Source organism: Marmota monax, unplaced genomic scaffold, assembly GCF_021218885.2.
Source record: "Marmota monax isolate L192 unplaced genomic scaffold, Marmota_monax_Labrador192_F-V1.1 WCK01_AAM20220418_F8-fsc00045, whole genome shotgun sequence".
In the NCBI taxonomy this organism is placed as follows: domain Eukaryota; kingdom Metazoa; phylum Chordata; class Mammalia; order Rodentia; family Sciuridae; genus Marmota; species Marmota monax.
Genome location: NW_026692132.1, coordinates 11,345,151 through 11,489,329, shown reverse-complemented (window position 1 = coordinate 11,489,329; position 144,179 = coordinate 11,345,151). Strand labels below are relative to the sequence as shown.

The 144,179-nt window shown below is 36.4% G+C and overlaps 2 protein-coding genes and 1 non-coding gene across 7 annotated transcripts; 2 read left to right on the top strand and 1 right to left on the bottom strand.

Moving 5' to 3' along the window:
- The first annotated feature begins 3,901 nt into the window (after window positions 1–3,901).
- Window positions 3,902–3,974, top strand: Trnat-ugu (transfer RNA threonine (anticodon UGU)). The gene has a single exon. It is a non-coding gene; the product is annotated as a tRNA-Thr (tRNA).
- Window positions 3,975–13,327: 9,353 nt separating this feature from the next.
- Angptl5 (angiopoietin like 5) lies at window positions 13,328–28,288 on the bottom strand. The gene is made up of 8 exons (XM_046467257.1): window positions 28,151–28,288; window positions 26,442–26,586; window positions 24,265–24,368; window positions 23,312–23,405; window positions 21,197–21,297; window positions 19,535–19,655; window positions 17,016–17,201; window positions 13,328–14,184 (listed from the first exon to the last, which is right to left on the bottom strand). The coding sequence occupies exons 1-8, from the start codon at window positions 28,241–28,243 to the stop codon at window positions 13,865–13,867; spliced, it is 1,164 nt and encodes a 387-aa protein (XP_046323213.1). The 5' UTR covers window positions 28,244–28,288; the 3' UTR covers window positions 13,328–13,864.
- Window positions 28,289–33,366: 5,078 nt separating this feature from the next.
- Window positions 33,367–136,062, top strand: Cep126 (centrosomal protein 126). 5 transcript variants are annotated; one of them, XM_046466811.2, is made up of 11 exons: window positions 33,367–33,764; window positions 39,950–40,069; window positions 70,730–70,875; window positions 82,635–82,746; window positions 90,312–90,510; window positions 96,475–98,620; window positions 107,560–107,669; window positions 116,729–116,804; window positions 122,310–122,519; window positions 128,710–128,774; window positions 135,637–136,062. In XM_046466811.2, the coding sequence occupies exons 1-11, from the start codon at window positions 33,637–33,639 to the stop codon at window positions 135,697–135,699; spliced, it is 3,375 nt and encodes a 1,124-aa protein (XP_046322767.1). In that variant the 5' UTR covers window positions 33,367–33,636; the 3' UTR covers window positions 135,700–136,062. The 5 variants fall into 5 exon arrangements, with proteins under 5 accessions (XP_046322767.1, XP_058426728.1, XP_058426730.1 ...); XM_058570745.1 differs by having other exon boundaries at window positions 122,301–122,519; XM_058570747.1 differs by lacking the exon at window positions 135,637–136,062 and adding an exon at window positions 130,173–130,425 and having other exon boundaries at window positions 122,301–122,519.
- The last annotated feature ends 8,117 nt before the right edge of the window (window positions 136,063–144,179 follow it).

Here is a 144,179-nt window from a genome sequence, read left to right as displayed (position 1 = left end):
TGCAGACTCTAGCCGTGGGGCGATTTGCTGAATAAGCAGTGTTACCCTCCGTGCGACAAACCTCTCGCGTTTGAGTCCCCGTAGCCGATCCTTGTACGATGGAAATCCTTCCTCCAGGTTCCGGAGCACCCCACTATTGCTGGAAATTCCTAACAAGATATCCTTTAGCCGTCCTGACTTGTCATACTCCCACACAGTGAAGCAGCACACGGGGGCAATGCACTCCCCCCGCCGCCATCTTCCTCTCTCTTTAATCCAGAGATGAAATTTAAAAAATTGCTTAGAGGTAAATGAAAATAATGACACAACTTATCAGAATCTCTAGGATACTATGAAGGCAGTTCTAAGAGGAAAGTTCATTTATAACCTAACATTACATCTCAAAGACCCAGGGAAAAAAAAAAGAAATCAACACCAAAAACAGTAGAAGATAAGAACTAATTAAAATCAGAGCCAAATTTAATGAAATTGAAACAAAAAAAATTCAAAAAAATCAATAAAACAAAAACTTTGAAAAACTGAATAAAATCTATAAACCCTTAACCAAGTTAATGAAGGCAAAGAGAGAGAAAACTCAAATTACTAAAATTGGTGATGAAAAAGGAAATATCATGATAGACACTACTGAAATACAGATGATAATCAGAAAATATTCTGAAAATTTAAACCCCAATAAAATAGTAAATCTTGAAGACATCAACAAATTTATCTCTAGACTTACTAGACCTACCACATTATTTACCCAAATTGAATCAGGAGAACATAGAAAATTTAAACTTATCAATTTCAAGCAATGAAATTGAAGACTCCATCAAAAACCTACCAATGATAAAAGCCCAGAAACAGACAAATTCTCAGCTGACTTCTACCAGATCTTCAAACACCAGTCCTCCTCAAATTATTCCATGAAATAGAAAATGAGGGAATGCTGTCAAATTCATTCTATGAAGCCAGTATCACCCTGATACCAAAACCAAAACACATCAAGGAAAGAAAACTTCTAATCAATATTTTTGATGAATGTAGATACAAAAATTCTGAATATAATATTGGCAAACTGCATGCAAAAAAAAACATTAAAAATATCATACACCATGATCAAGTATATTTCATCCCAGAATGCAAAGTTGGTTCAACATATGAAAATCAATATATGTAACTGAACACATAATTTAACTTAAAAACAAGAATTACATGATTGTCTCAATGGATGCAGAAAAAGCATTTGATAAAGTACAGTCCCCATTCATGTTTGAAACACTAGAAAAACTAGGGATAGAAGGAACTTACCTCAATATTATAAAGGCTATATGTGACAAACCCAATACCAACATTATTCTAAATGGAGAAAAACTGAAATCATTTCCTCTAAAAACAGGAATAAGACAAGGATGGATGCCCACTTTTACCATTCCTACTCAGCATAGCCTTTCAAACTCTAGCCAAAGTAATTAGGCAAGAGAAAGAAATTTAAGAGATATGGGTAGAAAAAGAAGAGCTCAAATTATCTCTTGTTTGCCAACAACATAATCCTATATTTATAAAAACCAAAAAAACTCCACCAGAAGACTTCTGTAACTCATAAATTAATTCAGCAAAGTAGCAGGATACAAAATCAAGACCCATAAATCAATCATGTTCTTATACTCCAGTGATGAACTTGCTAAAAAATAAGAGGTCCAGAATAGCCAAAACAATCCTTAGTAAGAAAAGTGAAGCAGGAAGCATTATAATACCAACCTCAAATTATACTGTGGAGGCATAGTAACAAAGACAGCATGGTACTGGCACCAACGTAGGCATGAAGACCAATTCAGTAGAACAGAAGACACAGAGACAAACCCACATAAATACAGTTATCTACACTAGACAAAGGTGCTAAAAACATATATTGGAGAAGATAGTCTTTTTAACAAATAGTGATGGGAAAACTGGAAATCCATAGAATAAAATTTAACCACTATCTCTTACCCTGCCCAAAACTCAACTCCAAGTAGATCAAAGATCTAGAAATTAGACCAAAAACCCTGCACCTGCTAGAAGAAAATGTAGGCCTAAACTTCAACATTTCAGCTCAGAAACTGAATTCCTTATTAAGAATTCTAAAGAACAAGAAGTAAAATCAATAAATAGGAGGGCACCAAATTAAAAAGCTTCTGCACAGCAAAGGAAATAATCAAGAGCATGAGGAAAGAGCCTACAGAATACAGGGAGCAAATATTTGCTATCTGCTCCTCATATAGGGCACTAATATCCAGGATATACAAAGAACTTAAAAAACTTAACACCAAACAAATAACCCAATCACTAAATGGGCAAAGGAACTAAACAGTCACTTCTCAAAAGAAGAAATACAACATATATACCAATGGTACAGAACAGAAGACACAGAGAAAACCCACATAAATACAGTTATCTTGTACTAGAAAAAGGCACTGAAAACATACATTGGAGAAAAGATAGCCTTTTCAACAACTGGTGCTGGGAAAACTGGAAATCCATATACAGCAAAATGAAATTAAACCACTATCTCTCACCATGCACCCTAGTGGATCAAGGACCTATGAATTAGACCAGAGACACTGTACCTAACAGAAGAAAAAGTAGGCCCTAATCTCCATCATGTCGAATTAGGTCCTCACTTTCTTAACCAGACGCTTAGAGCACAAGAAATAAAATCAAGAATCAATAAATGGATGGATTAAAACTAAAAAGCTTTTTCTCAGCAAAGGAAAGGATCGATAACATGAAGAAGGAGCCCACAGAGTGGGAGAACATCTTTGCTACACACACATCAGATAGAGCATTAATTTCCAGGATATATAAAGAACTCAAAAAACTTAACACCAACAAAACAAACAACCCAATCAATAAATGGGTTAAAGAACTGGACACTTCTCAGAAGAAGACATACAATTGATCAACAAATATATGAAAAAAATGTTCAACAAATATCTATTAATTAGAAAATTGCAAATCAAAATTACTCTAAGATTTTAACTCACTCCAGTCAGAATGGCAGTTATGGAGAACATAAGCAACAATAAGCAATGGCGAAGATTTGGGGGAAAAAATACACTCATACATTTTTGGTGGCACTGCAAATTGGTGCAATCACTCTGGAAAGCAGTGTGGAAATTGCTCAAAAAACTAGGAATGGAACCATCATTTGATCCAGCTATACCACTCCTCAGTCTATACCCAAAAAGACTTAAAATCAGCATACTATAGTGACACAGCCACATCAATGTTTATAGCAGCTCAATTCCCAATAGCTAAACTATGGAACCAACCTAGATGTCCTTTAATAGATGAAACTGTGGTAAATATACACAATGGAATATCACTCAGCATTAAATAAGAATAAAATGATGGCATTTGTAGGTAAATGGATAGAGTTGGAGAATATCAAGCTAAGCGAAATAAGCCAATCCCCAAAAACCAAAGGCTGAATGTTCTCTCTGATAAGTGGATGCTGATCCATGATGGGGGAAAGGGGAATGGGAGGAATGGACAAACTTTGGATGGGCAAAGGCGGGGAGGGGAGGGGATAGGAGGGGACATGGGGGTAGGAAAGATGGTGGAATGAGAGGGACATCATTACCCTAGGTACATGTACGATTGCACAAATGGTGCAACTCTTCATTGTGTACAACCAGAGAAATGAAAAGTTGTGCTCTGTTTATATAAAATGAATCAAAGTGCATTTTGCTGATATGTATAACTAATTAGAACAAATAAAAATAAATAAATAAAAGAAGAAATACAAATGGTCAACAAATATATGAAAAAATGTTCAACATCTTTATCAATTAGAAAAATGCAAATAAAAACTACACTGAGATTTCATCTCATTCCAGTTAGAATGGCAATTATCAAGAATACAAGTAATAGGGGGGCTGGGGTTGTAGCTCAGTTGGTAGAGTGCTTGCCTTGTATGCACAAGGCCCTGGGTTCAATCCCCAGCACCACCAAAAAAATAAAATTTTTTTAAAAAAAGAATACAAGTAATAATAAATGTCAGTAGGATATGAACAAAAGGGTACACTTATACATTATTTATGAGACTGCAAATTGGTACAACCACTCTGGAAAGCAGTATGGAAACTGCTCAAAAAACTAGGCATGAAACCACCATTTGACCCAGCTATCCCACTCCTCAGTAATTATATAAGTGATTTAAAATCAGTATACTATAGTGACATAGCCACATTAATGTTTAGAGTGGCACAATAGCTAAGCTATGGAGCAAATCTAGATGCCCTTCAACAGATGGTTTGATAAATAAAATGTGGTATAATACACAATGGAGTATTACTCAGCCATAAATAATGGTTTTATGGCAGTTGCCAGAAAACGGATGGAACTGGATACCATCATGCTAAGTAACATAAGCTAGTCCCCAAAATACTCAAAGTTCAGATGTTCTCTCTGATACGTAGAAGTTAATCTAAAATAAGGGGGGGGATAAAAAAAATAAAGGAAAGATCAGTGGATTAGACAAAAGGGAATGAAGGGAAGAGAGGAGGGATGAGATAAGGAAAGACAGTTCTGTGAACATGAAATTACATTCCCATGTACATGTGTGAATATGCCACAGTGAACCTTACCATAACGTACATACACAAGACACTAATTAAAAGAAAAAACTATAAGTAAAGAGCAGAAAGATCAGTAGAGGAAGAGAACAAGGGGAGGGTGATAATGGGGGGAAAAGGGGAAGTATTGGGGACTAAATTACAACAAATTATATTCCATACTTTTATAATTCTGTCAGAATAAATTCTTTTATTGAAAAGAAACAATAAAAAATAAAATAAAATCATAAAAATTTAAAAATTATGTCAAGTGAAAAAAGCCAGTCACAAAAAAGCCATATTATATCAATCTATTTATATAAAATATTCATAACAGGCAATTTCATAGAGAAAGGAAGTGTACTTATGGTTGCAGAGGTTGGTAGGAAGGACCAATGGAGAGTGACTGATAATGGATATGAGGCTCCTCTTTAGGGTAATAAAATTTTCCTGCAAAATTGGCAATGGTACAATCTTATGAAAATAGTAAAAAAAAAAAAAAAAAAAACTCGCTCAACAGTATAGTTTAATAGGGTAAACTTTGTGACATGTAGACAATATCTCAATTTTTTAAAACAGCAGTTCCCTTCTCATAAAAAGTTTTCAGTTGTGGCAAGAGGTAAAATGATTGTTAAGCTTGTACATGTTTATGAGCACATTGTGTTGGAGATTTGGTAAACTGAAATATTTCTTTGAAACAATACCTATACTTATTTGGAGATAATTATTATCTTGGAAAATGTTCTTTCTTTTTCTGCTTTGCTTTTCCTAAGAAAAAAGAAAAAAAGAACATTGTAAGAAAAAAGAATGAGGAATATATAATTTAAAAAACAGGGCCAAGTGTCAGAGGGTAGATTGTATAGGATAGTTATCTTCCATCTGGGCCAGGATAACTCTGCTTATCTCCAGGAATGCCTGGGATTTCTGGCACTGACTCTTAGCCAAGATAAGTACAGTAAACTAGTGATTTATGATAAGCTGTTTAAAGTTTGAATTCTCTTGCTAGCAGTTGGGACCAGTTTGTTTATTGATGGCTTATACCTGGTATAACGAGTTGAACAGCCTGGCTTTGCTAACATGACCAAGAGAGACATAAAAGATCATACTAGAAAAAGTACCTTTCCCAAGATAAAGATTTGTCATCACACAATTCTTGACAATTCAAATCAGAAAGACAGTGGCAAACTGCACCTGGAATTTCCTGGAACCTCTAATGCTCCTGCTATATTCTCTCTTGACTTTACTGAAAAAGCTCTGTGAGTCCTTGTGGGTCTTTCAATTATTCCAACCTAATGTACTGTTTCCATGAGTAATGCATTCCATACTGCAAGCCATCTTGTAAAAGATAAAGGGCAGCGGCCTCAAAAATCTTATTCCAGTGAGGCCCTCAAAACCCTTTGCATACGGCTGGGGTTGTGGCTCAGTGGTAGATTGCTTGCCTCACATGTGTGAGGCACTGGGTTCAATCCTCAGCACCACAAAAAAAAATAAATAAACAAAATAAAGTAAAAAAAAAAAAAAAAACTTTGAGTAAATATAAGCCAAGTGTTTCTCCATCCCTGGGACAGTGCCAACATACCCAAAAATCATTCTTGAAAAGAGATACTAAGGGGACTGGGGATGTGGCTCAAGCGGTAGCGCGCTCACCTGGCATGCGTGCGGCCTGGGTTCAATCCTCAGCACCACATCCAAAAACTAAAAATAAAATATTAAAAAATTCTCTCCCTCTCCCTCTCCCTCTCCCTCTCCCCCCCCCCCCCCCTCTCTCTCTCTCTCTCTCTCTCTCTCTCTCTCTCTCTCTCTCTCTCTCTCTCTCCCTCCCTCTAAAAAAAAAGAGATACTAAAGAGAACGTTTGCCTCTTCCCAAACCTGAACTATTTGATTATGCAGTTGAAACCATCAAAATCAGTCCCTTTCCACAGACAAGGCAAGAGTTATATTTGTGGAAGAGAAATTCATGATGCTCAAGAACTTTCACACAAAGTCCTTGAAGCAAGGCTCAGGAAACTGATCACAGAATCTAAAAATCTACTCCAGCATACTACCCCACATCATCTAATCAGAGACTCTCCTAACCTGCTTAGGCACTGCAGCAAATTCATCACAAACACCCTCTGAGAATATACGAGCAGAGAAAGATTTGAGGTGGAAATTTACCAGAACCACCCTAGAGCCTGAACAGCCAATTCAGAAGGACAAAATTCCTCCAAAATTTCTACCCACACAACCCTCAAGCAGCTCCTGTAGACCACCAGAGTCTTCTTGGCATATAATCCTTGTTCTGTGGGACAGATGTTCAAATTTCTTCAAATCCCACCACTGATAAAATACAAGAGACATATGGGTCCATATCCTCATGGCTTTGGAGAAGGACTTAGATGGTTTGATGATTTCCTCAGGAGTGTTTGTTTGTTTGTTTGTTTGTTTTTAGCTCATACTATCAAGAAAGTACCCAGGGAAATGCACCATTCCCTAAACCTAATTACCAGACCTGACTCTTCTGGTGGCTATTTAACCAGTCTGGTTATCCACTCTCATTCATTTTGCCATACTCTCTATTCCAAAGTTTGACCACTTGAATACCACCCCAGAGATTTTCAACAAGGCTCTCAGTTTTCTGAACTTCTCTCTAACAAAGACTACCTATGGGTTTATATTAATCACTCACCTCCCTCTCTCACCCACATCCCTGGACAAATTCTGGACTTCTCTACAAGGAGCTATTCAGCTCTTATACCCATGAATTCAACCAGCAGGGAGTCCTTCCTACTTGCTTAGAAAATAAGCAAGGTTTACAAAGGAGAGTCCTGTGGTAGCCTCATAAAGCTGCAAAATAATTTGAACCTCTGAGCATAAATTAATCCGAGGGCAGGGGGGTTGAAGTTGATGAGGCATCTAGGTGGGCAATACAGAGCTGAAGTAGATAGAAGGAGAACTGTGTAAACTGAGGTAAACTAAATCACATATGGAGAAATCTTCGAACCAGGGACTCTAAGCAACCTCTAAGGAGTTAATAAGATCTGATTGGATCTTATTAGAGGACAAATCTTTCCCAAGATCACACACAAGTCTTAGAAACTAGTATAACTGCTTTATGATCCCTGAAAACAGTCTTTGAATGTCAGTTTTTTGTCACGAGAGCTAAAGATACATATGAAGGGTATTCCTCAGGGAATGGAGGGGCCCCTTATTTCTTCTGATAAAGAGAGACATTGGGATAGAGGAACTTTGCTGTGGAATCAGGTTCTGGCCTGAGTTTCAGACGTCCCTTTACTATGCCTTAGTGTCCATTGGTTAGACCCCTCTCTCCCCATAAGCTTGGAATTGTTCTCCAGACAAATGGGCATGCAAGTCCTAATACATAGAAAAGGATGAAATTGTTAAATATAGGGGCATCTAATGGAATTTCAAACAGTACCTCTGAGGGTGTGTGTCATGAGGAAACTATGAAAGAACAGTGACTCCCTGAGTGCAGAAAAGAACCTTTCCCCAGATGCCCTGCTACTAAGTTCACAAGCCTCATAAAGAATTCCTTCACCTTCTCTTCAAGGGATGAAGGGCTGGAGCAGCAGATCATCTAAGGTTTTATTTTGGTGCCCTTTTAGCATATTGGATACCTCTTTCAAAGAAATTGGTAACTTATGACCAGAAGCTGAGCATTGAAGGTACCAGTCCTGGTAATCCATGTTGCCTAGGACAAGACACCTAAGCTGCCGCAGCAAGTGCCATTCTGATTTGTTCTCTTCCTTGTGAGTTTAACCTCTGATGGATCCTCTTCCAATTCCTCCTCTTAAATCTAATCCATAATTTGGTGAATATTTTATTTAAAAGGTAAGATAATAAGCATTTTCCCTTTTACAGATCATACAGCCTTGGTGTGAATTCCTAAACTCTGCAGGGTGGCATGAAAGAAGATATAGACAATACATAAATGAGTGAGCATGGCTGAGTTCCAATGAAACTTTACTGACCAAAACTTACAGAGGATGTTGGCCTGTGGACCCCACTTTGCCGACCTCCGATTTTAACCATTCTTACATCTGGACTTAGGCCTATCTGGAGCAAGGATGGGTCTAGTGTGGGCAGGCCTGGCATGTCCTTATTCACATGGGAAAGTCTAGGAGCCTTCCTAGTCCAAGCTCTCAGTAAGAAAAAGTATAAAGGGAAACTGGAAGAGATGTCAACTTTTCTTACCTTCTGCCTAAAATGTCTTCGAAATTTAGTTTTCTCTCAGTCTCAGAACTTTTACTGCCATGTATTGGAGCTCATTTCTGAGACTGCAGTGAAAGCATAGTCTAACTCAATCCAATAGATGACCTAGTTAACCTCACAAGTTAACAATCCTTAAAATCTAACTTGTGAAAGTCACAATGTGGTGAAATTGTCTTATTTATTCTCTCTCTTAGCTTGGGTTTACCTTAAAGCAATGAACTTGAATATAAGTAGTTTACTTAGGATTAAAAAAAGATAATCACTGTAAATAAATTCTGAGATCATGCCATTATATTTTTTCCTGCAGAGAGCCACAGTATTCTAACAAATAAAAAGGCAATTTCATTACATTGAGAAAGAACCAATCCTTACAATTTACTCCCAGACCTACATACCACTCTCCACTTAGTTGTTTAACCAGTTTATCATCTACCTTCATTCTTGCAAGACTTAACCACCTAACTTACTTTTCCTCTTTCCTAAGACCTTCTTTCACTTTGGAAAGTTTCAACACAAAATATCCTGGTGCCTCATTTCTCTGACATCCTCACCTTCCCAAGAGCAGAGACTTCTCATGGCCACCTCCTACACTTACCAACTCTAATCATATGGCACTAAGAGCCACAGGTTCAAGCAATACTCCAACCCCAGCCATAAGTTCTTTCCACTTGCTCAGATGATAGGGGCTGCCAAGAGCCTGAAAGAGCCCCAGGGCAGGAATTCCTTCCAGATAATTTTCAGAGCCTGCGGAACTCCTTCTGATGCATAGATTCACTTTTTCTCCTAAATACCTTTGGATATTTTAAAGAGGAAAGGCTGAAAACACAGAGAAGAAAACACTTTCTCTTAACTTTTATTTTTATTTGATAGTTTTGGGGTGGAAGGGAAATCCAGTTGACTTTCCTTCAGGATCACCTGTCTCCTTGGGCAGAGGGTAAAAGCTAAGAGAAAAGGCCTTGAAGGAAAAGACTCTCTCCCAGGAAAAGGCTCTGGTCTTAGTCCTAGTCCCCAAGGGGACACCTCCTCTACCTACCTAGGCAAATGCAAACATTTACTAAACAACCAGAGAGCACAGATAGCCAGCAGGGGTCTGACTAAAGTGGGCATATTTAAGCTGACACAAGATAGTAGTTTACATAGATATCAGCTGCATGGTAAAGAAATCTGTATCTGTTTATATGCATACTTATTTAGAATTAGAAGTTCAATTTAAGCACTGTTGTCCAGATGGTAAAATACTGGTAAAGTACTTAACTGTCAGATTATCTGCTGCATTAATATCTTTTATGGTAATAAGTCTTTTTACTTCTTCTAAATAGCCTTGAACAGGTTTTAAGAGTTCTACTTTAAGATGTCTGTGCAGTTTTTAAAATTCTTTTTTGTAATAAAATTTACATCCAAATGTGAAGTTAAAGATTAATGTATTCAAATGTGCATCTAAGAAATTTGTATAACTTAGAAGTAATCAAAATTTTCCTTGTGCCATTTGTTTCAGTTTCAGAAGACTAGCCTTGCTAAAAATTTGAAGTGTTTTAGCATTTGTGGAAAATGAAATACCTTAAGTCTTATTCCCATCTGTTTAATGCATTAAATTCTTGAGTGCCACATAAGAAGTATTTGACTTCTTAAACTCAGCTTTTATAAAAAACAAAAAGCACAAGTATGTTAAGTGTATAATACTAGTAATAATGAAATGAAAATAGCCTTTTACATGCTTCTACATACCAATTTTTCTCATTTTTGTTTCTCAAACCTTTTTTTGTTATGCTTGTTTATTTGAATTGAAAGCACAGATCCTGTGAATCTCTTACCTCATTCCCTGGATAATGAGCAACTACCCAAGCTGTTTGTAAGCCTGGTTTAGGCTTATTTTAATAAACAGTAAAATTTTCTTTTCACCTACCTGCCTTCATATCTCCTGTTATTAACATATGGCTTTCCAAACTCTTCCTTTATAACATCACTGAAGAACTATTTCAGAACTGACATAAGAATTTATTTGCCCTTACAGAGCATTCATAGCACAGTATGATAGCCCAGAGTGTTTGGAAGCAGACTAAGCAAGGCCACACATTTGTGAGCCTTCACATTTCCCACCACACCAGCTATGTGACATCAGGATTGAGAATACCTGTGTTCAAATTTCATTTCACTTACACATAAGTGGTGTTGTTGTGGTTCTATGTTTGATTTGACTATCTTCATCAAGAAAAGGAAAATAACATCTAACTCTCAGGATTTTTCTAAGGACTGAGATCCACAATGTTTATCACAGTGTCAGACACCTAGTAAACTCTAAATGTTAGCTATGGTTGAATATTCATAATTTTGTGTATATTAATGTGTTATATAAAAGTGAGATAAGCTGTTTCCTCCTGACTATTTTTAACAAGTTTATATCAATTTATATTAAAAGTATGAATAATCCCATTTCTCGGCTTCTGTACAAACACTGAGTAGTGTTACCTCATGTAAATGCTGACAATCTGAGGTCTTAATTTTCATGAGGATTCATGAGATAATTTTATGTTAATTGACCCTTTATCAGCAATTATCAATTGCTGTTCCCATTTGCCTATCTTCTAAGAATATTCTTTACTTATATTTTAAGATGCATCATATATAAGGAATAGAATTTGTCATTTGTTAAAATACTTTTTCTGGTTTTTCTTATGTCTCTAATTTTGCTTGTTGTGTTTGGGGTATATGGAATCTTCAAATATTCAAGTAATCAAATGAAAGATGTACTCATATGTTTGCCTAATATTAAGTAATTTTGTTTTTTAACATATTTAATGAATCTAGAATTTTTATATAATAAAATGTTCCTTTGTAATCTTCAAATTATTAGCCATTTTCCTGATTACCATTTATTTATCTCTTCTCCCACTGACATAATACTCTATTTTCTCCAAATACTGTAAGGTTTTACATATTTTACTAAGTTATAGAATCCATATTCTACTATTCTTTTTCTTCCTCATTATAACTGTTTTGATTTTTTTTTGTTTTTTTCTTTTTTTAGTTGTCAATGGACACTATATCTTTATTTTTTATTTTTATGTGGTGCTGAGTATCAAACCCAGTGCCTCACACAGGCGAGGCAAACACTTTGCCACTGAGCCACAATCCCAGCTCCTTAACTGTTTTTGATTTTATAGCTTGGTGTGAGGGGCAGAATTCTGAGGTATCCAAGAAAAAAAATCTAGCAGCTGATACACACACATCTTCTCCCAAGTACCTTCAGAAGTCTAGAAGCCCCCTTTATCTCTAGGAATACATTCCAAGACCCCAGGAGAAGCTTAAGACCATAGATAGTACAGAACCCTATATATACTATGGGGTTTTCTATACATACATACCTTTGATAAAGTATAATTTATAAATTAGGCCCAATAAGAGAGTAACAACAGTAACTAACAATAAAGTAGAACAATTTTAACAACATACTGTACTAAAAAGTAGGTAAATGTGGTCTCCCTCTCAAAATATCTTGTTATACTATACTGTATTTAGTGTAAGTAACTGAAAACTTTGAAAGAAGAAACACAGAAAGCTAAACCTGAGGTAAGGGGCGGGGGGCAGTAATCCTTCAATGTTTTCACCACCTCCTTAGTCTTTACAGTGGGATTTAAAATGTAAAAGCTCCTAGACTTTACAGTGCCATACGGAAGGTTGGATTCTGGCCCAGACTCTAGACAGCAAGTTTGACTTGCTAAATAGCAAATACTTTAATTTGTAGGTTAATTTGCCTTTTGGTGCTTATATCATCACTATAGGTATAAAAGGCAGTGAGCCCACAGCTCTGTGCTCCTCCAGCCTGGAATGCACTTTACTCCATCACTAAGACACAGAACCTCAACTGTGCCTCTGCAAGATACACATGGGGAGGAGGCCATGTGAAACCATGTGCACCCATCTGCAACTTTATCTCATGTATATCCTGTTCATGATTTAGTCACTCACTGCCTTGAGAGGATTTCAAAATGAAAGCAATCTGGAACACTGACCTCATTGTCATTTTTGATCATCTCTGAACCCAAATCATATTTTTCATTCTGAACAAGCTTAATCCTGTTCTGAGTTCAGCTAACTCACCCTGACATCAATCCCCTCCTAACTACTTTTAATTCAACCCTCTTCCTACCTCATTTTCAACCACTTGTCTCCTCCTTCGTGCATTGCATAATCTTAACTCTGGACATAGCACTTATTTGTTCAAAGTTACTTCTTGATTGCTTCTCTTGTCTTTCTTATTAATAACTAGCACTTGGCCCAGGATGATCCCTGATGTCTTCTCCCATGAAATCCTTACCATCCAACTCCTTCTAACTCAGGAAGAATAGAAAGGGTCAACTTGCTTCCAAGCACAACTAGACCATTGATTCATCACTCTTTCTCCACTGTCCTTCACTTAAAGTTCTTACCATTCTATGGGTTTAAAGAGCTAAGACATAGATGTGTTTCAGAACGTGACTGATCAGGATATAAATGTACAATAAATTTATTACAAGCAAGAACAAAAATAGTAACCGAGATAAAATTGAAAAACAAGGGGTTTATTTTTGGCAGCAAACTTGTAAAATATATTGTAACTTCACCAACAAATAACATTTTTAAACATGTGAAGTTTATATAGTAATCTGCATAAAAAGTATTGTTTGTAACTATCTTCAGTGGCAATTTTCAGTTGAGTATGTTATTAATTTATAAAATGAATGTAGAAATAAGTAAAATACTGTCCTCAATTTTCCTAACAATGTACTATGGTTTATAAACTTTAAAGAGGAGGCAAAAATCCTTTGAAAGCACTATAAATTTCAAATTGTTTCACTTAAAACAGATTTGTAATATATCATTAATATAATTAGTAGTAAAAACATACAATATTCCATAATTCTTTTATAAAGTGCTATGAAACTTTAAGTTTTCTAACTAAATTCATAACAAAAATGCCATCTTTAATTAAATTTTAGCTAATATGTTTGAAACCCTAAGTTTTAAAAAAAGGAACTATGTGAAATATTTAATACCAAAAAATAGCTGTGGAACTTGCACTACAATTTAACATACAATTACTTAAAATATGGATTGTAAGTTCTTCTAATTTTCATTGAAACCGATTTAATCTTGACAGGTAAGTTGTTTTTGGTCCATGTACCCCACTGAATTCCAGATGCAAGTAATTTTCCAGGGAAGTGATGAATGCCATTTAAATTTGCTAGACCACACTGGTTGAACCACCAGCCAGTGTTATTTTTGAGGTGGCTGCAGCTCTTCACAGACTGACCATTGACCAGGCATGCAGGACGGCACCCATCATTATCAACATCTGACGTGCTGAAAGGCATTGCATTTTGATTATCTTCTTTTCTGAGGCCCCGGAATGCATCACCTGAGTAAAACAGATTTTTTTAAGTGACTGAATTTAGAGACAATTTCTATTATTAACCAACCTACTATGCAAAAGCATGGCATCTAGAAATAGAGTTTAATTTATATTTCTACTGTTTAGCATGCTTAAAATCTCTCACAAATCTGGTAATAAATTCCTCAACATGACATGCATCTTTAAACGGATATTAGATATGAAAGTCAGAAATCAAAATAGAAGTTTGGCTGTGTAGACAAAATCAAATAATTTAGGCCAGAAATGATGGTGTATAGGCCATCATACTAATATGGCAATTGGTAAATAAAGAGAAGAAAATAGCTTACACACTGTAGGTTTTTATACCTACAACTTGCCTCACTTTAAATAGTTATGAATAGATTAAGGGGAAATTTTTACTTAGATTTATAATTACAAAAGTTGTTTGATGCTATTTAGGGATCATCAAGTTTATATAGAATTCCTAATACCCTCAAGAAAAATTTAGCTATACTCCTGAGGTTATATTTATCTTCATAGATGGTTGTTTGCATAGCCTGATATCCACAATATCCCTTCAAAGATTAAGAATCTTGACCAAGACAACCCAATTTAAGTCGCAGAAGCAGGAATTATAGTTTGCTTCCTAAAGTTTCATGAAATTAACATATTCTTAGTAAATCTATAATACCTACATTTCCCTAAACATAAATTTTGATTAAAAAGCTTTGAAACACTATAAAAAAAGCTATGTACATGTGTAGAGAAACCAAGGCCTACATTTGTTTCATTATATTTCTGAATGGTTGGCATCTTTCAAGATAATCTTTCAAGGTGCTTTAAGAACTTCATTAATGGTATGGCCTATCCTAAATTCCAGAGTCTGATGATTATTAAAGTCTCTGGCTCCTCACTTGATGGAAAACAAAATACACACATTGCAGGTATTTTTTTTCCAGAGAGAATATAATTTTCAACATGAACACCATGCAATACCTTTCAAAAGTTCATAAGAGAGAAATACCATCTATGGAGCATTGCCTAAATTTTGTGATCACTTCATGAATACTCTCCCTGAGCAAAGTGAAACCATCAGAAGAATCACACGTCATATGGGCACCGCAATGGATTATATTTAGCAACATATTTAAAAATATATATATGCATGTCTATTTCTTGAGAAATAGTTCATTAAATGTATTCACCCCATATCCTGAGAAAGTGTAATTAGAGAACATGATACTGTTATCTCTAAGAACCTAGAGAAATTTATCTCAAGTTTCATCATCAGGAATATTTGGATTTCTTATGGAACATTTGTGTTTCTCAAATGGTCAAGTTTATATTCTATTTTTGCTCTGAGCTCAAAGTCAAATTAGTGGCCCATTTCTACCACATACCTAATTACAATTAAGCCCCTAGTTTTACTCATGTTTCTATTTTTACATTCTACTGACACCTTTTTCTTTCACAGTTGTGATTATATTATGTTATCAATAGCTAAAAATTATTTAACAACCTTGTTGGGAAAATGTAGAATAAAGGATGGCAGGGTACTGTAATGAAAAAAAAATTGCCATTTTAAATTTTATCCTCTAACTAGATCATAATTATCTTGTAGAGAACCCCCACATAAACTTCCCAGCATAGCATATTCCATATTTAGATAGTTCTTTACACTTTTAGAGATGAAGCTTTGAAAACTGTATGTTGTAACTCTTTAAAATTTTCCTTATATATCCAGATTTGAATTTCAGACTTTCACCCAATATCCCAAGACTAAACCCCCTCAGATGTCATAGATTCCATCCATACCAGACAACTCTCTGGGCCCTGTAACTTTCCTCCCTTTATGCCTTGACTTGAGCTGTTCCATTTGCCAACATTCACTTGCCAAAAACCTATCCATTGCTCTAAGACCAGGTCCATGGTTTTCAACTGTAAGTATGCCAACATATCCATCTGCCCAAAAGTCACTGAATCAGACTGTGAAAGAGTAATGTACTTTCAAAAAACTTCCCAGCTTTTAACATGAACCCCTTGTTGAAAAATACTCTTCCATGAAAATTTTCTGGTGCAACCAACTGAAATCATTCTCACCCTCCCTGTAGCCCCCAGAGCTCTATTAGTAATCTGTGTTTTCATTGTTATCTTCTCCTCTATACTGTGATCAGTTAAAGAGCTGGAATCATATAATTTTCATTTTTTTATTTCTAACACTGAATATACATAATGAACAAGTGGGTGGGGCATTTACTTTAGTATTTCTTGACTAAAATGTCTTTAAAATTTCAATACCAAAACATGGATTTATCATCAAGTATTTTGAAGTTCTAGAAAATTTAATTTATTTGGAAATGAGTAGATGCATCCAGATAGGGTAAAAAGAACAATAAGTTCTTGTTTCTATCAGCTTGGATTATTGCCCTGGCTCAGGTGTGATGAGCTGGAACTCTTAGGCAAATTACTTAATGTTTTAGGTTTCTTTTCTGGTAAAGTGAAAAGAATACAGACCAGCTTTAACATTCTCTGACTTCTAAATGTCAGCCTCTGTGAATACAAAAACAGGAATAATGCCTTCCTAGACTACCCTCACAGGATCTCTATCCAAAAAGTCAACTGGGATTACATATGGTAAATGTTTTAAAGAATTTTATTTAGTATTTTAAAATCATGAGGTGATACAATGTTCATAACAGAGTTTCAAAACTCCAAACTTGGCCAGCTTTCTCATTTCTAATCTATTATGAGTAATGTAGCATGTACCAAGAGACATGCATTGTTTTTATCTTTACCTATATACTAAGTCTGTGATATTTCCATCTTCTGGAAAATTTTAGGAATAAGAAACTTACCTGCATTTCCTGAATACCGTCCTAAGTGTATTTTAAAAAATCTTGTTTCATCCTCTAGCCAAAAAGTATCATATGATGCATAAGCAAACATGTCATCTTCAGATTCCAAAGCCACATACAGCATAAAACTGGTATTTTTCTGATTTACTATATAAAAAATCTTTTTTAGTCCTAGCCAAAATTCTCCTGTAAAGAAAAAAATCACTTTGTTTTATTATATTTTAACACAAATTAGAACAATCCTTCCTTATTGAATGTTGGGTGTTATTTAGTGTGTCATTAACTCTGAGATGACTCACACAAATAATTACAGATACTATATGGCCTAGCTCAAATAATTAGTGTTTATCTAATTTACAAAAAAAAAATTAAAAAGAAAAAGTTTTCCTACTGATGTTTCACCAAACTGGGGAAAATAAAACTGGTTCATTTTATCTCTCCATATTAAAATCAAAATTTCACTTAAAAACTAAATACAAAGTACAGTTTTTCCATGATATGTCAACAGAAACCTTGTTGAAATATTATGGCAGGTTACAAAATGATGTATACCAATAAAAGTCAGAGGTTTAACTTCCAAATTGGCTGCTCCTAAAGAAATATTTCATGACAATGATCATTTGAAGTTATATTTTCTTTCTCAGAATGTACTTTCTAAACAAATAGTTGTTATAATACAGTGTCAATTACTTATGACTGGAAGTACAATCTAGCAACACTGAAGTATCCCAGGTATAGGGTCAATATTTCCAAGACAATTGTAGATCCAGATGACTCATCAAATTCCCTGATTCAGGCAATGTGCTTCTGCATGCATTTCTAGCTAATGATTTTCTACCTCCCTCTACCCACCATGATGTAGCCTACATGTGGACACCCCAACATATGTCCTTCTACTTGAATTATGAAATTCTCCAAAAACTTAAGAATGTAGTCAAAACAAACTTCAAAGAGTTAAAGCATAATGTGACAGCATAAAACTCTTGAAACTGTAACTAAGATACTAAGTACTCCTCTAAGGCTTACAGAGGTATTTTAGCTAACATCCAGTTAGAATTGAAAAGTATCCAGAATAAATATGGTAAGAAAGTGAGCACTATCAATTGGGTCCCTACAGGGTCTGTTTAGTCGCGTACAGTTATAACCCTTCAACTTAAGCATCTCTGTCATCTTTCCCCTTTGCTCCAACCTCATATTTAAGACTGAACTGTACATTTTCCTTAATCCCCAATTTATTTTTAAAAATGAATCAGGTACAAGGCAGTCTTAGTTTGCATGAAAATACCTGCATGAAGACCTTATTAGTCAAAACTCACATCACCTCCCTATAGAAATAAGCAAGAAGTAAAGAAAAAGATAATAGGAAGTCTATATGTCAATCTATGACTACTTAATTCAGGAGGAAGCACTCAATGGGAGATTAGAAATAACGCTGAAAAAATACAAGTATTTAACTGCATGCAATTATTTAACTGCATGGCAATTATCTATAAGCCAAATGCCTTCTAAAATTATTAGCATGCAGGACCAACACTACCACTTACTGAATCTTTAGATGATATTCTTATGGGAGGATAAACATTTTACATTATAATAACAACCATTAAAGTAACTTAAAAATTAACAAAACCGCCTATGGAAGTTCCAACTAATATAAATGGTTCAAAAATACTGGTGTTTCTGTTTACTAGCAAAACTGATGCTGCCATGTGGCAATAATGTAAACAGATTTTAAAATTCAACAGGGTTTTATAATTTTTAAATTTTGAGCAAAGGTAATGCTTATTAATATTTTATAAAACATTGTATTCAATTCAAATCATCTGAATTTGATCATACCTTAATTCTTTGTTTAATTTGCTTGTGTGGACACAGCATATCAAAACTTTTAAGATATATGGCAATCTTGCCCATTTACATTTTCTTAGTACAGAAGACAAGAACTCTACTGGAAACATAATAGATACTTAATAAATATCCAGCTTAGAGTTTTTAATAAACTCACATTTCAACAATAACTAAATATAAATATTTCTAGACCTCAACTGTTAGAGTCTGTAAACAAGTCAGGATGGCGCCTGGCATTTTGCCAGAGAAATGTTAGAGTCTGTAAACAAGTCTGGATGGTGCCTGGCAAAATGCCAGAGGGAGTGGTTTGTGAAGTAACACCAGCGAGCCATTAAGTGTGGAGATTTCTTATTGGTTGACTGATGTATCTAGTTTATGCTAATTAAGATAAGCTGAGTAAAATGTATAAATACCTCTGTTGTCCTACAATAAACGGCTTCCACTCCTGCTGTATCAATCTACACAAGTTCTTTGTCACCCCCCACCCCCCCCCCCCGGCTATTTTGCCCAGCCAGCCGGGCTGCGGCACTCAACTGAAGAACATTTTATCCATGAAGATAGGGTATTTGATTCATATTTTTATAATCATATATATTTGCTATTTTTACGAATACAGATATAGTCTTTCGAAATAATATCAAAAGATAGAATACAAATACATAAAAATTGACCTAAAAGATCACCAAATCCATCCAGATAATCACACCATAACCTCTGGAAATCAATTGTCCCATCAATCCTCTTCTGTATCACGGTCCATCCACCTCCTCTATAATCCATGTCACACATTACCTAAAACAGGCCAAGAAAATACCAAAATAATACATCATTATTTTCATTATGTGATAATATAAAACTCATGCTTCATCAGTAGGCCTAAACAAAAAGATGATACTTTCATTAAACATTGTGAATGCAATTGTATGCCATTAACATATTCAGATTTCTTACATGCCTAGAAATAATACTGTTTATTATAAAAACCAACTTATAATTAACCAAATTATAGTCCCCTTATCAGTCACCTTTTAAAATATATAATTGTGGCATTTTAAGATTATCCTATTATGCCTCAACTCTATAAATATCTTCCAGTTTAGTAATAACAATTCTGTTCTGATGTGATAGGAATATATTAATTTCAAACTAACTCTGTCTTTGAATTAAAACACTAACCTTCTTTTTTTACTGTGTTAAAAATGCCTTTATGCCTGCCCTTGATTGTTCTTTCCCACAAGCTGTTCAGCCTGGCATTTTCAGACACAAAGGCAGGATCTGTGCCTTCCCAGCAGGCGCTTAGGGACACATGTGTTGATGGTATGTAAAATGCCCCTAAGAGAGCACCTGCAGGGGACTTGTCGAAGCGTCAGGGGAAGAGAACAGAGCAACCCTCTCCAAAAGAAACTTCCCACCCAGAGACAGAGAAAGCAGTGTGGAGGAAGTTAGGGAACCAACACTTCCCCACATAAGAGGGAATTATGCATCCCACTCTTGACAAAATTAGAAGCCTTCCTTGCCACGGCTGTTCAGATCCATGTTTGAATCTGTAGGCAAAGTAATTTAAGTAATTTTAAAATTATTTCCCACCTAATTCCCAGTTTTTGACATCTTGTCAATAGATTACAAAAGAAATAATGGTAGTAACTCTAAGAAGAGAAACTGGTAGAATCTAAGTAGAAAAAAAAAAACGTATTTTACTGAGCAATAAACACCATCAATAAGGAAAAAGTATCATAAACTTTCTTATGCACAAAGAAAAAGTGCCCAGGATAAAACACATATATGTATAAACACGCACATGTACATTATTTCTAGTAGAAATTTCTACCAGAAATCCCAACATGACTATTAAGAGTAGACATAAGAGTAATTCATTTTATTCAAATTAAGAGTGAATAGATCAGTTCAAAAGGTTTTTTTAAAAAATTATTAACTTCTTATACAATCATTTGTCATCAAAAGAAAGTATAATAATTAATAGGAGGTAAATCAAAAGTATTTTTAGTAGGCTCCCAGGCAAAAGAGACCACCAGTATTTTCTAGAGACAATTTAAGGAATGGATTTATATTGCACAGTTCTGCCTACTATAAGGATAATATAAGATCTTGCACCAAATGGATTTACTTTTAGTGTGCAATCATGGAAATTCAAATAGACAAGTGAAAGGTAGTCTAGTTCTTTTAATAGTTTATGATGGGGCATTAGTATTATAGAAAACCAAAAAAATATTAATTTATAATTTCCAAGAAAAAATATTAAACAATGAAATTTTTAATGTTAATTAAATTGGTTGTATGTTTATCTTATCACAAATAATAAGATAAAACTTTACCTCAAATGGATAACTAGAGCCTTCTGGGTAGATTATATATAAACCACTTGGTGTTTTGGTCACAGAGCCAAAGGTATCTTTAATATCAGTGCAATCTAAACCTAGGAAAATAAAATTAGTTATTTAGGATATTTTAAACTGAATGTTTCTGAAAGTCATTTCACTGTAGAGAACTAATACAGCTATCTAAAATTATTACTAAAATTTTCATTAATCATCTGAATGGTTTTAATATCTTAGAAATAAAAAGTGATTTAGAAACGAGGAAGTGATTTGCACTCTATACTGTTTAAATGTTTTATTTGGGATAAACACTTATAAGTATTCCTTCTTTTATAAAATACATAATTACCTTTTCAGGAAACTAGGTTTTTCTTAGAGGGTATAGTGCTCAAAGGAAATTTATATGAAAGGAGAGGATAAAACTCAGAATAAGTGTATTGACTACTATTGATACATCCTTGACTACTTTATTTCAAATTTCAGAGACTCTAATGTGTTGCAGGTCACTATTAACAATAGCCAAAAAAAATGGAAAGGAGAGATCACTTTCTTCACCAAGGAGAACTTAAGCTTGAAGTTAGGACTCATTCTATAGATAGCAGTTAGTGCTGTCATAGCTCATAATCACCTTCTACAAAGCATTCAGTTCCCAGGGGACTGTAAGCATATGAATGTGGAAGTGATATTATACTGTACTACAAGTATTACATTTTACTTGAAGACAATCTATGGTATCTTCTGTAAATGCTCTTACAGCATCAGTTTCTTAGATGCTTGCCTTTGAGTCCTGGTTCTACTCCTTTCTAGCCAAGAACCATTAACTAACCTTTCAAAGTCTTGCTTTCTCTGCTTAATATTGGAATAAAAATAACACTATCTACTTAATAGTGTTATTCTAACAATTTACATAGCAAGGAATTATATAAAGCCCCAAGCACAGGGCCTATCACGTATTAATATATAGAAAATATCTTCAAAAGTTAGCTATAAAAGATGGCCCACTTTGCTCTTCATTTCCAAGAAACAGATTAGTTGCCTATGTTCTAAATTGTTGAGACATTCTTATATTGACTTCATGATAGACGTTCACACTGAAGGACTGATCTAGGCTGGAGTATCTGCTTTGTCTACCATACAAATAAATGTGAACAAATTATTTATATTTTCTGGGCTGTATACTCCTCATATGATGATGATTATACCAAGCTTTTATATCATACTTACTATGCATTGGGCAATATTTTAAGAGTTTTCATGTATATATCCATTTACTCCTCACAACAACTATGTGAAGTAGGTACTATCAGTCTACTGTTGAGGAAACCAATACCAAAAAATGGCAGATCAATGATTTGAGGCCAGACTGACACCAGTATCCATGCTCTTAACTACTGTGTTACACTACCTACAAAGAGGCAGTTATGGAAAATACATTTTGTTTAAAATAATAAAATAACATGAAAGCACCTGTCTTTGTACCTAGAACATAAAGATGCCCGGGCATTGTTTATTTTCTTCCCTTCCTAAGTAATAAATAAATATTGCATACTAAGCCCTTAATGATATTTATTTGCTTGGAACTCTTTGGTATAAATTTATATTTATAAGGTTTATAGAGTTTTTTTCTTAGAAGTCCAAGTCCAGAGAAATCAATGTGCTGTATTTAAGTATGAAAGCGCTTGCTTTCTGTTTATTTCTCTTAAATTTCTTTTTCTTTTCAAATTTCATATCCCAGTTTGAAACATTTCATACATGTCAAAAACATTTTTTACAGGTGGGAGGAATTCTAAAACTTTCTTTTCTTCTGTTTAAAAAGTAATTACTAATAAAATACCAAAGGGAGAAGCCCAGAATAAAGCTACTCTAAAATTATTCTCTTTTCAACAAATTCAGGTTATATTTTTATACTCGTGGATTAGAGAAGTTTTCCAGTTTAGGAAAATACACTTTGTCTATGGTGTAATTTACTTAATGGCAGGTATTAGTCCTCCTGTCTGTTAGAGAATAAGGAGCTGCATTTTTTAAACAAAATTTTTAAATGCACAAGCTGTCCAGGAAATTTTTAAGTAATAAAAGACAAATATGAAAAGGCTGAAATACCAAAGCTCTCACCATGTGACTGAACCGGTCTGTGAGGAAAAGGATCCAGCTGTTTTCTAAAAACTTCTGTAGTCAAAAGGAGAACTCGATTCATGAGTTCATTAACCTAAACACACATATACATACACACACACACAAATATTTAAATAAATTTATGTTTGAACAAAACTCCTTTAGCTAAATTATAGAAAAGTTATCTCTAAACTGCTTATAAACCCAGCTTTGAAATACATAATGAGGCCCCTTTTCCTAGACTGAATTCTTACTGCTTTGCCAAAACAGTAAAGTCATAGTTAAATAACAATCATTAAATTCAGTAGTGTCTGTGTCCCTAACCTTGATTTTCCTGACCCTGGTTTTCATTTGACTGCTTTACCAGATTGTGCCTGAATCTGAATTGTTGCTATTGCTTCCCTTTGCTCTTCAAGTCATCCTCCACACCACCATCAACTGCGTCACCGCATGTCCTTGCTCAAGCAATTCAGTGGCCTCATGGGGTGGCATAATTTAGCTTCTGATTATTCCTTTAGCCTGTTTTTCTTATGTACTCTCCAACCTACCTCATCAGCCACTTCATCCCTGAACTATCTCCAAGAAGCTCCCCCCACAATGGAACATACTCTCCTACTTACTGAACCTTCATGACTTTTAAAAGATGTACTTAACTCTCATGACTCAGCTCACAGGCTTGCTCCTCTGAGAAGTTTTCTTGTATCTCAAATTTCTTTTTTGTGTATTCTAACAGCGGCCACGTTTTTCCAATGAATTTATCTGCCCCACTACACTGTATGCTCCCAGCGTTTTTATTGCTTTCTGTTTACATAAGACTTACTATTTTGCCTCTCACATAGTAGGAACTAAATAGATATCTGAACATAAATGAAGAAAAATAATTATGCCCGCAGTTACCTATGAATCAGTGTGTATGCACACAGAATAACAACATAATACTGAAACATCCATACCTGATTAGATAAATAGTCCAGGGAGGCTTGTTGCTCATCCATTATATTTCTTAATAGTTTTTTCATACTTCGTGTGTAGGAAACAATAGAATTTTGCAGATTTCCTTAACCATAATAAAATGGATGCTAAATATTATGTTATTATAGAAAACTACAGTGAAAAATAATGAGGTTAACATGATTTTGGATAAATATGGAAACAATAATATCTCAATTTATCTGAGCATTCAGAACCATACATTTTTGTTACTTCATATTGTTCATTCATTATTAACCAAAAAAACAATTGTTTCAACATTTCTTAATAAAACTATACTTCCTAATAATGTAGATTACCTGAAATAATTAATCTAATCTTTTCTAATTAAAAGACAACATTCTGAATATTAGCTAATACTTTCTAAAAGAAAGGAAGCAAAAGGTTCAGGATTCTTCAATTCTTACTATGCAAGAAGGTAAAAAAGTAACAATTCACTGGCTTACCAAGCAAGTTGAGTTTAAAGATAAATCTTTGTTTTAATTTTTTATAATGCTATATTTTTTAACTTTTTTTTTTTTGGTTGTTGAGGAGCTTTACTTTTATTTATTTATATGCAGTGCTGAGAATTGAGCCCAGTGTCTCATACATGCTAGGCAAGCGATCTACTACTGAGCCACAACCCCAGCCCTAAAACTGTATTTTCATATAATTAAATTACTAGTATATATGCACATAGGATAGACCTTAGTCAAAGGTTTTGGTCAGTTAGTTTCTGAAGGAACTTTTGCATATATTTTCTTTTTTAAAAACATTTTTAACAGGTCACAGTGGTGCACACCTGTAATTCCAGCATCTTGGGAGGCTGAGACAGGAGAATTAAGAGTTCAAAGCCAACCTCAGCAACTTTGAGGAACTTCTAAGCAACTCAGTGAGACCCTGTATCTAAATAAAATACAAAATAGGGCTGGAGATGTGGCTCAATGGTTAACTACTCCTGAGTTCAATACCTATTAACAACAAAAAAAAACTTTTTTAATAGAAAATATTCTATATTCAATATTTCTTAAAGATAAATTGAAAAAAAATTGCAAGTAGTTTTTTGTCCTAATATATTTGGGATTATGTTTCCATAATGTTCTATCATCTTTAATATTTCCTACACCAAAGACATCCTTAGTAAATATAATCATCAGAATCAAGAAAAATATTTACTATATTTCTCAGACCTTAGTATTACCTATGATACTGATATTGACCTCTATAACAAAAGAACCCTGACATGATTGCATATATTATCCTTTTAAAAATATTTTATTTCTAAGTTTATTTCACCTGAATGATAGAATCACATTAGTAATTTCTGATTATTTTTAATTCTGACTCATCTAGATTTATCTTTTTAATTTTCATTATTATTTTAAAAATTAGAATTATTATTGTTAAAAACTTATTATAAAAAAGTCTATTAGCTTTTTTCTGGATTTAGATATCTATCTTGATGGGACTAAAACTGCATTCATTGGTTTGAGAAGCTTGTAACCCTTATGTTATACACAGAATTATTATACTAAAGTAGAAACTTCATACTTCCTGATGTAGCCATGATGGTCCTATAAGATCTGGATCAGATCATCAGCTCCACCCTTTCCAATCTCCCTTCTTTATCCTGTTTCTTATGAATACATAGTAAATAAAAAAAACCTGTACTGTGACTAACTTTTTAAATTAAGTTAAACTTTTTATTTATTATGCTTTGCTACATAAATCAACTATGATTTGTTTTATACCTTTTGCATTAGTTCTTATAATAGTATTCAATGCTAATGTATTGGGTTTTAGAATTTTCTTCCTCTCAAAAAAAAAAAAAAAGAAAGAAAAAGAAAGAAGAAACTCTAAATCTATGTGAAATTTCCTAGGGATCTAATGAAAGGAAGAAAATATCCCTGGAAAAATTAATATATTCCTATCAGAATCTTCTGGTTTGTCCCTCCCTCTGTGGTCAGTTGATGCCACAAAGCTATATGGTAGAAGAATCCATTCATTTACCAAATATTTATTTTATTAAGTACCTACTACATGTCAAATACATACATATTTACATACCTAGAGTGATGGGGATATATATAAAATGACCCAGATGTCCACCTATAAGTAACAAGTTGTATCCCTTTACAATTGTGGTTATTTTAATACTTACTACACATGAAATGTTTTTCTTCTCGTGTAATTTTAGTTTTAGCATCACATGATTCTTCACAGTCTTCCTTAAAAACAGTATCATTACTTTGAATTTCATCTTTTGCATTAGATACATCTTCTATAACATTAACTACTGGAGAATCCTTTACATTAAAAAATAGAAATAAGGACAAATATTAAATGTTGTATGATATAATAAATAAGAAGCCTTATAGAAAAAAGAAAGCTTGGAATACAGGACGAAGATGATCAGCAGAAAAAAATATAACAAACTGGTTAGTTCAAAGTCCCACAAATAAACCTTATAGGTAAATTTCAGATACAGACAATAAACATATGTTAATTTAATAGTTTCACTGTCCTCTTTTCTTTTTAAATTCTGAAATAATTTATTTAGGGTTTATTTTCATTTCTGACTCTATGGTCTTAACATTTAACTTTTATAAATTTATATGTGTAATACAGAGCTGACCCATCTCTCTTCCAAGAATCTTGCAATTTGAACTTCTTTGAAAAAGGACTAAGAAGTTTCCCTGAGATATCTACAGTATTTCTAGCCAAGTGGACTTTCTGCCACCACTGTTAGAAAATATTAAAAAAAAAATGCGTAGGAAGCTGGAATAAAGTTGTATAAGCTAAAATATCCAAAAATATGAAAGGTTAAGTGTTTATAGATTTGAAAGTTACTAGTGACAAAAGAAAACAGTCTAGACTTTTGATTTGCAAAATCAACATTAAAAGGCCAACTATAGTTGTCATTCCAAAGCTATCTATATTTGTTGGCACCCTATTGCTTTCCTCAATATAAAACATTCTTTGGTAAAAGTCACATAAATTTAATAACTCTGTTGTTAAATGAAAATAATAACAAGTTCTTCCCTGCTTTTGCTGGATATTGAGAGAAAATTACAGGGTTAACCATGTTATAAAAATCTTTGCCCCTCAAAAGATGCTTACATTTTTTTTTACATAGATCTATTTTAAACTTCTTGCTGTTTCTTTTTACCTCTATAATGACTAACATGCTTTCAAAAATCTAGATAATAGCTATCCTTTTTTCAGTATGTTTGTTAATTTGTAGCAAGTATTTTAAAGAATTAAATCAATATTTTTGTAGCATTCTTAGAATTAATTCTTGTTTTAACCATGGAACTTTGGAATTTTGTTTGAGACAATGATAAATACATTTCATGACATTGAAAAATCAAAAACCAACATTTAGCTATGTGGAGGAACTAAAATCCCCTAAGAACTCCTAATATTTTATAAACCATACCAGCTATCACTCTGATATTGTTGTGGGAGAAATTTTTAATGTCCTAAGTAACCATTCACAGCACTATATTTGAACTTCAAAATGATATAAAATTGCTTTTTTAAAAAGCAAAGTCATTTTCAGTTTCCTCTGAGATACTTCATTATCAAAGTTAGTTGGAAAGTTGAGAATTAGTTTTTAAGCTAAGCCCTAGATTTCTTTCAAAAAAAAAAAAAGACTTTATGAGAAAATTGTTAACAGTCAACTCTAAGTTTATAGTTTCTTCAGTTTAAAAACAGTAACCTTTAAGCAATCTCAACATTTCAAAATAACCATTTAAATTAATCTATAAATTACATTTGGTATTATGATTAGTCTTTTCAAACTTATAGTTTATATCTTGAAAGCTAATCATGCTTTCTTAGTTAAAATATTATTGCTAGAATTCTTACCTTAGAATGATGTACACAATTACCTTGTACAGCTTCCCCACAAATAAAAATAAATACATTTAAAAATAAGAATGAAGCTTGTGATGGATACATTATATTTTTCTTGGATAAATGAAAACACTTCTTCAAATATCAGTCAGCTCTCTGTGGAAAGAAATACAGTGCATAGAGTCTTCAGTTAAAAATTTCTGGAAGTTGTACAACAAAAACAGAAGCCAATACTTACTGGTTTCCATGCCCTCGTTTGAAACAACACCCTTCATATGAAAAACAAGGAATCCTGTAGAGATCCTGTCATTTTAAGTTATACAAAACCTTTTTTTATCTTGTCATGCCTGCTTCATAAATCCATGATTTTGCTATCTAGGCAAAAAATACATAGATAAGTAGATATATAAATAGGCACAATATGAATTTATAAATTCAATTAGTTTTAATGAGGCAGATTTTTTTGCCTTTGAAAAATGCCTTTGAAAAGTTATATCTCAAAAACTGTAAAATAGTTTGCACAAAAAAGGGAAGTATAAATGATTAAAAGAGTGGGAAGAATATTACATTAGAACTATTTCCAAGTTATAAGAAAAAACTATTATTAATGATCATAATAACTACATAATTGCCAAATTTCTAGGACTTCAGGTGATTTTTACATCTTTCAGCTTCATTGTTAAAAATTCAAAAATTTGAATGTAACAAATATTGTTATTTAAAATGACCACTCTGGGGGGGCTGGGGTTGTGGCTCAGCGGGTGGAGCGCTCACCTAGCACATTCGAGGTTTTTCCTCAGCACCACATAAAAGTAAACAAATAAAATAAAAATATTGTGTCTAACTACAACTAAAAAAATAATAAATAAAATGACCACTCTGAAAGTCGATAGAGAATGTGTATAATGAGTCTTCAAATTTTCCTTTATAGTGGTTCCTTTTCTTCATCTTAGAATCATATCTAAAACTTCATTATACTAAGTTATGAGGCAAAGTAAAACTTTTTTGAATCTTTTTTTCTGGTTCAAACTACTGTTTTTTCTTTCTCCTTTACTAGCGTAAGAACTGGAAGGCAAGAACCATGTCACAGTTTTTATAGTAGTAATGCAGTGGCTGACACACAATAGGCATGCAAGTTATCTACTCTGAAAAAGAAATCTTAAATTATCTCTTTGTGCCTCTACCTGCTATTTAAACCCAAACTCTTATTTACTGATACTTCTTTCCCAGAGTTTCTCAGGAGAGGCTGTGTGAGGTATGTGGGAGTGCTGTCTACCTGGTTTACATCTTGATTTCTCCTCCCCAATATTGTTAAAGTTCATTTACTCCTTTGTAGAATGGAGATTGTTGTCTGAATTGACTGATTTAATGTATGTAAGCCCTTAACACAATGTGTGGGATACAACAATGGAATGTTGGGTGGTGTCATTTTTCATTTTATCTATGAAACAGCTTCACCAGTTTCATAGATATTTTTCATTTTATCTATATGCAGGGCCAACACTGGTCACAATATTAAAGACCTTTGTCATCCTTTTTTGGAGTAGAAGAGTATATCTCATTAATTATAAATCTTTAGTTGAAGTCTTATGAAATTGAAATGAAGATGACAGGACTTTGACTATCTGAATCAACCAGACATTAAAAATCTTTGTTCTTTCAGTTTTTTATTTCACAGAGATATAAATTCAGGAAATTCTTGTTTGAGCAAGAAAATACTTTTTCAGAAGATGGGAGAAAAAATAGCCTCAGCCAAGATAAAAATGAAAGCACAAAAAAATTGTTCATCACAGGCTGCCACATGACTCGCCAAGTTGTAAGCATTGTTAAATTAAATAAGCAGAAAACCATTGGTGAAGCTGTCTCATATTCAAAGCTCCTTTGTAAAAAACCATAACCTAAGGTAAGAGTGTATATTTGTAACAAATAACCAGTTTTCAGTCCATCACAAACAGTTGAGCTTCAGCCAATCAGAAGAAGCCAACTTAGTAGGCCATGCCCAAATAAGACAAAAGCATAGCTATAGCCAATCAGATATTTCTCTATTTTGCTTCTGTGTTGAGTCTATAAAGGCTTGCAGCTCACACTGCTGAAGAGCTCTTTGAACTCCTTCTGGTTCTGAATCCTGCCTGATTTCATAAATTGCTCTTTGTTTAAACAAACTCTATTAAGTTTAATTCATCTCAAGTTTTTCTATTAACACAGTATTCAAATTAGATGTTATATGAACCTACCTTTTAACTATAAAATGGTTAATTGTTTTGTAAGTAAAATATCTTTTGCAAGCAGAACATTTATGAAACCATGTTAATGAAGTTGGATGTCTAATAGCAATATCTTATTTAACTCATTTGAATCCTCTTTTCCTTCTCCCTACTTATTCCTTCCCATCTTAGTAAATAACAATACTCCTTATACCGTGTTCCAGCCCTAAATCTGAGCATCACAGTTGACTCCTTTTCTTTCTTAGACTTGCTACAACCATCTATCAACACATTTTATTGACCCATGGCTCAAATTTTAAACACTAATTTTTAAACAATTCTATCACACTATAATAGTAGTAGTCTCTATCATCTTTCACCTAATCTGCTCTCTATATAAATATTCTACAGATCCTCAATATTTCTCTTATCTCCTATAGTTTCCCTATAGCAGCTAGCATGACCCTCATTAAAGGTTAAATTAATTCAAAACTCTTCAATGGCTTACCCTCCACTGGAAGTTCGATTTTATCTTAAGTCCTTGCATATAACATAAGTCCCCACTAAATCTGAGCCATATGTTTCTCCAATTTTATGTTTTAGCATTCTTCCCATATCTCATTCTGCCCCAGCCATAGTGGTCTTCTTGATGTTGAACAGACCAACATGATTCTGCCCTCAGAGCCTTTTGTTCTTATAACTCCTTATGACTCTAATATGCTTCATCCAGATAGTTGCATGAAACCTTTCTCCTTCATTCAAACCTCTGCCCTAATTTCCGTTCCTTAGGGGCCTTTCCTGAGAACTCTAGCTAAAATAGAACAGACATTAACCTGTAACACCCACACTACTCTATTTTTTCCTTATAGCACTTTTTACTACCTAATATGTTTATTCTTTTATGGAAGAAAAATAAATGTTTCATGAGAGTAATATTTTTAAGCTTTATTCACCACTATATTACTAGTACCTAGAAAGTGTTTGGCATGCTTGGCATAGAGTGCTCAACATATATTTCCTTAATAAAATAATTTATTCTTTAAAATTATTATTAATAATTATCTTAAAATTATTTTATGGTTTTGAAGTGTGAAAGAATTAACCATTAGATGGCTGGGGATGTAGGTCAGTGAGTGTGCACTTACCTACATGCTGAAGAACCTGGATTGATACCCAGCATTGCAAAAAAAAATGAATAAACATTATATTTAATTCAGATGTTTTCTTTGATAAAATATAGGGATTTTAGTCTATTATTATTGCTTACATCATATTTTCCTTTCCTGCTCAAAGATATCTTCTATAAAATCTAACTATAAAAACTTTTTTAAAGAATCTAGCACTATACAACTTAAATGCAATGTGGAAAACCTGAACAATATTTTGAAGAAAGAATTTTTAAAATAAAAATATCTATGATTTTTAAGAATTGATAACCTTAAGTTTCTTCTTGGTTTTTATTGTAAAGTAATGCTTAAATGAAGACTGATTACATAAGCATTTGTAGCCAAATGAGAAACAAAATCATGCTTCTTAATAAATATGCCATACAACAAAGCAATAACATGGCTAGGTGTTACTTGTTACCACACTGATAATTTATCAAAAGCTAAACTTTCAGGGAAACCCCAAAGAGCAACCACAATCATCTCACTTTTATTTGCCCTTTGCACTGCCCTACTTTGCTTAGCCTCAAATCATGCCTGGAGAGACAAGAGTTGTAATGACAGCAATGAGAATAGAATCAAGGACAATACCTGTGGCTAGGTCAATTAAAAACTTACCAAGGTAGCTAATTGACAAAGTATACACATTTAGTTTTTGCTGTTAGGATTATATATTTTATTTTCTTGGTAGTGTCCTGAACCAGACATAAGACATTTTGTATTTAAAATCAAAACTGGATTTGTGTTGAGTATGTCCCCAGCACATATTCCTATTTGAGTCATTACATTCAAGTTTGCAAAAGGTCTGTTTTAAATAGTTTCAGGGAAAAATTTATTATTTGAACTTTAAAACTGAACAAATTGATTCACAAAGGCAAAGAGATTTGAACGATAAGTGAGTCATATTTATTTGGTTTGTACATTATGCTTCCACGATGGGTGTTTTTACACACACACACACACACACACACACACAATGTACCCAGGCTAACATATAAATTTAATATGTTTTTATGTTGAGCTCCAACAAAAACTTTCATCCTTTTCCAAATTTTCGCTTGCAAGTGGCTCAAAACTCCATTTTCTATACCCCCTGAAACAATTTCAATGCAATGATCCCTTTTGGCATCGATTTCCAGGAGATTACTACTAGGTTAAAGCTGGACTTTTTTTTAGCTGCTTTTGCTGTGATGGTCCATTTCCAACATCGAGCAGCAAGGAGCTTTTGAAATGTAAACTTCATAAATAGGGAGGGAGAGAGGGAGAGAGGGAGAGAGGGAGAGAGGGAGAGAGGGAGAGAGGGAGAGAGGGAGAGGGAGAGAGGGAGAGAGGGAGAGAGGAAGTATCATAAAGTGGTGAGAGAATGTAGGGAAGGAAAATTCCCACTTCACAAAGCTTTTCAAAAGACATGGTGTTTGAGGATAGAGACTCCCCCAGTTGAACCTCACTTCTCAAACCCTCCACAATGTGATTCTCTAATTAAACAACAAACCAAACCCCAAATTGTCCCCGAAATAATCATTCCAGATCCGCCTGTGGCATCTGCCTGTATCTGGGGATTTTCCATCTCACTGTTCTTCGTCATTCTCAATTCCCGCCAGGGAAGCACCCTCAAGGGAGGGAGAACCGAATCTGGCTCTAACGTACAGGTCAACTGTCCTCTTCTGCAACCACGCGGAGCCTGAGGTTTCGGGACAGGAACTGGGTGGAGCTCAGGGTAGGGACCCTGGGTAGGGTGACTACCCCGGAGCCTGCTCTCAGCTCCGAGAGGAGGGGCCGCCCGGGCCTCTGATTGGCTGCCTCAGGCGCACCGCCCCTCCACGCCCTCCTCCCTGGTTTCCGTCGCGAAGGACGCGGCGTCCGTTGGTTGTCAAGATGGCAACGGCGGGGTCTCTGCCGCCACCTCTGCTATTGCCAAGCAAGGACGCCGCCGTCGCAGCTGCAGTTGCCACCACAGTCACCAACGCCGCTGCGCGGGAGCCAGGGCTGCCGCGACCAACCCTCCAGCGCCCGTGACGCGGGGCCTGAGAGACTGATTGTAGGGAGGGGCCGAAGAGAAGAGCAGGAAGCCGGAGCCGCCATGAGGGAGCCACTGGGGGTGAGCCGGGAGGCGGCGCTGAGGTGAAGGATGCTGACCCGGAGGCCTGGAGGCCAGAGCGCGGTCCCTGGTCTGGGCACTGAATCCTCGGACTCGCCGGGCAGAGCACCTGTCAGCCCTCGGGAGAGGGGCGGGCACCATCGACTTGGCGCTTACCTGTATCCTTCCCAGCCTGTGGCTGTCCGGGTAGCGGTGTTCGAAGTGGGGCCCGTCTTTTATCCATTAGATTCCCATTACTTCTGACGCAAGGTGATTCAAACTAGCAAGTCATCTTAGTGGAGATATTTGCTTAGCAACTGTCATTTTCCCCCTCTGAACCTAAGATTATGTCATTTATCCTATTCTATAGGCGCTTTCCTTGCCACTGTTTCCCCCACGACCACCCCCATTCTTCAACTTCTTTTCAAATTTTTGTGAATATTTTTTTTAAAAATACATCAACAGTGTAGTCTGTGGGAATAATTTTTTGCCCTCTAGAATTATGCCAGGATGTTCTTACTTATTAACCACTTCCTGATTAATAATACTACTTGGAGAGATTACACAAATAAGTAAAATGCCTTCCTATCCTGAGGAGGCCGTTTTAGCTGTCAATCTAGCACACCCCTAATCTATTTGCCAGAGCTACTAGACCCTATGACAGTTTGGTCATTTGTTTTCCCTCTTAGCCCAGTCGGTTGTCAGAGAGATGGCAAAGAGGAAATGAGAAGCAAAATTCCTGGACCTTCACAATCTGGACCATTTCAGATTTTCTCGTAAGAATTGGCCCACTTTCGATGTTGCAATTAGATACATTGTAGAAAATTGAAGAAGTGAGTTTGCTTTTCAAAATTATAAACCATGATTATTCCTTCAGAGAATATGATATTTGGAATTTAACCTTTATGTTCTCAAAGGACTTTGGTTGGCAGTGATGGTGCTATGTAATGATCATCTTCATTCTTAGGGAATGGAGTGGCTTCTCTTTCCAAGTTAACCCCTAAGGCTCCCCACTCCCATTTTCTTATACCTGTTTTCTTCCTCTCTTGTCTCCAATTTCTTCCAGGACATTTTTAATATTCCATTACAGCTTTATGTAATGGAATATAAAAAGCAAGTTACAAAACAATTTTTTGTAAGAGTCTGCTTTGTGGCCCACTTTGTTCTAGATTACAGAGATCCAAATCTATGCAGAAAGACTGGTATGTACAAAACTTCACTAATGGTAAAATATCTCCTCTCTGATCATGCTTTCATCAAACTTCCATCCATTCTCCCTTTTCTTTTCTTTTTTAGTTTATTTTTTAGTTGTAGTTGGACACATCATCTTTATTTTATTTATTTGTTTTTATGTGGTGCTAAGGATCGAACCCAGGGCCTCACACATGGTAGGTGAGCGCTCTACTGCTGAGCCACAATCCCAGCTTTTCCTTTTCTTTCTTTAGCCAAGTTCTCAAAACACTAGTCTGCAATAGCAGCTTCTAGCTCCTTTAATTTATTCATTATTAATCTCATTGAGTTTGTCTTTTGCCCTTGCTGCTCTAAATTTTCTCAAAAATATAATCTGAAATAAACAGCATTGTCATCTATATGAATACAATTCTTCCTTCTTCAAACTTATTTTCTTGAGCACTGAACACCTATTATACTGTGCCTAATATATTTTTAAATCAAAATATAGGGAAGCATTGTAAATGGCTGGTATACATAATATATGTTTCTATATATAAAACATATTGAGATGGAGGGAATTTGGACATAATAAAGATTGTAACACTAAATCAAGACTTTTTTCATAGAGATACACTAATGCATCTTTTTTATAGTTTATTATTTTGGATGTTTTCTGTGTCTATAATGTTTCCCATTCGATTCTAATATACAGTAGTAGGGGCTCAAATTTATTAAATTAATGACTAAATGAAAAGAAAAACAAAAAAGAATCATAATCTTAAAATAAGCAAGTGTAATGGTAAAACTTTTAGGAGTTATTTCAAATATAAAAGCAATACTCAGAGGCCTTCCGGCTTTCTGTTGAAGATGTTCTAACTGAGTCAGAATTTCCTCTAAAGATTATAAAAGAATAAACCTTATATGATCAAAATTAGCTAAGTTTCTATCATTTGAATCTCTTACAAGAATTCAAATAAAAATAGAACAAAATTTGTTAAGAAAAAGAAAAAAGACAACAATAATGAAAAAGTTCACCATTCATACTATGCCTCTTTTTTTTTTTACATTTGAATCAGAAGGGATATAATTTCTCATTTTCCTGAGTGTACAGGTTGCAGAATTACATTGGTCATGCAGTCACATATACACCCAAGCAATAATAATGTCTATTTTATTCTGCTGTCCTTTCATTCCCCCCTTCCCCTACATCCCCTCCCATCACTTCTCTCTACCCAATCTAATGTGACCCACTTCTTTTTTTTTCCCTCACATCATCATACCTGTATTACCTCCAGTCCTTAACCTTCTATTTTATCCTAACACCCACATCTGTCTTACTCAGTTTATACCGTATTCTTGATCATTTATGCATATTCTCTCACCAACATTCTTTGTTCTTTGCACCCCTGTCCTGCTTCAGTCACCCAGAAACTACTATAGTCCTGTTTTTCTACGCCTTCATGTGTATAATAAAAATATTGTCAAGAGAAAAGTCTTAAGACAACACAGATTGGCACCATGAAAGATTAATGGTTTCCAGATTTACCTGGATAGGAACAGTTCTTTTTCCTTTTAATGCCTGCGCCACATCTCTATCACCTCCCACTACTCTTATAGTGACTACCATAGAACATAGGTTCCATGAACTGCCTCAGATTTCCTCCCAACAAATAACACAAACCCACACACTCCTACCCACCTGTCTTTTATTTCCATTAAATTGTTTTATTTCTAACCTCCTTATTTTCCTCAATTAGCCCTGAATTACAAATTATCCTCTTTGTAATCTTATAATTAATTTTCAATTTCTCTTAATGATCTTCTTTCCCTGCAGCCTAAAAACGTGCAGGTTTTGACTATCCTTAAAATCAGGGAAATGAACAATCAGACCTTTCATCACAACATACCTTTTGGCTATGTTCTAGTAATGCTTGTTCTTATTAAACCTCTAAAAATGAATACTCCATGTCTAGTATCTCTACCCTGAGTCATATTTTATTCTTCATTCCAAAATAAACTCAAGCTGCTAAAAAGGATAAATGTAAAATTATAAAAGAAAATATTTTTATTGTTTGAAGTTATAGTAGTTTTATCTTTGTAAGGGAAAGAATAAATTTCAAAAGAAAAATATCTTAGAGCTAATGTTAATTTAAAACTTTAGGGAGAAATTGTATAATAAAACTTGAAATATCTGAGAAAATGCTAGCACTGCCTATGATAGAGGATTAATATCTATACTCTTCCAGTTGAACTTATCAAAACTGATTTTTAAAAATCAGTTTCTCAGATAAAGGACCAAAGACTCTGAACTAATGGTCTTCCAAAGATGAAAATTTAAATTTTAATCAAAATAGAAAGTATTCTATTTTGCTAGTGCAGACATAATAAAACTTAATTTGGCACCTTACCTTTCAAAAAAAAAAAAGTCCTACGCTATGCTTATGAAGTATATTTCTAGGAGCATATAAATCTGTATGACTCCATGAGAAGCCAATTTTTCATTAATGAGTTAAAAGCTATAAAAATAATTAGACCTTTTTTTCCTGTTATATTGACCTCAGAGAATTTTCTTCAAGGAAATACTCTAGTTATCTTTTATTAAGCCATTACTATATTTTAAGAACCATGCTAAGCATTTGGGTTATAGAAATGTACAGGAGACACGTGTGAAGTACTTACAAAGTTGTTATCAGGTTATCTGGTGGGAATAAGACAAGGCTTCACAAAAAGGAACTGCTTGAAGTGTCCCTTAAATGTTGAGTAGAGTTAGACAAGTCTGTACCAAGATAGTAGTATGACTCATCATGGCTGTTCTCTTAATTACCTTAGTGTGGCTGAGCATAAGGTTCATATAGAGAAATGTTGAGAAATTAAGTTGAAAAAAAAAAAAAACAGACCAGATTACAGAGTCCAAGAATTTGAGATTTATCATGAAGATGATAAGGAGATTTGGGAGAACAACAAAGAGTAAGAAAATAATATTTGCATTTAGCTGGCTTCATGAAGTCTCAAATGGAGGATGTTCAGTTTAAGAGTAAAATGATTTAAAAGAATATTGAGGAAGTCCAAGCAAGGGATTTAGAGAGACTGAGCAAGGCCAGTGGAAAGGAGAAATAGAATCAAGATAGCTTTAATAAATTTGACAAGAAAATACGTTGTATGATGAACAGTTATTTGTGATGCTAACATTTTAAACTAATTGGAGAAAAACTAAATTGGAACATGGATGGATACTCATAGTAGTCTTCATTTGGTTTTGTTTTATACTTCTAATGTTAAGTATATAAAAATTGTTGTCATTTAGGTAGATGTTTAGTAATGTTTTTATGGAAACTACCCTTATGATACAACTTATTAAAAAAATAAAAATTCAACTTTTTTTAACTCTTGAATACCATATTTTAAAAGATACAAAGGCAGCACATTCTTTATAATTCACCAGACAATAATTACATTATACTGTACTATGTACTATACACACACACACACACATACACAAACACTATATGTAGTAGAGTTACTTGATTACATTTAAGAATATATAGTTGCAGGTCCATTACAAACATTGCATTTTGTGATTGTTATGTGCTCTTATGAGATCTTAAACATTGAACAGAATTGTCTTTACCACCGGTAGCATAGACACCCCTGCTTCTCACCTGACCCAAAGCAACTTCTCCCTGCCACCCATACCATGATCCTCCTGTGTACCCTGAAAAAAGAAAATTGAATTTTCCTCTACTAATGAATTGTGATTTTTAGTAGCTAACCATCTTGTTGAGCTTTGCCTCCTAATAAAGTATTCTGTTAGAGAAGGACAAGATATATCTATAGCATATATTTGTGCTAGCAAAGAACCAGATAACCATATTTCCTTCAATTTTTGTCTCATTGTTATAAATCGTTCAAAAGAAATCTTTAAGTAAAAATATCGTGTATGAATGTATTTGGGGTATTTGTGTTGAAGTAGTGCAAAATTGTATAAAAATGAAGATTAAAAATTATTATGGCCTATGGTAGATGATTAAGTAACAACATAATTAAAAACAAACAAGCTTCCACTTAGCACAAGATCAAACAACCAAAAAACTCTAATAAATATGATTATTTTAAAATTTGTAATAGTTTCTTTATAATATTGATGTGAAGCAGTATAGGATACTGAAATTAACATATTTTAAATTAACAAGTCATGTACAGCATAATTTATTGTTGAGCATATTTCTTGTATTCTATATTACCATCAATAGACAGTTTATAGTACCTTGATTAAACGGATCTCTTAAAGAGAATTTTGAACTTCAATTTTTTGGGAAAAATATTCTAAACAGTTATTTATTCTAAAGGAAAGAAAGAAAGAAAAAAGACAAGTAGACATGCCCTGCAATCTAGAACTTCAATGTAATTTCACAAACATCTATATCTAATGATGCACTGAATGGTTGAGGATAATTCAATTACCTTTTTTTTTTATAAATATTGTGACATTTGATTAAGATACTTCATAATGACAGTCAAAATGCAATTAGGAAACCAATTAACCACATCAATACAACTTATGTAAAGAAAGTTTAATACATATATTTCAAATGAATGAATGATTAAGATAACCAACTTCCATTTCTTGTCTAGAAAATTTCCGGATAAACAGATGGTTATGCATGTCATCTTGGTGGTTTTTTTCATAATCTAAAAGTAAATCATTAAGGTAAATAACTATATTCCCTAACATTCCAAGAATATTAATATTTTATTCTCTAATGTTTGAATATTACTTTCATACTACAGATTAAAGAATCTATTAAAGCTTTTAATTCATCTACTTTCTATTAGTGAAATCAACCTTCTTTCATTTTTCTTATATACATGCCTAAGAAGACAACTTGTTAGTAAGTACTCAAGTATCTGTGTAATAAATGAAAATATACAGTCCCCTTAACTGAGCTCATGAATTCAAAAAGTGATTTATTTCCCCCTAAAGTAAGTGAAGTATATCTTAAATTCTAAACCAAGTCAGAATTTTTACATAAAATATATTGGGATCATATACTAACACTAATGTGTACACATACTAATTGTTCCCCCAAAACATCACTACATCATAAGCATGAAGCTATAAATATATTTATCATATTCCTGATACTGCTCCTCCAAAGACAAATTGTTGTTCTTAACTTAAGTCTGTCATTAGAGATATGAAAATCCACCTAGAGAAAAATTTAGAAGAAGAGCGCCAAATATTACTGCAGCAACAAAAAATATGTAGAAATCGAGCACGTAAATATTTTTTGGAGTCAAACCGGAGAAAAAAGTAAGTAACTTGAAGAAATTCAAGGTCAATATCAATTAATAGTAGGGACAAAGTCATGACAGTGCTTTATCTGTAAAATGCTGATCGAAATTTTTGTGACTTTGTAAATTTTATTATTGTTTTCCACCTAAATACAAATATAATAATATATTGCCTAGTGCACTGACTTGTGACTTTTTTTTACAATCTTTTTTTGTGATAGAACAGTTTATTACAGTGTCCTGTACACTTCTTAAAATAACTATAAAATGGTGCTGGGGATGTAGCCCAAGCGGAGCACACTCGCCTGGCATGCGTGCGGCCCGGGTTCGATCCTCAGCACCACATACAAACAAAGATGTTGTGTCCACCGAAAACTAAAAAATAAATATTAAAAAGATTTTTTCTCTCTCTCTCTAAAAAAAAATATATATATATATCTTTTTTATTTTTTGTATCATTTCATGATGAATTAAAAGATTAGTGATTATAGCTGGGCAAAGTAGCAAATACCTGTAGTCCTAGCTACTCCAGAGGATGAGGCAGGCGGATCACAAGTTCAAGACCAGCCTGGGCAATTTATGCAGACTTCATCTCAAAAATAAAATAAACAAAAGTCTGGGGATATAACTGTGGTAGAGTGCTTGCCTAGTATGAAGAGGCCCTGGTCTATCCCAAGAGAAAAGAAAAGAAAAGGAAAAGGAAAAGGAAAGGAAAGGAAAGGAGGAAGGAGGAAGGGAAGGGAAGGAAAGGAAAGGAGGGAGGAAGGGAAGGGAAGGGAAGGGAAGGGAAGGAAAGGAGGGAGGAAGGGAAGGGAAGGAAAGGAAAGGAGGGAGGAAGGGAAGGGAAGGGAAGGGAAGGGAAGGAAGGGAAGGGAAGGGAAGGGAAGGGAAAGGAAAGGAAGGGAAAGGAAGGGAAGGGAAGGGAAAGGAGGGAGGAAGGGAAGGAAAGGAAAGGAAAGGAAAGGAGGGAGGAAGGGAAGGAAGGAGGGAGAAAGGAAGGGAGGAAGAGAGAGAGAGAGAAAGAAAGGAAAGAAGGGAGAGAGGGAGGGAGGGAAAGAAGGAAGAAAGAAAAGCAGAAGATCTGCAATTATTACTTAGTTTCTAATAGAATCTAATTTGATTTTACTCATTATTCACTTCATATAGTTTTCCTGTATGTGCTCCCCTTATTCATTCTTTTGTAAAAATGGCAAATGTGAATATTGGTAAATAGATGTGATAGATTTTTGTAATGACTGCCAAAAAAAAAAAAAAAAAAAAAAAAAAGCTTTCTCATGGAACTAAATCTTTCTCATGAAAATTAAAATAAAGTGATAATGTGGACTACTCAAACATTGCTTAACATTTTAAGGATTTTTGTAATTATTAGATTTTTTTAAAAGATAGATGGGCCATTATTTATTGTTGTTTTTGCTGCTTTATTCATTTTCCTATAATACATGAAGAGCAGAAAATCCCTAGAGTTTATTAGCTACATCATTGGGCATACGCTGCAAATCCCAGTTGGGGAATACAAAATTGTTTACCTGTAATTTTTTTCTGACATTCTATTTCTCTTTAGATTAACTCTTCCTTGGTCCAACACTGTTGAAATGATTCAATGAAGCTTCTTGTTTTTGTTTTATATGCATGTGTTTCTTTTTATCTCCTGTCTTTTGGTTCTTAGAGCCTGTAAAAGGCACATGACAGGTGTTCAATAAAGATGGTTATACATAGTCATCTAAATTCATGCTGTCCACTCACACAGTATCGTTATATAACTTTTTTTTAAGTATTTTTTCCTTCAGGCAGGGGTACTCTCCATCTGCTACTTTGCCAGTGTTGTGTCCCCACCAGTAGTCCAAGTAAAACATCCTAGCATCAAATGCTCTTTATTTCCATTGGTTAATTAAAATCATGTTTATTTTCTTCTTATTTACTATTTTCTTGCCCTTCTGTTAGCCAATAGTTTTCTTTTTTTTATTTATTTTTTTATTGGTTGTTCAAAACATTACAAAGCTCATGATATATCATCTTTCATACATTTGACTCAATTGGGTTATGAACTCCCATTTTTACCCCAAATACGAATTGCAGAATCACATCGGTTACACACTCACATTTTTACATAATGGCATATTAGTGACTGTTGTTTTCTGCTACTTTTCCTATCCCCTACTATCCACCCTCCCCTCCCCTCCCATCTTCCTTCTCTACCTCATCTGCTGTTGTTCAATTCTCTCCCTTGTTCCCCCCCCTTTCCCCTCACATCCTCTTATATGTAATTTTGTGTAGCATTGAGGGTCTCCTACCATTTCCATATGCTTTCCCTTCTCTCTCCCTTTCTCTCCCCCCACTCGTCTTTGTTTAATGTTAATCTTTTCCTCATGCTCTTCCTCCCTGTTCTGTTCTTAGTTGCTCTCTTTATATCAAAGAAGACATTTGGCATTTGTCTTTTAAGGATTGGCTAGCTTCGCTTAGCATAATCTGCTCTAATGCCATCCATTTCCCTGCAAATTCTATGATTTTGTCATTTTTTAGTGCTGCGTAATACTCCATTGTGTATAGATGCCACATTTTTTTTATCCATTCATCTATTGAAGGGCATCTAGGTTGGTTCCACAGTCTAGCTATTGTGAATTGTGCCGCTATGATCATTGATGTGGCAGTATCCCTATAGTGAGCTCTTTAAGATCCTCAGGGAATAGCCCGAGAAGGGCAATAGCTGGGACAAATGGTGGATCCATTCCCAGCTTTCCCAGGAATCTCCATACTGCTTTCCAAATTGGCCTCACCAATTTGCAGTCCCACCAGCAGTGTACAAGTGTACCCTTTTCCCCACATCCTCGCCAACACTTATTGTTGTTTGACTTCATAACGGCTGCCAATCTTACTGGAGTGAGATGGTATCTTAGCGTGGTTTTGATTTGCATTTCTCTGACTGCTAGAGATGGTGAGCATTTTTTCATGTACTTGTTGATTGATTGTATGTCCTCCTCTGTGAAGTGTCTGTTCAGGTCCTTGGCCCATTTCTTGATTGGGTTATTTGTTATCTTATTGTTTAATTTTTTGAGTTCTTTGTATACTCTGGATATTAGGGCTCTATCTGAAGTGTGAGGGGTAAAAATTTGTTCCCAGGATGTAGGCTCTCTATTTACCTCTCTTATTGTTTCTCTTGCTGAGAAAAAAACTTTTTAGTTTAAGTAAGTCCCATTTGTTTATTCTTGTTATTACCTCTTGGGCTATGGGTGTCCTATTAAGGAATTTGGAGCCCGACCCCACAGTATGTACCCAACTTTTTCTTCTATCAGACGCAGTGTCTCTGATTTGATATCTAGCTCCTTGATCCATTTTGAGTTAACTTTTGTGCATGGTGAGAGAAAGTGATTCAGTTTCATTTTGTTGCATATGGATTTCCAGTTTTCCCAGCACCATTTGTTGAAGATGCTATCCTTCCTCCATTGCATGTTTTTGGCCCCTTTATCAAATATAAGAAAGTTGTAATTTTGTGGATTGGTTTCTGTGTCCTCTATTCTGTACCATTGGTCCAACTGCCTGTTTTGGTACCAGTACCATGCTGTTTTTGTTACTATTGCTTTGTAGTACAGTTTGAACTCTGGTATCACTATACCTCCAGATTCACACTTCCTGCTTAGAATTGCCTTTGCTATTCTGGGTCTTTTGTTTTTCCATATGAATTTCATGATTGCTTTATCTATTTCTACAAGAAATGCCGTTGGGAGTTTGATTGGCATCACATTAAACCTGTAGAGAACTTTGGGTAATATTGCCATTTTGATGATGTTAGTTCTGCCTATCCATGAACAGGGTACATTTTTCCATCTTCTAAGATCTTCTTCTATCTCTCTCTTTAGGGTTCTATAGTTTTCATTATATAAATCTTTCACCTCTTTTGTTAGGTTGATTCCCAAGTATCTTATTTTCTTTGAGGATATTGTGAATGGAGTGGTTTTCCTCATTTCCATTTCAGAAGTTTTGTTGCTGATATACAGGAATGCCTTTGATTTATGCGTGTTGATTTTATATCCTGCCACTTTGCTGAATTCATTTATTAACTCTAGCAGTTTCTTTGTAGACCCTTTTGGGTCTGTTAAATATATGATCATGTCACCCGCAAATAGCAATAATTTAAGTTCTTCTTTTCCTATTTTTGTGCCTTTAATTTCTTTTGTCTGTCTAATTGCTCTGGCTAGTATTTCAAGAACTAAATTGAATAGAAGTGGTGAGAGAGGGCATCCCTGTCTTATTCCAGATTTTAGAGGGAATGCCTTCAGTTTTTCTCCATTTAAGATGATGCTAGCCTGAGGTTTAGCATATATAGCTTTTACAATGTTGAGGTAAGTTCCTGTTATCCCTAATTTTTCTAGTGTTTTGAACATAAAGGGATGCTGTACTTTGTCAAATGCTTTTTCTGCATCTATCGAGATGATCATATGGTTCTTGTCTTTAAGTCTATTGATGTGGTGAATAGCATTTATTGATTTCCGTATATTGAACCAGACTTGCATCCCAGGGATGAAGCCTACTTGATCATGGTGCACAATTTTTTTGATATGCTTTTGTATTTGATTTTCCAGGATTTTATTGAGAATTTTTGCATCCAAGTTCATTAGAGATATTGGTCTGTAGTTTTCTTTCTTTGAAGTGTCTTTGTCTGGTTTCGGGATCAGGGCGATGTTGGCCTCGTAGAATGAATTTGGAAGAGCTCCTTCTTTTTCTATTTCTTGAAATAGCTTGAAAAGTATTGGTGTTAATTCTTCTTTGAAGGTTTTGTAGAACTCCGCTGTATACCCATCCGGTCCAGGGCTTTTTTTGGTTGGTAGTCTTTTGATGGCTTCTTCTATTTCTTCCTTTGTTATTGGTCTGTTTAAATTGTGTGTGTTTTCCTGACTCAGTCTGGGCAGATCGTATGACTTAAGAAATTTATCGATATCTTCACTATCTTCTCTTTTATTGGAATATAGGGTTTCAAAATACTTTCTAATTATCTTCTGTATTTCTGTAGTGTCTGATGTGATATTGCCTTTTTCATCCCGTATGTTAGTAATTTGGGTTCTCTCTCTTCTTCTCTTCGTTAGCATGGCTAAGGGCCTGTCGATCTTATTTATTTTTTCAAAGAAACAACTTTTAGTTTTATCAATTTTTTCAATGGTTTTTGTTGTTTCAAATTCGTTGATTTCTGCTCTAACTTTAATTATTTCCTGTCTTCTACTACATTTGCTGTTGTTTTGCTCTTCCTTTTCTAGGTTTTTGAGGTGTAGTGTGAGTTCATTTATTTGTTGGTTTTTTCTTTTTTAGAGGAAAGAACTCCAAGAAATGAATTTCCCTCTTAAAACTGCTTTCATTGTGTCCCATATATTCCGGTATGTTGTGTCTGTATTGTCATTCGTCTCTAAGAATTTTTTTATCTCCTCCTTTATGTCTTATGTAACCCATTGATCATTCAGTAGCATATTGTTCATTTTCCATGTGATGTAGGATTTTTCCTTCCTTTTTTTATCATTGATTTCCAGTTTCATTCCATTATGATCAGATATGGTGCATGGTATTATCTCCATGCCTTTATATTTACTAAGAGTTGCCCTATGGCATAATATATGGTCTATCTTTGAGTAGGATCCATGTGCTGCTGAGAAGAACGTGTATCCACTTGATGATGGTTGATATATTCTATATATGTCGGTTAAGTCTAGATTATTGATTGTGCTGTTGAGTTCTATAGTTTCTTTATTCAGTTTTTGTCTAGAGGATCTGTCTAATGGCGAGAGCGGTGTGTTGAATTAACCCATAATTATTGTGTTGTAGTCTATTTGACTCTTGAACTTGAGGAGAGTTTGTTTTATGAACGTTGCAGCTCCATTGTTTGGTGCATATAAATTGATAATTGTTATGTCTTGTTGGTGGATGGTTCCTTTTAACAGTATATAGTGTCCTTCTTTATCCCTTTTGATTAACTTTGGTTTGAAGTTGATTTCATTTTATTTTATTTTTTTTTATGTTTTTTTTCTTTTTTTTTTAATTTTTTATTGTGGGTTGTTCAAAACATTACAAATTTCTTGACATATCATATTCCACACTTTGATTCAAGTGGGTTATGAACTCCCACCTTCACCCCATACACAGATTGCAGAATCACATCAGTTACACATCCATTGATTTACATATTGCCATACTAGTGTCTGTTGTGCTCCACTGCCTTTCCCATCCTCCACCCACCCCCCTCCCCTCCTCTCTCTCTACCCCCTCCACTGTATAACCCTGAGTGTCGGTTGCAGGTTTGCCTACCCTGCAGGCGCGGGCGGCGGCTCTACTCTGCCCCTACTCCAAATGGGGTGACGTGTCTGTCGTACCGGCAGGCCACTGGGACTGTCCCGCTGGTCGATCGCAGATCTGCCCACCTTTCGGGCACGGGTGGAGGCTCTGCTCTGCCCCTACTCCAATTGGGGTGTCGTGACTACCCCGCCTGCAGGACGCTGGGCCTGTTCCTGGCACGGGCGGTGACTCTGCTCTGCCCCTACTCCAATTAGGGTGGTGTGTGTACCACGCCGGCAGGCTCCTGGGCCTGATCCGCCGGTCTGTTGCAGGTCTGCCTACCTTGGAGGCGCGGGCGGCGGATCTGCCCTGCCCCTCCTACCACGCCTGCGGACTCCTGGGCCTGATCTGCAGGTTGGTCACAGGTCTGCTCACCCTGCGGGCACAGGTGGCGGTTCCGCTCCACCCCCACTCCAATTGGGGTCACGTGGCCACCACACCGGCAGGGCCTGATCCGGGCGTGGGAGAAGGATCTGCTCTGCCCCAACTCCAGTTGGGGTGACGTGTGTACCACACTGGCAGGCCACGGGGCCTGACCCGCCAGGCTGTCACAGGTCTGTTTACCTTGCAAGCGCGAAGGGTGGCTCTGCCCTGCCCCTCCTACCACGCCCATGTACCACTGGGTCGCGGGTCTGCCCACCTTGCGGGTGCGGGTGGCAGCTCCGCTCCGCCCCCTCTCCAATTGGGGTCACGCGGTCACCACGCTGGCGAGCCGCTGGGCCTGCTCTGGGCGCTGGCGGCGGCCCGGCTCCTCCCCTCTGGCTCGACGACAAATTGAGGAGACTCGGGTGTCTGTGCCTCACCCCCCTACCAGGAGACCAACTGTTTATGTCGCTGCTGGTATTGATGAAGTTCTCTCCTCCGCCGCTTTCTGATGACATCAGATCTCTGCCATGTTGGTATCCTATGCGAATGGCAGCATTTCGTTCCCCTTGCCGGGCAACCAAAGCTCCAAGAAGCAGTCCCCGCGGGCTCAGTTCCGGGAGCCGGAATTCGGCTGCTTAGTGCTTGGTGTATGCTCTGATAGTAGCAGGGTCCAAGAAGCAGCCTCCGCAGGCTCCGCAGCCCTGAGCCAGGGCGGTTCCGGGACGGTTCCAGGAGCCGGAACTCGGCCGCCCCGCGCTCAGTGTTCGCTCCGATAAGATCAGATTCTAAGAAGCACCCAGGCACTGAACCCTAGCAATCTGTCGGCAAGCCGCAGGCGAATGGCAGCCTGAAATTACCTGTTCTATGGCTGAATGAGCTGCGGTCAGTCGAAAACAGGGATGGTGACGTCAGCTTTCCAACATGGTGGCTGCTGGCCTCCTCTGTGGTCTGACCGGTGTGGAGAACTGAGATGGACCGCTTCCTTCCCCCGTCTCGAACCCAGAATTCAGCCCTGAGTACGGTGCTTGCACAGCTGGCAGAAACTGCAGTGCTGTATCCCTGCGTCGCTATCTCCTCATTTCCCAGCGCGCGCTGCAGACTCTAGCCGCGGGGCGATTTGCTGAATAAGCAGTGTTACCCTCCGTGCGACAAACCTCTCGCGTTTGAGTCCCCGTAGCTGATCCTCGTGCGATGGAAATCCTTCCTCCAGGTTCCGGAGCACCCCACTATTGCTGGAAATTCCTAACAAGATAGCCTTTAGCCGTCCTGACTTGTCATACTCCCACACAGTGAAGCAGCACACGCGGGCAATGCACTCCCCTCTCCGCCATCTTCCCTCTCTCTGAAGTTGATTTTATTTGATATGAGTATGGCCACTCCTGCTTGCTTCCGAGGGCCATGCGAGTGGTATGATTTTTCCCAATCTTTTACCTTCAGCCTGTGTATGTCTTTTCCTATCATATGAGTCTCCTGAAGGCAGCATATTGTTGGATTTGTTTTTTTGATCCAGGTTACTAGCCTATGTCTCTTGATTGGTGAGTTTAGGCCATTAACATTTAAGGTTACAATTGAAATATGATTTGTACTTCCAGTCATGTTTATTTATTTATTTATTTTAGTTTGGCTAGTTTTTACTTTTTGGTTATTTTCCTCCCCCTTTACTGATATACCTCCCGCTGTTAGTTTTGGGCACTATTTTTCAATTCCTCTTCTTGTAGTATTTTGCTCAAAATGCTTTGCAGTGCTGGTTTTCTGGCTTCGAATTCTTTTAGCTTTTGTTTATTGTGAAAGATTTTAATTTCATTGTCAAATCTGAAGCTTAATTTTGCTGGATACAGTATTCTTGGTTAGAATCCATTATTTTTCAGCGTTTGAAATACATTGTTCCAGGATCTTCTCGCTTTCAATGTCTGTGATGAAAATTCAGTCGTTAACCTAATTGGTTTACCCCTGAATGTAATCTGCCTCCTTTCTCTCGTAGCTTTTAATATTCTCTCCTTGTTCTGTATGTTGGCTATCTTCATAATTATATGTCTTGGAGTTGGTCTATTACGGTTTTGAATGTTTGGGGTCCTGTAGGCTTCCAGGATTTGGCAATCCATTCCATCTTTCATCTCTGGGAAGTTTTCTAGAATTATTTCATTTAATATGTTGTCCATTCCTTTGGTTTGAATCTCTATGCCTTCTTCTATCCCAATGACTCTCAAATTTGGTTTTTTTATGACATCCCATATCTCTTGAATAGATTGCTCATGGGATTTAAGCATCTTTTCTGTGTTGACTATATTCTTTTCAAGTTGATAAACTTTGTCTTCATTATCTGATGTTCTGACTTCTACTTGATCTAGTCTTTTTGTAATATTCTCATTTGAGTTTTTAATTTGGTTTATAGTTTCCTGCATTTCTAGGATTACTGTTTGATTTCTTTTTAAGATCTCTATCTCCTGGTAAAGCTCGTTCTTTGCCATTTGAATTTGTTTGTTTAATTCATTTTCAAAATATACTTTTATTGCTTGGACTTGCTGCCTCATGTCTTCTCTAATATTCCTTTCCATCTGAGTTAGGTATGCCTTGAGTTCTTTCCCTATCCCTGTTTCTGATGCTTCTAGGTCCTCCTGTAGAATTAAGTTGTCCTGCATTGTTTGTACTCCTTTTTTCCCTTGTTTTTTCATGATGTTCACGTTACTTTCCAGCTCTATTTGATTGCTGTGTTTCTGCTCTCTTCTATAGATTTGTTTTGGTTTTGTATATCTCTGTTGTCTCTCCTTTGTGTTGGTAGACTATGCCTGCTAAAGTGGAATCCGCTGGGAAGGAATTCCGACGGCCGAGCTCCAGTGACGTCACCTCTCTGCTATGGCTGGCCCCAGACTCCTTGCTGGGGTGTCCGAATTGGGGGGTGGGACTGGACTGTCTCTGGTTGGTTTCAACTCCCGGTCGCTGGCGGGCGGGCGGTCTCCAGCCGCCCAGTCGCAGGGGCAGCGTGTGGGCTGTCGCCGGCGGGCGGGCGGTCTCCAGGAGCCCAGTCGCGCGAGTGGGTGGGCTGTCGCTGGCGGGCGGGCGATCTCTAGCCGCCCAGTCGCGAGGGCCTGGCCTCTAGTCCCCTGGTTTCTCCTGCTAGTCCTGGTTTCTCCTGCTAGACCAGATTTCCCCTGAGTGATGCCTCTCGGCAGTTCAAACTGTACTCTGGGCCTGCTGTTTGTTGGGTGTGGAGGGTGTCTATTGGGAACCCCAGCACTCTATTGTTTTGATTTTTTCCGCTTGCCCCTCCCCCAGCGCTGGCTAGACAGGTTTCATTTTTGCTGCTAATGGGAGGGGGAGTTGAAGGTCAGGTGTCTCTAGTTTTCCTCGCCTCTTTATGCAGGCTTGCTCTGATAATCCCACCCCCGGAAAGCCTAGGAAAGATTTTATGCAAATTCCCCGCTGCATGGGAGCTGAGCTGAGTAACACGCACCTGTTTTATTGTTGCAATCTGTCGGAGAGTGGCGGTGGTTACTTCAGCTCTCCAAGATGGTGGCCACTGGTTTCCTTGGTGGAGTTTCCGTTGTGGGGGATAGAACTGTACCGCTTGCTTCCCCGTCTGAAATCCCGAACTCAGCCCGGGGCTCAGTGGGTGCTCAGCCGGCAGGATTCCACAGAATCTGCAGCAATGTTTCTTCCTGCTTGCTGGTCGCTTCTCGGTGGTGCCCCGCCGTCTGTAGCCGCGGGGCGGGCCACATGGATCAGTCAGCCCGGATCTCAGGTGGGAACCCCGGCACTCTACTGTTTTGATTTTTTCCGCTTGCCCCTCACCCAGCGCTGGCTAGACAGGTTTCGTTTTCACATCTGATGGGAGGGGGAGTTGAAGGTCAGGTGTCTCTAGTTTTCCCCGCGTCTTTATGCAGGCTCGCTCTGATAATCCCTCCCCCAGAAAGCCTAGGAGGATTTTATGCGAATTCCCTGCTGTATGGGAGCTGAGCTGAGTAACACACACCTGTTTTATTGTTGCAATCTGTCGGAGAGTGGCGGTGGTTACTTCAGTTGGCTCGTGTTTGAGACTCAATTACCGGACCTCTGTGCTGGAAATCCTTCTTCTAGGTTTCAGTGCACCCCCATTTTGCTGTAAGTTCCTAACAAGATAGTTTTTTGTCACTCTAACTCGTTATTCACCTGCACAGTGGCGCGGTACAGTGGCACTGTACACGGGGTGTGATGCACTCTATTCGCAGCCATCTTGGAGTCTCCCAATAGTTTTCTTGCATATATGTTTTTGTCACTTTCTCATTTTCCTTTTTCTCAATCAATATCTATAAAGAGTCAGTCCCCTTCCGTTTCCTTCTATTGGCTTTCTCCCTTTATCTTTCTGCTCCCATAAGTACTGATTACCTTTCAGGCCTATTATATAACTGGCATCTTGGACCATTCCTTTATTGCTGGAGTACATCCTACAGGTACTTTATAATATGCTGTCTTGTAGACCAAGTAATTTTAAGGTTTGCACAAAGGAAATAAATTAACTTGTTTCCTACATTGTTTTCAGTCCACTACTCAAAACTACCTTTTGGTAAACAAGTGAATGGAAATTTATTCACCCAACATGCATAGTTAATTGCATACCAGTGATTCAACATTATGTCAGAAGAACTTATTTTGTTAATCTATTTCTATTAAATTTTAGACAATAGTAATAATCTTATTTAATTCAACTAATGAAGAAAAGAAATTGAAATAAAATTTTAAGAAGGGACCCAATGGGAGACTTTATATAGTTTTAAAACACTATAATGTGAGCACATAGACCTAGAAGTTCAGATGATGAGACAGAATTTTTATGTAGTTAAGTAGCAAAATAAAGACAATGACAATGACCAAATTGGAAAAATTACCCAAAGAACAAGTGAGAAAACTACAAATTAATACATGAAGGACAAGTACTTTGTAGGAGTCACTAAAATATATAATTAAGAAAAAAATACATAAATATCCTAAAAGCAGAAATAATTATCTAGAGAATTTTAAAAATTAATTATATGGGGAACATGAAGTGTGGGATGGCTTCATTATCCATCTGTGAGAATGATGGAGTTTAGAATTTCCCATAAAGCATGATTTATATTTTAGCTTATTATAGCAAAGGGATAGAGGATAAACTGTAGAAGATGAACTGAAAGCACAAATGGGAGCAAATTGTTACACAGAAAGCTATTATAATTATCTAGGCAAGAAAAATGTATATGGAAATGGGGTTGGGATTAAGTAAGTAAGGAGTCAAGGATCAATCATAGGTGATGCATAGAGAGAATTGTCAGAATTGGAATACATTTATTTATTTATTTGTTTAAAAAAAAAAGAGGAAAAAGAAGAAGTTTTATTGCTTTGCTAGCAAAGGAGAAACAGGGGATTCCTGTCCCAGAGTCTGTGATTCTGCCTATAAGGGGGAATAAAGGGTTTTTAAAGATTCAAAGGCTACATTTTAGTTGTTCTCTGACAAAAAAAATGTTATTATCATTCATTTGTTAATTTGGGAGATAGTCATTTCTTCTGGTGCTATTTGTAACCCCCATGCCAGATTAGGGAGTGGAGATTAGAGAGGGGGGATAAATTAGGGAGTGGGGAAGGAGAGAGGAAGAAAAAAAATGTCCATTTAAAAAATAAGTCACAGGAGCAGAGCAGCAAGGATTATATTTACAGCATAAAGTGGACCACTGTTACATTTCCCCACTATCAATTTCTATATTCCATTTCTATGGAACAATTGGTGATGATGTCTCCAAGCTCTTCCTACTAAGAGAAAAGTTGGGGGGAAGTGACCCAAATTCCTTGTTCTCTATTAGATGGAGTATGGACAGTTAAAGGTTTTTAGCATCAGAGCAGTCCAGAGGCCCATGGTGGTAGTTGGCAGGTAAGTAGACAAGGCATACATAGGACAGGGATCATGCTAGACTATAAATGAGAGGAAAGCATTACTATTTTTGTAAACAAAAATAGCACAAAAGCAGTTAGTATTTCAGTCAGTCTCTGAAAACCATGAAGACAGTATAACTTAGTAAAGCTTAAGGTAGGATCCAACACACCGTTGATTTATGAGTGGAGGCCATTTAAGGCTTTAGAAACATTCGCAGTGTTGTTAGAAACATATACACAATGTTTAGTTTTTATAATGGCACAGGTATTCCTTGGAGCTGTAGTTATCTAAAGTCATCTGATTTCTGTAAAATAGTATTCTCATTACTAGCAATAGAGGGATCCCTTTAACTGTGTGATTTAGGGATTTCTTTGTAAAGTTAGGGCTTTTATGTCACATTACATCTTTTAGATTAGGCTGAAGGATAAATATCAGGGCTAGATAATTGTACTAGTGAAAAACAGATCAAGTTTATGTAGATGATTAGGAGGATTTGTAGGTCCTATGAAATCAGGCTCAAATTGACTCAGGATAAACTTTTAGTATTTATTAGGCACTCCCACACAATAACTTGTTCTTTATAGCCTCCAGCTTTACTTACGTATGGTACGGCTGACACAAGTGTTCATCTTAAGTTATATTAGGAAAAAAAATATGTCTTTTCTTTTAAATGTCCATGTATGGCTGTGCTTTGGTTATACTGTTCTACCAGGTGTTTAAGACCAAGTTGGTGAAAACTGACCTATCTACTCATAGTAATCTGAGAGTCCTCAAAGATCATTCTTGGGACCATGTGAGAAGCCTCTTGGTTCTTTTAGCCATCCTCTGCCTGTTGTGCCATGGGCCAGGATGGATCAGGGTCCTGCTGACCACCTGGCTTCCTTTTGAAGCATCAGGGACATTTCCCTCTCCAGTGATCCTCCTCTTTGCAAAAGATGCACTGGTTGGCTTCCTGTTCTATAGGATCCTCTCTACTCCCTGATGGGGAAGTCTAGTGATTCACTGGAGTTTCAGGGTCTTTAGAGGAGTTCCATCATTCCCTGGGTCTTAATTGACCTTAGAGAGCAGGGGAGGCAAGGGCCAAAATGTTGGCAGATTTTTTTTCTTGCCCCTTTTACTTCCTTGACTTTGGTCTCCAAGTTTTTGGTTTTAAACACCCAGCAGGTCAGTTTTATCAGTCTTATTAAAAGTGGTAGTAATCAGTTATAACTTTAATATCTATAATTTTAAAGTTACCCCTTTTATTTAATAAAGGTGAGTATGAGTACTAGACATCAGCATTATATCCTACCTATCCTGTAGGTGATGACTTTTCATCTTAAATTAACTCAGGTTGCTCTATTAAAAGTAGTACTTTTATAAAATACTAACAGCCAACAGTTTTAAAACTCAATTACATACAAGTTTTACTTTTTTAAAAAACTCTTTAACAAACCTAAATAACTTTTACAATTTACCTTAAAGCTTTACTTAGGGTTTGTATTATATCTCCTGTTTACTTTGAGATTATAGTTATCTTAACAACAAAAAATATATATCCTTTGAACACTACTTTAAATAACCTTATTTCTAGCCTACTTTGGAGCCATCCTAACATGGCGAAGAATGAGAGGCAGGGCCTTAACTCAGGTGAAGCCTAGCTCTTAACAAATCTTAAAGTATCTATTTCTGAAGCTGATCTTTGCCTCTTTTTAAAAGTATCAGTCAACATGATTCCCATGTATTATATCTTGAGTCTATCTAAATGTCAGTTAACATAATACAACATTATATCTAAAACATAATCAAACAGAAAAGCTAAGAGAGCCCTTAACTTTCTTTTTTGAGAAAAAGTGGCAAAATGATTTTCAGATTCCACATTGTCAACCTTTGAATAAGTCAGGCACTCATTATTACCTTCTAAAAATACATTTAAACTCCCATCCCAGTATGAAGAGTAACAAAAAATTATATATTAATTATTGATAACAGATTACCTTTATCCAGTTACAAAACATTAAATGAAATACATATCAACCAAATTTATTATTTCTATATAAATCTGAAGGAGACTATTGCTACAGACAATTTTAACATGGAGAATACCAACTTGGTAAAGTATTCTCCTAAGCTTTACATTTTAAGTGGCTTGTATATTTAAAGAACATGAATACATCTACAGAATTGGCATAGTTTTAGATTATGATGACAATTTTAACATTTTAATATAAATCTTTCCAAAATGTAATGCATATTTTTGTGGTCTTTTTTTTTTAATTTTTTATTGTTGGTTGTTCAAAACATTACAAATTTCTTGACATATCATATTCCACACTTTGATTCAAGTGGGTTATGAACTCCCACCTTCACCCCATACACAGATTTTTTTGTGGTCTTTTATAAATGCAACTTGATCTTCATTCCCTAGAATCATTATTATGAGCATTAAATATTCTTCTATGTTATATCACTATATTGCCCTTGAGCTATATGCTATATTTTGTTTCTAATAAGTAGCCTCTGAAAGGTAAGATTGGTGAATTCTTCTATTAGAGTTTTTCTATCTTATCCTTCACTGTTAATTGATATTTTAATTGAACTCTTTATTTTGGGATACTTCACAGGTGCTTGTAAAAAATAATACAGAGGTTCATATGCCCAGTATCCAGTTTCACCTAATAGTAACATCTTACAAAATTATAGAACAATATCTTAGCCAAGACAATGAAATTCGTATGGCCAAGACGCAGAACATTTATATCTCTAGGATCCCTCATGTTGTCCTTTCATCACCACACTCACTTCCAACCCCCTAGAAATCACTAATCTGTTGTTCTCCATTTCTACAGTTTTTCTCATTTCTAGAGTGTTATATGAATTGTACCATAACATTTTTAACCTTTGGGGATTGGCTCCCCCAAACTCAGTTCTCTGGGATTCATCAAGATAGTTCTTTTCTTTTTATTTGTATTATTCTATGAAATAGATGCACCTGGGTTAGTTCAAACCATTCACCCATTGAAAGACATCTGAGATTTCCTTTTTGGAACTGATTTATGTATAGGTGTTTTTATAAATATAAGTTTTTATTTCTCTGAAAGATCAAGACTAAAATTGCTAGGTCATACATATGCAAGTTGCATGTCTAGTATTTTAAGAATTTTGGGCAGGGTTGTAGCTCAGTGATAGAGCGCTTGCCTAGCATGCATGAAGCACTGGGTCGGATTCTCAGCATCACATATAAATAAATAAATGAAGTAAACGCCCATTGACAACTAGAAAAAAATATTTTTAAAAAAGAATTTCCAACTGTTTTCCATAATGACTCTATCCATAGCAATGTACAAGGGATGTAGTTTTTCTACGTACTCACTAACGTTGGAGTTATCATTGTTTTTTATTATTATTCTAGCCATTATGATAAGTTTGAGGTTGTGTTAGTCAACTTTTATTTGCTGTGACCAAAATTCCTGACAAGAACAACTTAGAGGAAGAAGAGTTTATTTTGGCTCATGATTTCAAGGGTTCAGTTTATGGTTGCCAAAACCCTTTGCTCTGGGGCCCAGGGTACGGAAGAACATCGTGGTAAAAGGGTGTGGCAGAAGAAAGCTGCTTAGCTCATGAAAGACAGTAAGCAGAAAGAGAGCAGGAGGAGTTAGGGACAAAATATATAATCCCCAAGGCATGCCTTACCTGCCTACAGTTACCAACCAGTAACCCATTCTAATTATTGAACCATCAAGTGGATTAATTCATTGATTAGAATATGATTCTCATAACTTAATCATTTTACCTCCTGTATTAATACAGGAGACTTGAGGCAGGGGGGACACTTCATATCTGGACTATAATAACAGTAATTGTGGTTTTAATTCACATTTCCATATGGCTAATAATGTTTTGTGTTTGGGCATTTTCCTTTCCAGCTAAGGATCATTTTTTACTTTTCATTTATTTTCTAGTCAAGGAAAAGACAATCATTTGGAAAATAAAATTTTCTTTTTTTTGTGGGGTGGGATTACTAGGGATTGAACCCAATAGCACTTAATCACTGAGCCATATCCCCATCCCTTTTTAAAAAATATTTCATTTAGAACCAACCTAGATGTCCTTCAGTAGATGAATGGATAAAGAAAATGTGGCATATATACATAAGGGAATGTTACTCAGCAATAAAATAGAATAAAATCATGGTATTTGCAGGTAAATGGATAGAGTTGGAGAATATAATGCTAAGTGAATTTAGCCAATCCCTAAAAAACAAATGTCAAATTTTTTCTCTGATATAAGGAAGCTGATTCATAGTGGGGTTGGGAGGGGGAGCATGGGAAGATTACATGAACTCTAGATAGGGCAGAGGGGAGGGAAGGGAGGGAGCAAGGGGGTAAAAAAAGATGGTGGAATGAGATGAACATCATTACCCTAAGTACATGTATGAAGACACAAATGGTGTAAATATACTTTGTATACAACCAGAGATATGAAAAATTATGCTCTATATGTGTAATATGAATTGTAATGCATTCTGCTGTCATATATAACAAATTAGAATTTAAAAATTAAAAAAAATATTTCATTTAGAGACAGGGTTTCACTGTTTATGAGTTGCTGAGGCTAGTTTTGAACTCAAAATACTCCTGTCTCAGCCTCCTGAGCTGCTGGGATTACAGATGTGCACCACCACACACAGTGGAAAATAAGATTTTGCAATATAGATCTTTAGAATTTCAAATAAAATTTTAAGTGTTGACAAGCACAGGACTAATTTTGGAACACAAGTTTTGTTACTAAGTAGTGAAAATTTATAATTATTCTTGGGCATAATTTTATTTCTTGTAAGCTGTTGGCACAATTGTTTGAAACATTTTATTTCTAAAAACTATTTTTTCTCCAATTGCATTTTTCATTTGAATGACTATTTATTCCTATTTTTAATTTTTTAAATTTCTAATTGTCTCAAAATATAGTTGAGTTTTAAAGTTAAATATTGTCATATTTCTAGAAAGTTGTAACTACCTAAAACTGAAATGTGGTTTTACCCAGAAAAAATAAATGTGTCGCAAAAGTCAAGCTCTCCAATCTGTGTAAGGTCTTGAGACCTCAGGTACTTTTAATACTATTGCTTAGGTTCTATTGTTAAAGAAAACTGTGTCATGGTGGTTATTTGCAACAGAATAAGAACATGCTCCATAGTTGCAGACTCCTGGGAAAACAGAACATGAATAGAACATGAACAGAATATGGCTGTCATTTAATGAGGTGGCTCACTCTGAACCAAAGTGTTCTGCATGTTTCATGAGGCACAGCTGCACATGTTGAACAAACCCTTTGGAAGTTGCCAAGGCATACTATTTTTTCTGTGCAAAAGGCTAATTCCAGGGTTAATGGGAAGCCCTAACACACTCTTTCAAGCCTGAATTCTACAATGGTAGAGAAGCCAAATTTATCATTTATACCACCTGTTCCTTCTATTCCCATATCATTTATCACATTGCTTGGCACCTAATAGTACAAAAGGAACTCAGTAACTCATCACTGAGTAAGGAAGCAACTATAGTAATCATCATTATAATTGTTAGAAGTTTGTATTATTAGACTTACCATTGAGTTCAGGAGTGGAAACATCTGCTTATTGGTCACATTCCATCTGAGATGTAATTCGACTCAATTTAGCAAGGACTTTATATTATATGATTCCGTAAAATAATGTGTGAAATTATTACTTTCTGTATATATTTTAGCCCAGAGAACAGGGCTATATTTGTGGAAAATATGAAATGATAGTGATGGTAATTTCCTAGCAAAATTACTTTTTTTTTTTTGTACTGGGCTTTAAACCCAGGGAAGCTTTGCAAATGAACCACAACCTGAGCTCTTTTTATTTTTTATTTTGAGACAGTGTCTCATTAAGTTGCTTAGGGCCTAACTAAATTGCTGAGGCTGGCCTCAGATTTGTGATCCTCCTGCCTCAGCCTCCCACATATCTGAGATTACAGGCATGTACCATTGTGCTCAGCCTACTTTCATTGATATATCAATGTAAATACTCTTAGCTTCATAGTTTATCATTCCTCATTGCCAAACTTTACTGGGTTTTTTTTTTCAATTTCTCAAACATACTAAGTTGTTTTAATTTTTTTTTTAATTTTTATTGTTGGTTGTTCAAAACATTACATAGTTCTTGATATATCATATTTCACACTTTGATTCAAGTGGGTTATGAACTCCCATTTTTACCCCGTATACAGATTGCAGAATCACATCAGTTACACATCCATTGATTTACATATTGCCATACTAGTGTCTGTTGTATTCTGCTGCCTTTCCTATCCTCTACTATCCCCCCTCCCCTCCCCTCCCCTCCCCTCTTCTCTCTCTACCCCCTCTACTGTCATTCATATCTCCCCCTTGTATTATTTTTCCCTTTCCCCTCACTTCCTCTTGTATGTAATTTTGTATAACCCTGAGGGTCTCCTTCCATTTCCATGCAATTTCCCTTCTCTCTCCCTTTCCTTCCCACCTCTCATCCCTGTTTAATGTTAATCTTCTTCTCACGCTCTTCGTCCCTACTCTGTTCTTAGTTACTCTCCTTATATCAAAGAAGACATTTGGCATTTGTTTTTTAGGGATTGGCTAGCTTCACTTAGCATAATCTGCTCTAATGCCATCCATTTCCCTGAAAATTCTATGATTTTGTCATTTTTTAATGCAGAGTAATACTCCACTGTGTATAAATGCCACATTTTTTTTATCCATTTGTCTATTGAAGGGCATCTAGGTTGGTTCCACAGTCTTGCTATTGTGAACTGTGCTGCTATGAACATTCATGTAGCAGTGTCCCTGTAGGATGCTCTTTTTAGGTCTTTAGGGAATAGACCAAGAAGGGGAATAGCTGGGTCAAATGGTGGCTCCATTCCCAGCTTTCCAAGAAATCTCCATACTGCTTTCCAAATTGGCTGCACCAATCTGCAGTCCCACCAGCAATGTACAAGTGTACCCTTTTCCCCACATCCTCGCCAGCACTTGTTGTTGTTTGACTTCATAATGGCTGCCAATCTTACTGGAGTGAGATGGTATCTTAGGGTGGTTTTGATTTGGATTTCTCTGACAGCTAGAGATGTTGAGCATTTTTTCATGTACTTGTTGATTGACTGTATGTCCTCCTCTGAGAAGTGTCTGTTCAGGTCCTTGGCCCATTTGTTGATTGAGTTGTTTGTTCCTTATTGTCTAATTTTTTGAGTTCTTTGTATACTCTGGATATTAGGGCTCTATCTGAAGTGTGAGGAGTAAAGATTTGTTCCCAGGGTGTAGGCTCCCTATTTACCTCTCTTATTGTTTCTTTTGCTGAGAAAAAACTTTTTAGTTTGAGTAAGTCCCATTTGTTGATTCTAGTTATTAACTTTTGTGCTATGGGTGTCCTATTGAGGAATTTGGAGCCCGACCCCACCGAATGTAGATCGTAGCCAACTTTTTCTTCTATCAGACGGCGTGTCTCTGATTTGATATCAAGCTCCTTGATCCATTTTGAATTCACTTTTGTGCATGGCGAGAGAAAGGGATTCAGTTTCATTTTGTTGCATATGGATTTCCAGTTTTCCCAGCACCATTTGTTGAAGATGCTATCCTTCCTCCATTGCATGCTTTTAGCCCCTTTATCAAATATAAGATAGTTGTAGTTTTGTGGATTGGTTTCTGTGTCCTCTATTCTGTACCATTGGTCCACCCGCCTGTTTTGGTACCAGTACCATGCTGTTTTTGTTACTATTGCTCTGTAGTATAGTTTGAAGTCTGGTATCGCTATACCGCCTGATTCACACTTCCTGCTTAGCATTGTTTTTGCTATTCTGGGTCTTTTATTTTTCCATATGAATTTCATGATTGCTTTCTCTATTTCTAAAAGAAATGCCATTGGGATTTTGATTGGCATTGCATTAAACCTATAGAGAACTTTTGGTAATATCGCCATTTTGATGATGTTAGTTCTGCCTATCCATGAACAGGGTATATTTTTCCATCTTCTAAGATCTTCTTCTATTTCTCTCTTTAGGGTTCTGTAGTTTTCATTGTATAAGTCTTTCACCTCTTTTGTTAGGTTGATTCCCAAGTATTTTATTTTTTTTGAGGATATTGTGAATGGAGTGGTTGTCCTCATTTCCATTTCAGAGGATTTGTCGCTGATATACAGGAATGCCTTTGATTTATGCGTGTTGATTTTATATCCTGCCACTTTGCTGAATTCATTTATTAGCTCTAATAGTTTCTTTGTAGACCCTTTTGGGTCTGCTAGGTATAGAATCATGTCATCTGCAAATAGTGATAATTTAAGTTCTTCTTTTCCTATTTTGATGCCTTTAATTTCTTTCGTCTGTCTGATTGCTCTGGCCAGTGTTTCGAGAACTATGTTGAACAGAAGTGGAGAGAGAGGGCATACCTGTCTTGTTCCAGATTTTAGAGGGAATGCCTTCAATTTTTCTCCATTCAGAATGATGCTAGCCTGAGGCTTAGCATAGATTGCTTTTACAATATTGAGGTATATTCCTGTTATCCCTAGTTTTTCTAGAGTTTTGAACATGAAGGGATGCTGTACTTTGTCGAATGCTTTTTCCGCATCTATCGAGATGATCATATGGTTCTTATTTTTAAGTCTATTGATGTGGTGAATAACATTTATTGATTTCTGTATATTGAACCAGCCTTGCATCCCAGGGATGAATCCTACTTGATCATGGTGTACAATTTTTTTGATATGTTTTTGTATCCGATTCGCCAGAATTTTGTTGAGGATTTTTGCATCTAGGTTCATTAGAGATATTGGTCTGTAGTTTTCTTTCTTTGAAGTGTCTTTGTCTGGTTTAGGTATCAGGGTGATGTTGGCCTCATAGAATGAATTTGGAAGTTTTCCCTCTTTTTCTATTTCCTGAAGTAGCTTGAAAAGTATTGGTATTAGTTCTTCTTTAAAGGTTTTGTAAAATTCTGCTGTATACCCATCCGGTCCTGGGCTTTTCTTAGTTGGTAGTCTTTTTATGGTTTCTTCTATTTCCTCAATTGATATTGGTCTGTTTAGGTTTTCTATATCCTCCTGACTCAATCTGGGCAGATCATATGACTTCAGAAATTTATCTATGCCTTCACTATCTTCTAATTTATTGGAGTATAAGGATTCAAAATAGTTTTTGATTATCTTCTGTATTTCTGAAGTGTCTGTTGTGATATTGCCTTTTTCATCCCGTATGCTAGTAATTTGAGTTCTCTCTCTTCTTCTCTTCGCTAGCATGGCTAAGGGTCTGTTGATTTTACTTATTTTTTCAAAGAACCAACTTTTAGTTTTGTCAGTTTTTTTAATTGTTTCTTTTGTTTCGATTTCATTAATTTCAGCTCTGATTTTAATTATTTCTTGCCTTCTACTTCTTTTGCTGTTGTTTTGCTCTTCTTTTTCAAGGATTTTGAGATGAAGTATGAGATCATTTATTTGTTGGTTTTTTCTTTTTTTAAGGAATGAACTCCAAGCAATGAATTTTCCTCTTAGAACTGCTTTCAATGTGTCCCATAGATTCCGATATGTTGTGTCTGTGTTTTCATTTATCTCTAAGAATTTTTTAATTTCCTCCTTGATGTCTTCTATAACCCATTGATCATTCAGTAACCTATTGTTCATTCTCCAAGTGATGCATGATTTTTCCTTCCTTCTTTTATCGTTGATTTTCAGTTTCATTCCATTATGATCACATAAGATGCATGGTATTATCTCTACTCCTTTATATTGTCTAAGAGTTGCCCTGTGACATAATACATGATCTATTTTTGAGAAGGATCCATGTGCTGCTGAGAAAAAAGTGTAACTGCTTGATGTTGGGTGGTATACTCTATATATGTCAATTAGGTCTAGGTTATTAATTGTGTTATTGAGTTCTATAGTTCCTTATTCAACTTTTTTTGGAAGTTCTGTCCAGTGGTGAGAGAGGTGTGTTGAAGTGTCCCATGATTATTGTATGGTGGTCTATTAGACTCTTGAACTTGAGAAGAGTTTGTTTGATGAACATAACTGCACCATTGTTTGGGGCATAAATATTTATGATTGTTATGTCTTGTTGGTGTATGGTTCCCTTGAGCAGTATGTAGTGTCCCTCTTTATCCCTTTTGATTAACTTTGGCTTGAAATCTATTTTATTTGATATGAGTATGGACACTCCTGCTTGTTTCCGATGTCCATATGAGTGATATGATTTTTCCCAACCTTTCACCTTCAGCCTATATGTCTTTTCCTATCAAATGCGTCTCCTGTAGGCAGCATATTGTTGGGTCTTGTTTTGTGATCCATTCTACTAGCCTGTGTCTCTTAATTGGTGAGTTTAAGCCATTAACATTTAGGGTTATTATTGAGATATGGGTTGTTCTTCCAGCCACATTTGTTTATTTATGTTACTAAACATGGTTTGTTTTCCTCTTTGATTATTTTCCCCCCTTTACTGTCCTACCTCCCACTGTTGGTTTTCATTGTTATTTTCCATTTCCTCTTCCTGTAATGTTTTGCCAAGGATGTTTTGAAGAGATGGTTTTCTAGCTGCGAATTCTTTTAACTTTTATTTATCGTGGAAGGTTTTAATTTCATCTTCCATCCTGAAGCTTAATTTCGCTGGATACACAATTCTTGGTTGGAATCCATTTTCTTTCAGTGTTTGAAATATGTTATTCCAGAATCTTCTAGCTTTCAGAGTCTGTGTTGAAAGATCAGCTGTTATCCTGATTGGCTTACCCCTAAATGTAATCTGCTTCCTTTCTCTTGTAGCTTTTAAAATTCTCTCCTTATTCTGTTTGTTGGGCATCTTCATTATCATGTGTCTAGGTGTGGATCTCTTATGATTTTGCACATTCGGCGTCCTGTAGGCTTCTAGGATTTGGGATTCTGTCTCATTCTTCAAGTCTGGGAAGTTTTCTCGTATTATTTCATTGAATAGATTGCTCATTCCTTTGGTTTGGAGTTCTATACCTTCCTGTATCCCAATGACTCTTAAGTTTGGTCTCTTTATGTTATCCCATATTTCTTGGATGTTCTGCTCATGGTTTCTTAACAGTCTTGCTGAGCTGTCTATGTTCTTTTCAAGTTGAAATACTTTGTCTTCTTTGTCTGATGTTCTATCTTCTAAGTGTTCTACTCTGCTGGTAGTATTCTCCATTGAGTTTTTAAGTTGGTTTATTGCTTCCTGCATTTCTAGGATTTCTGTTTGTTTTTTATAACCTCTATCTCCCTGTATAGTTGATCTTTTGCTTCCTGGATTTGTTTGTGTAATTCATTGTCAAAGTGATATTTCATTGTCAGATTTTGCTGTCTAATGTCTTCCTTGATACTCCAGATCATCTGAAGCATGTATATCCTGAATTCTTTATCTGATATTCCATCTGCTGTAGCTGTTACCTCTTCTAAAGTTGAGTTGACCTGCATTTCTCGTGGTCCTTTCTTTCCTTGTCTTTTCATACTGCTTGTGTTTCTTTCTGCTTGGTGAAACTGTTGTGTTTTTGAAAATTTTTTCCCCCTATATATTTATATTGCTCTTGTATAGTTGAAAAGTCTCTCTTGCAGGGTCAGGCGGCAGTGTGCCTACCTTGCAGGTGCAGGCGGCGGCTCTGCTCTGCCCCTCTTCCAATTGGTGTGACATGTCTACCACGCCCGCGGACCCCTGGGCCTGTTCTGCCGGTCGGTCGCAGGTCTGCCTACCTTGCAGGCGCGGGCAGCGTCTCTGCTCTGCCCTTACTCCAATTGGGGTGACGTGTCTACCACGCAGGTGGGTCGCTGGGCTTATTCCGGGCGCGGGAGGCGGCTCTGCTCTGCCCCTACTCCTATTGGGTTGACGTGTGTACCATGCCGGCAGGCCACCAGGCCTGATCCACCGGTCAGTTGCAGGTCTGCCTACCTTGCAGGCGCGGGCGGCGGCTTTGCTCTGCCCCTCCTCCAATTGGTGTGACTTGTCTACCACACCCGCGGACCGCTGGGACTGTTCCGGGTGCAGGCGAAGGCTCTGCTCTGCTCCTACTCCAATTGGGGTGATGTGCCTACCACCCCGGCCGGCCGCTGGGCCTGTTCCACTGGTCGGTCGCAGGTCTGCCTACCTTGCGGGCACGGGCAGCGGCTCTGCTCTGCCCCTACTCCAAATGGGGTGACGTGTCTGTCGCGCCGGCAGGCCACTGGGCCTGTTCCGTTCGTCAGTCGCATGTCTGCATACCTTTCGGGCGCGGGTGGCGGCTCTGCTCTGCCCCTGCTCCAATTGGGGTGATGTGACTACCGTGCTGACGGGCCGCTGGGCCTGTTCTGGGCGCGGGCAAAGGCTCTGCTCTGCCCCTACTCCAATTGGGGTGACATGTGTACCACGCTGGCAGGCCGCTGGGCCTGATCCGCCAGTCGGTCGCAGGTCTGCCTACCTTGCGGGCGTGGGTGGCAGCTCTGCTCTGCCCCTACTCCAATTGGGGTGACATGACTACCACGCCGGTGGGCTGCTGGGCCTGTTCCGGGCGCGGGCGGCGGCTCTGCTCTGCCCCTCTGGCTTGATGACAAAGTGAGAGAGACTCGGGTGTTTGTGACTCACTTTCTTTACCAGGAGACCAACTGTTTCTGTCGCCGCTGGTATCGATGAAGTTCTCTCCTCCGCCGCTTTCTGATGACATCAGATCTCTGCCATGTTGGTATCCCATGCGAATGGCAGCATTTCGTTCCCTTTGCCGGGTGATCAAAGCAACGGGTGAGTCCTGACCGGCCCTCACAAGCCCCGTCTCAATCCTGTTGCCACTGCCTATGAAGGCTCGGTTGGTATTTACCTCCACAGTATTCAGCAGGACCCAGCCAAGAAGCAGTTTCCACAGGTTCTTTAGCCCTGGGCCAGAGCAGTTCCGGAAGCCGGAATTCGGCCGCTCCGGGCTCGGTGTATGTTCTGATAGGAGCAGGCTCCAAGAAGCAGTTTCCGCGGGTTCTTTAGTACTGAGCCTGAGTAATTTGTCTGCGAGACGCAGGCGAATGGCAGCCTGAAATTACCTGTTCTATGGCTGAATAAGCTGCGATCAGTCGAAAACAGGGATGGTGACATCAGCTCTCCAAGATGGTGGCCGCTGGCTTCCTCTGTGGTCTGAACCGAATTGGACCGCTTCCTTCCCCCGTCTCAAACCCAGAATTCAGCACTGAGCACGGTGATTGCACAGCTGTCAGGAACCCGCAGAATCCGCAGCGCTCTATCTTTGCATTGCTATCTCGTCGTTTCCCAGCGCGTGCCGCAGACTCTAGCCGTGGGGCGATTTGCTGAGTAAGCAGCGTGACCCTCCGTGCGGACAAATCACTCACGTTTGAGCCCCCGTAGCTGATCCTCGTGCGATGGAAATCCTTCCTCTAGGTTTTGGAGCACCCCAATTTTGCTGGAAATTCCTAACAAGATAGCATTTAGCCTTTCTAACTCGTCATTCTCCTGCACAGTGACGCGGTACACGGGGCTGATGCACTCCCTTCGCCGCCATCTTCCCCCTGTCGCTGAGAATATCTGTTTTTCTTTTTTTCCTTTTACCAAACTCAGGGTATTCACATACTATTTCTTCTTCTAAAGCAGCTTTTCCCCCTTATTTGTCATGACTGACTTCTGCATACTGAAATTTTTAGCTTATTTGTCTGTCTCCAGAGAAATATTCATCAGGCTGAGTGATGTAGCTTAGTGGTAGTATGTTTGCTTAGCATGCCCAAAGCCATGGGTTCAATCTCTTGTGCTGCAAAAATTAAAAAAACAGATAAATATTTTGTTTACCATAGTTAATACAGGTTCCCCTGGTTCACTATCTCAAACTAGAGTTTCACTTATGACAGCAATTCTTTGTTTACTTGGTTATGTTAGCTTGTCTCATTACATAATATTTACTACACGGATCATAGCTCTTTTAGTTAATGCTATCTCCCAGCAGATGAATTGTCAAGTAAAAATAGTAAATAACTGCTTTTAAAAGTGTTCTAATTACATTAGAAGTTGCCATATAGTCAAACATTCATTCAAGGATTACTTATTAAACATCTACCAGGTGCAAGGCTTTGCATAAGAACCAGGCATTTCAGCCATTAAAATTTCAGTCCCTGCATTTAATGATGACAGCAACAGTTAAAATGCAATTGATTCTTTTATTCAACAATTCTACTGTCTGCTAACCCTATAACACTATAGTTCCAAACACTATACTATGTGCTAACATACACACTGTTCTTCTTTGGAGAAATGTCTATTCAAATTATTTGCCCATTTTTAAATAAGATTGTTTTGTTGTTGAGTTGTAGGGGCTCCTCATATATTCTGGATAGCTATCCTTTGCAAATACATTTCAAACATTTTCTCCCATTTCCTGGGTTGCCTTTTCAATATGTTATTAGTGTCCTTTGATATAAAAAAAAAGTTTTTACAACAATAAGTGTTGGTGAGGTAGTGGGGGAAAAGGTACACTCATACATTGCTGGTGGGACTGCAAATTGGTGAGCCAATATGGAAAGCAGTATGGAGATTTCTTGGAAAATTGGGAATGGGACCACCATTTGACCCAGCTGTCCCTCTCCTCAGCCTATACCCAAAGGACTTAAAAACAGCATACTACAGGGACACAGCCACATCAATATTTATAGCAGCACAATTCACAATAGCTAAACTGTGGAACCAACCTAGATGCCCTTCAATAGATGAATGGATAAAAAAAAATGTGGCATATATACACAATGGAATATTACTCAGCAATAAAAGAGAATAAAATCATGGCATTTGCAGGTAAATGGATGGAGTTAGAGAAGATAATGCTAAGTGAAGTTACCTAATCCCAAATATACAAATGCCAAATGTTTTCTTTGATATAAGAAGGCTGATTCATAGTGGGGTAGGGAGAGGGAGCATGAGAGGAAGAGATGAACTCTAGATAGGGCAGAGGGGTGGGAGTGGAAGGGAGGGGGCATGAGGTAATTAATGATGGTGGAATATGGTGATCATTACTATCCAAAGTACATGTATGAAGACATAAATTGGTGTGAATATACTATGTATACAACCAGAGATATGAAAAATTGTGCTCTATATATGTAATAAGAATTGTAATGCATTCTGCTATCACATATAAATAAAAAATTCACATAAAAAAAGAAATTGAAATGTATTTCAGAATTGATGCTATGTTGTAATGGGTTACATAATTGCATAAGACAATTATTCTCATATAATATACTGAATAAATATATGTTGGAGGTTGGTCATAGAAAAAACTGTTTTTAATTTTTAAAGTTCAGTTTATCTCTTTTTTTCTTTGGTTATCTGTACTTTTGATGTTATATCCAAAAAATTACTTCCAAATCCAGCGTCATGAAGGATTTCCCAATATATTTTCTTCTGTGAGTTTTATAGTTTTAGTTCTTATGTTTAAATATTCAATCATTTTGAGTTATTTTTTGTATATGATATAAGGTAAGGGTGTCCCTTCATTCTTTTGCATGTGAATATTCACTTTTCCCAGTGCCATTTGCTGAACAGATTGTCCTTTCCTCATTGAATGGTTTTACCCACTGTGGAAAGACAACCAGGAGGGTTCTTTCTGAGCTCTCTAATATCTTCCATTAGTCTAAATGTCTGTCTTCAATGTTTGTATGCCAATACTACACAGATGTGTATGTAGCATTTTGAAAGCAAGAAGGGTGGAACCTCCAATTTTTAATTTTGTTATGTTTTCAAGCTTTGTGAGACTAGGCATGTAGCTCCATGGTCAATCCCCAGCACCACAAAAAAAAAAATTGATTGGATACTTAGCATCCCTTGAAATTCCACATGAGAAATAAAAATTCTCTCAAAGCATAAATTAGTACAAATATTAGGGTCAATTAAAATTTTTTAAAGAAGGAAATATCATTTTGATGTAATAAATTCTTGATTACTCTTTGACAAAAAAAATAAAATAAATTAATATGAATTTTAGGATTAATTTTTCATGCTGGGAATTGAACTCAGGACCTCATTCATGCTAGGCAAACACTCTTCCATTGAACTATACATACAACCTTTTATAGGATGTCTCTAATTTGCCAAGCTTGGCCTTGAATTTGTGACCTTCATGCCTTTGCCTTCAAAGTAACTGGGATTACAAGCATGTGTCATCACACTGAAAATTTTTATATTTCTGGGAGAAGAAAAGTCATTGGTATTTGGTAGTGATTGAATAGAATCTGTAAATAGTATGTGTGTGTGTGTGTGTGTGTTGTGTGTATATTTGTACACAGATGCATGTGCATATTACTGGAGATTGAACACAGGGCCTTACACAAGTGAGGCAAGTCCTCTGAACTGAGTTACATTATGGTATTTATTTTGAGAAAAGGTCTTGATAAATTGTATAGGCTGGCCTTCAACTTGTTATCCTCCTGTCTCAGCCTCCTGAATTACTGGAATTACAGATGTGTGCCATTGTGCCTATCTATGTGGTTAGCTTTGAATAGTATTGACAACTTAACAACATTAGTTCTTCCAGTCCATGGACATGGAATATCTTTCAATTTATTTGTCTTTCAACAATATTTCATGGTTTTTGGTGTACAAGTCTTTTGCCTCCTTGGTTAAGTTATGCCTGTGGCTTTTTTTTTTTTTTTTCATTTTTAGTATACAGAAAGGTAACTGATTTTGTGAATTTATTTTGTAGCTTGTGGCTTTTGTATTAGTACTGGGCTTTGTGTGAAATTTTCAGGGCTTTCTATATAGAAGATCATGTCATCTATAAACAGATAATTTTGCTTTTTCCTTTCCAATTTGGATGCCTTTTATTTCTTTTTTATTTCTTGCCTAATAGCTTTGGCTAGGATTTCCAGTACTATGTTGAATCAAGGACTGACAGCAACTCATTGTCTTGAGGGGATTCTTTTTTTTTTTTTTTTTTTTTTTTTTTTTTGCAGTACTAGGGATTGAACCCAGGGGTACTTTACCACTGAGCCATATCTCTAACCCTTATTTTTGTTTTTTTTAGACAGAGAGTCTTTCTAAATTGCCAAGGCTGGCCTCAAACTTGTGATCCTCTTGTCCTCTTGGCCTCAGCATAGTGAGTTGCTGGGATTACAGGCAGGCACCACCATACATAGTTGGGGGTATTTTTAAAAGGGATAGTTTGGAGAAGTAAGTCTTCTTCCTGTCTGTGGTGCTACATCACTACCTTCTATCCACCACACAGGTTAGACCACTTGAAGGTCTGTTTCCCTACCACACAGAAGTATAGTTGCCTAAATCTGAGTTATTTAGACTATAATAATGATCCAAACAGGGGAGATCTTTAGAAAGGTTGTTAATAAAAACATATGGCAATAAAAATCTTGAAACTTCTTATCAAAAATCCCCCAACTTCATGCATTTTAAACGAGTACCTTTAGAGGCTTTTCTACCAATGCTTTTTATTTTTCTTATTTTCTAGCAAACAATTATTGAATCACATACACACACACATGCATTGTTAAAGGACAAAATTAGTTCTTTGAGACAGTATAGTTTAAACTAGAGAACATAAACAAGTGCTCAGGGGCAATCAGAAACAAATTATGTAAGAAAGTTGAGAAAAACAGGGATTATAGGGCAGATGTTTACAGATATGTCTGATGAAGAGTTTGAGGTTGTCAAATCTCCCTATTTTACAAGAGAAGCTAGGAATTAACATTTTTATATAAATTATCTGGATTTTTAATACAGTTCACATTTAACATAACAGCTAATTTTATACTTTGAATCTAAAAGAAAAAAATATATACACTATTTTTTTAACTGCCTCATAATTTGCAAGTCTGCTTCTTTTTAGCAATGAATTAGTTCTTCAATTACCAGACAGCATAGCTCTCAGGAAAGGATCTTTCCACATCAGGACATGGGAGGTAAAGGAGATGTGCAGGTCTTCAAAAATTAGAAATTCCATAGCCTTTTCTTAGTTGCAAAAGGTCTGGATATTGAAATTACCATTTACAAATATAGCTAAATTCTTAGCTAAGTCCCTGTTTTTAAAAATACATAAAATATGTTTTCTAAGTAAAATTTTGAACTATTCAAACACCATTATGTAATAAATGGCATTGTTTTGAAACTATTTCCTGTGTTGATTTCTATCACTTACCTTATGTTTTAAATTTAGAGCTTTTGAAGACAAAAGAAAAGAGCAAGAAGAAAAAGAACACCAAATTAGAGAAAAAATACTTCAACAAAGAAAACAGAAGTTTGAAGAAGTTACTGAAAAATTTCAGCGTGCCCATATTCCTTTCTCACAGCGGAGGAGAGCAGGTACCTTAATTTCTAGAGCAAAATTAGAACAAAAATTAAAGTTATCACATTTAATTTGAGTAAACAATAAAATGATAAGTGAAGAAATGGAGTAGAATAAAAATAGCAATATGCCTTTGAGCAAATCAGACTGTAATCAAATGAAAAATAGTAATTTGATTTAATTTAGAGAATATTTTGTGGATTCTGTTAGTAAATTATTAGCTCACAGGTTTGATTCAACTTCAAACTGGCTTAAAATATTTTGTCTTTTTCAAATTGAATGAATAAGTAATTCAATAAAAAAAAATTTAGCATTTGAGTTCAGGAATTAATGTAACATTCATTCTAGCATTTTTTTTTTCACAGATTGGTTTAAATTCTTATTTGAGTAACTGGGAGAACAAAAAGAAACTCTACACTGTATTAAAATCCAACAATCTAAGACTTATAACCAATTAAAATTTTATATATGAGTATGGTTGATTCCTTAATATCATATATATTTTTATATCTTAAATAGAAAGATATAATTAACAATATATCAAGACTTCATAAAGATAAAGGATAGGCAGAACTTTATATATTCATCCATCATATGCTATATAGTGTTGTTCTTAGTCCTGGGTTAAGCTGAGATATAGAGAAAATCTAACTGTACCCTGCCAAACCTATTTTGAAGATGAAAGTAATATATACAATGTTGATAATATGATGATTGGTGTTATAGTGGAATGTGTAAGTACTGTGAGAGCACAAGGGAAGGAATACTGAGGCTATGTAGGGACATCACCATTCCTGGAAAAATCACTTAAGTTGAATCTTAAACAATCAGTATTTTGCCAAGCAAAGAGAAAATAAAAGAACATCCCAGATAGAAGAAGCAGCTTGTGCAAATAAATTATTTCAGTGTATCTGAAACCAAAATTGCAGGTGGGGGGAGAATATTGATATGAAACTAGAATCAATAGTTGAAGAGCTTTGAATGCAATGCTGGGAAGTTCATCTTGATGCAAAATGCAGTCCACTTGAGTGATGGATGCCTGTCGGAAGGGAGGGTGGGCTGTCTATGCTGGACCCCCCATGGGATTACTTCAGATTTAGTTGTAATCTGCTTCCTGTCCTGGCAGGAAAACAAAGGAGCCTCCCAGAGGTGGTGGGGCCACTTTCACAGCTGGCTCCTCGGATCCTCAGGAAGCTGAGTTTTTGGAGGAACTTCCCTCTCTGGCAGTTGTTGATGGACCTTTATTTTATTCATTTATGTACGTGCAGTGCTGAGAATTGAACCCAGTGCCTCACACAGCAGTAGTTCGCTGTGAGAAGATGGCAGCGAGGGGAGTGCATTGCCGCCGTGTGCTGCTTCACTGTGTGGGAGTATGACAAGTCAGGACGGCTAAAGGATATCTTGTTAGGAATTTCCAGCAATAGTGGGGTGCTCCAGAACCTGGAGGAAGGATTTCCATCGCACGAGGATCGGCTACGGGGACTCAAACGCGAGAGGTTTGTCGCACGGAGGGTAACACTGCTTATTCAGCAAACTGCCCCGCGGCTAGAGTCTGCAGCGCACGCTGGGAAACGAGGAGATAGCGACGCAGGGATACAGCACTGCAGTTTCTGCCAGCAGTGCAAGCACCGTACTCAGGGCTGAATTCTGGGTTCGAGACGGGGGAAGGAAGCGGTCCATCTCGGTTCTCCACACCGGTCAGACCACAGAGGAGGCCAGCAGCGACCATGTTCGAAAGCTGACGTCACCATCCCTGTTTTCGACTGACCGCAGCGAATTCAGCCATAGAACAGGTAATTTCAGGCTGCCATTCGCCTGCGGCTTGCAGACAGATTGCTAGGGTTCAGTGCCTGGGTGCTTCTTAGAACCTGATCTTATCGGAGCGAACAGGGCTGCGGAGCCTGCGGAGGCTGCTTCTTGGACCCTGCTCCTATCAGAGCATACACCAAGCACTAAGCGGCCGAATTCCGGCTCCTGGAACTGAGCCCACGGGGACTGCTTCTTGGAGCCTACCCTTATAGGAGCTTACACCGAGCACGGAGCGGCCGAGTTCCGGCTCCCGGAACTTCCCTGGCCCGGGGCTAGGAGCCCGCGGAAACTGCTTCTCGGTCTGGGTCCTGCTGAGGGCCGGTCAGGACTCACCCGTTGCTTTGGTTGCCTGGCAAGGGGAACGAAATGCTGCCATTCGCAAAGGATACCAACATGGCAGAGATCTGATGTCATCAGAAAGCGGCGGAGGAGAGAACTTCATCAATACCAGCGGCGACAGAAACAGTTGGTCTCCTGGTAGGGGGGGTGAGGCACAGACACCCGAGTCTCCTCAATTTGTCGTCGAGCCAGAGGGGAGGAGCCGGGCCGCCGCCAGCGCCCGGAGCAGGCCCAGCGGCTCGCCAGCGTGGTGACCGCGTGACCCCAATTGGAGAGGGGGCGGAGCGGAGCCGCCACCCACACCCACAAGGTGGGCAGACCCGCGACCCAGTGGTACATGGGCGTGGTAGGAGGGGCAGGGCAGAGCCGCCCTTCGCGCTTGCAAGGTAAACAGACCTGTGACAGCCTGGCGGGTCAGGCCCAGTGGCCTGCCACTGTGGTACACACGTCACCCCAACTGGAGTAGGGGCAGAGCAGATCCTTCTCCGACGCCCGGATCAGGCCCTGCCGGAGTGGTGGTCACGTGACCCCAGTTGGAGTGGGGGCGGAGCGGAACCGACACCCGTGCCCGCAGGGTGAGTAGACCTGTGACCAACCTGCAGATCAGGCCCAGGGGTCCGCAGGCGTGGTAGAAGGGGCAGGGAAGATCCGCCGCCCGCGCCTCCAAGGTAGACAGACCTGCAACAGACCGGCGGATCAGGCCCAGGAGCCTGCCGGCGTGGTACACACACCACCCTAATTGGAGTAGGTGCAGAGCAGAGTCGCCGCCCGTGCCAGGAACAGGCCCAGCGTCCTGCAGGTGGGATAGTCACGACACCCCAATTGGAGTAGGGGCAGAGCAGAGCCTCCACCCGTGCCCGAAAGGTGGGCAGATCTGCGAACGACCAGCGGGACAGGCCCAGTGGCCTGCCGGTACAACAGACACGTCACCCCATTTGGAGTAGGGGCAGAGTAGAGCCGCCGCCCGCTCCTACAGGGTAGGCAAACCTGCAACCGACCGGCGGATCAGGCCCGGTGGCCTGCCGGCGTGGTACACTCGTCACCCCAATTGGAGTAGGGGCAGAACAGAGCCGCCGCCAGCGCCCAGAACAGGCCCAGTGACCTGCCGGCGTGGTAGCCACAACACCCCAATTGGAATAAGGAGAGAGCAGAGCCGCCGCCCACGCCTGCAGGAAAGATACGCAAGCGGTATGAAAAGACAAGGAAAGAAAGGACCACAAGCAATGCAGGTCAACGCAACTTTAGAAGAGGTAACAGCTGCAGCAGATGGAATGTCAGATAAAGAATTCAGGATATACATGCTTCAGACAATCTGGAGGATCAAGGAAGACATTAAACAGCAAAATCAGACAATGAAAGATCACTTCGACAATGAATTACGCAAACAAATCCAGGAAGCAAAGGATCAACTATACAGGGAGATAGAGGTTATAAAAAACAAACAAACAGAAATCCTAGAAATGCAGGAAGCAATAAACCAACTTAAAAACTCAATGGAGAATACTACCAGCAGAGGAGAACACTTAGAAGATAGAACATCAGACAATGAAGACAAAGTATTTCAACTGGAAAAGAACATAGACAGTTCAGCAAGACTGTTAAGAAACCATGAGCAGAACATCCAAGAAATATGGGATAACATTAAGAGACCAAACTTAAGAGTCATTGGGATACAGGAAGGTACAGAGCTCCAAACCAAAGGAATGAGCAGTCTATTCAATGAAATAATACGAGAAAACTTCCCAGACTTGAAGAATGAGACAGAATCCCAAATTCTAGAAGCCTACAGGACGCCGAATGTGCAAAATCATAAGAGATCCACACCTAGACACATTATAATGAAGATGCCCAACATACAGAATAAGGAGAGAATTTTAAAAGCTACAAGAGAAAGGAAGCAGATTACATTTAGGGGTAAGCCAATCAGGATAACAGCTGATCTTTCAACACAGACTCTGAAAGCTAGAAGATCCTGGAATAACATATTTCAAACATTGAAAGAAAATGGGTTCCAACCAAGAATTGTGTATCCAGCGAAATTAAGCTTCAGGATGAAAGATGAAATTAAAACCTTCCACGATAAACAAAAGTTTAAAGAATTCGCAGCTAGAAAACCATCTCTTCAAAACATCCTCGCCAAAGCATTACAGGAAGAGGAAATGGAAAATAACAATGAAAACCAACAGTGGGAGGTAGGACAGTAAAGGGGGGAAAATAATCAAAGAGGAAAACAAACCATGTTTAGTAACATAAATAAACAAATATGGCTGGAAGAACAACCCATATCTCAATAATAACCCTAAATGTTAATGGCTTAAACTCACCAATTAAGAGACACAGGCTAGTAGAATGGATCACAAAACAAGACCCAACAATATGCTGCCTACAGGAGACGCATTTGATAGGAAAAGACATATAGGCTGAAGGTGAAAGGTTGGGAAAAATCATATCACTCATATGGACATCGGAAACAAGCAGGAGTGTCCATACTCATATCAAATAAAATAGATTTCAAGCCAAAGTTAATCAAAAGGGATAAAGAGGGACACTACATACTGCTCAAGGGAACCATACACCAACAAGACATAACAATCATAAATATTTATGCCCCAAACAATGGTGCAGTTATGTTCATCAAACAAACTCTTCTCAAGTTCAAGAGTCTAATAGACCACCATACAATAATCATGGGACACTTCAACACACCTCTCTCACCACTGGACAGAACTTCCAAAAAAAGTTGAATAAGGAACTATAGAACTCAATAACACAATTAATAACCTAGACCTAATTGACATATATAGAGTATACCACCCAACATCAAGCAGTTACACTTTTTTCTCAGCAGCACATGGATCCTTCTCAAAAATAGATCATGTATTATGTCACAGGGCAACTCTTAGACAATATAAAGGAGTAGAGATAATACCATGCATCTTATGTGATCATAATGGAATGAAACTGAAAATCAACGATAAAAGAAGGAAGGAAAAATCATGCATCACTTGGAGAATGAACAATAGGTTACTGAATGATCAATGGGTTATAGAAGACATCAAGGAGGAAATTAAAAAATTCTTAGAGATAAATGAAAACACAGACACAACATATCGGAATCTATGGGACACATTGAAAGCAGTTCTAAGAGGAAAATTCATTGCTTGGAGTTCATTCCTTAAAAAAAGAAAAAACCAACAAATAAATGATCTCATACTTCATCTCAAAATCCTTGAAAAAGAAGAGCAAAACAACAGCAAAAGAAGTAGAAGGCAAGAAATAATTAAAATCAGAGCTGAAATTAATGAAATCGAAACAAAAGAAACAATTGAAAAAATTGACAAAACTAAAAGTTGGTTCTTTGAAAAAATAAACAAAATCGACAGACCCTTAGCGATGCTAGCGAAGAGAAGAAGAGAGAGAACTCAAATTACTAGCATATGGGATGAAAAAGGCAATATCACAACAGACACTTCAGAAATACAGAAGATAATCAAAAACTATTTTGAATCCTTATACTCCAATAAATTACAAGATAGTGAAGGCATAGATAAATTTCTTAAGTCATATGATCTGCCCAGATTGAGTCAGGAGGATATAGAAAACCTAAACAGATCAATATCAATTGAGGAAATAGAAGAAACCATAAAAAGACTACCAACTAAGAAAAGCCCAGGACCGGATGGGTATACAGCAGAATTTTACAAAACCTTTAAAGAAGAACTAATACCAATACTTTTCAAGCTACTTCAGGAAATAGAAAAAGAGGGAGAACTTCCAAATTCATTCTATGAGGCCAACATCACCCTGATACCTAAACCAGACAAAGACACTTCAAAGAAAGAAAACTACAGACCAATATCTCTAATGAACCTAGATGCAAAAATCCTCAATAAAATTCTGGCGAATCGGATACAAAAACATATCAAAAAAATTGTACACCATGATCAAGTAGGATTCATCCCTGGGATGCAAGGCTGTTTCAATATACAGAAATCAATAAATGTTATTCACCACATCAATAGACTTAAAAATAAGAACCATATGATCATCTCGATAGATGCGGAAAAAGCATTCGACAAAGTACAGCATCCCTTTATGTTCAAAACTCTAGAAAAACTAGGGATAACAGGAACATACCTCAATATTGTAAAAGCAATCTATGCTAAGCCTCAGGCTAGCATCATTCTGAATGGAGAAAAATTGAAGGCATTCCCTTTAAAATCTGGAACAAGACAGGGATGCCCTCTCTCACCACTTCTGTTCAACATAATTCTCGAAACACTGGCCAGAGCAATTAGACAGATGAAAGAAATTAAAGGCACAAAAATAGGAAAAGAAGAACTTAAATTATCACTATTTGCAGATGACATGATTTTATACATAGCAGACCCAAAAGGGTCTACAAAGAAACTATTAGAGCTAATAAATGAATTCAGCAAAGTGGCAGGATATAAAATCAACACGCATAATCAAAGGCATTCCTGTATATCAGCGACAAATCCTCTGAAATGGAAATGAGGACAACCACTCCATTCACAATATCCTCAAAAAAAATAAAATACTTGGGAATCAACCTAACAAAAGAGGTGAAAGACTTATACAATGAAAACTACAGAACCCTAAAGAGAGAAATAGAAGAAGATCTTAGAAGATGGAAAAATATACCCTGTTCATGGATAGGCAGAACTAACATCATCAAAATGGCGATATTACCAAAAGTTCTCTATAGGTTTAATGCGATGCCAATCAAAATCCCAACGGCATTTCTTTTAGAAATAGAGAAAGCAATCATGAAATTCATATGGAAAAATAAAAGACCCAGAATAGCAAAAACAATGCTAAGCAGGAAGTGTGAATCAGGCGGTATAGCGATACCAGACTTCAAACTATACTACAGAGCAATAGTAACAAAAACAGCATGGTACTGGTACCAAAACAGGCGGGTGGACCAATGGTACAGAATAGAGGACACAGAAACCAATCCACAAAACTACAACTATCTTATATTTGATAAAGGGGCTAAAAGCATGCAATGGAGGAAGGATAGCATCTTCAACAAATGGTGCTGGGAAAACTGGAAATCCATATGCAACAAAATGAAACTGAATCCCTTTCTCTCGCCATGCACAAAAGTGAATTCAAAATGGATCAAGGAGCTTGATATCAAATCAGAGACACGCCGTCTGATAGAAGAAAAAGTTGGCTACGATCTACATTCGGTGGGGTCGGGCTCCAAATTCCTCAATAGGACACCCATAGCACAAAAGTTAATAACTAGAATCAACAAATGGGACTTACTCAAACTAAAAAGTTTTTTCTCAGCAAAAGAAACAATAAGAGAGGTAAATAGGGAGCCTACACCCTGGGAACAAATCTTTACTCCTCACACTTCAGATAGAGCCCTAATATCCAGAGTATACAAAGAACTCAAAAAATTAGACAATAAAAGAACAAACAACCCAATCAACAAATGGGCCAAGGACCTGAACAGACACTTCTCAGAGGAGGACATACAGTCAATCAACAAGTACATGAAAAAATGCTCAACATCTCTAGCTGTCAGAGAAATGCAAATCAAAACCACCCTAAGATACCATCTCACTCCAGTAAGATTGGCAGCCATTATGAAGTCAAACAACAACAAGTGCTGGCGAGTATGTGGGGAAAAGGGTACACTTGTACATTGCTGGTGGGACTGCAGATTGGTGCAGCCAATTTGGAAAGCAGTATGGAGATTTCTTGGAAAGCTGGGAATGGAGCCACCATTTGACCCAGCTATTCCCCTTCTTGGTCTATTCCCTAAAGACCTAAAAAGAGCATGCTACAGGGACACTGCTACATCGATGTTCATAGCAGCACAGTTCACAATAGCAAGACTGTGGAACCAACCTAGATGCCCTTCAATAGACGAATGGATAAAAAAAATGTGGCATTTATACACAATGGAGTATTACTCTGCATTAAAAAATGACAAAATCATAGAATTTACAGGGAAATGGATGGCATTAGAGCAGATTATGCTAAGTGAAGCTAGCCAATCCCTAAAAAACAAATGCCAAATGTCTTCTTTGATATAAGGAGAGTAACTAAGATCAGAGTAGGGACGAAGAGCAGGAGAAGAAGATTAACATTTAACAGGGATGAGAGGTGGGAGGGAAAGGGAGAGAGAAGGCAAATTGCATGGTAATGGAAGGAGACCCTCAGGGTTATACAGTGGAGGGGGTAGAGAGAGAGGAGGGGAGGGGAGGGGAGAGGTGGGGAGGGGGGAGTGTGGAGGATGGGAAAGGCAGCGGAGCACAACAGACACTAGTATGGCAATATGTAAATCAATGGATGTGTAACTGATGTGATTCTGCAATCTGTGTATGGGGTGAAGGTGGGAGTTCATAACCCACTTGAATCAAAGTGTGGAATATGATATGTCAAGAAATTTGTAATGTTTTGAACAACCCACAATAAAAAATTTAAAAAAAATAAAAATAAAAAATAAAAAGCAAAAAAAAAAAAAAACAATGCAGTCCACTTACAGTTTTTAAACTGGTGTTGTAGGAGACAAATGAGGCAGGGCAGCAAAGATATCAGGTTTATTTGGCTGCATCCAGGTTCAGAGGGCACAGTTCTTGCAGTAATCAATCAATCCCCCAAACCCTGAGTTCAGGTAGTTTCAAAACTTTATGCCCAGCGTGTAGGAAGAGTGTCTCAGAAGTTCACATAAAAGCAGTTTTTTCTTCCTCTGTTCTGGGCAAGTTAACCCTTCAAGGACAACACCTGAGAAGGAAAGAGCTTCTTTTCCCCTTCCTTTCCTCCCCCTGCCCGCTGTTACCATGGAGCCCAATTGGTAACTTAATTCTTATCTTAGAAATGTAGACATTTCTGTGAAGCTCCAACTGAAGGCCAGAGACCTTGTTAAAGGATCTGTCTTTTTTTTTTTTTAATGACATTTTACATTTGCAAACACACTTCTACAAACTACTTTACTGGATACATGTTTGTGGAAAAATAATACGGGGGCATCTAGCACCTAGAGTGCCAATTTCTTCTAGGCCAGTGGCCAAGTAAAATAGAGCAACAGGAAAATAGGAAGTTTACCTACACTGAACTCTTTTGTAGAGACTCAAGGACATGCCCAGAGGTAGTAACTGGGAGATCATCAGTTAACAGCAACAGGAAGCAGTCATGGGTACTTGTGAGTTGATCTAAGTTTTGTCATATATAACTTTTAAGTTCTTTTTGATAGACAACAGGAAGTTTTAATCAAGACAAGCCTCAGACTATAGTCTAGCCCAATTACACATTTGTTAGCAAAACAATTCATGCAACTTGTTTAGTGAGCTCAAAAACATCCCAGATCTTTGTGTTTTTAGGTTCTCTATCTTTCATGAAAGGACCACAGAGGCATACATTAGAGGGACAGAATTCTGTGACTTCTGGCATTGGGCAATCAGAAAATTTCCTATGTTATGACTACTCACAAGACTGATGATGAATCAAGCCTCAGATTTTTGTTTTGTTTGCAGTACTAAGGATTGAACCCAGGAGACTCTACCAGCAGCCCTTATTATAATTTTATTTTGAGACAGGGTCTCAGTTAAGTTGGCTTTGAACTTTCCATCTGTCTGCTCAGCGTTCCAACTTGCGGGGATTATAGGTGTGTGCCATTGTGCCTGGCTAAAATAATGTTTTTAATAACAATTGTTTAAAAAGACTACTGCACTGATTTTAAAAGACTAATACAGATGCTATTCAAATTCCAGTGGGGTTATATCATAATAAACTCAGCAAAATATAAAAAAAATAATAAAAGCAAGCTTCCTATGCTACCCCTAAGGCTAAAGGATAGAGATATTCCTGGATTCTCATGCTCTGCTCATACAAGGGTAAAGGGTGATTAAAATATGTTTAGGAACATCCACTTATCTTGAATACATCTAATTTAACAAATCTCATTTTTTATGTATGTATGTGTGGTGCTGGGGATTAAACCTAGGGCCTTGTGCATGTGAGGCAAGCACTCTACCAACTGAGCTATATCTCTAGCCCAAAATTCTATTTTTAATATCAGGCTGTTCAACAGGCTATTAATTTCACCAATAATGAACTATGTTGAATATTGAAAAATGGTCAATATTTGGTATAGTGTGAATGTGTGTGTCCCCTCCAAAATTCTTATGTTGAAATTCTAACCCTTGAGGCAATAGTATAGGAGGTGGGACCATTTAGATATGATTATATCATGAATCTTTCATGATTGGGATTAGTGCCCTCCTAAAAGAGACCACAGAGAGCTAGTTAGCTCCTTCCACAACATAAGGACAGAGCCCAGAAGATACCCTCAATGTGGAAATGAACCCTCACCATACACCATTAGCTCCTTGATCAGGTACTTCACAGCTTCCAGAATTGTGAGAAATGTTTCTATTGTTTACTAAGTTACCCAGTCTAAATTATTTGTTATAACATCCTAAATGAACTAAGATAATCTCTAAAGCTTGATACTAGCAGTTTCAAGAGCATTGGTCCTTTAGGATTAGAATATTAGCAGACTACCCCATAACTGCATTCTTCATTAGCATATTATTATATCATCACCAATTGATTAGGGAAATGGACTGACTCTAGAATTCAAGTTTGAACTAACCCTGATATAATAATATACTGTTTTTGCTTAAACATTTTAACGTAAATTATAGATATTGTGGAACAGTGGAATATTTTCACATATGGGTGTTTTAAGGAAGTTTGACAGTGTCAATGGAGAGTTAGAGCTAGAAAGTTACCTACCTACCTCCGAACCTTAAGTTATTAGAGCATATGATGAGAATAATATCTCCACTCGAGAGAGCTACAGGAAAAGCAATGTTTTTAAAAGACAACTATGTCTTAGTGCTGGGGGTGGGGAAGACATCTATGTCTCAACTTGAACAAGAAAGTGAAGAGACGAATACATTCATAGAGAAGTAAGGGAAGTAGAGTATGTTGAATTCCAAAGTACACATTTGAAAGGCTTTGTAGTAAATACATACTGGAGGCAGGGTTGGATTAAAGGTTGTGCAAAGCAATATGTGGATGAAGTCTGGAGATTGTCCATAATAATGCATGACCTTGAACAAGCTACTTGCCTTCTCTATCTCTTGGTTTCCTCATATATAAAATTCAAATATCATCTGTTTATAGACCATAATGAGGATTAAATTAGCTATATATTTATAAATTAGTTATTATATTTATAAAGTACTTAAAAATAAGAGTAATAACAATAAATATTCAATAAATTTAATATATACTTCCCCCTTTATTTATATGGGTATAAATTTTGTTGGAAACTTAACTTAAGGGACTATGACATCAGATATAGAGGTTTACATAACAGAATTTAAAATCTGGACATTTCTGAGTTTCTTTTTCCCAGAAAAATATTCCTAACTTTAAGAATGATGAAAATTTCAAGATAAGAGTGGTTTTTTAAATTAGATGTCAAAATTTATAGTATTTATACTCTTACAAATATATGTTTACAAGTATTTAAAGTAACATTTTCTTTATTGACCAATTAAATTACATATTTAAAAAAAAGCCACTGAGGCTAGAGTGATTTTTTACTATTTGATCTTTCTTTATCATCCCATAGTTTTTCCAAAATCAGTTCCTCCATTAGAAGAGGCCCTCAAGCAAATTCAGGAATCCAATTTAAAATCAGAAGTAAATCTTCCCTTTTCCCACAGGCCAACAATCAACTGGAGGTAAGTAACATTATTATTATGTATAATTATTAGTATATAATAATTGCATAGCTTTATAAATTTATAATTTCTAGGCCTTTTCATAAGTTACTCCTCACCTCTGTTTTAGAGTTATTATTTTATTTTCACAAATTAAAATGAAGTAGAATAGAATATAAAATTGCTCCACGATAAGTTAGAATTCTAATTTGTTGTCTTGAGGTCTTTAGTACTACAAATATTGCCTATGTTGAACAATATTTCTGAAGTAAGAATAATCAAAATTATTTTAATATATTGATACTGGTTATTTATATTCATGATAAAAAATGTTTTGAATTATTGAGATACAAATTAGGTAAAAAAAAAAAACTCAAGTAACTTTACGGTAGAAAGAATTTTTCTCACTGAAATTTTTTCCTGGATATCCTGAAAAGACAACAGCATCTGGTTCCTCTCCAGAATGGCATAATATATTAAATACTAACAAACTGATAAAGACATACAAAATTGACAATCAGTCTTAAAGAATGAGTAAAAATTGTCTGTCATAAAGAAGCATAGATTGGGTTTTAGGCATGTTTAGGTCAGAATATTATCAAAAGTCATAGACAACCCTCTAAGGAAACAGAACTTGTTCGGAGTAAAAGGACTGTAGGATATTGCTAGTAGGACAGGAGGTGGTCTAGAAATGAAAATTGAAATTAGGTTGTAAAATTATGTCCAGCTAAGGATTTGGAACTCTATCCTATAAGTAGTGGAAATTCAGTGGAGGTTTTTTTTATTTGTTTTTTGTTTGTTTTGTTTTGTTTTTGTTTTGAGGACTAGAAATAGATCCTAAGGGTGCTTTACTACTGAGCCACATCCCCAACCCTTTTTATTTTGCATTTTGAGACAGGGTCTCACTAAGTTTCTTTGGGCCAAACTGAGTTGCTGAGGCTGGCCTTGAGCTTAACAATCCTCCTGCCTCAGCCTCCCCCATTTCTGGGATTACAGGCATGTACCACCATACCCAGCTAAGTGGAGGTTTTTAAGCAACTAGTGATATCATCCTCTTTATTCTTTTAGAAAGATAAATGATGTAAATGATGGAGAATAAAGTAGCTAAATTTGGAGGAGACCAGGGAGAAAATTGTTCAGATAATCCAATAGATAAATCATTGCTGCCTAGTCTAAAACAGCACTATTTTGTACAGGGAATAAAGGATATATATGTATAAAGGATATATCTGATAAGAATGAAAAGTAAGGCTGGAGTTGTCACTCAGTGGCAGAATACTTGCCCATCATGCACAAATCCCTCGGTTTGAGTGCCAGCACTAAGAAGAAGAAGAAGAAATAAAAAGAAGAAATAGATTTGAGTGAAGAGGATGAAAGAGAAGAATAAAAAATAATGCATTTTCACAATGCAGAGAAAGAGAAGTGACATAAAGAAATAAGAATTTAAGGGTATTGATCAATTAGAAATATAAAAATTAGAGTTTAGAGAAAATAGTAGGAGGAAGGTGTCCATTCATGAGTTTAAAAGGATTTATTTTAGAAGGGTAGTGGTGAAGTAAGAAAGGCACAAGAAAAAGATATTTCATGAAAAGATTATTAGGTTGTTATATGATAGGTTAAAGAGAATGAGAAAAACAAACACACATATACATACAAGAAAGAGACTGAAATCTCGAGTCTCATTAAGAGAATTTGTTGATTTTTTAAAAAGTTTCATCTGAGTCTTTGAATTGAGAGGATAGATATCTGAGTGGGAATGTGTTTTTTAAAACTAGCCAAAGAGGCCAGACACAGAGGTGCATACCTGTAATCCCAGGAACTTGGGAGACTGAGACAGGAGGATCACTTGTTCAAAGCCAGCCTCAGCAACAGCAAGGTGCTAAGCAATTCAGTGAGACCCTGTCTCTAATAAAAATACAAAATTGGGCTGGGGATGTGGCTCAGTGGTTTAGTGCCCCTGAGCTCAATTCCTGGTACCAAAAAAAAAAAAAAAAGTCAAAGATGAGGGAGGTAAGAGGGCAAGGCTATAGAAATAGATTTTAAAGTTAATAGATTTGAAAAAACATTTTGGGTTTTTTCTTTCCATATTTTTATTGGCGCATTATAGTTGTACATATGATGGGATTTATTGTTAAATATTCATACATGCACACAATATAACAATATAATTTGGCCAATATCACTCTCCAACACTTCCCACCTCCCTCCCCTTCTCCCACTCCCTGAAAAGTTGTGTAATTTGTATGTGTAATTTTGTTTCCCCATCTAGACTATAATATTAGAGAGAACAGTAGTTAAATTTTATACATGGAATTATTCCCTCTAGCACTTAGTTCAATGCTACTCATATGGAATGTATTCCATAAATAACAGAGAGGGTATAAACTTTGCCTAGCATTTAATAGCTAAAAAAGGTACTCATCAGAGGCAAAAACTGGGAGGAAACTTCAGATAGAAGGAATAATTATTGAGTATAAAAGTATAAAAGGTCATGTTATGTCAGTGAGTCTTCATGTCGTTCAATTTGGCTGGTGAGTACAGTGGCAAGAGTTATGGGCAAATGGATTAGAAAGGGAGGCATGAATTAAACATTGAAGAGCCTTGTTAAGGAATGTGTTCTAGAAACAGTTGCCAAAAGATTTGAAACAAGCATACAGCATTTTATATATTTTAGAAATATTGCCAGAATGAAAAGAATGAGGTAAGAATTATGGTGGGAAAATCTGGCAAAGTATATGATGAATTCTTAAAAGCCATTTAGGAGATAGTTGGAAGGTAATAGGGAAGAATCAAGGATGACTCCAGGGATTGGACTTAGGGAATGGATGGTGAAGTCATTTATCAAAATAAGGACTATGAGGATAAGAGGGTAGATCTCATGTTACAAGTTCTCGCCACAATTTAAAAATAAATGTTTTAATGACTCTGAAGGAGAAATAAATAGTTTTAGGAGAGGAAGTAAATGAAAGGAGGATGGTAAGTTGTGAGCTTGAGACGTGGGATATTCAGTAGATCATTTCCCATGGTAAGAAATCTGGGCTATGAGAATAGATGTGACAGTCATCAATAAATGGATAAATAAAAGTTACATGGCTCAATATCTACCAGTGGTGTCTTGAGTTGAGCTAAATAAGCAAACTCACATAAATACAGTAGACCATGTTTGGCTTTAACTAGAGAACAGAAAACACTGCAAAAAAGGCAACATTCTTCAATGAAAAGAATCCTCAGGGAAGGCCACAAAGCATATAGTCTTTGTCATGTCCCTAGCTTCCACAAATTACAGCTCCTCTGTAAGAAAGTGAGATCACAGTGGGTGGACCAAAAACCTGGATACAGACTTAGAAAGTAAACCCATATTGAATTGGTCCATAGAGAAGGAGATGGGATTTTATTAGTCCTTTACTTTTCCACAATTACAGATATAGATAAGATTACACAGATAGTACAAATAAGGTTACAAAGAGAGTATTGATTAAAAAAGGAAGAGGGTCACATAACTCTCAAAAATTCCAGCATGTAAAGGACAGGCCAAGAGGAACTCAAGAAAAATCCTGAGAAAGAACAATCTGAGAAGTAGGAAAACATGATGATATAGAAACAAAGGAGATTAAAGTCATTGAAGTTAATGTTCAAGTGACTATTTTTACAATTATTTGGTCAATTAGTTAATCACAAACAAAGCAATACACTGAAATGGCAAAAGTGGAATCAGAGAGCAATGTGATAAGAAACAAATGGAAGTTGAAGAAGTGAAAACAATTAGAGTTCTCTAAGGAAAGTCACATCTAAAAAAAGATGACAGAAAATTAGAGGAGGGTTCAGGGAATTTAGATTCCTTTAAAAAATGTCTAAACCATTTAATATAGAAGAACTGTGCATTTTTTATACAGGGATTCTTCACTTTCAAGTTTTTATTTCTGTATAGCAGTTGTCCTTGATGTTAATTAGATGTTTTCAATTTTAAAAACACCTCTTTTGTACAATAAGTGAAAGCATAGATATTCTTCTTATTCAACAATATGAAGTTACTTGAATTCATGGAAGAGTTAAACTGTCAGAATAACTTTGATTGCTCTGAAGCAAACTCATAGTTATTACAGCAAATTTGTGCTAAGTAAATATCACACATCTTTGTTTTATGAAAAATGATCTTCAATCTACATTAGAATGCTTAGTTTTCATGTTTTGTAACATATTATTATGATTTTGACTTCATGGTATGTATATATATATATATATATATATATATATATCTGTGTGTTTATATACATACACACACATACATATGTATGTGTATATATATATATATATATATATATATATATATATACATATCACATAAATGTTATGTGATGTGTATATATATTTAGAAAATAACAAATATATATAATCCATAGAGGACTCTATGGCTTACTTATTAAGAAGTCCGACTTCTTTCCACATATAACTAATAGTACTAAATAATATATATGAAAGTGATTCCTAAACTAAATGCTATACAAATATGAGATATCAGAATACTAAGGATCAGGTGTGAGGTTAATGAAAATTTTGAAGCAAAAAAATATAATTAAGCTACAAATATTATGACATTAAAAATACATTTTCAGTATAATATAAACCTAAAATATGTTAAAGAATAAAATAAAGCCAAGAAAATAGCTTCCAAAGAAGCATAAATATTCAGTACACATAAAGGATTATTCTTATGTGGAAAATGTTAGCAGTAGAGAAGTAATGAGCCTTTTATCAAAACCATATCTTTATCACAAAGCTCATTGACTTGACCCTTCTAGTAGGTGTAGGGTAAAAGAGGACATATTCTTTGCCATATTGAATATTCTTGAATAAAATAATATTGTTGTTAGATATCTATCTCCAATATCCATGTATTCATAGTGAGACAGCTGATTCTAAACCACATGCTACCCTGAGAAGTTTGGCCAGAGCTGAGCAGTTGTCTATTTGACCTCTATTTGCCCTTTTTATCAGTGCTTCTTTCAGCCCCTATTCATGTATCTGTATGACTAACAGACTTCTGAAAATAGGGGCAAGGAGTAAGAAGGGGAATCTGAATAAGCTGTGTACATTTCTCAGTCATTGTGAGAAGACCCTGGTTGATCAATGGAAGATCATGCATGGACCCAAAGGACAAAAAAATGACGTGAATCAAAAAGCCTAGAGACAGCCCAATTTAAAAACAAAAATCTTAATAAGGCTCTTTATACCTGCCTGTCCAAATGCTTTTCCACCTGTGCAGATCCATTCCTGCCTATCCAGCTGTCTCCACACCTGATCCCTACTTATCTGATCAGCTTTCTACTTCTCGGGCTCCATTACTATCCCACCATTCCCTAATTCTTCCTAGTTACCCAACTGTTTCTTCCACCTCCCAGTCCCATACCCTGCCATCTGTCCCCTCTACTCTCCCAAAGACCTTTACACCAGCCCCATTGTCTTACCCAATCAAATATCTTCCTCGCCCTCCAGTTCCTATTACTTCTAGCTTTTCTAGCAGTTTCCCTCATTTACCAACCCCCATTCCATGTGGTCCACCTGACCATCTACCTCACCCATCCCGAAGTTCTCCAATCATTTCAGATCCTGACTCACAGAACAAGTTATTTTACAGAACTTCCAGATCTAAACATTTCCTCCCATCACAGCATTCTACCCCTGCTACTCTAATGCCTGCCCTTATGCGTCGTTCCCTTCCAGCTCGATTGGTTGTTTCCCCAGCCCCTTTGGAAGTTCTCCCAGTTTTGAAGCCTTCCTGTTTATCCAGTCATCCCCCTCATCAACAAGTCCCCACTCTTTCTTATATCACTCCATTTCCTGAATATCCTGCTAGATTGGATCCTTTGCAGTCAGTTCAGCAATCTGTTCCACAAGCCACGTTGTCAAATCAGCCCCAGGCCTTTGTAGACCATCCACCTTCCTCAGTTCTCTCCCACACACCTCCCTGTCATTCTTCATCCTCTTCTTTGCCTCCATCTCCTTCTACTTCCACATCCTCTTCTTCACCCTCTATAGTGTTTTCTTCCTCTTCATCTATTCTATCCCCTCCTTCACCTTCCTCATCTACTTCTCCATCCTTACCTCCTTCACCTATTCCTCTTTTGCCCTCTCCTTTGCATCCATCTCCTTCTCCTTGTTTGCCTCCAACTTATTTAGCTTTTCCCTCTCCAGTTTCTCCTGTTTCTTCTTCCTTTATGATCTCTTCTTCCTTTCCCCCCATGCTTCACTCTTCCTCTATTTCTACCTCCCCATCTCCTTTTATTCCTATCCATCCCTTCAATCCTCCTCCCTGGGGGAAGAAAGTAGAGAAGAGAAGAGAAGAAAGTGGAGTAGAGAAGAAAGGAATAGAGAAGAAAAAGTTGAGAGACGGCAACTTTAAAGGTAAATCAATTGAGTTTATTAGATCCTTAGTAGATTTAGCTTTATTCTGTTTGGGAAGGGTGACCAAAGGGGAAAGATTATGTAAGCACAGGAAGGTGTAAAAGGTAGAGGCAGATACATGCCCTCAAAGTTCAGGAACTTGTGTTAAATACTTTCTTGCTCTCTCTGATCTCTCTATGATAATAAAGGGATAATTAGGAATTCAATGATATTGATCTTGATTATTCCAGGCTGTCCAAATAAGATATGTATGGGTATTGGAGATAGGTATATGCCACAGTGGTCATGGCACTTTCCAAAACATTTTTATACTCATTTAATTGAGAATTATTTAACTGAATTGGAATAAATACCCTTGGAATTCACATTACCAGCCCTAGTACAGCAGGCAGGCAGTCATCTATTTGACATCCTCATCCCTACCTGTCCTTCCCCACAAATCTTCCTCAGTTCTTTGCTTTTCACTTCAGTGTGCATGCTAAAATGTAACATGCTATCCATTTCCAAATGATACAAAATTCTAATAGAAGATGTCATGCATTGATAATTTTGGGATAGCACTTTGGCATACTAAAAGTAGACTCTATGTTAAAGATACTCCTTCTGTAGCATGAAAAACATGCTTATATTCCTGAAACAAACTGAAAATAAATGTGTACACTCTTCATTGAGAGCCACACTCCCAAACCTAATTAAGTAGGGAGGAAATTCCTGCCTACCCTGACAAGCAGTTTTCCTAGTTTCCATCTACTTAAATCTTCAACCAACTCTCTTAGGGTTATAGAAATACCTATTAGCCATGACATCAACTCAGAACAAAGGGTAATGCAGAATATTGTTATCCATATAGGAATGCTCTTAAAGGAACTGAGAACTAATTCTACCCATTTCCAGGAATTACTTCTACCCCTGTCAGAATGGGATATAATAAAGTCATGGGTAACTGGGCATTCCTACATGAAAGAGTTGTTTCATCAGCACTATAGTCTCATAATCATTTTTATTTTACTATTGATTGCTTTAAATTCCCATTCTAATATATCTATATACTTCTCCAATATCCTTATATGTGATTATCTGGACACATACACACATATTATACAAATGTATATTTTATATACTTATAGAAATAAGTTAATTTTATTCAAATGTACTCAATGTTTTTTTTTATGTCTGGTTCACAGAGCTATAGATTCTTCCTTGCCTTCAACGTTGTCAAAAAATGACCATAAGAATCAGAAACATCTCTTATCCAAAATCAGTTGTGATAAAGAAATGAAGGAAAACAGCATGGCAAACCTAGATGCTAACAAAAATGTGTTCCAGCTTAAACTGGAGGAAACTCAGAAACTTCTAGAAGATCAGCATTTAAGCAGTTTGCAAGTATGAAACTATAATGTTATTAATATTCTAATTCCTATTAATATTTTTGTCCCGCTTTCCATTTCTCCACTAAAGAAATGTATGCCATTAGCTAAGAGTAGGCCATAAAAGAAAGTGTGGATGAATCAGCAAGAATGCATCACAGATGCTAGAAGAAAAAACTTTTTTAATTTTTCCTCACCTCTTCCTCATTTTTCTCTCTGCCACTTCTTTTCTTTTTTACCACCTCCTATTTCAAAAGACATGCTTTATGGGTCAGGCACGGTGGCATGTCTTAATAATCTCAGAGACTTGGGAGGCAGAGGCAGGAGGATCTGAAGTTCAAGGCCAGCCTGGGCAATTTAGCAAAACCTATCTCAAAATAAAAATAAAAAGTGCTGGGGATGTATCGCAGTGGTAGAGTGCCCCAAGTTCCATTCCCAGTACAAATAAATAAATAAATAAATAAATAAGCAAGCAAGCAAGCTATTTGAAAGTACAATGTAATATAAGTATCACTATTTTTCAAGATTATGTGAAATATGGCAGAATTATATAGAAATGATGTTTCTAGTCTAACCCCTAGTAAGAAATTTACTTGATTACATATTTTATAAATGAATGTAGATTCCATCTAATTTTTACAAAATGTTCCTGCACTTTATTTTTATATTGACTTTTGTGGCACTGGGGATTGAACTGAAGGTCTCATGCATACAGGACATGTGCTCTACCTCTGAGCTACATTCCCAAGCCTATGTACTTTATTTTTTTATGAAGAATTACATACATTTATGAGAGTCTTAATAGATCAATATCAAGATTAAATAGGCCTGATTTATCCAACAATTAATCAATAGTGGCCAAGGCTAAGAAAACAAAACAGGAGATTTCTGCTGGCGATGAAAATATGCCTTCCTGATATAAACAATCATAATTATGAATAAAATATATGAAACAACTGTTTTTAGATACTGGATAACAGGCAGTACAGGAAAATATCTTTAAAAAAAAGAATTAGCTAAACTTTATGATGATATGGGCTTTTAACCTAGACAATCTAAATAAACCTCAAAAAACCCAACAAGTAACCCAGCTGCCTGTCAAAAAAAAACCTTAATACTCTTAAAGAAGGCTTTAAAATGTATATATGCAATAGCATAATGCTCATAATGTCAATTCAATCAGAATTTACTAGACATGTGAAGAAGTAGGTAAATATGACACATAATCTAGAAGAAAGTTAGTGAATATAATCAGGCACAGAAATGGCAGAGATAATGGAATTAATAAACAAAATCATTTATAAATATATTCAAAGAATTAAAATACAATAAATATAATAAATAAATATATTTTTAAAGAATCAAATATATCAGAATTGAAAATTTCACTGAATAGACTTAACAATTCAGTTATTACAGAAAAAAAATCCTCAGACTTGAAGACATAGCAATCAATAGAAATTATCCAAACTGAAGCATTGGGAGAAAAAAGATTAGAAAAAATTAATAGCATTAGTGGCTTGTAAAACAACATCCAACAGTAAAAATAATAATTAAAACTCCACAATGAGGAATTTCAATTTGATGAAATTATAAATCCACAGATTCAAGAAACTCAACAAACTCCAAGAAGTCTACATACACACACACATACACACACTCAAACACATATACACACCAAACAAAGGCACATCAAAATCAAATTAACCCAGAGGAAAAATAGATATGTTTACATGCAGGAGAACAAAGACAAGAGGACAACTAGTATAACTTATGAACAAAACTTGAAAAGCTGATAAAAATGTTTCATTTTTCAATGGTAGGAAAAAATGTACAGTTTATGAAATCGTAAATTTTCCAGACACCTCAGGGTGCATGCTTGTAATCCCAGCAGCTCCATAGGCTGAGGCAAGAGGATTTGAGTTCAAAGCCAGCCTCAGCAAATTAGGGAGGCCCTAAGCAACACAGCAAGATCCTGTCTCTAAATAAAATAAAAAGAGGCTGGGCATGTGGCTCAATGGTAAAGTGCCCCTGGGTTCAATCCTTGATACCAAAAAGAAACAAAAACAAAAGAAATTTGCCAGACACCTTTAGAGGTGCTTTTGGAGATAAGAACATCACAGACTTAATGCAAACAGAAATCTTAGAGGCCTAGATAGCACAGTTCCATGTACCTTCTACCTTATAATCCAGACTTCTGAATCTCACTGGATTCAGTCTCACAGGAAGCCATCCAAGCTGTTTCCTTATGTTATCAATTAAAATAATTTAATACCAAAATCAAACAGTGAAGTAGCTGTCCTTTGTTTTATTATTCTGATTTGGTTGAGTGACTATCAGTACACAAAGTATGCCAAACATATGATGTACAAGGGATAAATACTAGTAATATAAAACTTTTATGAATAATATTTAAAAACCTATTTCACACTAATATATCAAAAAGAATTAACTATATAAACTAAAATATTTTATCCTATAATTTATTTCCTTGATTTCTTGGTTTACCTTCTGGGCTACAAAAAATTATTTTTGTTTCATAGCAGAATATCTAAATTTTATGAAATTGGTAATCTTAAGATACACTACTTTTCTTTTTAATTCACTCAGTTTTTTTACTAGATTTATAATTTAGTATCTTAAAATTTATTGCTATATATCCAATACAGATTAATGCATTCTGGATATATGTGGAAAATCAGATATACTTTTAAACATTTAACATATTATTAAGTAATCATAAAATTTTAAGAAAACATTGATAAATTCCATGGAAATTTCAGTGAAATAGTGAAATAGCTGGAATTTATGAAAATTATTGTCCTACATCTCCAAAAAGGAATCATTTTATAAAGTCAATAGTTCATGCCCTAAACCCATATTATAATTACCTAAGAAATTTTAAAATAATAATAATACCAGTGGATGAACCTATACAAGTATTTTTTTAATTTTTTTTTTAGTTGTCAATGGACCTTTATTTATTTATATGTGATGCTGAGAATTTAACCCAGTGCCTCACATATGCTAGGCAAGTGTTCTACCACTGAGCCACAACCTCAGCACCCCAATACATATATTAAATCAACAGGACCCAGGCATAGAAATTTTTTACCAAGATGGAACTTCTTTTTTTATTTTTTTATTTATATATGACAGCAGAATGCATTACAATTCTTATTACACAAAGAGCACAATTTTTCATATTTCTGGTTATATACAAAGTATATTCACACCAATTTGTGTCTTCATACATATACTTTGGATAATAATGTCCATCATATTCCACCATCATTTCTAACCCCATACTCCCTCCCTTTCCCTCCCACTCCTCTGCCCTATCTAGCGTTTGTCTGTTCCTCCAATGCTCCCCCTCCCTACCCCACAATGAATCATCATCCTTATATCAGAGAAAACATTCAGCATTTGGTTTTTTGGGATTGGCTAACTTCACTTAGCATTATCTTCTCTAACTCTATCCATTTACCTTCAAATGCCATGATTTTATTCTCTTTTATTGCTGAGTAATATTCCATTGTATATATGCCACATTTTTTATCCATTCATCTATTGAAGAGTATCTAGGTTGGTTCCACAGTTTAGCTATTGTGAATTGTGCTTCTAAAAACATTGATGTGACTGTGTCCCTGTAGTATACCGTTTTTAAGTCCTTTGGGTATAGACCGAAGAGTGAGATAGCTGGGTCAAATGGTGGTTCCATTCCCACATTTCCAAGGAATCTCCTTACTGCTTTCCATATTGGCTGCACCAATTTGCAGTCCCACCAGCAGTGTATGAGTGTACCTTTCTCCCCACATCCTTGCCAACACTTACTGTTGTTTGTATTCTTAACAGCTGCCATTCTGACTGGAATGAGATGAAATCTTAGAGTAGTTTTGATTTGCATTTCTCTAATTGCTAGAGATGATAAACATTTTTTAATATATTTGTTGATTGATATATAGAGGACACAGAAACTAACCCACAAAATTATAATTATATTAGACAAAGGTGCCAAAAACATGCATTAGAGAAAATAAAGCCTCTTCAACAAATGGTGCTGGGAGAACTGGAAATCCATATGCAACAAAATGAAATGAGACCCCTATCTCTCACCATGTACAAAACTCAACTCAAAATGGATCAAGGACTTAGGGATAAAACCAGAGACCCTACGTCTAATAGAAGAAAAAGTAGGCCCTAATCTCCATCATGTGGGATTAGGCCCCAGCTTCCTTGATAAAACTCCTTTGGCACAAGAATTAAAATCAAGAATCAATAAATGGGATGGACTCAAACTAAAAAGTTTCTTCTCAACGAAACAAACAATCTATAAGGTAAATAGAGAGCTACATATTGGGAGCAAATCTTTACCCCTCACACATCAGATAGAGCACTAATCTCTAGGGTATATAAAGAACTCAAAAAGCTAAGCAGCAAAAAAACAAATAACCCAATCAATAAATGGGCCAAGAACCTGAACAGACACTTCCTTATGTGACTTCTAAGATGCATCCAGAGTTAAAAACTTTACTATAGACCACGAGATTAACTTTTATAAAAAGTATGTATCCCCTGCCAACAGGAAGTTCATATTAAGGTCACAGAGCTGCTAGAAGCCTCATTCAAGTCCAATAAGGGTTTCAGGAAAAAAGAATGCAATTTGTAAATAACTGTTTTTTAGGATTTCACTTCCTATATGAGACCTTTTAAACTATAATTGTAGCTAAAGTAATTAAATAATTACCTTAGGAGTTGAAATTAAGGCAAGCAGATTATAAATCTTTGTTATCTTCCTATTGTTTTACATTGAGGACTACTTCAGAAATATAGATTACTTATACCCTTATATTTTTTATAGATATACTTTGATTTCTCTCTTTAGGGTTTTGTAGTTTTCATTGTAGAGATCTTTCACCTCTTTGGTTGGATTCCCAAATATCTTTTTTTTTTTTTAGGTTATTGTGAATGGGGTAATTTTTCCTCATTTTCTTTGTCACTGATATACAGAAATGCCTTTGATTTGTGGGTGTTGATTTTATATCCTGCTACTTTGCTGAATTCATTTACTAGTTTTAAAAGTTTTCTGGTGGAGGTTTTGGGGCCTTTTAGGTATAGAATCATATCAGCAAATAGTACTAATTTAAGTTCTTCTTTTCCTATACATATCCCTTTGATTTCTTTTGTCTAATTGCTCTGACCAGTGTTTCAAGAACTATGTTGAATAAAAGTGGTGAAAGAGGGCATCCCTGTCTTATTCCAGTTTTTAGAGGGAATGCCTTCAATTTTTCTTTGTTTAGAATGATGTTGGCCTGAGGCTTAGCGTAGATAGCCTTTACAATGTTGAGATATGTTCCTGTTATCCCTAGTTTTTCTAGTGTTTTGAACATAAAGGAGTGCTATATTTTGTCAAATGCTTTTTCTGTGTCTATTGAGATGATCATATGATTCTTTAAGTCTACTGATATGATGAATTACATTTATTGATTTCCATATTTTGAACCAACCTTGCATCCCTGGGATGAATCCCACTCGATCATGGTGCACAATCTTTTTGATATATTTTTGTATTCAATTTTCCAGAATTTTATTGAGAATTTTTGCATCTATGTTTATTAGAAATATTGGTCTGAAGTTTTCTTTCTTTGATGTGTCTTTGCCTGGTTTTGGGATCAGGGTGATATTGGCCTCATAGAATGAGTTTGGAATTACTGCCTTTTTTTCTATGTCCTGAAATAAATTAAAGAGTATTGGTATTAGTTCTTCTTTAAAGGTCTTTTAGAACTCGGCTGTGTATCCATCCAGTCCTGGGCTTTTCTTGGTTGGTAAGCTTTTGATGGCGTCTTCTATTTCTTCATTTGATATTGGTCTGTAAAATTGTACTCTATTTTACATGCCAATGAAAACCGGACTCAGTAATAATGCAAGACATTACCTTCACAATTTAAAAATTTCTTTTTTTCTTTTTTTTTTTTCTCAGAACTTTTGTGATGAAGTTAATCGTATAACCAATTCTGAAACACTCTCAAGTATAGACAGTCTTGAGGCTGGACAGCATGAAGAAGTATACTTGACACTTAATAAGGAGCCTTCTACATCAATCCAGCAGAATTCTGTTTCCCTCAAACTAGCAAATCTGCAATCAACTAATATAAACTGCTTTGATGAAGATAAACTGTTAGTCTCTAAAACTCAGCATATCAATAATTGGCTTACAAATTTAGATGCTCAAAAGACTCAGTCTGTCACATGTTTCTCAGATATGTTAAGTAAATCTAATGTTCTACCTGTGTGGGAAGCTTTTAATAATAAAGAACAAAATCCATCCACTTTGAGTAGAACTGTGCAAAGAGTCACAAGTACTGCTAATAATAATTCAGTAGCCTTTTTATATAGTCCACCCATAGTTGAACTAGATAAAAAAAGTGAAGAAACCTCTGAAGCCAGCACTATGAGGATAAGTGACTCTACTTTGGCAGAACTTAAAAGGGAGAGGCCATTGGTTACTAAGAGTCCAACATTTAAATTCAGCAAAGCCTGGACAGCTCCAGATTTTCTAAACCAGGAAGTGGCTACATTTTCCAATCAAGAAACATACTCTAAATTAGCTCAAGAAAATAGAGGTACTTCAATTCCTGCTTCATTCATGCCAACAGCAACACCTTTAGTCTTGCCATCTAATACACAATCAGCTAGGCCTTTAGCAAAGAACAATATTCACATAAAAGAAATTGACCCAGTGCAGTGTTCTGATAAGTTAGACGAATTAAAAGATGTTAAAGATGAAAGGATAAAATATTTCAATTATAACAAAAAAGAGTTGCCTTTATTTTCAGACAATGTTCAAACCACCTATTTACCTCAAAATTCTGATTCAAAAGATAAAAAACAAAAACTGTATGAATCATCAACATCATTGTCTAATGTAGCTTCTAATTATGATTTACTTGATGAGCATAAGAAAATAAAATACAACATTCATGAGCGAAATGGTGTAAGGTTTCTTAAAAGTATTTTAAAGAAGGAATCTAAATACGAACATGATTATTTTAAGGCACTAATTATAAATCAAGGCTTTAAGTTCAGAAATCAAAAAGCAGCAGCTATTAGAGATAGTATTGAATTAACCAAGGAAAAAAGTGCAGAAATCCCAAAGATTACCAAAAAATTGAGGTGGTTTGATGAAACTGGTGACATAGAAAACAACACTGAAGACAGTCATTCACTAAAGAATAGAACAAGAATGACTCAACCATGGTCTCAAGAACTCCACATTAAAAGTGTAGCTGGCAATAGTTTGACTAGTGTTCCTGCCTGTGCTGTAAATTCTAATAGAAAGAAGTCCAAGGATGACTCTCTCTCTGAAAATGTCACTGCTTTAGGAGGTCCTGGAACAGACCATGCACCTTTAAACTGCTTTATACCTTCAAGCTATAACTTTACTAAACAAACCTGGCCGGCCTCCAAAAAAGAGGAAAATAAAATCACTATGCGTAATGGTAATTCTAGAACACCGAAAGGTAATCCACATAGAAGTGGAGCAAAAGTAATCAGAAGAACAGGATCTGCAAAAGTCCAATCCAGCTTTATGTATACCAACAGAAAAGGCACTGTCATTCAACCACGGTCTGCAAGTAAAGCCAACACATTTCTACAAACTCAGGGTAAACTAATTATACCTCATCCTCCTCCTAAACCTACATCAAATATTAGAAGTGGTAAAAATATACATGTATCTAAGTGTCAATCAATCATAACTGAAAATTCTCAAAACATTATTACATATAACTGTTTTAATTCAAAATGCATGCTTCCAACAGAACACAATTTGAATCAGTGGAATCAAGAAAGTAGTCCTCTACTCTCAGATCCTCGTTCTGACTTGGTCACTGTGATTACATCTTTACCATCTTATTATTCTTCTGAGTGCCAAACTTTAGCAAAAACAAATCATTTAAATGGTACTCAAATGGTTACCCAGCAAGATGGGACATTATATTGCACCCAAAGAAGTCCTGTTTGTGAAGAAAGCTCTCAGTCTGTGACTCTTAGAACTACTGAAGAAGAATCATCTCCCTTGTGGAAAAGAGGGAATAACATTCTGAGCCAAAATGAGAGGGCCACTGGTAAGAATAAATTTATATCTTTTTATAAATAAAATATACAACTTTTTAAATTCATATGAAATTTTCCTATTGAGGCATAGCAATATACACTACAATGTACATTTCATTATGATTAAATGTTAATATTCAATTATAAATTAGCCTTATAGAAATAACTTACCTTACTTTATATTTTAACTTAATCTAGTAGCTGAAGCTTTTAAGAGAGTGACCCAACCTATGCTCAGTAAACTTAGAAAGTGTTGCCAGTGTTTTATTTTTTCATGATTTCTCTTGTTAATTTAAAAGAGGGTAGATAAGAAATAGGATATGATTCTTGTCCCACATTATTCTGTCATTAATATTGGAGTTATAGTTTCTGTCAAGTTAAGCACAGTGAATATAATTGTTTAAATTATTATAAATAGTTGAGAAAATGTAATTATAACAAAATCCTTTATTATTCTTTAAAACTATTAAATTGAACTGCTATAAGCCAATAATAGATGTACCAAATCCTACCATTTCTTTTCAAAAGTGTGATAGCTCTGCATTTATCTGCTACAAATATTGACTTTCACATAAGGAAATGAATGATACCATTGCCTTAAGTTTTTTTTAAAAAGCTACTTCTATATAGACTGTCATTGCCCATAGCAACTGGTTGACTCCTCATGAGCTACTTTTCCTCTTCTGAGGGAATGAACTAAGAGCCCATATTTCCTGCTAGTAGGAACCGGTTGCTTATGGGTAAATAGGACTGGGGGAGAGAGAGAGAACAGAAAAGCAACTCTTCTTTTTCCAAAGGTATAAATAAATATTATAATTAAAGAGTTAATTTAAAATTTAATATTCAAAGTCTTCTTCAATTAGACCATAAACTTTTAGGGAAAATGAACTTTTTTTGTAATTCATCACTGTGTCTCCAGGCCCTAACAGTGCCTGACAATTCATAGGTACCCCAACTTTTCTGTGAATTGGGTGGGCACAAACACATTACCAGACAGAAAATTAAATGCAAAGACTGCAATATAAAAGTCTTCAGTGCTTGTCTACAAAGATCTAAATTTAAAATTTTTTTCCTCTCATTAGAATTTCTTTTTTTACCCAGTTATTTCACAATATAACTTTAATTTAATACTTCAAAAATAAAAGTCTCTTACAGATTATGTAATAATAATAAATAATAAATAAATAAATAATGATGTTTATCTATTTCGAATTTCTACTTTCTTTTAGTTATAGGACTAAGGATTTTAAATTTATTATCTTACTAAACTTTATAGTAACCCTGAAAAATAAACATTTTTAAAAATCCCATTTTTGCAAAGAAGGAAACAGAAATTCCCTGTGGCAAGAACTAATAAATAACAGAATTGGCATTTTAATCCAGATTTCTATGGCTCTAAGACCTGTGCTTTTTTCTACTAAAACCATACAGTAATATAGTTACTAAACATATATCATGTATCAGACTCTGAGCTATCAGAAAAAATAATTGGAAACTTAGTTTTCCAAATAGCTTATGTAATAAAGGGTAGCCTATACTAGAATCCTCATTCTCTGATAAAAGAATGGGATATGTATTTTCAACTGGAGAAACTACTATTTTCCTGATATTTAATGAAAGGAGGTACTTCTCTCAGGAATATAAAAAACACTGGAAACAAAGAATTTTAGCCACATTTTGATAGATATAAAAATATTCAAACTGTTGTATATATCTATACCTCTTACTACAATAATTATACTTAGAAAATCTAAAAATTCTAACAAAACCAAATACTTAGCAGTCATTCAAGATTTTTTTCAAAATTAAATGTCTAACATTTTAAGTTACTTCTATGGTAATAACAAATTATAGTTCAGTGAGAATTTATTCATTTTCATTTTCCCACTCCTATTTGCCAGGTCATTTCTGTTATCACATTTTTTTTTCCAAGAGAGAGAGAGAGAGAGAATTTTTTTAATATTTATTTTTTAGTTTTCGGCGGACACAACATCTTTGTATGTGGTGCTGAGGATGGAACCCAGGCCGCACGCATGCCAGGCGAGCGCGCTACCGCTTGAGCTACATCCCCAGCCCAAGTTTGGGTTGTTTTTACTAAAAGAATAAAATATTATGTAAATCAGCCCTTAGATGTGGGATAGATGATATCAGGACATGTATATGAAACTGGAAGAAAAGAATTCCTAGAGAATCATCTGGACATTTACATCAATCTCTAGATTGGACCATGGTTACCATTTTCATATGACACTAGAAATTTGTTCAGAGATACCAGGATAAGTTTTATTACTTACCCTAATGCCAGAATTAGCCAGACACAGTGCTGCATACTTGTAATCCCAGCAACTTGGGATGCTGAAGCAAGAGGAATCACAAGTTCAAGGCCAGCCTTGTCAACTTAGCGAGGCCCTAAGCAACTTAATAAGACTGTCTCTCAAAATATTAAAATGGGCTGGGGATTTTTATCAGTGATAAAGTTCCCCTGGGTTCAATCCTCACTATTGACAAGAAAATCAGGGGGGGTAGAAAAGAAGAGACCAAGTTATTGGCTATTATAATAATTATTAGGTATTATTTAAATGCACATATGTGGATGAAATAATACATAACAGTTTTAAGCATACGCTGTATGCTTAAAACTATGTCTAGGACTGGGGATGTGGCTCAAGCGGTAGCGCGCTCGCCTGGCATGCGTGCGGCCCGGGTTCGACCCTCAGCACCACATACAAAGATGTTGTGTCCGCCGAAAACTCAAAAAAGAATAAATAAATATTAAAAATTCCCTCTCTCTCTCTCTCTCTCTCTTTAAAAATAAATAAATAAATACATAAAGTCTAGCTTTAGAGCTGGAATGTTCTAGAATAGAAACTACCAGTGGGCATCTTATGTTATAAGAATGTGTTTTCTAAAGCTACATGTGTATACTGGGTCACTATGACAAATATGTTTATTTTTCTGAGACACAATCAAATCAGCATGAAAGTTACTAGCATGGTGTATAAGAGCTAGAATTTTAGAGTTTAGAGCCCAACTAAGTGGAGCTGAATCTCAGCTTTACCCCTTACTGGCTCTACGAATTTGGACAAGTTATTTATCGTCTCCTGTGCCTTAATTTCTTTATCTGTAAAGACGGTGGTGGTAATCATACCTATAGCCCTTAGAACAATATCTGGAAATTTATAAATGCTAAGTAAATATTAACTAGTATTATGTTATTTCTGACTCTCAAAAGTCAGATGTTCAAGTCCTGGCCAACTTTCCTGAAAATTGGTGGCTTCTTTGTGTCTCTGTTGTTTTATACCTATATTTCTATATCACTTGCATACATTTGTGCATATGTGTGTGTATTAGCTATAGGATCATAATTAACATCAATTAAATTTAATATTCAAACCCATGTTCTCCAGTATATAATTTAATCTCAGGGCTCAAAATACTTTAATTTTGTTCTTCTTTCTGACTCTTAATATAACATATGTGTATACTTCCATGTACTTCCCCAAGATATTTATATGTTTACATAAATATTCATATTCTATGCCCCAGACTAAGTAAATTTTCTACTCCTTAGCCCCCCAAAACCTAAGTATATACCACAATAATTTTGTATTTACACATAATGTTCTTCCTGACTCAAAGCACCTTTTTACTTGTGAATCCACTACTCCTTTTAACATCGAGCTCGGATATAATATTCTCTATAAAATCTTTCTTAATTTTTTAATTCATTGTAATCCTCTGTGCTTTCATTTAGTTCTGTCTATAATTCTACATGCAATTTAAGCACTTTACTGCAATAATCCATTTAACTTTGTATCCAGCCTTCTAAACCAACATCCTCAAATATTATCATTATTAATAAAATTTTGAGAAATATATATGCTGTACATATGTATTACTGTACTAACATGTGCATATGAACCTTAATCAGAACACAACATTTTATTTTTTTTATTTTTTCTAATTATACACGACAACAGAATGCAATTCATTTCATTGTATACAAATGGAGCAAACCTTTTCATTTATCTGGTTGTACACAATGCAGATTTGTACCATTTGTACAATCATACATGTACCTAGGGTAATGATGTCAGTCTCATTCCACCATCTTACCTATCCCCATGCCCCCTCCCATTCCCAACTTTCCTTTGCCCAATCCAAAGTTCCTCTATTTTTCCCATGCCCTCTCCATTATGGATCAGCATCCACTTATCTGAGAGAAAATTCTGCCTTTGGTTTTTTTGGAATTGGCTTTGCTTAGCATGATATTTTCCAGCTCCATCTATTTACCTACAAATGCCATAATTTCATTCTTCTTTAATGCATAGTAATATTCCATTGTGTATATATACCACAGTTTCTTTATTCATTTATCTATTGAATAGTACCTAGATTGGTTCCATTGTTTAGCTTTTGTGAATTCAGTTGCTATAAACATTGAAGTGGTTGCATCCCTGTAGTATGCTGATTTGAAGTCCTTTAGGTATAAACCTAGGAGTGGGGTAGCTTGCAAATGGCAGTTCCATTCAAAGTTTTCTGAGGAATCTCCATACTGCTTTCCAGAGTGGTTGCAACCAATTTGCAGTCCCACAAACAATATATGAGCTTACCTTTTCCCCACATCCCTGCCAACATGTATTGTTACTTATATTCTTGTTAATTGCCATTCTGACTGGAGTGAGATGGAATCCCAGTGTAGTTTCAATTTGCATTTCTCTAATTGCTAGAGATGTTGAACACTTTTTTATATAATTGTTGGGCATTTGTATTTATTCTTCTGTGAAGTGTCTGTTTAGCTCCTTTGCCTATTTATTGATTGGGTTATTGGGGGGCGGGGCGGTTGGTGTTAAGTTTTTTGAGTTCTTTATATATCCTGGAGATTAATGCTCTATCTGAGGTGCTGGTAGTAAGGAATTTTTCCCATCCTGTAGGCTCTGTCTTCATGCTCTTGAATGTTTCCTTTGCTGTAAAGAAGATTTTCAGCTTGATACGATTACTTTTATTTCTTGATTTACCCTGTGCACTTTAGGAGTCCTATTGAGGAATTCAGCTCCTAAGCTGACTATATTATAGAGATTTGGGCCTACTTTTTCTTCTAGTAGTTGCAGGGTCTTTGGTCTAATGCATAGGTTCTTGATCCACTTTGAGTTGATTTTTGTGCAGGGTTAGATATAGTGGTTCAATTTCAGTTACTACATAAGAATTTCCAGTTTTTCCAGTGCCATATGTTAAAAGGGCTATGTTTTCTCCAGTGTATGTTTTTGGAAACTTCGTTTAGTATGAGATAACAGAATTTATGTTGCTTTGTTTCTGTGTCTTCTATTCTGTACCATTGGTCTTCATATCTATTTTTGTGCCAGTATCATGCAATTTTTGTTACTACAGCTCTTTAGTATAATTTAAGGTCTAGCATTGTGATGTCTCCTATGTAACTTTTCTTACTAAGGATTGCTTCGACTATTTTGGGTCTCTTTAATTTTTCAAATTTAACTTCATGACTGCTTTTTATATTTCTATGAAGAATGTCTTCAGAACCTTTATAGGAATTACATTAAATCTGTATAGTGCTTTTGGTAGTGTGACCATTTTGACAATGTTAATTCTGCCTATCCAAGAACATGGGAGATCTTTCCATCTTCTAAGGTCTTCTTTAACTTCCTTCTTTAGTGTTCTGTAGTATTCATTGTAGAGGTCTTTCACTTCTTTTGTTAGATTGATTCCCAAGTTTCTTTGTTTGTTTGAAGCTATTGTGAATGAGGTAGTTTTCCTAATTTCTCTTTCAGTTGATTCATCATTGATGTACAGGAATGCAGTTGATTTATGGATGTTAATTTCATATCCTGCTAATTTGCTGAATTCATTTATGAGTTCAAGAAGTTTTCTGGTGGATTTTTTGGATCTTCTAAATATAGAATCATGTCACCAGCAAATAGTGATAGTGTAAGTGCCCTTTTCCTATTTGTATCTGTTTAATTTCTTCCTTTTGTCTAGTTGCTGTGGCTAGGGTTTCAAGGACTATGTTGAATAGAAGTGGTTGAAAGAGGGCATCCCTGTCTTGTTCTAATCTGTAGAATTTTTCTCCATTTAGAATGATGCTGGCCTTCAGTTTGGTGTATACAGCTTTTATAATATTGAGGTATATTCCTACAATCACTAGTTTTTCTAGGGTTTTGAGCATGAATTGATGCTGAATTTTGTCAAATGCTTTTTCTACATCTATTGATATAATAATGTGGTTCTTGTCTTTAGGTCTGTTGATATGACTTATTTATTTCCATATGTTGAACCAACCATGCAACCCTGAATTCCACTTGATCATGGTACACTATCTTTTTAATATGTTTTTGTATGTGATTTGCCAGAATTTTACTGAGAATTTTTGCATCTATATTCATCAGGGATATTGGTCTGAAAGCTTCTTTTCTTTATGTGTCATTGTCTGGTTTTGGTATCAGGGTGATACTACCTTCATAGAATGAGTTTGGAAGAGTTCTCTCCTTTTCTGTTTCATGGAATAATTTGAATAGTGTTGGTTTAAATTCTTCTTTGAAGATTTTGTAAAGATTAGCTGAGAAGCTGTTTGGCCCTGGGCTTTTCTTAGTTGGTAGGCTTTTGATGGCATCTTCAATTTAATTGCTTGAAATTAATCTGCTTAAATTTTCTATGTCTTGCTGTTTCAAGTTGGGTAGGTCATATGTCTCTAAAAGTCTGCCAATGTCTTCAATATTTTCTATTTTATTGAAATATAGATTTTCAAAATAGTTTCTGATTATCATCTGTATTTCAATAATGTCCATATACTTCCTTTTTCATCACAAATTTTAGTGATTTGAGTTTTCTCTCTTGTTTTCTTCATTAGTTTGGCTAAGGGTTTATCAATTTATTTATTTATTCAAAGAACAAAATTTTAGTTTCATCTATTTTTTGAATTTTTGGTTTTAATTTTATTGATTTTTTTGGCTTTGATTTTAATTATTTCCTGACTTATACTGCTTTTAGTGTTGACTTGTTCTTCCTTTTCTAGGGCTTTGAGATGTAATGTTAGGTTACTTATTCGGTGACTTTCTATCTTTTAAAGAATGCATTCAGTGCAATGAACTTTCCTTTTAGATCTGCCTTCATACTGTCCCAGAGATTTTGATAAGTTGTATCACAATTCTTATTTACCGCTAAGTATTTTTTAAGTATTTTTTTATTTCATCCATGATTTCTTCTACTATGCATTGGTCATTTAATAGCATGTTAGAGTAGCTTCTATTTTTTATTTTATTGTTGATTTCTAATTTTATTCCATTATGATCTGATAGAATGCAGGGTATTATCTCTATTTTTTTGTATTTGCTAAGAGTTGCTTTATGGCCTAAGATATGATGTGTTTTAGAGAAGAATCCATGCGCTTCTAAGAAAAAAGTGTATTCAGTCCTTGATGGATGAAATTTTCTACATATGTCTGTTCAGTCTAAGTTATTAATTGCATTTTTTTAGTTCTATAGCTTCTTTATTTAGTTTTCATTTGGAGGATCTATCTAGTAATGAGAGAGGTGTGTTGAAGTCACCCAGTATTATTATTTTGTGGTCTATTTGATTCTTGAAATTGTGAAGGGTTTGTTTGATGTATGTAGATGCTCCACCATTTGGGGCATGAATATTTGATTGTTATGTCCTGTTTATGTATAATTCCCTTAAGCAGTGTGAAATGGCCCTTCTTGGACCCTTCTGATTAACTTTGGCTTAAAGCCAACTTTATCTGATATGAGTATAGAAACCCCTGCTTGTGGATAAGATCATGTGAGTAAGTTTTATCCCATCCTTTTACATTCAGTCTGTGGTTGTCTTTGCCTATGAGGTGAGTCTCTTGAGGCATCTTATTGTTGGGTCATGTTTTAATCCAATCTGCCGGTCTATGTCTTTTGGTTGATGAGCTTAGGCCATTTACATTCAATGTTATTATTGAGATATAATTTTTATTTCCTGTCATTTTGTTTTATTTTTCTCACAGCACTTATTACTTGTATTATTTTATGATTGCCATTCTAACTGGAGTGAGAGGAAATCTATGTGTAGTTTGGACTTACATTTCCTTGATTGCTAAGGATGTTGAACATTTTTTTCATATATTTGTTAGTCATTTGCATTTCTTCTTTTGAGATATATGTTTAGTTCATATTCACATTAATTAATTGTGTTTTGATGTTAAGTTTTTTGTGTTCTACATATAACCTGGTTATTAACTCCCATCAGAAGAGTAGCTGGCGAAGATTTTCTCCCATTCTATAGATTATCTCTTCATACTCTTATTTCCTTTGCTGTACAAAAGATTTTTAATTTGAATCCTTCTGACTTATTGATTCTTGGTTTTATTTCTTGAGTTTTAGAAGCCTTGTCAGAAAGTTGGTGCCCTGTACCAGTGTCTTAAAGTGTTAAACTTAAATTTTCTTTTAGAGGTTGCAATGTTTCTTTTCTAATTCCTATGTCTTTAATATACTGTAAGTTGATTTTTGTTTCATTTGGAACTTTCATTCCTTCAAGATAACCAAGATTACTATGTGCAATATATAACAGTCTGTCTTACAAACTAACTAGATTATCAGTGTCAATCATTTATTGCATGAGTAAAGTTTAATTTCTAATTTTTAAATGAAGCATAAATTAGAATTCTAATATGTTCTTCCTGCACACCAATGGCTTATTTTACATACCTTCCCGGTGTTCTAGCACCAAGTGTCAGAAGTCACTGATCCAAAGCATAAGTCCCTCAAAAGCAGGAATTGTGTTGAATTATACTTGTAATTGTACCATTCAAAGAACATATGAGAGAAAACTCAATAAAATTTATAGATGAAATGAATAAGTTTTCTGTGATGTTCCAAGGTAATTGGAAAGTTTACAATTGATAGAGTATACTCAACTTGTATAATTTCTGACATTGTGCTGGCATTTGTTTAAGATTCTACTGTTAGAAGAAGAAAGCAAATTGAAAATAAGAGGAGAAGTCCTTTAGAGCAGAAAAGAAAAAACCCTGGATCTGTAGGACAGAAGTACAATGAGCAAATAAATGTAAGTATAGCATTAGTAAAAATTTCTAAATAATAGTGAAAAAAATTGTGTGGGAAGCAGAAGGCTATTACAGTCCTTGCTGTAAACTATATACCACAACATAAATATAAATATAGCCAAAGTCACTTGTGATGCAGTCTTAGAATCTTACGCTAAGCTTTTGTACTATACTTATTTTCTGTCCTATAATTAGCCTATATGATCTGTTACCAATAAAGGTTTTAAATCAACTTTTAAGAAATCACTATTGTTATTTTATCTGTTATTGTTTATAATGAATTCTGGAAAAACTTAGGTCATGCACAACAAAATTCAAAGTTTTTGAAATATACAGAAGAAAAAGAAAAGGAGGTAGAGAAGATGAGAGGAAAGTAGGAAGAAAGAAGGGAAAGGGAAGGAGAAAGGGAAAAAAGGAAGGAAGGGAGGAAGGAAGGAAGGAAGGAAGGAAGGAAAACTAGAATCATGAATAAAGGAAGCATGTATTTTAATCATAAAGACTAAGACAGTCCTATCTGATTGAACATCCTACTTGAATCTGAGCTTCCTGGAAGACATGGCAAAAAGGAAAATCAAATGAGCTTTATAATTTTCTGTCGCGACCCCCTTGCCCGCAAGGAAGACGCAACTCTCGAGAATCTTCTCTCAACAGTTTATTCAGGTCCCTGGATATTTCTTCTTCTTCCTCGGGTGCCCCTCCCAGCCTTAATAAAGCATCCCAAGCCCCAATGCAAAGCTGCCGCGTGGAACTTTCTCACAGGGTGGTGAAAAATCATGTGCCAACTTTCCCAGATAAGAAATTGTTTGTCACAGACCACAGCGGAGCCAGCGCCATCTTGTAATGGCGACCATAATCTGCAGAAACGGCAGAAGCGGCTCACCACAGTTCCCCCTTTTCTATTTTATTAAAACAATACAGGCGAGAGTAGAGGTCCTATCCCACTGTGCAGAAGTGGCTGCATAGTATGGCTCAGTCCCAAGGAGGGCCCTTCCCCAGATCTGAGGCCATATCAGCCGACGCCTTTTTTCGTGGGGCGGGGCGTGAACGCGTCTAACCCGCATGCAATAGGACATGCTCTCCTTGAGGTCCTCTTCAAGGATCACTCAAGTGCAGTGCCTTGCCTCGCATCCTGTATCGTGACGATGGTGGACGAAGGGGGATAGCTGAGGCTGAACTGTGGCTGTTTATAATGACAAACAAGTTGACAGCACCCTGAAAGAAAGGCACGAACTTCAAGGCGATAGAAAAGCACTAGTGTGGAAACCCATCTGCGTGCAATGGCAGTAAGACCGGCAGAGTGCAAGGGCTTTCCAACACTAAGAGAATAACAAGGAAAGTCATGTCGATCCCAGTGCAATGTTATAATAACTTGGGGTGTAACGACCATGACAAAGGTTTACTGCTTAAGATGCGCAAGCCAGACTTGAGGCGAGTTGCCATTTCTAAAGCTGCAAGAGCTTGTATGATCATAGCCTTTTCTTGTGCATGGCGAGTCTTAAGGCGACAGAGAAGCCACAAACAGAGTACAACACTGAAGCAACACATTGCACCAAAAATGCCTACTCCCACCCACTCTTTGAAGAAGGAAAAAGCAGAAGATATCCAATCGGTGAATTGACCCAAAGTCACTGGTTCGACACGGGTACTATTCAAAACAGCAATCTGAGTTAGTTGAGACTGGATCAAGTTTTCTGCTTCCATGGACCAGGTTCCGGATAGATACTCTCCGATGATGCGGGAGGCATTTCTGGAATCATTAAATCTGACAGAGGTTATACATAAATGTGCACGTTGGTCAACACAACCCAAAAGCACCAAGTCGGCCAATTCTTCTACCTGAGCTTGGAGTAAATCTATTCTTTGGTTGGCAGCTAAAATCCCTGACAAAATATGTTGATTAATTGAATTTTGGGACTCAAGTATAGTAGAAGTTTGTTGAACAACTTGATTAATGGTGGCAGCAGTTTGTACTTGACTGGCCATGGCCACTCCGGCCGTAACCGCTGCAGCAGCAGACACTGCCACAGCTGTCACTATAGCTGCCGTAATTCCAAAATCCCTGCGGACTCTAAGTAGCTCAACAATGGGGAATTTATCTGGGTCCGCAGTGACTGGGATTGGGACAAAGGTTGGAATTTTCATAACCACTGCTACAGTCCAAGAACCATTCCAACACTCAGATAAGAGACAGGTAACACTAGAACAATCCAGCATCCCTGACGAGGTGTCATTAGTCAAAAGGAGCAAGAATGGGGATTGGACGCAGACCATCGCAGGGGGCAATGTGGCATTATATAGCAAAGAGTTGAACGAAACAGATGTAAGTCTATTACCCCGTTCACTCTCGCGAACAGTACCAGAAACATTAGCCAGCCAGCTTCTGACTCCCAGCAATTGAGCCAATGCAGAAATATCAGCTGAAGCCCCCTTCTCATTGAAAATCAGCCATTGAAACCAGGACCAACCTACTCCTGTAGAGGAGTTGGCACTATGGTTAAAGTTATAAACATACCTCTTAAGAGAGGGGGAAAAAGAGAAACCCTTAGCAACTTGAAGTCTCTCCCAAGAATGATCCTGACAAGGCGTAAATGTTGGGGGGAAACCAAGATTAGGGGTACAGTAAGGAGAGGCCTTAAAATGAGTGGCATTGTAAGTACTATTAGAAGAAGGAGGCACTGGGATTAGTACCTTGGAGATCATAGCCAAGGTAGTTATGTTAAAAGCAGAGCTATTTACAGGGGTCCCTGAACCTAATTGCTTCCCTGAAACTACTTGGCTCAGTACGGCATTAATAATACTCCCTGAGACCTGATTGGACCGCAATGGATCCTCCCAGTTAGTCAAATTTTTGGTCTTAAGGCTGATGCAATTAGCGTTTCCAAGGCTGAAACAAAAAACTCCTGTGAGATTAACCTGAGATTGATTAAAAATGCTCTCCACGTCCCCTCTAGGAGAGGCACAGGGAGCAGACATCTCACATGAGGTAGAGAAAAGAGTGGGGAGGACACTAGAACTACCATGAACCGGCATCGGCATTGGCCAAGCCCGTGCCACTGCCCACCACTGCATTGGTGTCGTCTGTGCCATCGGCACCAGCACCAGAACCAGAGCACGTAGCAGAGTGAAGATCCTCATCACAGGGTTGCTGTGGTATCTCTTGTTGTTGGTCGGTTGATGTCAAGACTCTTCTTGTCAGACGTTCAGGGACCCACAACGGCTCCGTGCGATCCTGGGGAAAAACACATACAGATCCTCGTGCCCATGTCAGCACGGGGTCGGGGCCGTTCCATTGGCCCGTAAGAACATCCTTCCACTTAACATAGCCAAACACAGAGGGCTGAGGGGACACATGTCTATCGGCCACAGAGTGACCATGAATATCCAAATTTAAAAAATTAATGGTAAAGAGAGCTAAGGACAGGCGTTCTTTAGGAGTGTGTTCAGCTCCTATTCCCCCTTTTTGTTTTTGTAAAGTTTCCTTTAAGGTGCGATGAGCACGCTCAACAATGCCTTGTCCTTGAGGATTGTAAGGCAGACCATGAGTAAGCTGCACTCCCATGGTAGAACAAAAGGATGTAAATTGTTTGCCAGTATAAGCAGGTCCATTATCAGTCTTAAGGGATGCAGGAGCACCCCATGCTGCCCATGCTTCTAGGCAATGAGTAATAACATTACGTGCCTTCTCTCCCGACAAAGCAGAGGCATGAATAACTCCAGAGCACGTATCAACAGAAACATGTACATACTTGAGGTTACCAAAGTCAGGTATGTGCGTCACATCCATTTGCCAGACAACCAATGGCTTCAATCCCCGTGGGTTCACTCCATAAGTAGGGGGATGAAGAAATGTGACACAATGGGGACATTGTAATACTATCTGACGAGCATCCGCTCTTGAAATGGAAAAACGCCTGCGCAGCGTTAAAGCATTAACATGGAAATTCTGGTGAAATAATTTAGCCCCCTCTAAGGAGGAAGCCAAGCATATCAACTGGTCTCTAGTGGCTGAGTCTGCACAGGCATTACCCTGTGATAACGGACCAGGAAGAGAGGTGTGAGCCCGTATGTGCATTGGATAAAAAGGAGCAGTGCGGCTACAGATAAGTTGTTGAAGCTGATTAAAGTAAGCAGATACATTATGGGCATTACTAATAGCTCCCACGGCCTCCAGGACTTTGAGTGCTTGTACCACATAAATGGAGTCCGAGATAAGATTAAAAGGAAAAGAACATTGTTTAAAAACCTCAATAACAATTTGCAGTTCAACCCATTGTGGATTACCAGGAGCAAATTGATGCTGAACAGGGGGAGAATCATTAATTACATAAGCTCCCATTCCAGACTTGGAACCATCAGTGAAAATATTAACAGCCCCCGGAATTGGGTTGGGTGAAGTTACCTTAGGGAAAATGATGGGATGTTCTTTAACAAAATGGAGTAATGGATGGGAAGGGTAATGATTATCAATATCCCCTTGAAACGAGCAACATAGAATAGCCCAGTTGTCTAGAGTAGCACACAAAACATTAAGCTGAGCCTTAGTATAGGGTATAATAAGAGAAGAAGGTGATTGTCCGAAAAATTGAATGCTTTGGTGGATCCCTTTAAGTGCTAACGCTGCAACAGCATCAGGATAGTATTCTAAAGATTTTCCTGGGGATATATGTGGGTGGATCCATAGTAAAGGCCCATCTTGCCACAGTACTCCAGTAGGCTGCCGCATAGTGGCAAGCACACATAACTGGAAAGGTTTATCACTGCGGAGCCTGCATAGAGTAGCATGTTGTATAGCTTCTTCTACTGTTATAAGGGCTGCCCTGGCCTCTTTGGTGAGGCTACGAGGAGAAGCAAGATCTGGATCACCCTTAAGGGTAGCATACAAAGGCTGGAGCACACCATTAGGAATATGTAAATATCCCCTTATCCAATTAATATCTCCCAGCAGTTTTTGAAAATCATTCAGAGTTTGGAGATCCTGAGTTCTTATGGTGATTTTTTGTGGTTTCAATTTGTCATGCCCAATGATTGCTCCCAAATACTCAATAGAATTCCCCGTTTGAACCTTTTCAGGTGCGATATGTAGCCCATATTGAGCTAACAGCTTTACTAAGTCTCTATAGGCCTCATTAACTATCTGCTCTAACTTAGCGGCCAATAACACATCATCCATATAATGAATGATCTTGATGGAGGAATACTTATGTCTGAGAGGTGCGAGTGCCTTCCCCACATACATCTGGCACATCGTGGGACTATTAGCCATTCCCTGCGGCAACACTACCCACTCAAACCTAAGATCTGGCTCCTCGTGGTTACACGAGGGAAGGGTGAAAGCAAAACGTTGTGAGTCTTTAGGATGCAAAGGAATAGAAAAGAAACAGTCTTTAATGTCAATAGCAATAATATGCCAGCCCTGAGGAATAGAGGAGAGCAGAGGCAGCCCTCTTTGAATGGGCCCCATAAGTTGCATTTGAGCATTAACTGCTCGTAAATCATGCAGTAGGCGCCACTTTCCTGATTTTTTCCTAATAACAAATATGGGAGTATTCCATGGAGAAGTGGAAGGTTGGATGTGACCCAAGTCCAGTTGTTCTTTGATTAAATTATGGGCTGCTGCCAATTTAACCGAGGGAAGAGGCCACTGAGGCACCCAAACAGGCTCCTCGGTGAGCCATGTTATGGGTATTTGAGCCCCAGTGGCCCCTAGGAAAAACCCAGACCAAATCTGTTAAGCTTTTGATGACCTTGCACAGGATGCCTACGCCCCTGTAGATGTTTTCCTAGTCCTAGACCTGGCCTATACCCCATATTTTGCATAATCTGTTGAGACGCCGGGGAATAGTCATTACTAAGAGTGAACCCCATGTCTTTCATCAGATCACGACCCCATAAAGAGATAGGTAAATCAAGTACATAAGGCTGAAAAGTGCCATTGTGTCCTTCTGGGTCCTTCCAAGATAGATGTCTACAGCTGATTTGAGGGGCTTGGGCATATCCCAAACCTCTCAGTGATTGATCTGAGAGCTGCACCGGCCACCCCTTTGACCAGTCCTTTTGTGCAATTATACTACGATCTGCTCCAGTATCGAGCAATCCCAAAATTGATTTGCCTTCTATGGTTAAGTTTAAAGTAGGACGGTCATTCATATCTAAGGACAAATAAACAGAATTCCCTCCAGTAACTCCAATCTCATCACTTGTCCTTGAAAAGGAATCAGCAGAAAAGCGGGTATGCAGGCTGGGTAGAAGTAACAATTGGGCAATCCGGTCTCCTGGGGAAATAGATACAATGCCCCTTGGAGCTTCCACCATAACTTTTATTGTCCCTACAGTATCAGGGCTAATAACTCCAGGAAAGACATGAAGACCTTGCAAAGTAGAAGATGCACGTCCAATTAGCAAACCTACAGTGCCAGGCGGTAAAGGCCCTTTGAACTCAGTTTCCACCAATTGGACTCCCATCTTAGGTGTTAATACGAGTCTGGAGGTGGAACAGAGGTCCAATCCCGCGGCACCTGTAGTGGCTCTCCGCGTCTCATGGGATGGCGTAGAGATGGCCATGTCTCGGGTTTGGGTGTGACATTCTCCATTGCCCCATATATTTGTGGGCCCTGGGGTCGGGGGCCCCTTCGGCCGTTTTTTGGCCCAGCTGAAATAGGCTGTCCATGGATGTCCCTCATTGATCTACACTCTTTTGCCCAATGCTTCCCTTTTTTACATTTTGGACACAGCCCTGGTTGACGAAAGCCATTGGAAGGGCCACCGTGAGGGGGTCCAGTAAAATTATCTTTTTTAGGACATTCACGTCTGAAATGACCGGGCTGACCACAATGGAAGCATGTTCCGGCACCAGGATTGCCCCCTTTTGCCACCCGAAGGACAGCAGCTGCAAGACCTGCATTAGTTAGAGGTCCTCCAATCTCTCTACACACTTTCATCCATGCTTCTATGCCCTTATTTTTATAAGGAGTGATTGCCGCTTTACATTCCTTGGTGCATTGTTCAAAGACCAATTGCTTGATAAGGGGCATGGCTCTATCAGGATCCCCAAAAATCTTTCCAGCAGCATCCACCATCCTTGCTACAAAATCTGAAAAAGGTTCTGTAGGGCCTTGTAGAATCTTGGTCAAATTGCCAGACACCTCTCCTCTATTTGGAAGCGACTTCCATGCCCGAATACAAATATTGTTAATTTGATCATATGCCTCAAGAGGAAATCCTGTCTGTTGATTTGCAAATCTACCCTGTCCCAAGAGCATATCCTTGTCCCAATGGGGGCGTCCCGCTGCATGGTTTTGGGCGGCCTGCTCTATTGCGCCCTCTAGCACGAATGCTCTCCAGTCCAAATATTTACCCGGGGAAACGCAAGCCCGAACAAGGCTAGCCCAATCAGAGGGAGTCATACAGTATCTAGACAGATTTTCCACCTGAGTCAGCGTGAAGGCGGCATCCACCCCATAAGTGCGTACAGACTCCGCCAGGGTCTTCACAATTTTAAAATCTAAGGGTTCATGGACTCTTCCCCTGTTGTCATCCTGAAAAACTGGATAAGCAAGACCCATCTCAGCGTGAACAGCCCTCCATGTTTGGGCATGGAAAGCTCTTCCCGAAACGCCCCCGCCATCCGGCGGTGGATCCGGGGGATCGCTTTTCTTGAGCCCTTGCTTATCTGTGTTCCCTTCTCCTACAGCTAAACTCCCTAGCTGACGAGACAGCCTCTCGAGCTCTTCCTCCTCATCCTCCTCCTCCTCTGACCCACTTTCGCATGGGGGTGTACGCAGCGTACTGAGATCTGGATACAACCGTTTCCTCCCCCGTCTCATGCTCTGCACACTCCCATCCTCCCGAGTCGCTTCACTTTCTGCCATCTCCGATTTTTCCTCATGCAATCGCTCTAAAACCTCCTGTCCTTTAGTAAGTGCTTCCTGACATCTATCATCTGTAAGGCAACTACGGACCATTTTCCAAAGGGGTATCACCCCACCCTCTAATATGCCCTGCTCAGAAGCAAAGTCAAGATCTTTGCCTAATTTATCCCAACTAGGCACAGTAAGGCTGCCCGAAAATGCGAACCACGGTGCAGCGATATCTATCTTCTGTAAAAATCTCTGTAAAGTACTATGTTTCACTTCCAGTCCCTTGGAACGTAACAGGCCATCTAGGGCCAGGAGAAGCGGACTTGAAGATGCGGCACCCATGACGCAACAACAAAGAAAGCACAAAAAAAGGAAAGCGAAAGTAGGAGCGAAAGTACACAGTGCAGCTGCAATAAAATATAAGGCTCTCTCTTTCATTACAGAGGAGCTGTCCCGCTTTGGTCGCGGATCCCACTTACTAGGGACTAACCCCGCTTTGATCGCGGATCCCACTTATTGGGACTAACCCCGCTTTGATCGCGGATCCCACTTATTGGGACTAACCCCGCTTTGGTCGCGGATCCCACTTACCTGGGACTAACCGGTGCACCACCCCTGACTGTTGAAAGTTCTGGTTCCCGGGTTTCGGCGCCACTTGTCGCGACCCCCTTGCCCGCAAGGAAGACGCAACTCTCGAGAATCTTCTCTCAACAGTTTATTCAGGTCCCTGGATATTTCTTCTTCTTCCTCGGGTGCCCCTCCCAGCCTTAATAAAGCATCCCAAGCCCCAATGCAAAGCTGCCGCGTGGAACTTTCTCACAGGGTGGTGAAAAATCATGTGCCAACTTTCCCAGATAAGAAATTGTTTGTCACAGACCACAGCGGAGCCAGCGCCATCTTGTAATGGCGACCATAATCTGCAGAAACGGCAGAAGCGGCTCACCACAATTTTCAAGGGTTATTGGTGATAATTTTGTTATTAAATAATGACAGCTGAAAATACAGGCAGCAATAATAAGAATTCATACCCCATTTGAAACAAATGTATGATATATGATATGTCAAGATCAATGTAATGTTTTGAGCAACTAATAAATTTCTGATTAAAAAAATATAGGCAGCAATTTAAAAAATTTTAAGTTCATGTATATATCATAAATTTTAAATGTTGAATCATGTTCTGATTTACTATCCTATTTTTATAGAATTTTGGACAAAGTGCCCAGCTAAGTTCAAATGAGCCAAAACTAACTACAAGGGGTACTTCTAATGATGGAGAAGGTATTGGTCTATACATTTTCTTCAGAGTTTTGTTTCCAACAATTTTCTTTTCTTATGTGGATCTTCTCAGTTGCTTACATTTTATGTGAATGCTAAAACACCATTTAGGACCTGAACTTTTCCTCACCCCTACACACTTAGTTCATTGCCAGTTTTTCTTCATTCATAATAACAATTCATTGATCATCTTTTCTACAGCAAATTATTTCCTGACTTGACAATTATTTCTGTAGGATAGATTCCCAGAATTAAAATTACAGTATCTGGCATGTAATTGGCACCTAATAAATATTTGTTAATGAAACTACAAATAATTAAATGATAACTGGATCAAAGGAAAGACATATTGATACAGCTTTTCAAACATATTGCTAAAGTATTTCCAAAAAAGTATTACCTTTAGAAATTCTCTCAGTGGTATATGTCAATTTAAAGAATCACTTCTAATCATGCTTATATGATAGGCAAAGAAATGGTGTTATATTAGTTTTTATTTTATATTTTAATAATAATATACTTAATTTTTTATGTATTTTTTGGTAAATTGTCTCTTCATCTTATTTTTCCATATGTATTAGAATTTTGAAAATTTCTTTTTTTTTTTTTTTTTTTTTTTTTTTAATTTTTTATTGTGGGTTGTTCAAAACATTACAAATTTCTTGACATATCATATTCCACACTTTGATTCTAGTGGGTTATGAACTCCCACCTTCACCCCATACACAGATTGCAGATTCACATCAGTTACACATCCATTGATTTACAAATTGCCATACTAGTGTCTGTTGTGCTCCGCTGCCTTTCCCATCATCCACCCTCCCCCCTCCCCACCTCTCCCCTCCCCTCCCCTCCTCTCTCTCTACCCCCTCCACTGTATAACCCTGAGGGTCTCCTTCCATTACCGTGCAATTTACCTTCTCTCTCCCTTTCCCTCCCACCTCTCATCCCTGTTAAATGTTAATCTTCTTCTCCTGTTCTTCGTCCCTACTCTGTTCTTAGTTACTTTCCTTATATCAAAGAAGACATTTGGCATTTGTTTTTTAGGGATTGGCTAGCTTCACTTAGCATAATCTGCTCTAATGCCATCCATTTCCCTGTAAATTCTATGATTTTGTCATTTTTTAATGCAGAGTAATACTCCATTGTGTATAAATGCCACATTTTTTTTATCCATTCGTCTATTGAAGGGCATCTAGGTTGGTTCCACAGTCTTGCTATTGTGAACTGTGCTGCTATGAACATCGATGTAGCAGTGTCCCTGTAGCATGCTCTTTTTAGGTCTTTAGGGAATAGACCAAGAAGGGGAATAGCTGGGTCAAATGGTGGCTCCATTCCCAGCTTTCCAAGAAATCTCCATACTGCTTTCCAAATTGGCTGCACCAATCTGCAGTCCCACCAGCAATGTACAAGTGTACCCTTTTCCCCACATCCTCGCCAGCACTTGTTGTTGTTTGACTTCCTAATGGCTGCCAATCTTACTGGAGTGAGATGGTATCTTAGGGTGGTTTTGATTTGCATTTCTCTGACAGCTAGAGATGTTGAGCATTTTTTCATGTACTTGTTGATTGACTGTATGTCCTCCTCTGTGAAGTGTCTGTTCAGGTCCTTGGCCCATTTGTTGATTGGGTTGTTTGTTCTCTTATTGTCTAATTTTTTGAGTTCTTTGTATACTCTGGATATTAGGGCTCTATCTGAAGTGTGAGGAGTAAAGATTTGTTCCCAGGATGTAGGCTCCCTATTTACCTCTCTTATTGTTTCTTTTGCTGAGAAAAAACTTCTTAGTTTGAGTAAGTCCCATTTGTTGATTCTAGTTATTAACTTTTGTGCTATGGGTGTCCTATTGAGGAATTTGGAGCCCGACCCCACAGTATGTAGATCGTAGCCAACTTTTTCTTCTATCAGACGGCGCGTCTCTGATTTGATATCAAGTTCCTTGATCCATTTTGAATTCACTTTTGTGCATGGCGAGAGAAAGGGATTCAGTTTCATTTTGTTGCATATGGATTTCCAGTTTTCCCAGCACCATTTGTTGAAGATGCTATCCTTCCTCCATTGCATGCTTTTAGCCCCTTTATCAAATATAAGATAGTTGTAGTTTTGTGGATTGGTTTCTGTGTCCTCTATTCTGTACCATTGGTCCACACGCCTGTTTTGGTACCAGTACCATGCTGTTTTTGTTACTATTGCTCTGTAGTATAGTTTGAAGTCTGGTATCGCTATACTGCCTGATTCACACTTCTTGCTTAGCATTGTTTTTGCTATTCTGGGTCTTTTATTTTTCCATATGAATTTCATGATTGCTTTCTCTATTTCTACAAGAAATGCCATTGGGATTTTGATTGGCATTGCATTAAACCTATAGAGAACTTTTGGTAATATCGCCATTTTGATGATGTTAGTTCTGCCTATCCATGAACAGGGTATATTTTTCCATCTTCTAAGATCTTCTTCTATTTCTCTCTTTAGGGTTCTGTAGTTTTCATTGTATAAGTCTTTCACCTCTTTTGTTAGGTTGATTCCCAAGTATTTTATTTTTTTTGAAGATATTTTGAATGGAGTGGTTGTCCTCATTTCCATTTCAGAGGATTTGTCGCTGATATACAGGAATGCCTTTGATTTATGCGTGTTGATTTTAAATCCTGCCACTTTGCTGAATTCATTTATTAGCTCTAATAGTTTCTTTGTAGAGCCTTTTGGGTCTGCTAGATATAGAATCATATCATCTGCAAATAGTGATAATTTAATTTCTTCTTTTCCTATTTTGATGCCTTTAATTTCTTTCGTCTGTCTAATTGCTCTGGCCAGTGTTTCGAGAACTATGTTGAAGAGAAGTGGAGAGAGAGGGCATCCCTGTCTTGTTCCAGATTTTAGAGGGAATGCCTTCAGTTTTTCTCCATTCAGAATAATGCTAGCCTGAGGCTTAGCATAGATTGCTTTTACAATATTGAGGTATGTTCCTGTTATCCCTAGTTTTTCTAGAGTTTTGAACATAAAGGGATGCTGTACTTTGTCAAATGCTTTTTCCGCATCTATCGAGATGATCATATGGTTCTTATTTTTAAGTCTATTGATGTGGTGAATAACATTTATTGATTTCCGTATATTGAACCAGCCTTGCATCCCAGGGATGAATCCTACTTGATCATGGTGTACAATTTTTTTTATATGTTTTTGTATCCGATTCGCCAGAATTTTATTGAGGATTTTTGCATCTAGGTTCATTAGAGATATTGGTCTGTAGTTTTCTTTCTTTGAAGTGTCTTTGTCTGGTTTAGGTATCAGGGTGATGTTGGCCTCATAGAATGAATTTGGAAGTTCTCCCTCCTTTTCTATTTCCTGAAGTAGCTTGAAAAGTATTGGTATTAGTTCTTCTTTAAAGGTTTTGTAAAATTCTGCTGTATACCCATCGGGACCTGGGCTTTTCTTAGTGGGTAGTCTTTTTATGGTTTCTTCTATCTCCTCAATTGATATTGGTCTGTTTAGGTTTTCTATATCCTCCTGACTCAATCTGGGCAGATCATATGACTTAAGAAATTTATCTATGCCTTCACTATCTTCTAATTTATTGGAGTATAAGGATTCAAAATAGTTTTTGATTATCTTCTGTATTTCTGAAGTGTCTGTTGTGATATTGCCTTTTTCATCCCGTATGCTAGTAATTTGAGTTCTCTCTCTTCTTCTCTTCACTAGCATCGCTAAGGGTCTGTCGATTTTGTTTATTTTTTCAAAGAACCAACTTTTAGTTTTGTCAATTTTTTCAATTGTTTCTTTTGTTTCGATTTCATTAATTTCAGCTCTGATTTTAATTATTTCTTGCCTTCTACTTCTTTTGCTGTTGTTTTGCTCTTCTTTTTCAAGGATTTTGAGATGAAGTATGAGATCATTTATTTGTTGGTTTTTTCTTTTTTTAAGGAATGAACTCCAAGCAATGAATTTTCCTCTTAGAACTGCTTTCAATGTGTCCCATAGATTCCGATATGTTGTGTCTGTGTTTTCATTTATCTCTAAGAATTTTTTAATTTCCTCCTTGATGTCTTCTATAACCCATTGATCATTCAGTAACCTATTGTTCATTCTCCAATTGATGTATGCTTTTTCCTTCCTTCTTTTATCGTTGATTTTCAGTTTCATTCCATTATGATCAGATAAGATGCATGGTAATATCTCTACTCCTTTATATTGTCTAAGAGTTGCCCTGTGACATAATATATGATCTATTTTTGAGAAGGATCCATGTGCTGCTGAGAAAAAAGTGTAACTGCTTGATGTTGGGTGGTATACTCTATATATGTCAATTAGGTCTAGGTTATTAATAGTGTTATTGAGTTCTATAGTTTCCTTATTCAACTTTTGTTTGGAAGATCTGTCCAGTGGCGAGAGAGGTGTGTTGAAGTCTCCCATGATTATGGTGTGGTGGTCTATTAGACTCTTGAACTTGAGAAGAGTTTGTTTGACGAACATAGCTGCACCATTGTTTGGGGCATAAATATTTATGATTGTTATGTCTTGTTGGTGTATGGTATTAGAATTTTGAAAATTTCTTGATAATTTTTATAAATTCTTGAATAAAATGTTTTCATTGCTTGGTTATTTTTATTATATTACACTTATTTTGTATTTTTACATATGTAAGTATTAATTTTCATTTATTCACTCAATAAATGATTATTAAGAGCTAATTTTCTGCTTACAAGTAAATATTGGGTTATAAAGTATGAACAAAACATACAATAGCCTTGCCCTCCAGAAATTAAAGTATGTCAGGGAAGATTGGCCCAACCTTAGATAAACATGTGTTAACCTTTTCTTAACGATTTCTCCATTATTTTTAAATTCAAAAAAACTCTCAGTACAGAAATTTACAGATATTTCCTTTTCATATAGGTTGTTTTAATAGTTTGATTCCTTAAATTTAACTCTTCAATTACTGGAATTTCTTAGATGAATGGTGGCAAATGAAACTCTAAATTAAGCTCTTTATTAAGCATCAAACTAATTTATTGAGTCATCTTTCCCTTCTTTCAAGTCTTTAATGCTTCTTTGATCATATACTCTTAATCTAATTGGGTCTGTTTCTAGGCTATCAATTCTGTTCAGCTGATCATCTAATTTTCTCTTCTATGTTCCTTTTCTCTTATTCTTTTGTTTATAGTTAATTTTAACTGCTACTAAAAAGACAATTTCCTTTATATTATCTTTGTACCATCAATGAGTAAAAAAATAACACAAAAATTATCTAAATCTAGTATATTTTATTCTTTTATTTAGGTAATACTCTAAAGATTTCTATTGCCTCATTTCTATTATTTGGGATTTTTTTTTAAATTAAGGATAGGAAAATGCTACATACCAAGGATCCTAACATATAAAATGCAAGTAATAGAATATATACTGTATTTCTATTTGTGAAATAATGTATACACACATAATTCAGCCTAATACGTATAAGGGCTGATTCCAAAAACATAAAGGGATCAAAGAATAATTGATATAAAGTTTCTGTAGTTTCAGACAGTACTTCTGAGTTTTTGACAGCTGAAAACCTAGTGGAAGCATCAGTACCTGAGGATGAAATTCTAACTGTCATGAATAGCAAGCAACTACAGAAATCAAATCTGAATTTAAGTAAGACCCAGCAATTCAACATCTGTACACTATCAGCTGAAGAACAAAAGATCCTACAATCCCTTAATCATTTGAATGGAAGGCTACGCTGTAAGTGTGGAAGAATATCCTTTGTGGAAAATGTGGTGTTTTGAAATTAGACTATTTTCATTTTAATCTTAATCTAATTTTTAAAAATCAATGTGGCACACATCTATAATCCTAGAGGCTTGGGAGGATGTGGCAAGAAGATTGCGAATTCAAAGCCAGACTCAGGAAAAGCAACTAAGCAATTCAGTGAGATTCGTCTCTAAATAAAATACAAAATAGGGCTGGGGATGTAGCTCAGTAGTCAACTGCCCCTGGGTTCAATCCCTGGTACCAAAAATAAAATAAAATAAAAAATAAAAATGCAACATCTATCTAGATTAATGGAGTATATACAAATTAAGAATTTATCTGAATGAAATCATACTGCTTCAAGTATACCATATCATTTATGACATCATTTATGATGATACCAAAAGCCTTACTGTGTTCGAGAAACATATGAACATGGACAGGCAGGGTACCTATATTGACCATCCATGAAAACAACTATAAATTCTTGATTAAGTATTTTAAACTCTAAATATAACAATGAGCTAGCGAGAATATAACAAATTCTCAGAAATTCGTAAGAACTCAGAAAGAGAAGGAGAATGCTTCAGTTAGTTTATATTCTGAGCATATTTAACTCAGGATATTTTCATTTCACAAGTGAAATCCAAGGAAAAAGAGCAGCCCACAGTAAGACTCAGAGAGTATAAAAACAACATAGAGGGGACAGAAGATGAAACCCAGGGCCCACTGAAGATTAGTAGTCTCATAAAAGAGCCTCCCACATAAAGCCGTACCGTACAAAGATCTATGCATTGCACATACACAGAAAGGAGGGAAGGGTAAAAAAGAAAAGAAAAAGAAAGAAACTTGTAATTCTTGAACTTCAGTATTGAGCAGATGAGGGGTCAGAGAGAAATCCATGAGAATTTAGAACCACCATGTAGTATAACTACCACACAAATTTACAAGCCATATTCACACCACTTGAGTGGTCTTTAAAGTCTCAAACAAAGAATTTAATTTAGAATGACCTCAATCTAGTAACAGCCCAAAATATCTGAAAGAAAAGTAAATTTGTGTCCCTTGTAGAAACCTACTCATATTTTAGTTTTCAAAGAATTATCACAAAGAAAAATAAGCAGCCCACAATTAAAAAATAAATAAAAATAAGATAAAATAACTTGATCCACAAAGAAAAAGGCACCATTAAAAAATCAAAAGAAACCACAAGACCAAATAAACAGACCCAAACAGTGTTTTAGATAATGATATTACCAGACACAGGCTATAACTACATTTATATGTTTTAAAGTAATCAGAACTGTGTTTAAAAATCCAGTCAGAGAATAAGAAAGTATTATAAAGAATGACCAAGCAGATTTGAAAAAAAAAATGGGCCAAACAGAATGCCTAGAAATGAAAAATATAATAATTGAAATTCAAAATTCAGCAGATTACAGACATCTGAAGAAAGAATTAGTAAACTGGAATATAAATCAAAGAAACTTATCCAGAATAAAGTACAAAGACACAAAGAGATGGGAATTTAAGAGTTTAAAAGACAAAGGAATAAGAAAGTCTGAAGTAGGCCACAAGCAATATGTGAAGTAATAGCAGCTGGCAATTTTTCCAATCTGATGAACAATACCAACCTACAAATTCAAAAACCTAACACATTTCAGAGTAAATAAAAAGAAGTCCCCTTGTATGGTTTCAGTCCCCAGCACAAAGAAAAGAAATTCTCACCAAGACACATCACAGTAAATTTTAATCAGTAACAAAGATGGCAGAAAACATTAAAGATATCAGAAGATATTAAACAATGTGTTCAATGTACTAAACTTAAAATCTTTCAAGGTGAAAATGTCTCTCAAAAATCAGAGCAAATTAAAAATATGTTCAGACAAAAACTTAGTAAATAGACACTAAGGAAATTCTAACAAATGCACTTTAGCAGATAGAAATTAATCTGAGTTAATTTGAACAAACATTTTATTTAAAAAGTATAACAAAGCATCATGTGTTTAAGATTTAGAATTAAAATACCTATAAATATACATAAGTTGGGAAAACAAATAGAGGTAATATACACTAGGATTCTTGATAAGGAATAGGGTAAAGATACGGATTAAGTTTAAATGCTGATAATTGAAATATACCTCTAGTAATTATTAGAGTGACATCTAAAAGACTAGAAATATAATATACAACTTTCAAACTAGTAAGGAAGGGAAAGTGGCATTCAAAAAATACTAGATTAATCCAAAATAAAACAAGAAAGAAAATAAAAACATAGAAGAGGTAGAACAAATGGAAATACTATCCTATAAGATGGTATGTACAAATATATTTACAATATGTGTAAATGGATTAAATGCTACACTTAAAAGACAAAATTTGTCAAATGGAATTTTATGATAAAATTATATTCTATTTCTAAACCACGTATTCAAAACATAAGAATATAGAAAAACAGAAAACCAAAAAGATGAAAAATATGTAAAAAGCAAATAATAACCAAAGCTAGTTTAAATGTAATATTATCAGACAAAATTGACTATACAGTAGAAAGCTATATAGACAGATTACTTCATGATGATCAAAGTTTTAATATAGGAGAAATACATAAAATGTTTTATATGAAATTAAGAATATAGCCTCAGCAGCACAATTCACAATATCTAAATTATGGAACCAACCTAGATTCCCTCCAGTATCCAATGGATAGGGAAACTTTGGTATACATACATAATGGAATATTACTCAGCATTAAAAGAGGATAAAATCATGGTATTTGCAGGTAAATGGATGAAGTTGGAGCATAAAATGCTAAGTGAAGCAAGCCAATCCCAAAAAACCAATGGCCAAATGTTTTCTTTGATATGAGAATGCTGGCTCATAATGGTGATGGGGCAGGGAGCAAGGGAGGAATGGAGGAACTCTATAGATAGAGCAAAGGGGAGGGAGAGGAAAGGAGGGGATAAGGAGGTAGGAATGATGGTGGAATGAGTTTGACATCCTTACCCTAAGTATATGTATAAAGATATGAATGGTGTGAAAGTACTTTGTGTACAATCTTGACTTGAAAAATTGTGCTCTATATGTCTAATATGAAATGAATTGCATTCTGCCATCATGTATAACAAATTAGAATAAATAAATAATTTAATAAAAAAAGAATAGCCTCAAATATGTTTTAAGGCTGGAGGTGTAGCTTGGTGTTGCAGTATGTATTTACCGTGCATATTTAGCAAGCATGAAGTTCTGGGTTCAATCCCCAGCACCAAAAAACAAATGAAATATTTCCAATGGTAGTAGAAGATTTTAACCTACCATTGTCAGTACTTGATAGAACAAATAGAAAAAGTACAATAGATGTGAAAGAATTGAACATAATTAACAAATTTGATCAGAAAGACACATTTTTCATAAGCACACACAGAACATTTATAATATAAATCACATATGATACCATAAAATAAGTTTTAACAGCTTTCAAAGGATTAGAGTCATGCAGGCTATATCCTGGCTGCAATACAATTTAGATAAAATCTAATAACAAAAGTGAACCATTAATAACAAAAAGATTACCATTAAGAAACATTTTTACCCCAGTACTGGAGATTGAATCCAGATGCTTTACCATGGAGCTAATTCCCAGCCCTTTTTTTTTCTTATTTTCAAAAAGGCTCTTGCTAAGTTGCTGAGGTTGGTCTCAAACTTGCCCTCATGCCTCAGCCTCCCTCGTTGCTAAGATTATAGGCGTGTAGCACCACTCCTGGCAAGAAACACATTTTTTTTTATTCTCAAAAAATATATATACATAATAAAAATTACAAAATATTTACATGTGAACAATAATAAAAATATTTTGTGAGTATTTGTTTTTATCAGGACCTCTTTACCTATGCACCATTGACATTTTGAATTCAGTAATTCTGGTTGTTTTTTAATGGTACTGGGAATCAAACCTAGGGCCTCACACACGCTATGCAAACACTTTATCACTGAGTTACATCCCCAGTCTAAGGAATGGATAATTCTTTATTGTAGGGGGTATCTTATACATTATAAAGTGTTTAGCAGCTTATCTGGTCTCTACCCATTACATGACATAGCACCTCCCAGTCATGACAACCAAGTGTCTCCATACATTGCCAAACGTCCCCTGGATGGCAAAAATACCCTATGGCTGAGAACATACAATTAGAATCCCAATGTTAAAAGTTACATCCTTTTTTGTTGGAAAGAAGAACTACTAATTGCAAAGGAAGTTGGATTTAGATACAGTCCCCCTCACTTAAGGTAAAAACCTGCTTTTGAATTCCAGATATCATATTGCCAGAAAAGATATGAAGAAATTCTGGGATTATTTTCAAAAACATTGTAATAATACTAAATAGCAAGAAATTAAATGGAACTTCTAGTGTGTACTAGACATAAAAATCAGTTCCATGTAATTAAATATTAAATATAAAAGAAAATAAAGTTTTTAAGAGATAATAAAATATTTCTAACCTCAAGATAAGGAAGGATTTCTTAAGCACAAGAAATACAATCTATAAAAGAAAAAAATAAATCTGACTATATTAAAATCACAAACCTCATATCAAAATACAGTTAAAAGAATGAAAAAGCCACAAAGTGATAGAAAATATAACAGAGAATAAAGGACTCATTTAAACCATGTGAAGAATGCCTATAAATTAATGAGGAAAAAAAGACAACCCAGTAGAAAAATGGAACCAAAAAAGATTTTGAATGGGAACTTCACAACAAAGGAAATGTAAATAACAATAAACATTGATTTAAATGCTCAATTTCACTAGTAATAGAGAAATGCAAATTAAAATGATGAGTTCTAGTTACATATTCATCAGAAAGACTGAAGGTTAAAAAACTGAGAATCCTATGTATTGGGAAAGATGTGCAGCAATAGCAGCTCTCATGTAATACTGTGGGAGGGTAAACTGGTGCAATCCTTTTAGGAAGTTTTGTCACCATCTAAGTTAAACATGAACATACCTTACAGCCCAGCAATTTCACTTCTAAATGTGTATGCTCTACAGAAAATCCTGCACATGCCTGTCAGGAGATATATGTATAAGAATGTGGAGATCATTATTTATAAAATTCAAAAATAAAAAAAATTTAAAGTATATTTATGATAGAATATTATTCAGCAAGGAAGACATACAAATTATAGCTACACACATCATCCTGATGAATCTTAAAATATATAATTTTGAGTTAAAAAACAAAAGAATAAATCCATTACAAAAATAGTTAAAAATAAATTGTTGTTTGGGGGATGTATACACGTGCTAAAACAACAAAGCAAGAAACTCAGTATAGGGTAGTATGGGGGCAGAGAGCTCCAAGAAGTTTCTTTAAAAATTTTTATTTTTTATTTTTTAGGTATAGTTGAACACAATACCTTTATTTATTTATTTTTATGTGATGCTAAGGATCGAACCCAGGGCTTTGCACATGCTAGGTGAACACTCTACTGCTAAGCCACAACCCCAGCCCAAGGAAGTTTCTAAAGTAGTGATCAATTCAATAGGTAGTTACACAGACATTAACTTTATTATTATTAATTAAAATATGCATATGTTTTATATACTCTGCATGTTAACTTCAAAATTAAAACTGAATTTTAAAATGATATAGAAAGCAGAAAACTAAAACACAAAAACACAGAACTAAGGCTATCCCTTTAAGATGTAAAATTATGCAGATAAAGAATAAAAAACTCAAGTCAATAACTTGGAGGTTTTATTTCTATTAGGTACTCCTATATTTAAATGCTTCACATAAAAGATTCTACATGAATTATTTTCTTTTACCCAGATTCTTCCTAGTGTATGGACCAAAGCCTAAAGATTGAAAAAACCAGAATTGATAAAATTACTCAAGTTTTTGTGCTTCAATAGCTAAATAAACATATATTTTTTCCTGAGAAAAAAAAAGTTTCCAAGGATGAAATTCCTGTTTTGGTTTAAAAAAAGAAAGAAGACATAATATCTCAATAAAGACTGAGGGCCAACAGGAAAGAAAAGTCTTACTCAATTTTGAATATTTTGGAAATTTTGGAATGTAATATTTGATTCTTTTTTGTAATATTTGATTCTTTAGTCATTCTTTTCTTTCAGTAAATGTAAACAAATTATTTTTGTGTTATGGTATAATTTTTCAGATATGCAAGAAACCATTTGCCAAAATCCATCCATCAAAAACACTCTACAAATAATACCACTTCTGGTAAGTATTTGAAAAAGCTTTCTTTTTTTTTTTTTTTCTTGTTTTAGGAAATGTCATGATTTTCATGTGTCCATCAATAAAGGTAAGAATCCTTTGTTAGTATCAGTTTTTCTTGATACTGATTTTTAGAGCTTTACTCTCCCAACCAACTCTTTTTATCATGTTTCATTACAATAAAGCAAATATTCTTTCATTTTGAAAATCAAAATATAAGCCTTTTTATATACAGAGTATTTTATCAGTCATGAGATCAGAAACAAGCATTAGTGCACCAATCTTCAAGTAATTTTATTTAGTTGTGTAACCTAATTGAAAAATTACTAAGATTACCTTGGTAATGATCTGTGTCCTGGCCCATATCCCTTCCGTGTCCTCAGAGTTCAAAACTAAACATTACTATCTTGAATCTTTTTTTTTTTTACCTTGGCACTACACTCTGGTAAATAAAAATATTTAAATAAAAAATAGTCCCTACATTCAAGAATTTGCAGTCAAACGGGGAAAGACATATATTTGTAATATATACAAATAACTATAATACAAGCTAAGACAAAACTACAAATTTAAGAAACCAAAGAAGGAAAGTATGTTTAGCTAGAAGTAATTGGGAGACAAAGGGTGTCCTCAAACTAAGATATTACTTATACTTTCACAATTCTCAATTTAGGTATTCATTAAAATAATGTTTGTTAGAGAATTAATTGAATGCTTATCTAATTACTCTTTATCACGCCCCCTCAGTTCTGAAAACTTAACAGGAAAAATAAGATTATGCAAGTAAAGTTAAATATTTCTTATCCATGTTTTAGAGTGTTGTTGTGCTCTGGCTATGATAGTGAATGATAGTAAGAAAGAAGCTATCTCCGCCCTCTTGAAACTTACCATTTAACTCTAGGTATGTAGTTTTTCAAAGTGGCCTTTGGCATTTTTGAGTTGTGATTTTTGGACATAACTCTTTGTCAATAGTCACTTTAACTTCTGATAGATTGTTTTTTCCCATGACTACTTTTTACATACTATCTTAGTTTTTCTCTAAATTTTTCATATCCAGCAATTTGGTGATGTTTATGATGGTAATTTTTATGTGCCTGAGATTTGGAACATTTTTTATCAGTTCTGACACAGTTATTATTTATGATAATGATTCTTATTTCACTTTAGTGATATAATACTTGTAATGACTGAGATCACTCTTTTGTGCACTTCAGCTCAACTTCAGAGTATGAATAGTAAGATACTCTTCAATAGGGAGAGAAAGTTGTCTAATCAGAAAATTACCCTCTTATACATTTTAATTCACTTTGTTATTATATTGCTACAATATGTAATAACTGAAAAGTTAATGTTGTGCATTGGGGAACACTGGTAGACTTGAAATCACTCTTTTAATTTTTTTAGTTGTAGATGGACACAATACCTTCATTTTATTTTTATATGGTGCTGAGGATCCAACCCAGTGCCTTCCACATGCAAGGTGAGCACTCTACCACTGAGCTACAACCCCAGCCCAAAATCATTTTTATCTTACATCTTTTTCAGTCTTCATGACAATTGATAATCATTAACTTTCTTCAGTCTTTATTGACAAATTTTTTCTCTCCTTCATTTTAACAACAGCATTAACAATTTATTTTCAGGGAAAATGATACAAAACTAAAGAATGGTTAACTACCTGTTTAAACAGCTACACCAAATTTGCTTGGTTTGTCATATCTTGCTTGGGGATTTGGATATTTTATTCTTGTCTTCCCTTTTCCTTATTTTAATTTAATTTAACTTTACTCTTCACCTAGATTCACCAAATTATTGACATTTTGCCATACTTGCTTTATAAAATGGATGGATGGATGGATAAATAAGTAGAATAGAGGTAGATACATATACACACAGGAAGATACATTTTTATGACTTGTTCAAAAGTAGACTGCAGACATATGATACTTCCCCTCTAAATACTTTGGCATACATGTTCTGCTAAGAAAAAAGATATTCTCCTACAAAACAACAGTATTGTTATTATACCCAAGATATCTAATATTGAATACAATAGTATTATCTAATCCATTCCAGATTCAAAATATCCCAGTTATTTGAATAAAATGTCCTCTGTGGCCATTTTATTTTTCTAATCCATGATCAAACCCAGGATGATTCACCATCACCCCAACATATGCACACTTATTTCATGGGTAGAGGCCTATCTCTCCCATTTTATCATTCTTTAGTTTCTTCCCACCTCCTCTATAGTTCTAAGTAGTATTGATTTGGGGTTTCTTCTCTTAAGGAAAGAAATGAACTGTCATTCGTGACACAGTATTTAGGATAAATTTTTAAATTATCATTCGTCAAACAACAACAAGTGCTGGCGAGGATGTGGGGAAAAGGGTACACTGGTACATTGCTGGTGGGACTGCAAATTGGTGCAGCCAATTTGGAAAGCAGTATGGAGATTTCTTGAAAAGCTGGGAATGGAGCCACCATTTGACCCAGCTATTCCCCTTCTCGGTCTATTCCCTAAAGACCTAAAAAGAGCATGCTACAGGGACACTGCTACATCGATGTTCATAGCAGCACAATTCACAATAGCAAGACTGTGGAACCAACCTAGATGCCCTTCAATGGATGAATGGATAAAAAAAATGTGGCATTTATACACAATGGAGTATTACTCTGCATTAAAAAATGACAAAATCATAGAATTTACAGGGAAATGGATGGCATTAGAGCAGATTATGCTAAGTGAAGCTAGCCAATCCCTAAAAAACAAATGCCAAATGTCTTCTTTGATATAAGGAGAGTAACTAAGAACAGAGTAGGGTCGAAGAGCATGAGAAGAAGATTAACATTAAACAGGGATGAGAGGTGGGAGGGAAAGGGAGAGAGAAGGGAAATTGCATGGAAATGGAAGGAGACCCTCAGAGTTATACAAAAGTACATACAAGAGGAAGTGAGGGGAAGGGGAAAAATAATACAAGGGGGACAAATGAATGTCAGTAGAGGGGGCAGAGAGAGAAGAGGGGAGGGGAGGGGAGGGGAGGGGAGGGGGGATAGTAGAGGATAGGAAAGGCAACAGAACACAACAGACACAAGTATGGCAATATGTAAATCAATGGATGTGTAACTGATGTGATTCTGCAATCTGTATACGGGGTAAAAATGGGAGCTCATAACCCACTTGAATCAAAGTGTGAAATATGATATATCAAGAACTATGTAATGTTTTGAACAGCCAACAATAAAAAATTTAAAAAAAAAGAAAGAAAAAAGAAAAAGAAAAAAATAAATATTTAAATAATTTTAAAGACAATAAATGGAAATAATAACAACAAATTTCTAATTGTAGAATATCAGACACTAACACTTAGGTTAGGGAAATATTTTTAATGGGAAAATCTCCTCAGTATCTCTTGTAGCATACCCTACCATTGCTTAGAGCAAATCCAAGTCTGAGATATTGGAATAATAATAATTGCAACCCACCTTCTCCGTTCAATGGTACTCATAATCATTCTAATAGTAATAGCAGCTACCCCACAGAGGAAACAGTGCCGATAACATAGAACATGCTAAATAGGTGTTTGGTAGTATTATTGACATTATTCTGATCACCTAACTTGTTTAAATCACCCCCTAAAAAAGTAAGATTCCTGAAAGCACTTGAGTGAAATTTAAGTAGTTACATATGTGAGATTTATATTTGAGTATTTTAGTGAAAGTATTGAAGTGAAAGCATAACTTTTTCTTGTAAAAATTGGAATAATTCTAACAGCATTTGTAGTTCCCCCTTCTTTTCCTTGTCCTTCTCACTACACTGTGAATCTTCCATTACAGCCGGGCACGTTTAATATTTTGTCCATCACGTTTGCAATATCCTGTTCTGCCTCTATGTTTTTCTCATGATTTGCATATGTTCATGCCCAATTTCTAACTGCACTTTAGTAGTTTAGATTTGTTTTCTCTCCTTTCCAAATTCAACTTATCTAAGAACAAACATATATCTCTTCCCTCATGAGACCTTCCATAATCAATCTAGTTTATGATACTCTCTCACTCCTCTGAACTTATCAATACAGCATCTCAAATCTTGTATTTAAACTACACAGGCATTTTTGTTAGTTGCTTTTCTAAGTGAATAATCTTCTTTGGAACTGTGTTCTTGAGGCCTAAATTGTTTTCCACTTCCCTAAATGCTTTATAGAAACAAGCATATACAAAATTTTTAGAAAATATTGGTTGACTTTTTATGATTTTTTATAAATAGATAAATTATCTCCTTTCTTTAGATTGCAGTAAAATGCAGTGATTTACTTGAACTTGGAATTTTTTTTTCTAATAGTCTGAAGCAGAGTTTATACTCCATATAAAATATCATTTTTTTTCAAGTACTAGGGATTGAATCCAGGAGTGCTCTACCAGTCCTTTTTATTTTTTATTCTGAGGCAGGGCTTCATTAAGTTGCTGACTCTGGCCTCAAATTTTCAATTCTCCTGCCTCAGCCTCCTGAGTTGCTGGGATTAAAAGTATGAGCCATTGCACCCAACTCCAAAATTCTTTAATGAGTGTTAGTGTTTAATAAATTAATACTATTTAGTGGCAAGTGGATATTGTTGAGATATAATTAGAAGAAAGGAAACTTAAACTTACTGGGTTTCTACCATTGAAAAGTGCTATGCTACATGGTTTCCCCCTTATTCTGAATCAAATGAGCTACAGACATCAGGTAGTTTTCCCAAGGTCCCAGAGATGTTCAGTGATAGAGCCAGGAATTAAACTTGTCTCTCTTTCCCATAAAATCTGTTCTAGTTTTTTTTAATAATCCTTATTTCAATTAATGATATCATCTTCCATCAAATTTCCCAGACAGAAATATTTGTCTAACCAGGCTTCTCATTCTCCATTACCCAAAGTCTTTAAGTATTTCCAATCATATTCACTAAATATACCTCAAATACATTCCTTTCTTTCCAAATGTGACAGTGTACTGGTTTAAGAATTTATCATGTTCACAATAATATATACTTTATGATCAATAGAAGAACTGGAAGGCTCCAAAAACAAAGTAATAATAAGAAGATGGAAATATTACCTTGTTTTGATCATTACATTGCAACATATACTGAAATAACACACAATGTCTGTTATGCCGCAGTCCGGCTGCAGCAAAATAACGGGGGGGGGGGGGGGGGGGGTGACGAGGAAATTGTGTAGATTGATAGAGCAGGAGAGGGAGCCGTTTATTGTAGGACCGGAGGGGTATTTATACATTCCACACAGCTTATCTTATTTAACATAAACTAGATACAGCAGTCAACCAATAAGGAATCTCCACACTTTGGCGTTACTTCACAAACCACTCCCTCTGCAAAATGCCAGGCGCCATCTTGACTTGTTTACAGACTCTAACACTCTTAAATATGTATAAATGTTATGTGTTAATGAAAATCTTCTAAGTTTAAGGAAGGCTGAAAGTATACTCGTGGTATAGCACTTGCCTAGCATGCACAATGTATACATATTGCATACACATATCAAAGCATCACACTGTTCCTCATAAATATTTACTATTTAGATAATCAATTTTTTAAAGGAATTTATCATGTTTAATCTGAACCATTTCAACTGCCACCAGCTTTGCTCTCTTAAGTGCATCTTTCATACCACCATCACCAGAATAATCTCTCCAGCTTAAAATTTAACTTCAGTTGTTACCTGTTACCTAAAAGATAAATTAAAATTCCAGAGAAATGCATTCAACACCCATCCAGCCTTACCTCTGGTTGCTCCCCATCTTATGACTTACCTTCTGTTGAATAGTTGGCAAGTCTCCCCATAACTCCTTGCAAGCTTTCAGGACCCATGCTGTTCCCACTGCCTCACAGACCTTGTTATCTGCTTTTCTACTACCTACTCTTCAGGACTTGGCCCCAGTGTCATCCATCTGGGAAGGCTTTTTCAGTCCAACCTTTGTCCTGCCCCAAAATTTAGAATTTCCCCCTGTTGACAGCCATTCAGCCTGACCTTTTCTTTTTGTAGAAGCTACCATATTAGTTCATTTTATTCATTGAACAGATACTGTCTGAGTACTTCCCATGTATTGGGCATTCTGCTAGGACTGCAAATAGAGGAAGAGTAACCTGCATTCTAATAGGGGCAACATGAAAACATTACAGTGTAATAGGATTGTTGCAAGGGCAACCTCAAAACTCCTGCCACTGCCATTATAAATTTCAAAGTATAAAATTCTTAGAAGAATTTTCATTTTAAATCATTTTACTTACTTTTTTAATAAATAAATGTAATAAATTTTTAGCAATTCCCTCTCAAGCAACGTACTTCTTTAGCCCAAAGTATATTATTAAACACTCTTAGGATCTTATGTGGGTTCTAAGTGCTTCCTGTAGAAAATAAAATTATTAAACTTTGACCATTTTCTTTATTTTTTATTAAGAGAGAGAGAGAGAGAGAGAAAATTTTTTAATATTTATGTTTTAGTTTTCAGTGGACACAATATCTTTATTTTATTTTTATATGGTGCTGAGAATCGAACCCAGTGCCCCGTGCATGCCAGGCAAGCGCATTACTGCTTGAGCCACATCCCCAGCCCCAAACTTTGACCATTTTCACAGCAGATTATATTAAGCACTTCTTAAATAAATGTTACCAGTAGCAAAATATGAAGATCATGGATTATTATAATTAATATGATGCCTTATGTAATTACTTTGTTGAGAATGATATGTAAATGGGGTTTAGAATTTGAATTATGAGCATAGTCTTATTAAAATCTGTACTCTATAAAGAGATTTACTTGTCGAAGTCTGTGAATACTTTAGTAAAGGAATATTCTGAAACTATGTTACAGAACAGCCTGCCAAGACCTCGACCATCTCCTGATGTTGGATCCAGATTGCAAAGAAAATATTGATGAAGTGTGACAGCAACTATTTAATGAAATCATTATTTTTGAGAATCTCCTGTAAATATATATTTCTGCATTTATTAATGATTCAAAACACTATAATCATAAAAATGAAGTATAATATAGGTAATGGAGATAAATTGATCAGTTTAAGTTTATGCTATAAATTATACTTTATTATGTATTTTATTGGTGAATACATTTTTAATGAATGGAAATATTTCATTGTTTTCAACAAGCATGCTACTGTATATAAATTAATTCTATTTAAAAATAAAAAAGAGGCTATTTTGTTATTCCAATTATGCATTAGTTGTAGTTATGAAGCTTTGTTTTCTGAAATTCCTAATAAATTCTATTAAATTTGTATGGTGGTATTAAAAAGTCTATGATTGATAACATCTTACATAAATAATACAGCTATTTGTTTACGATATTACAGGATCTCTATACTTTGGAGATGTTACAAATAGGTCTTTTATCAACTCTGCATGTTCAGCAATTGATATTATCATCTTTTCTAGGGGTAATTAGTCTTTAAATTTGACCACACTTTTAAAATCTCAGAGGGATCAAATGGTAAACATGAAAAATAAATTGCAATTCCAACCAGCTAACTTGAATTTCCTAGTCAGTATATTTTTTCCAAATACAGAATTTCTACTTAGGAAACACGATTTATATTAGAAGTTTGTTCTTTTTAAATATGAAACAGCCAAAATTTGTATGATATAATAATCCCTCCATCGTTTTATTTTCCCTCAACTATTTTTACTTCAGGTTCTCATCTGAATTATATCAAACTAATTTTTTTACTTCTGATAACATATCTAAAGTGAGAATGAAATGTCCAGAGTGAGAATTAATCATATCAATTCCATCTTAAAAGTCTCCCCTCCCACTAATGGAAGAATTTTCATTCCTTAGCATGGTATCTAAGACTCTTTATATTCCAAGTTCTCCATACTTTTTTAACATCTTTCCCACCATACCAGTTTTACCAAACCACCCATAGGTCCCCAAATAAAACCTACTATTTCATACGTCTCTGCCTACACATATGCTATACTCTCGGCTTGAACTGGCTTCCCCTTGTGCCCTACTTAATCTACCCAGTAAATTTTTATTCATACTGTTCAGGTTGAACTTTCTCCATTTTGCCCTAATAATCCTATCTACCACCTCTTCTATACAAATTTTATTCTTGTACCCTGAACTGACCTTATTTGCTTACATATCACCTGTTCTCCTAATGCAAGAGCTCCTGGAACACAGACATTGTCATTCACTTGTATGTTCTTAGGAATTAAAATAGGGAACATAATGGCAGGTCAAAATAACGAATAAAGGAGAAAATATTCAGTCATTCAAAATTCTACTTTCTACCCCTCAAAAAGAGGTATAATGGATGGGGGAAAAAGGAATCACTCTTCCCCCTCAAAATTCAAAATACACCCACACAAACCCATTAAGTTTCAAAGTCCAGAAATAATCCTCTCTTTCAAGACTCTGCCCTCTGGATCTCTCCATTCTTTTTCATAAAAGGTAACACATGTTTGTAAAGGAGTAGTTTTATCAGCCTGTTACTTGCCTGTAGAATTTTACATTTGCACAGCATTTTTTATTTCATATTCTCTTTTTCGTTTCATATTTTCCTTTTCATTCCAGGCTGAAAGCTTCTGCTTATATAAAATTCTCATGAACCTTATGGGGTCTCCCGTGGTTGTCAGAGAATTTGCTCTTAGACAAGAGGTCTCTCTTAGATAGTCACTCCCCTGTTTTCAGCTTCTGCAGAGATAATTGAGGACATCTGAGTCATATACTTAATCTCTTTATAGCCTTTTTGTGACTAAATATTCTGACCTTTTGTTCTTTCTGTGGTATTAATAAAATGTTTTACAGCCTCATCCATGGTTTTTTCTATCCTGACAGTGAATCTCAATTTTAGCATCATTTGCAATCCTGCAATCATCAAGTCATACTTCCCTTTTCTTTATCTTTTTCTCTCTCTCAATCTAGCTCTTTCCTACGGCATTTTATTATAAGAAACACTTTGTTTGGAAATATCCACAAATATCCACAGTTAATGTCCAGTTTCATTGTTCTTAGTTCTGCTTTCCACATAATTGCAAAACACATTCCCCTACATTTTCTATCACTTTATAATAAATATCCCTTTTTCTCTAGTTTCCAATAACATGTTTCTCCTTTCCTCTTGAGCTTTACCAGCAGCATCTTTAACATTCATATTTCTACTAATAGTCTGTTCAAATCAACCTGGGTTTTTGGCACCATGCTACTTAAAATTCTTCCAGCTTCTGCCCACAGCCCAATTCCAAAGTCACTTTCTCATTCTTAGGTATTGATTTACAGCAGCACTCCATTTCCAGTAAAAATTCTGTTAGTGTCTTATGGCCACAAATTTATTTGCTTTTAAAACATACATGAGGACTAGGATATAGCTCAAAGGTACATCACTTGCCTATCATGCACAAGGCCCTGGGTTCTATCCCCAGCACTACAAAAACAAACAAAAGTAAAAAATAAATAATACACATACAAATGTATTATAATTCTAAAGGTTAGAAGTCTGACACTGGTTTCCCTGGACTAAAATCATATAATTCTGAAGGTTAGAAGTCTGACACTGGTTTCCCTGGACTGAAATCAAAGTGTAAATAGGGATATGCTACTTTTTGGAAGCTCTAGGGGGAGAATCCACTTCCTTGTCTTTTCTAACTTTTATTAGAGGTCACCCACATTCTTTGATTTATGACTCTCTTCCTCTATCTTCAAATCTAAGATGAAAACCACATATCACATCTCTTGACCTCTCCGCTTCCTCCTTCTGTGTGTGTGTATGTGTTTAGTGGTGGTTATACTGAGCTACATTCCTGTCCCCCTTTTCTAATTTTGAGGACCCTTATGATTACATTGGGCCCCTCTGGATATCTCGGTATCTGTCTTAGTATCAACTGATTAGCAAACTTAGTTTCATCGGCAACCTATATTCCCTTTTGCCAAGTAACCTAACATATTCACAGGTTCTGGGGGTGAGGGGGTCATTATTCTGCCTACCACAGGGATATAAAATCAAAAGGATGGGGCTGGGGATGTGGCTCAAGCGGTAGCGCGCTCGCCTGGCATGTGTGAGGCCCGGGTTCGATCCTCAGCACCACATACAAACAAAGATGTTGTGTCCACCAATAACTAAAAAAATAAATATTAAAAATTCTCTCTCTCTCTCTCTCTCTCTCTCCCCCCCCTCTCTCTTAAAAAAAAAAAGGGTGTCCATCATTGTTTCTGAGCAATATTAAAAAAAAAAATAGAGAGTGGAGCCATTTAAAAAAAAAAATCAAAGGGATATCGAGGGACAGAGATTGCTAGTTGTGCTGGCCCCATTTTTTTAAGTTTCCCCTTCTTTCCTTAGTAATAAAATCTGTTTTACAGATATCTAGCCACCAGGATAAAAACAGTGTTACCCATCTCTCTTGCAACTAACGATGGCTATATGACTAAGTTTGAAACTGTGCCTTTAAAGAGAAGGGGTAAACACTCCTTTTCCTCCTTTTATCTCTTCCTTCTCTATGCTAGCTGGAATGCAGACTTTCATGTGTATCACTGTAGCATGCAGACATAGCTCATTGTTAAATCTCATGGAAAGCAAACTGGGAAAAACCTGGGCCCATGATAGCATTACATAACAGTCAACTTTTATGTGAACAAAGCATAAATTTCTATTTTATTTAGCTACTGTTATTTTGAATCCTGTTGAAAAAACCTAACTTAAATCCTAGTTAACATACTTTTTAAAAGTGGGAGATAGGCCCTTCCTTCCTGTGATGTTATTCTTAGTCATCAACCTGACTAGATTGAGGAACACCTAAAAAATTAGCAAATCACAGTTCTGGGTATGTCTATGAAGATGTTTCCAGAGATAATAGGCATGTGAGTCAGTGAACTGAGCGAAGACTCACCTGAACAGGAGTGGTGCCATTGCATAGACATGGGGCCTGGATGAAACCAAAGGCAGAAGAAAGGGGAAGCTCCACACATGCTCAATTCTTCTTAAGCAGATGCATTTTTGCTGCTGTCACCATCCCCCATGAACATTAGACTCCAGATTATTCAACTTTTAAATGTGGAACTACACCAGCAATCCTCCAGTTGGCTTCTAGGCCTTCAGCCTTGGACTGGGGCTGCATCATTCTTTGTCCTTGTGCTGATGCTCCAGATTTTTCAACTGAACAGCTATTGATTTCCCTGGCTCTCCAGCCTGCAGATGGCCATTGTGAGCTATTGATCCTCTGATCATGTAAACCTATCTAATAAATTCCCTCTTAAAAATATACAGGGGCTGGGATTGTGGCTCAAGCAGTAACGGGCTTGCCTGGCATGCGTGGGGCGCTGGGTTCGATCCTCAGTACCACATAAAAATAAAATAAAGATGTGTCCACCGAAAACTGAAAAATAAATGTTAAAAAGTTCTCTCTCTCTCTCTCTCTCTCTCTCTATTATAGATATATATATGTATACATATATATATGTATATATATATATATATATATATATATATATATATAATTATAATCTAGGGGCTGAGGCTATAATTCAGTGGTAGAGTGCTTGCCTAGCATGCATGAGGCACTGGGTTCGATTCTCATCACCACATAAATAAATAAGTAAACAATTAAAATAAAGGCATTCTGTCCATCTACAACTACAAAAAAAATTTAAAAAGAATATTGTTAAAAAAATTTATACACACACACACACACAATCTATTGATTGTGTTGTTCTAAATAACTCTGATTAGTATGCTTTCCTTCTGCTTTAGGTCTAGGTGTTTGCTTTTGAAATGGGCAAGTTCATGAAACCCAGGAAAAGCAGAACTAGTCCTGAACAGATGCTATTCTGACATTGATGATGACACGTCATACCACCTCAAAAGTCATTCTCTGGTAGCTGGAATTGACCACTATCCCTGCAAAGTGCTGGCTGCCATACAAGAAGAACATTACCAACAGGTCAAAGGTCAAATGTCTTTTGTAATAATATGTCATGCCCTCTTAAATAATACTGTGATCAACAGATGTCTTCAGAAACTCTGCACTTTTTAAATTTTAATATTTTTTAGTTGTCAATGAACCTTTATTTTATTTATTTATATGCAGTGCTGAGAATCAAACGCAGGGCCTCACACATGCTAGGCCAACTGTCTACCACTGAGCCACAACCCCAGCCCAGAAACCCTGCTCTTAATGTAAGAGCAACTGGAGGCTAAGTTCAAGCCTAAAGAGAGGAAAAAGATAGGCAAGAACAAGTGGTTCTTTTTATTGTTTTTTATTTCAATCATTTAACATAAAAATAAAAATCCTGTGGGGAAAAATAAAGTGGGAGATATTATAATGCTGTAACCATTCTTTAGCAATAGATGAACTCCCACCCAAAATTAGTTCAGATGTGGAGGCTGTTGATATCACATACACACATATAAGAAAATGTTAACATATGAAAAATATTATTTACATACATAATTCAAATCTCTAGGGCAGCAGATCAGGCTTCCCAAGCAGCTCTGAAATGGCTTAGGAGATCAAAGAAAGAAATCTGGCTTGGAGTTTTTAATTGTGATTAGAGGGTGTAGCCAGAATGAGAGTTCCCATATGCAAGCTGAAGAATCTACTTGTTTGAATCTTCTGCAGAGACAAAGGAAATAGCATTTGGGCTGTCTTATCAGTATGCCCAGATGTGGAACAGAAGGGGAAATAAAGGGATGAGGCTTAAAAGCTATCAAAGGTTAAAACAGCTATCAACGGTTAAAACATCAAAAAGTAGAATCAGGCCCCCGCACCAAAAACAAACAGAAAAATGGAGTCAGAGCTAAGAATATAGCCCAGTGTTAGAATGCATGCTTAGCACACACAAGACCCTGAATTCAATCCTTGGTACTACAAAAAAATAAAATCTAAGTGGAATCAGATGCTTTATTACACACAGCATAATTATAGAAAATTATATAAAACTATCTACAGAACCAAAGTCTTTGTGTAGGTAATGGGGCTCTAGTGCAAGGAGAAAAGTTGGACTTACATAGAAGCACTGAGGAGGAAATACAAATAGATGGTAAAGAGGATCAAGGTCTAGCAGGGAGCGGTATCACACACCTGTAATCCCAGAGGCTTGGGAGGATGAGGCTGGAGGATCTCGAGTTCAAAGCCAGCCTCAGCAACTTCGAGACTCTAAGCAACTCGGTGAGACCCTATATCTAAATAAAATACAAAATAGGGCTGGGATGTAGCTCAGTGGTTGAGTGCCCCTGAGTTCAATCCCTTGTACTTCCCCCAAAACATGGATCAAGTTCTAGCCTGCAGTGGTGAGGAATGCCTGTGAAGTTGTAGATCTAAAACCCTCTCCCACTGATAATGCTGGAAATTATAGGCAGTTTCTTCTTTGGACATTCTTTTCCTGAACTCCTTTTAGTCACAAATCTAACAATAAAATAGTAATGCTACATAATATTTAATGGTTAGTTATAGTCAAGTATATTTCTGGAATATATTTTGTTTTGCTTCTCATTTGCATTATGTAAATAGTCTTCCCATTCCTTTCATTCACAAAATATTAAGTACTATCTATGTGCCAAAAGCTTTGCTACTTCCAATAATACATTCATAAGGATAAAATAGTCAACATTGCTAAGGTTGGGATCCACATTTCCAGGTTAGAGTTGGTCAAAAGAGGAAGGTGGAAGTGGGCAGAGTCATGATTCTTGCAAGACCACCACGGCTAGTCACAGTGATGGATAGACACAGAAATGGCCCGCATTTCCCAGCTTGCCCTCACCCTTATCCACTCTACAGCAGCTTCCTGACTGTGGACCCAGTAACCCATCACTAGGTACTAGGCCGCAGACTCACAGAAACAAGAGATTCACAAAAAGCAGAATTTTCTCACATGTAGCAGTTTCCATGGATTTCTCCAGCAAGCTCTCTTTTCATGGTTTCACTTAAGTGAGGCATGCTTTGGTGATCAAATTTCTCTACAAGGTCTGATTTGCCTACCCACACAAGTTATTCATGCAACCTCCTTGGTAATTGTTTCTCTGATCCTGACTGACATTCCTCAGTAGAGAAGACTAGATTTTCATCCCTTACCCCATGCTAATGCACCAGTTCTCCCTTTCCAGGCCATATTCCCAGATCTTCTTATATTTAGTAAAATATAATTCCTATAGTAAATACCTTAGTCCCATAACTCTTTTAATGGCTTGTTTTTCCTGACCAATATATTCTGATGGAGGTGACACAGAATGAAGCACTCACTTATAAATTAGTGTGAAGTGTTAACTTTCCCAATCATATGAGTATATAGGAAATTAGGTAAATTCTAAATTTTTTTTTTATCTTAATAAGGTATATATGACAGTAGAATGCATTTTGATTCATTGTACATAATTGCAGTACAACTTTACATATCTATGGTTGTACACGATGTAGCATCACACCATATGTACAGCCATACATGTACCTAGGGTAATGATGTCCATCTCATTCCACCTTCTTTCCTACCCCCATGACCTCCTCCCCACTCCTCCCACTCCTTTGTCCCATCAAGTTCCTCCATTTTTCCCATTCCCCCCCATTATGGATTAGCATCCACTTATCAGAGAGAATATTCAGTCTTTGGTTTTTGGGGATTGGCTTACTTCACTTAGAATGATATTCTCCAACTCCATCCATTTATCTGCAAATGCCATAATTCTTCCTTAATGCTGAGAAATATTCTATTGTGTATATATACCGCATTTTCTTTATCCATTCATCTACTGAAGGGCATCTAGGTTGGTTCCACAATTTAGCTATTGTGAATTGATCTACTATAAACATTGATGTGGCTGTATCATGCAGTATGCTAATTTTAAGTCCTTTGGGTATAAACTGAGGAGTGGGATAGCTGGAACAAATGGTTGTTCCATTCCAAGTTTTCTAAGGAATCTCCATACTGCTTTCCAGATTAGTTGCACCAATTTGCAGTCCCACCAGCAATGAATGAGTGTGCCTTATCCCCCACATCCTCATCAGCACTTATTGTTGTCTGCATTCTTGATAACTGCCATTCTAACTGGTGTGAGATGAAATCTTAGAATAATTTTGATTTTCATTTCTCTAATTGCTAGAGATGTAGAACTTTTTTATGTATTTTTTAATCAAATGTATATCTTCTGATAAGTGTCTGTTTAGCTCCTTAGCCCATTTATTGACAGGGTTGTTTGTGTTTTTGATGTTAATTGTTTTGAGTTCTCTGTATATCCTGGAGATTAATGCTCTATCTGTTGTGCGTGTGGCAAAAATTTACTCCGAAAATGTACCCAAGGCCAATGTCATTCTAAGTGGAGAAAAATTGGAAGTATTCTCTCTAAAAACTGGAACAAGATGGGGAATGCCCTCTTTCACCATTTCTATTAAACATAGTCCTTGAAACCC

What these genes read in the sequence shown, in the direction of transcription:
- Angptl5 (XM_046467257.1), bottom strand. Translation starts at nt 28,243, where the DNA reads ATGTATCCATCACAAGCTTCATTCTTATTTTTAAATGTATTTATTTTT. An exon ending in TGGACTATTTATCTAATCAG is followed by an intron (nt 23,406 to 24,264) that starts GTATGGATGTTT and finishes ATGTGTGTTTAG; the next exon opens with GTTAATGAACTCATGAATCG. An exon ending in TGGATTTGGTGATCTTTTAG is followed by an intron (nt 17,202 to 19,534) that starts GTCAATTTTTAT and finishes TTTTCTTTACAG; the next exon opens with GAGAATTTTGGCTAGGACTA.
- Cep126 (XM_058570745.1), top strand. Translation starts at nt 33,637, where the DNA reads ATGCTGACCCGGAGGCCTGGAGGCCAGAGCGCGGTCCCTGGTCTGGGC. An exon ending in GAGTCAAACCGGAGAAAAAA is followed by an intron (nt 40,070 to 70,729) that starts GTAAGTAACTTG and finishes TTTTAAATTTAG; the next exon opens with AGCTTTTGAAGACAAAAGAA. An exon ending in TACAAATAATACCACTTCTG is followed by an intron (nt 128,775 to 135,636) that starts GTAAGTATTTGA and finishes ACTATGTTACAG; the next exon opens with AACAGCCTGCCAAGACCTCG.